We start from the raw sequence: 107,991 nt of genomic DNA on the forward strand, positions 1-107,991 counted from the left end.
TTTTCTACATGAGCCCAAGAGGGGAGAGAATGTGTGTGCAATGAAAATAGGACATTTTCTTGTGAAAATAATACTCGTGTCTTTTTGCACATGTATGTGCTTCAGTCCATAAGCCTGTGTTGGCTGCTTCGTGTTCATTTCACTCAACAGATAGATTCTCTTTCTAGATCTAAGGCATTTTATTCCTAGAAGCCAGAAAATAATAATGCAATAATAGTTACCATGTATTAAATGCCTATTCTAGGCCCAACAGAGGGATGAGCACTGTAAAAGTTATAGTCACCAGCACAACAGAGTCTAATTCACATTTTACTTTCAGATTGCTCTGGCTTCCTAGTGTAGAATGGTCATGGGAGAGAAAAGATGAAAGCAGGGAGACAGAAAGCTAATGCAACATTCCACTTTCAGATAAGAGTGGTGAGGTTTAAGGCATGTGGGAAAAGTGAAAGGTTTGGGGATGTGTTTTTGAGGTGGAGTTAAGAGGATTTGCTGATGGATCGGATGTTTGGAGTAGAAGAGGCTACATGCATTAACTCACTGAACCCTCATGAAAACCTAATGATGCAGGCACTGTTATTATGCCCATTTTTCAGGTGAGGAAGTTGACAGGTTCACACAATTGGCCCAGGACACACAGTGAGTCAGGCTTTGGACCCACACTTTTTTTTTTTAAAGATTTTATTTATTCATTTGAGAGAGAGAGAGACAGAGACAGAGAGAGCACAAGCAGGGGGAGAGGCAGAGGGAGAGGGAGGAGCAGACTCCCCACTGAGCCAGGAGCCTGACATGGGGCTCAATCCCAGGACCTGGAGATCATGACTTGAGCCAAAGGCAGACACTCAACCATCTGAGCCACCCAAGCGCCCCTGGACCCACACACTCTTAACTTCCTCATTTTTTAAATTTAAATTCAATTTAATTAACCTATACTGTATTATTAGTTTCAGAGGTAGAATTTCGTGATTCATTAGTTGCATATAACAGCCAGTGCTCATTACTTCAAGTGCCCTCCTTAACATCTGTCACTGTTACCCCATCCCCCCACCCACCTCCCCTCCAGCAACCCTCAGTTTGTTTCCTATAGTTTGTTCCCCATTATTACTGGCCTTTTCCTGCTCCCCACCATGTACCTCTCTTCCTCTTTCCTTTATTTCTTACGCTATTTCATTATTTTTTTTTCTCCTTTCTCCCTTTTCCTTGACTGAGGATAAAACTCAAGGATCTCAGTTAGCCCAATGAGTGTCAGTTAAAGATGCAAGTGACCGAGTCCTGTCCTGTGGATTCCCTAGATGCTGTGAAGGGCTAAGGGCCTTTCCGTGTTCAGAATCACCATGAAGACCATGGTCTCCAGGACTGCCCCTGTTGCGAGGCTACAAACTCAGTGGGTCTATCACTCTGTTTAATGTGCCAAAAACATAAAATGAAACAAAACAAAGCAAATAACCAATATTTGTAAATACATACAGAAAGTTTAAAAAGAATATAACATCACTTCAGAGCACAAACAATTTTCAGAAAAATGAAGGGTTGTGGGGCACCTGGCTGGCTCAGTCGTCGGAGCATGCGACTTTTGATCTTGGGGTCATGAGTTCTAGCACCACGTTGGGTATAGAGATTACTTTAAAAAATAAATCTTAAAAAAAGTATTTAAAAAAAAATGTTAGCCTGATGCTAGTTAGGTTTTTGTAAACAGTGTCTGACTGAAATCAGGGTGAGAAGAGGAAGGGGTGGCCAGTTGTGTAAGTGAAGGGTCAGATTCTGTCTCTCTTTAAAATTTTGATAATTTGGGGGGCGCCTGGGTGGCTCAGTTGGTTAAGCGACTGACTTTGGCTCAGGTCATGATCCTGGAGTCCCAGGATCGAGTCCCGCATCGGGCTCCCTGCTCGGCAGGGAGCCTGCTTCTCCCTCTGACCCTCCCCCCTCTCATGTGCTCTCTGTCTCAAATAAATAAAATCTTTAAAAAAATAAAATAAAATAAAATAAAATAAAATAAAATAAAATTTTGATAATTTGGGACGCCTGGGTGGCTCAGACGGTTAAGTGTCTGCCTTTGGCTCCAGTCATGATCTCAGGGTCCTGGGATCGAGCCCCACGTCGGGCTCCCTACTCAGCGGGGAGCCTGCTTCTCCCTTTCCCTCTGCTCCCCTGCTCTTGCTCTCTCTTTCAAATAAAGTCTTTAAAACTTTTTTGATAATTTGTTCATAATAATTAATTTTGATTTTTTAAAAATTGTGTAAAAGGTATCATCTATCAGGAATCTTGAGGTTTTGATGTCCCTTAAATTTAATGTAGAGAAAAAAAAATCCCTAAAGCAAGACCTCAATCTGAATATTACCAAACTATGTACTGGGAGAGTGTGGTGGAAGAGGAATTTATTTATTTATTTAATTTTTAAAAAATAAACTATACCCCCCAATGTGGGGCTCAAGCTCACGAACCCCAAGATCAAGAGTCGCATGCTCTACTGACTGAGCCAGCCACGCTGGCTCCTATTTAAATTAATTAAATAATTAATTTCTTTATTTTAGAGAAAGAGAGAGCGGGGTGGGGGGGCGGGCAGAAGGAAAGACTCTCAAGCAGAATCCACTCTGACCCAAACCCAGGGCTTGATGCCAAGACCCTGAGATCATGACCTGAGCTGAAATCAGGAATCGGAGACTCAACCAACTGAGCCCCCCAGGCGCCCCGTGCCCTCCCAAGAATAGGTATTTAAAAGCACGCATGGATTGAAGGTGATGTATTTCACTTCCTCTACAGGCCAAATACTGAATATTTGTGGTTTGCGCACCTCAGAAAGGAGCTTGCCAAGATGCCTGCATGTGACTGAAGCCAGCAGCCAGGCTAGCATATCTGAAAAAGACTATTTGGTGAGAAATAATTAGCCATGTTTGGAAAATAAGTTTTGTTTTGTTTTGTTTTTTTAAAGATTTTATTTTTATGGGGCTCCTGGGTGGCTCAGTCAGTTAAGGTCTGACTTGATTTCGTCTCAGGTCATGGTCTTGGGGTCATGAGATCAAGCCTGAGTCAGGCTCCACGCTCATCGCTCATAGAGGAGTCTGCTGAGATTCTCTCCCTCTCTCTCTATCCCTCCCCCGACTCATGTGTGCACACACTCTCTCTTTCTCTCAAATAAATAAAGTCTTTTTAAAAAAAAAAATTTTAGGGCGCCTGTGTGGCTCAGTTGGTTGAGTGACTGCCTTCGGCTCGGGTCGTGATCCTGGAGTCCCGGGATCGAGTCCCACATCGGGCTCCCTGCTCAGCGGGGAGTCTGCTTCTCCCTCTGACCCTCCCCCCTCTCATGTGCTCTCTCTCTCATTCTCTGTCTCAAATAAATAAATAAAATCTTAAAAAAAAAAAAAAGATTTTAGGGACGCCTGGGTGGCTCAGTCGGTTAAAGTGCCTGCCTTCGGCTCAGGTCATGATCCCAGGGTCCTGGGATCAAGTCCCACATCAGCCCCCTTGCTCAGTGGGAGCCTGCTTCTCCCTCTGCCTGCCGCTCCCCCGCTTGTGCTCACTCTTCCTCTTTCTCTCTCTGACAAATAAATAAAATAAAATCTTAAAAAAAAAAGACTTCATTTTTAAGTAATCTCTACGCCCATTGTGGGATTCAAACCCACAACCCTGAGATAAAGAGTTGCATGCTCCTCTGACTGAGCCGGCCAGGTGCCCCTGGAAAATAAGTTTTGACCTTTGGGTCTTTGTGAGTGGAAAATGGGATATGCAAACCCCAGTTCATGGGAATTTAACATTACCAGAGGGAACATGATTTCCTTTAAAGAAAAAACAAAAAACAATGAAACTACTTCTTCTAATCTCTGTATACAGTTGTATATTATACATATATAAAATAAATATATAAATTTATTAAAAGTACAATAAATATAAATTTATAAGTAAATAAAATAAAAGTATTTATATAAGTATTTAAATTTTTATATGATATGGATAACATATTAGTAATACATAAATGTTATATATAAGTACATATTTTCATATGTATATGTATGTGTATATATATATTAGGGAGGACTTCTATGTGGAGACTCTCTATAAGATGGGAATAATAGCAATGTGTCTATCATAGAATTGATGAGAGGAAGAAATGACATAACATATGTAAGTACCTGGCACAATGTCTAGCCACAGAGGAAGCCCTCAGAAATGTTCACTACTGGAGTACCCGGGTGGTTCAGTCTGTTGAGCAGCCGACTCTTGGTTTTCAGCTCAGGTCATGATCTCAGGGTCCTGGGATCGAGCCCTGTGTCGAGCTCCAAACTTGGTGGGGAGTCTGCTTGAGATTCTCTCCCTCTGCTCTTCCCCCCACTTGTGCTCTCTCTCAAATAAATAAATAAATCTTATAAAAGATGTTCACTACTATTATTGCATAATCCATCCTATCAGCACAGTAAAACCTGTGGAATATGTGGCATAATGGAGAGAGGCATGATTAGAATTACACACTGAAATATCTACAGATGGAACTATGTGATGTCTTGATTTACATCAAAATAATCCAGGAACATATGCAAGTATGTTAAATTGATTCGGGTATTGATGAAACAAGGCTGGCTAAGAATAATTATTGAAACTGAGAGATGACTACATAAGGTTGTGAGTCTCTCTGCTTTTGTGTATGCCTGACATTTCACATAATAAAAAACATGTTTTGGGTTTTTTTTTTAAGTTTTATTTATTTAAGTAATTTCTGCACCCAACGTGGGGCTTGAACTTACAACCCTGAGAGAGTCACATGCTCTTCTGATTAAGCCAGCCAGGCACCCCTAAAAAACATGTTTTGTTTTGTTTTTAATTTTTTAAAAAGGTTTATTTATTCATTTGAGAGAGAGAGAGAGAGACAGAGCAGCAGCGGGGCGGGCGGGGTGGGGGTGGGGCAGAGAGGAGGCGCAGAGGGAGAGGGAGAGAGAATCCCAGGCTGACTCTGTGCTGAGCTTGGAGCCCAATCTCACGTCCCTGAGATCATGACCTCGGCCGAAACCAAGAGTCCCACGCTTAAGGGACTGAGCCACCGAGGCGCCCAGAGCCACTCCTCTATTATATGAACACGACACAGTACACACCGTATATTATATAATATAGGATACCCCCCCCCCCCCCCAATGCAAGCTGGATTGACTGTATTGTCCGACGGGGCTCTTCGCGAAATGTCCTGTGGCCCATCGCCCTTCCCGCCAGTCATCTCGGGCACCTGGCTGAGAAAAGCCACGGTCTCCTGTTCAACTTGGACGCCACGAGGGTCCGGAGGAACCGGGCGGAAGCACGCGCGGGGTTGCCTCCGCGGCCCGTTTGCACGCACGCACACAGCCGCCCCGGCGCGGGCAGGAGCCCCCTCGGCGCCGGCCGGGCTTTGTCGACTTCCCTGGTACTAGTTGCACGTCTCCGCTTTGGGCCGACGCGTGGCATCGCGTTCTGGAAGCCCAGGCGCCCCTGGCGGCAACAGGGGCTCCAGCGGCGGGTTCGCACCGCCAGGGGCGGGAGGCCTCGGGCTCCGGAGGGAAGAGTCTAAGAGTCCCGAGCGCAGCAAATCCGCCCGCGCCCCGCGGGGCCGCCACTCCCGCTCGCGGTCTGGGAACTGGAATGGCCTGAGCCATCAGCGGGGTGGCCTCGATCAAGGATCCCCAAGCCAGTCCTCCCGCTCCCGCTCCCGCACCCGACTGCGGCCCTCTGTGCCCCGCGGCACCCCCTTCCCTGCTGTCGCGGCCGCTCCCCGCGCCCCTACGGGAGTCGGGGCCGGGGCCCCGGGCTCGCCTTCCAGGGCTAGGAGAGGGAGGGGGTGAGCGAGACGGATGCACCTTCGCCCTGAGGAGCCCGCCTACCTTCAGAGTCCCCTTCATAGTTCATCCAGTTCCGGAATGATCCCATGTAAGCGTTTTCTGCCTTCCTTGCACCCATTTTCATCCCTGTCTTCCATCCATCCACGTCAAGCCCTTATAAATCCTACTCCCTGAACTCAGGTCCCTTCATAAGGTGACCTGGCCTCCCACTCACCCTTCCACCTCCCGGCTTGGAGAGGACACGGCCAAGCACCTCCTGCCTACTGGAATTTACTTGTTTTAATTCAATTTTACTTTCTGTTTTTTCCCCCAGCCAGATCAGGTGAATCAACCCTGGCTATCAATGGGGTGACAGATGTTGCAGCCAGATCGCCCTCCCATCAGGAATTCACTTGTTTTATGTTATCTTCCCAGAGCATATTTTTTCGCCGCTCGATTAAGCTCATGGAAGGAAGGAGCCCTTTTTTTACTTAAGTTTTTTATTTTCATTCCAGTATAGTTAACATAGTGTTATATTAGTTTCAGGTGTACGATAGAGTGCAAATCGGTACATGACTCAGTGCTCATCATGGTAAGTGTCCTCTAGGAGCCCTGCTTTATTCATCACAGAATTCGAAACGCCTGGCACTAAGTAGGCGCTCCACCACTGCCTCCGGAGGGACAACACAAGGCTCGGGTTTGAGATAACAACACGATTTGTAAATGCAAATTCTTTGTTGGGAGTTGGGGAGGGTGGAGAATAAGGGTTGAGGTAGCAGAGGAGAACAAAAAGAACTTCCTATGTGCTCTATAAACCTAGCTGTTGTTCCTGTATAATGGTTAGTTATTGTTTCTACTATTATTGTTGTCATGTTCTTTTCAATGTCCTCACCTGGTGTTATTTACCAGCTTCTTCCCTCTCCTCTATTTCTGTGTCTATTTTATCTTAATTCTTTCAGCTTTATTGAGGTATAACAAATAAAAATTAAAAATATTTAAGGTGTGCAACTTGATATTTTGATATATGTGTACATTGTGAAACAATTGCCAAAATCAAGATAATTAACATACATATCTATCACCTCACTAGTTTGCCTTTTATTTCTGGTAAGAACACTTAAGATCCACTCTCTTAGCAAATTTCAAGTATCAAGACGGTATTGTTAACGTAATCACCATGGTGTACAATCTTCAGAACGTATTAATCTTGCATATATGAGATTCTCCAACATCTCCCCATTTCCCCTAAACTCCAGCTCCTGAAAACCATCCTTCTGCTCTCTGTTTCTATGAGTTGAATTCTTTTAGATTCCACATGTAAGTGAGATCATGCACTATTTGTCTTTTCTGTGTCTGGCTTATTTCATTCAACATAATGTCCTCCAGGTTCATCCAAGTTTTTGTAAATGGCATTTTCTAATTTTTTAAAGGCCAAATGATATTCCATTATATTTAATTTAACTATTAAATATATTTGAATATATACTTTATATTTAAATATATTTCACCACATGGAGCCATGAACAGTGGTGATTTTACAAGTTTCCTGGTCCTAATGGTCGAATATATCAGACACAATTTAAAGAAAAATCGTGGAATTTTACCCTTTACACCGGATTACAGGAGAGGAACCTGTTGTACCAGGCTCCACTGGGATTCAGTATGCAAATGATACAGCTTCCTGGAACAAACTTGAAGAGTCCATGGTGTCCTGAGATAGGGCAGAGAACATAAAATCCGCGCTTAACTGCCACTTGCGACCATCAGCAGTAATAGTTAACTTGGGGCTATCTTTGATTTCCTCCTCCCCCTTCTAAGGCTAGAATTCTATATGCAAATGGCTCCCAAGAGTTCTCCCGTATTTCATCCGTAGAAACACAATAAAGCATAGGTTCTAACATTTTTTTAAAGATTTATTTATTTGACAGAGACAGTGAGAGAGGGAACACAATCTTTTTTAAAGATTTTTTTAAAGATTTGTGTGACAGAGAGAGCACAAGCTAGCACACTCAGGGGGAGCTGCAGAGGGAGAAGGAGAAGCAGGCTCCCTACTGAGCTCCGCACTTGGCAGTGGAGTCTGCTTGAAATTCTCTGCTTCTCCCTCTCCATCTGCCCCTCCCCCAACTAGTGCTCGTTCACACGCATACTCTCTCTAAAATAATTAAAAAATAAAAAAATGTCAAGGTGCTAAATTGGTTCTTCTGCTATTTAACATATAGACTTAGACTTCAGGGGTCTCCACAGCCAAACCTGACGTTCCACTGATGAAAGCACTGTATAGTTTCAAAACTCCATGTAACCTTCAGCTGAAAAGAGTGTTCAGTCCATTCATTCCAAGCAAGAAATAAGAAAGCTGGCCACCATCCTGGTTGAGATGGGGCTGTGAAAAGATAAGGAAAGAGAGCTCATGGTCATGAGGTAGCTGTCCAAGAGTAGCAACCAAATTCAAGGTCAGAGATCGAGGTCCATTAGCCTCACCCTGCTCCTTCTCACATTCCTTCCCCTGAGAACCAGAAGAAGACCTTAACCCCTGGGCAATAGACAAATTATATATATATACTTATATATTAAGATTTATTTATTTATTATTTTTTTAAGATTTTATTTATTTATTTGACAGAGACAGTGAGAGAAGGAACACAAGCAGGGGGAGTGGGAGAGAGAGAATCAGGCCTCCCGACGAGCAGGGAGCCCGATGCGGGGCTCGATCCCAGGACCCCGGCATTATTACCTGAGCTGAAGGCAGACGCTTAACGACTGAGCCACCCAGGCACCCCTATTTATTTACTTTAGAGAGAGAGAGAGCCGGCAAGTGGGGGGGAGGGACAGAGGGAGAGCGAGAGAGAATTCCAAGCAGACTCCCCACTGAGTGCAGAGCCTGATGTGGAGCTTGATCCCAAGACCCTGAGAACATCACCTGAGCTGAAACCAAGACTTGGTCGCTCAGCTTAACCGACTGAGCCACCCAGGCACCCCGACAAATGATATTTTGAATAACTCTTAATACTCCTTTGGCATTTCAGGGTCCTTTGCACAAGATTGCGTCTTCTACGTTTTTTGTTTCCCCCAACACAGCTAGGTGGTGGTTCACATGTAACATGAATAGGCAGTAATAAGAGCCACAATTTTCTGAGGGCTTACTGTGAAGCAGTACCGAGCTAAGCAACATGCACCAATTACCCTGAACCTTTTCTGCAGACGGGGAAACTAGCACAGACAGAAGTTAAATACCATGCCCAAGATCACACAACTGACAAGTGGCTGTAATGAAATTCAGTGAATTAAATATTCAATTCACATCCATAAATTCTTTGAATTTGAGTGAAAAATGTACTAGTGCATGTTTTCTATGTTTCTCTTCAATAGAAAAGATGGAAAGAAATAAACATAAGTCGTGTGTTCATTCTCAGTTCATCATAACATTTTTTATAAAAGATTTTATTTATTTGTCAGAGAGAAAGAGCACAAGCAGGGGGAGCGGCAGCCTCCCCACTGAGCAGAAAGCCCTACGTAGGACTCGATCCCAGGACCCTGGGATCATGACCTGAGCAGAAGGCAGACGCTTAACCATCTGAGCCACCCAGGCGTCCCCACCATAGCATTTCATAAACCAAAATAACCCCATACCTTGGACATTCTGCTGAATGAAGGAGTCACATTAATATAACTTAATGCACTATTTCTGGATTAAAATCAAGCCGATTAAATCATTAGGTACAAACCAGGTATTTCTCATTTCTTCTTGTAACTGCACCACTTAAAAGCATTCTCTTTTCTGGGCTTTAACCACCTTTTTTGTTATTCATTCATTCATCAATTTATTCTCTATTTTATGATTTAAGGCAACATATAGAAGATGCATACAGAAAAAAAGGAAGGGCGTCTGGGTGGCTCAGTCGTTGGGCGTCTGCCTTCGGCTCAGGTCGTGATCCCAGGACCCTGGGATCGAGCCCCACATCGGGCTCCCTGCTCCGCGGGGAAGCCTGCTTCTCCCTCTCCTACTCCCCCTGCTTGTGTTCCCTCTCCCGCTGTCTCTCTCTGTCAAATAAATAAATAAAATCTTTAAAAAAAAAAAGAAAAAAAGGAAAAGTTGTTTTTTAAAAAAGTGGATTAAGCTGTTATTTTTCAAAGAAAACACAATGTCACTTTCCCTACATGAATGGTAAGCAGACAGTATTATGGAAATACAGAACTCTCACACTTTATTTATTATTTTTTAAAATAATTTTTTTTAACATTTTACTTATTTATTTGACAGAGAGAGAGAGAGACAGCGAGAGAGGGAACACAAGGGGAGTGGGAGAGGGAGAAGCAGGCTTCCCGCGGAGCAGGGAGCGGGATTCGGGGCTTGATCCCAGGATCCTGGGATCATGACCTGAGCCGAAGGCAGATGATTAACGACTGAGCCACCCAGGCGCCCCTAAAAATAATTTTATTTATTTTTTTAAGAGAGAGACAGAGAGAGTCAGAGAGAGAAAGCAGGAGCAGGGTGAGGGGCAGAGGGAGAAGCAGACTCCCTGCTGACTCCGGGATCATGACCTGAGCCGAAGGCAGAGGCTTAACCGACTGAGCCACCCAGGTGCCCCTTAAGTTCTAAAATTACCAACTGTAAAAAGTTATTTTTGAGGCAATCAGGGAAGTCTAAACGTAGGTGACTGGGCCATGATTCCAGCAGATTATTGTTGCTATTTAGGTGCTTGGATGGTACTGTGGTTATGTAGGTGAAATGTCTAAGTTTTTTGGAAATGCCATACACATAAAGATGTAGAAATAAAAAGACATATTGTCTTGAGTTTATTTCATTTTTCTAAAAGTTCTTTTTTTTATTTTTTTAACTAACCTCTATACCCAACAGGGGGCTCAAACACAACCCCAGATCAAGAGTCACATGCGCGGCCTACTAAGCCAGCCAGGTGCCCTGGCATTGGGTTTCTTTTAAATTATCATAGCCATGGGGTGCCTGGGTGGCTCAGTCGGTTAAGCATCTGCCTTTGGCTCAGATCATGATCTCAGGGTCCTGGGATCAGCCCCACATAGTCATCAGTCATATTCATCAGGCTCTCTGCTGAGGAGGGAGCCTGCTTCTCCCTCTCCCACCCCCGCTCCTCCTGCTTGTGCTCCTCTGCGCGTGCTCTCTCTCTCTGTCAAATAAATAAAATCTTAACAAAATAAAATAAATTATCACAGCCACAAGAGAAGAATGGATGGAGGAGAGGAGGATAAAAGTAAAGAATGGAGGAGCGGAGGGAAGGAGAAGAGAGGAGAAGAAAACGGAGGAAAGAGAAAAGAGGAGAGGTAGGGAGAGAAGGAAGAAAGGAGGGAAAGAGAGGAGAGGGGGCAGAGGGAGGAAAAGAGGGAGAAAAGAGAGAGGGAAGGATAGAAGGAAGGAGAGAGAAAAGGAAACCATCTTTCCATACTTCATTCTGACTTCATAAGAATTCTGTGAGATGATTATCATTATTTGAGTGAGCAGTGGTAGGAATAGTGGTCGTTGCCCTATTTCCCGTGGGGGAAACGGAGGCGTAGAGACAGTCAGGCTTGCCCCTGTCATGCAATGAGCAGAAAGCAGGAAAGAAGAAGAACCAGGCTGTGCCCTGAAACCAGATGCATGTGGCCAGGTCCACAGCCCGCGTTCTACTCAATTCCCTGGTCTTTTCTATGATATTTCTTAAGGTGGGAGGGGGTGGTTAGGGGCACTGTCCCCCCTTCTAGTTGACGAAAGGCGCCCACATTACTGCAATGCCACCACACACGGAATTTTGCATTCCAATTCCAGGGGACTCACGACATACCCGGTGGACAGCCGTGGCCTCCAAGTGAGGACTCAGGCTCTGGACCTTGCTCCCCACGCCCACTAACTGCAATGAACGGAACCGAGAGCCGGCTGACACTCCCCCCCAGAAACTCATCCTAAAACACTGCTTTCATGAAGGTGCCACCCCCCAAGCCCAAACCTCTTTCAGTTTCCATCATCCCAAACATACACATTCCAACGCCTTCCTTGAACTCAGCCCCCACCTAACATTTAAACTTTGTTGGCCCCTCAATACAGAGTTCTCTGCAGACTCCTCTCTAGCTTCCTCTCCAGCTCACACTCCAGAGCCCCCTGGCTGTGTCTGGGTTCCCTGAGACAAGCCTTAGACTTCCCTCCCTCCCGGGGTTGCTCACACTACCCCTTTACCTGAAGTTCCACGCACAGCCTGCTTAGCCTGCACCCACCTCTGACTCCCTCTGAGGAGGAAGGGAAAGCCCACAACTCCCCAGAAGCCAAATCGCCTTCGACCAGGGGCTGCTAGGAACAGTCTCTTCGGAGCTTTGGATCCTGCCGCCCCCACCCCCCCGCCCCCAGCAAGCTGTGTCACCTGGTCAAAGTCACCGAACCTCTCCAAGCCTCCACGGCCTTGGTTAAGGAAGAAGCAAAAAACAGTGATGCCGGGCGCCTGGGTGGCTCAGTTGGTTAAGCGACTGCCTTCGGCTCAGGTCACGATCCTGGAGTCCCAGGATCAAGTCCCGCATCAGGCTCTCTGCTCAGCAGGGAGTCTGCTTCTCCCTCTGACCCTCCCCCTCTCATGTGCTCTCTCTCTCTCTCATTCTCTCTCTCAAATAAATAAATAAAATCTTAAAAACAAAACAAAACAAAACAGTGATGCCTCCACCGCCCTGGGTGGGGGGGGGGGGCGCCACAGCGCCCTGTCACGCACAAGGGACAGCGGAAAGGTGGATGAGCCAGGCCCTGGTGCACGGCGAGCACTCCCGGGAGGGCACCAGCCCGAGCAAGCAGAGCTCCCTTCACCCCACAGGCTCTCCCATCTGCTTAGGAGCAGGGGCGAGGCACCCTGTCCGCACCTTCGATCACAGTGAGGGCCCATGTCCAGCCTGACCCCACTCAGTCCTGACCCCTTAACTCCAGCATCGGCTCCACTTGTCTGAGCGCCCCCGCCCCCCCCCCCGGGCCTTACTTGCATCACTTCGAGTAAAAGTCACAGCTCGGGAGAGCAGGGAGCATCACGATCCCCACTCTGCAGAGCTGGCCTGGGAGGCACAGAGATCAGCTGATTTACCTGGGCCACAGAGCCACTGAGTGGTGCTGGGACTCCATCATTTCCAGCTTCTTTCTCTCACGTGGGCTGATCTGTCTCCCCAGACCGGGAGAACCAGGGCACGAGGATGGCTGAGTCTGGACCAGAGACCTGCCCCGCACTGCCTGGCAGAGGGCCCTGTAAACACAGCAGCCGACAAAGCTTTACTGACCGAAGTCTGTGTAGGCACAAAGAGGCATGCAGGGGGGAGCCTGGCTGGCTCAGATGGTGGAGCGTGTGACTCTCGATCTTGGAGTCAGCGGTCCCAGCCCCACACGGGGTCTAGAGTTTACTTAAAACAAACAAACAAACAAACAAGAAAACAAAAAACCAAAAAAGAGGGAGAAAAGGACCCAAAGGACAGGTAGGGCTAGAGACCTTAGAGTCCCAAGACAACTTTCTGTCCCCAGGCCAGCTGTGAGTGAATAACCCTCGCCTCTCTTCCCTCATGGGCCCCTGTGAATAAAGAAACACAAAACGGACTGAAATCGGAGACGTGAGGCCGCACGGTAGGGCCCTCGGTAGCAGTGTATTTTCCTCATCTCAGTTACTCCGGCAGCACCCCGGTAGGTAGTGGCTACTGCTAGCCTCCTCTTGCAGATGAGGAGACCGGGCTAAAGTGAGAATAAGCAACTCAGCAGGCCAGCCAGCTCGCAAGGGGTGAGCAAGCCGGATGCAGGTGGCAGCCCTCTGGCTCCAGAGCCCCCTCCCGTGGATGTGGCACGTGGAACCATGATTCGGGGCTACTTTTGCCGAGGACGAGGCTCCGTTCGGTTGCTAAGGTGTGCAAAGTGTGAAGGTAGGGAAGGAAACATGCTCAGTGAATGCTAGCACGACTGGGGCCCAGGTAGGGCGAGATCTGTCAAGGGTCACGTGAGTGGCTGAGGTAGAGCAAGCTGGACTGCCCCGCGGAGATCGGACACAGGAAAGAACACGCAGATACTGGAGGTGCTCTAACACGCACATGACGACAACCCTTGTAGGGCTCTCACGCAATAATTAACCTCAAGTCAAAACTGTGCCTGGGGTATCTGGCCAAGGGGCTGGGGCGGGCCGGCCGCACTCACCAAGGGCCAGCCGGAGGAGGAAACATCTGGCTCAAGTCAGGAGGAGGTAGTCCCGCTGTCACCCCTTACCAGCTCCGTGAAAACGAATCGGTCCACAGACCTTTCTCAGTGTCTTACCCGTCCTCTGCGAGCACGAGGCCGGGCCACCTCCCTCCGTCAGGCGCAGTCGGTGAGCTGCCTAGGACCCATGCTGCATTTAGGAGCCCGCAGAAATGCTGTAGCTCCGGATTTCAAACGGGGCGGCTGAGCACGGTAAACATGGGCTAAGTCAGGTACACTGTCCTGCACAGGACCCGTTCTTAGAAGCTATTTTCAATACTTAGGATATTAACAAGTGCCGGAGCATCTATAAAACAGTTCTGGAAGGGAAATCCGCAGAGCCCTCAATCCGGCCCGCTCTCTTTTATTGGACAAGAAAGAAGCATGCATACCATCAGGTTGAGTTCAGTATTTGCTTAGGGTTTTCTTCTTTGGATGTAAAATTTACAGACAAAAGAAGGCACAACACCTTACATTTATTGAATTGGGACAAACCATATAGCCACTCTTTATCATCGATTCCTTGCTATACCCCAAATCTCTTGGCCCTTGTCCCTTTATCGAACTCACCTGGAGAAACCAAACACCTGCTTAAACTCAGCTCTCCAACCAATAAGAATGTATCCCCCGCTGCAAGAAACAAGAATAAGAAAGGAAACGAAAAAGAAAACAACAAAGAAATGAAATTTATTTATTCCTCAGCAAGGGCTCAGAAAGCCATTTCTAGGAAAGCCGAGGGGAGGAGGTGGGGGGGGTGGAGAAAGAGCGGCAGGAAAGTGGGTGATGACCCAGATCCAAAGGGTCCCACCCTAAGGGACATGCATGCTTGTATAGAGAATCTCGAGGCAGAGGCATAGACGCTGTGCCCAAAGGTGTTTCAAGATCCATGGTTGCAATGAGAGGAACACAACTTTGAAAAAGAAAAACGGAAAAAAACCCAAGCGAGCAGGAGCTCTGTCCAGTTGAAGCCGACCTGGAACGCTCTAAGCCCCGCGCAGGTTCGCAGCCCTGTACTGAGATGTGTCTTCATTACTAAAATCCCGGAGGCACAGGGGGCGCCTGGGTGGCTCAGTCGGTTAAGCGACTGCCTTCAGCTCAGGTCATGATCCCAGGGTCCTGGGATCGAGCCCGCATCCGGCTCTCCGCTCAGCGGGAAGCCTGCTTCTCCCTCTCCCACTTGTGTGTTCCCTCTCTCCTGTCTCTCTCTCTCTCTCTCTGTGTCTGTCAATTAAAGAAAGAAAGAAAATCTTAAAAAAAAAATCCATAAAATCCCGGAGGCACAGGACACTCTCAAGGGGCAAGCGTGGTTTTATTTGCAGAGTGCATCTGAGCAACAGGCGCGCTCAGAAGACCCCAGCCCAAGCTCCTGTTCCCGGGGACCCAGGGGTCTGGGGGTCTGGGGGTCTGGCGGGCTCTGACGTGAGCCGCCTCCCGGAAAAACCTCAGACGGCCACCTCGGGGTCCATCACTTTCCTTGCATTACTATTCCCTGCCTAGCCGCGGCGGCTGGATTCGCAGGGCTGGCCCAAGAGACACTCTCCCAACACTTGGGCAGGGTCTCCAGAGCTAGGGGGACGTCTGTGTCTTACCCTACCCACACGGGCTTGCGCCATACAGCACAGCGCCTTCCTGTGGGGGAGACAGGCCACCAGGTCGGGGCGTGCGAGCCCAGCTCCGACTTGAAGACTCAGCCTCTCTAGCTAGGCATTGCCGGCTCCGACGCCTTCGGGCAAGTGCGCCCTACCTGAGCTCCCCTTGCAAGTGCACCCGCCTGGTGGGTGGCCAAGCCCAGGCCGCATGCGCCCAACCCCCCGCGAGCCCACCCCCCCCCCCCGCAGCGGGTGGTATATATAAAGGGGGCGTCTACCCAGACACTCGGGAACGTGACAACGCCAGGACCGCTTTGCGGGAGCCCGTCGGCAGGCCACCGCTCTCTGCGGCGTCACCCATGGATCCAGAAGGATCCGACGGGGCACGTGCAGAAGACAGCACCAGGGATATGGAGCCTCCCGGCCCAGGCCAGGACGATGACACCGGCTTCCTCAGCCTGGAAGTCGACGAGGACCGGGAAGAGCCGCAGGGTCGGTGACCGTTGGGACAGGCGCCAGCAGCAAGCCCCAGAAACCAACGTTCCCTGGGCGAGGGGGGCGGTCCCGACACCCCGCAGAGGCTGCCCCTCGCGCCCTCCTTCCCACAGCCTGGGCTCTGACGCCCTGATCTTTCTGTCTGGATCTCCTCCTTTGCAGAAACCCAGCCTGCGGCGATGTCGCTTACCGCGGACACGGGAGACACCGGAGACGGAGCGGCGGCGGAGGCGGGGGCCGAGGTCGCACCCGAGCAGGACCCTGCCGCCGCTGAAGTCGAGGAGGAAGCGGACGGCGAAGCCGTCGGCGACGGTGATGGCGTCGGCGACGGCGATGGCGTCGGCGACGGCGATGGCGTCGGCGAGGAGGCGGACGGCCACGGCGCCGCAGAATTTCCGCCGCCTGGGCCAGGGCAGCCGGGGCCGCAGGGGCCGCAGGGGCCGCAGGGCCAGCCTCAGCAGGAGGGGCCGCCGCCCCAGGCCCGGCGCTTCATGTTCAGCCGGCTGCAGCTGCGCGAGCTGGAGGGCTTGTTCCAGCGCAACCAGTATCCCAACGTGTTCATACGGTAAGCGGGCTGCGGCGCTGGGCGCGGGCTGCCGGCTTCGCGGGAGGCCGGCTGCGCGGGCTGGACGGGCTGCGGCGCTGGGCGCGGGCTGCCGGCTTCGCGGGAGGCCGGCTGCGCGGGCTGGACGGGCTGCGGCGCTGGGCGCGGGCTGCCGGCTTCGCGGGAGGCCGGCTGCGCGGGCTGGACGGGCTGCGGCGCTGGGCGCGGGCTGCCGGCTTCGCGGGAGGCCGGCTGCGCGGGCTGGACGGGCTGCGGCGCTGGGCGCGGGCTGCCGGCTTCGCGGGAGGCCGGCTGCGCGGGCTGGACGGGCTGCGGCGCTGGGCGCGGGCTCCCGCCTTCGCGGGCGGCGGGCTGGGCGGGTTCGCAGCGTCTCTGTCCTCGCGGCTGACCGAACACCCCGCGGCCTCGAGGCTGCCGGGCCCGCCGAGCACTGGCGCTTCGGCGGGAGCTGAGCGCTCGCTCTGCGGGTGGGGCGGCGAAGGCGGACGCTCGCTCGGGCGGGTTTGATGGCGGCGAGCCGGGAAAGTGCCCGCCGCCCTTCACAGAAAAAAGTCCTACTGGCAGCAGGGTGGGCGGGGACGAGGGCGACAAGTCTGAGACGCGGAGCAGGCGGCTTAGGATCCTACCTTTGTTTAAAATCGTGGTAAGTCTGCTCGTCGGGAATTATTTCTGCACTCAGTTTTTTAAAATGATTCATTTTCAGTAATCTCTACACCACCGTGGGGCCCCTGCACCCATTTTTACATTTTTAAGTACTGCACTTGAAAACTATCTGGATTAGTGAATATTCTGCATTCCCTTCGATTTTGCTAGAGGTCTTGAAAAAACTAAAAGTTAAGAAAAAGAAGAAGAAAAGAAAAGGGGCGCCTGGCTGACTCAGTCGTTAGAGCCTGTGACTCTTGATTTGGGGGTCTTAAGTTCGAGCCCCACGCCGGTTGTAGAGATTAGTTAAAAATAAAATCTGAAAACAAAGTACAATTAAATCTTGCTTGAGGGAAAGCTGCCCTGCAGAAGGAAAGCTCAAGCTAGATGGTACAGGACAGTGTTGGGGGCGGCGAGGCGTCTGCGGCTGTGGGCGGGGGTAGGGGAGGAGGAAGTCAGTGCTACCAAAACTTTAAAATAAGCACAACCAAAGAATGAACAGCAGTTTGTGCCATCCCTTAGCACCTATGGGAATGTACTCTAACTTGGTCATCACTGAGAGAGAGAGAGAGATGGGGGAGAGTCAGAGAGAGGGAGAGAGATGGATGGACAGCACCTTATTGGAGGGCTCTAATTTAATCCATAAAATGGATTAAGAGCAATGATCGAAAGTCGGCAGAGATAGATCCTCAGAGATATTTCTTCATTTTGAAGCTGGTAACACTAAAAGAAACTGGGTTAGAATGTCGTGTGTTCTCGGACACTGTGCCTCCTTTACCCCAGAGACTTGGCTTTCCTTCAGTTCTTGGTCCACTGCATCTCACTGTAAATCCTGAAAGGGTGTGACTTTTCCTAAGTGTAGAGATTGGTTCCTAAAATGCCACTGACATCTCCCTGAAAAAAGTGTTAAAAAGAGGACGGAAAAATCCTCTATTTTAATTCACCCCCAACTCCAAATATTGATTTTTCTCCCCTCAGCCAGGAGCTTGCAAGATTCATGGGTGTGCCTGAAGCCAGAGTGCAGGTCAGTAAACCTGAAAAAAACCATTTGGCTGGGAGCCGGTCTAAAACCGGCTTCAGGACTTGGACACCTTTGTCCTAGACCTCACCGTCCTGGGTTTTTGTGGCCTTTGCTAGCTTTGGGAAATAAGTGTTGAACTTTTGGGTCATGGTGGGGGGACAATGGGATAGGATAAATAAAGCCCAGGTTTGGGAAATTGCCCATTTCCAGAGGGAACATGATTTCCTAAAGGAATGAAAAAATTAGTATCGTATAGTATCCCTTCTATAAAATATCCATACGTGTCTGTATAAAGTGTACCTATATATATACTTTTAGATGTCACTGAATTAGACATAGAATACACATATTTATATAGATTTTTAAATAGAGCATAAATAGAAATAGAACCATAACGATAGATCACATATATAGTATACGTCTTACTTTTATATGTGATATATACCTATATGCTAACAGATACGTGTATGTACATATAACATCATAATTATGGATCACATATATAGTATACGTACTATTTTTATATGTAATATATACTAACATATATGTGTACTATATAATATCAATATGGGATATAGAAGTACATGGAATGTAGTAAATATGAATATAAATTATATAATATATAAAATACATTTAATTCATAGAATATATGCTTATATATTCATCTAATACAGAATATATAGTTGATATGTTAAATGTATATGCAATAACTATGCAGTATATCAAAAGTATATTCTTTTTTAAGTATATTCTAGAACAGATAAATACCATATATATCGATGTGACGTAATTGTTATTGCTAATATAAAATACATTTCTATGATGCCCATATAATTAATCAGTTATTATCTACGATGTTATTAATATAGTCCTATGTAATATATAATTACCATATACTATAGCCAATAGATTGTTCTTTGCTGTATCAGTTATGGATTAATATTTATTTATTCTTAATTGATATTAATTATTTAGTAGCACGTTAATCTAGTGATATAGCAATATCCGTATATAGTAGTAATGTTTCTCTACGATCGAATCATCATGCATTATTTAATTATTATACTATAAGGGTATAATTATGTAATTCCTATGTATTCATGTATAATCACTCATGTGACTTGTATATACACAAGTATATATGATAGACGATATATTTATATATAACCCACCTTATAACAATATATACAGAAACATAAATATTTTATATAAACATAAAGAAATGAATACCCACAAGCACACATACTCAACAGACAGCTCAACTCCTAAAGGGTTATCATACAGGCAACACTTCACTGTCGGGTCACATCTGGATGGAGTCTGAAGTGGAAACCGTTCAAATCGTTCAACTCGCCAAGGAGTTGAATTACACTGATTTACTGAAGACGAGCATAAGCTCTTTGCCTAAGGAGTGAATTTACAAATATTTTGGCATAGGCTTGAGGGAAGATTTCACACACATGACACAGCAGATAAGCAACTACCTTCTGTCCAGTGAAGCTGAGACTTACAGGGAGGGTAGAGCTTCAAGTACAACAGCCTGGGCCTCCTGCTCTTGGTATTTCCTCTTAACATATGATTTTTTTTCACTCTAGGATTCAGACGAAAACAATTTTACTTTGTCATTATAAAATTACTTTTAATTTATTTTAAAAGTTCAAAAGTTTATTTTTACTCTTACTGCTTTTAGTGCAAGTGCCTAGGCCTCTTGTTGGGTTGTGGTTTTTTTTTTTTTAATGTACATGATTTCTTTCTTTTTTTAAGATTTTATATATTTGAGAGAGAGAGTGAGCGTGAGAGAGAGCAAACAATCGGGGAGCGGCAGAGGGAGAAGCAGACTCCCCACTGAGCAGGGAGCCTGACATGGGGCTGGATCCTGGGACTCTAGGATCTTGACCGGAGTCAAGGCAGACGCTTAACCAACTGAGCCACTCTAGGCGCCCTAATATATATGATTTCTTGCTCTAGGATTCAGACGAAGGCAATTTTACTTTTTAATTTCAAAAAATATTTTATTTTATTTAAAAGATTTTAAATTTCATTAATTTACTTTTAGAGCTGTTGCTTTTAAGTATTTGGTAAACAGGTGTGGAGAGTGGCAGGCCTACATCTTCATTTTCTGGAACGCCTTGATAGTCAGCCTGAAAACCTTGTTAAACAGTAGACTGTGCATTACGGTGGAGATGGGGTGGGGGGGGCGAGGTACCACCTTTGAAATCTGTCTACAAGAGAAAAGAAACGAAAACAACAATTTCAAACAAGGTTCCACCAAGCTAACAAAGGTGGAGGCCGATCCACACAGGTGGAAGCCTAAGGCCAGAAAGATGCCTTGGGGATATGACTCACATTCCAAGCTCTGAACCAACCAAACGCATTGGTGAATATTCCTGTGAGGAATGTCTGACACCTGAGACTTTGATCTTCCTCTTGTGGTCCTTTTATGAAGAGATTGTGTGGAATTTGTCACTAGTGGGCACTGGCTCTTAGTTCAGGCTGGATTCTGACGTGTCCTGATTGGAAAGACTTTTTCTTTTTTTTTTTTTTTAAGGATTTTATTTATTTATTCATAAGAGACAGAGAGAGAGAGAGAGGGAGAGGGAGAAGCAGGCTCCCCGCTGAGCAGGGAGCCCGATGTGGGACTCGATCCCAGGACCCTGGGATCATGACCCGAGCCGAAGGCAGGCGCTTAACCATCTGAGCCACCCAGGCGTCCAAGGAAAGACTTTTTCATTGGCCCAGTCAGTGATGGCTAATTGGTGGGTCAATGGCTCAAGGGGTGATTGAGACCACAGACAGCCTAAGTGGAATGAAAGGATAATTTGGCGGCGGGGGTGGGGGGGTGGCGGGGGGAGAAGAGAAATAAGAGGGAAAGAGAGAAAAGGAAAACTCAGGGTGGGTTTATTAGCTTCGCTGCATGCACAGAGGGTAATTTGTGAAAGAAAGGGGGCAGCAGAAGAGAGGTGGGGAGGCCAGAGAGGCAGCCTACAAAGCAGGCCCCCGAGACCAGGGGCTGGGCTCGCAGCCAGGGGTGCCCAGACCTGGGAGGCCCAGGCCTCTCTGCTTTGTGGAGCAGGCCAGGCAAGCTCAGAGGAACAGATACCCTTAAGTTTGGGGGAGTTGATGTTCCCCTCCTCGGGCTTGCATTGTGCCCTCTCAGTCGGGCTCTGAAGGGAAAAGGAGCCGCAAGACACGAACGAGGAAAAACACATCACGGTCTCATTTGTTTCCAAACTCTACAGCACTTTGAATTTTCTTTTCTTTTTTTTAAGACTTTATTTATTTATTTGAGAGAGAGCGAGAGCGAGCAGAAGCAGGGAGAGCAGTAGGCAGAGGGAGAGGGAGAAGCAGGCCTCCCGCTGAGCGGGAAGCCCGATGCGGGGCTCGATCCCAGGACCCTGGGATCATGACCTGAGCTGAAGGCAGACGCTTAAGCCACTGAGCCACCCAGGCGCCCCAGCGCTTTCAATTTTCAAAGAAGTTTTTCCCAGTTTTATTAAGACATAAGTTACATAGAGTCCTGGATCAATTTAAGGTGTACAGCATAATGATCTGACTTCCATCTATTGTGAAATGTTTACCACAGTAAGTTTAGTTACCATCCATCATGTCCTAGAGAGACAGAGAAGAAAGGAAAAAGACAAAAAGAAAAATAAGCAGTTTGTTCTTTGTGATTAGAAGTCTTAAAATTGAATCTCTTAACTGGCATAGATACCATAAGGTGGTGTTAAGTATAGTCCTTAGGCTACATTAGAGTCCTGGTACTTACTTATCTTAAAACTGGAAGTTTTTACCTTTTGACCACCTTCAGGCAGTTCCTCCAGCCAACCCCTCTAAAAGTGGTCACAAGTCTGGTCTCTTTTTCCATGAGTTGGTTGGGTTTTTTCAGATTCCCCACATAACTGAGATCATAACGTGTTTGTGTGAAGAAGAGCTTAATGGATGTGCCCCCAAGTGCAGTAAGAGCTGTTTCATGAATCCGGTATTAGAAATACGGAAGGACTATCAGAGTATACCTCAGCTAGGCTACCTGGCATTTATGTAGATTTGGCCTCCGGTAAACTTGGATCCCCCCAAAATGAGGTCCACGGCACTGGTGTTTTTAGACGGCATATTCATGCAGCAGAAAGACCAAATACTAGGATGGCAGAGGGGAAATGAGGCAACAGAGAGAGTAGAGGCCCCCTTTGTGTCAAGTGACATTTGCAAACCGGGAATGTCTACAGATATTAAATACAAAGAAATTCCACTACCTAGGATGCGGAGAGGACAGTGGAGCCCAGAGCACAGGTTTTATCTGTAGGGTTCATAGTTGGCAGATACTAGGGAGGAGCCATTTTGTGACTCCTCACCCACATGGTGGTTGACTGTCTTCCTGCCATGTCAGTTTCACCCTCTTGCCTTAAGAATACTGTATGGTTGCACTTATATGTGGACTCTCTTTTTTTTTTAAGATTTTATTTATTTATTTGACAGAGAGAGAGAGAGAGAGAGAGATCACAAGTAGGTAGACAGGCAGGCAGAGGGAGAAGCAGGCTCCCTGCTGAGCACAGAGCCCGATGCGGGGCTCGATCCCAGGACCCTGGGATCATGACCTGAGCTGAAGGCAGATGCTTAACCATCTGAGCCACCCAGGCGTCCCATATATGTGGACTCTTAAAAACAAACTAATGAACAAACAGAGCCAATACAGACTCATTTACAGAGGACAAAATGGAGGTTGCCAGAGGGGAGGGGGTGGGGGCATGGGAAAAATAAGTGAAGGGGATTAGGAGGTACCAACTTCAGTTGAAAAATAAATCCGGTGCGGGGATGAAAAGGACAGCGTAAGGAATATAGTCAATAATATTGTAATCGTTTTGTATGGTGACTACACTTAACCGTGGCGAGCATTTTGCAGAGAAGCGTCGAATCACTATGTTGTACACCTGAGGCGAATACAGTATTGTATGTCAACTGTCGCTCAGTGAACAACAGAAAAGAGGATAAGGGATGGGATGGGGCTCTCCTGGTTGAGTAGAGGGGCCTCGGGGGCCCTGCCGCGCTGGGCAGCAGGGGTCCTGTCCAGGGTGCTGGAACCGTAGCCAGAGCGGAGGGAGCTGCCCGGGGGCTGAGCCCAGGAAAGCCTGGAGGGTGGTGCGGGCTGGAGGCTGCAGAATCCACCACCACGGTGACGGCGGTGAGCCTCTTTGCTCCCGATCTGTTGGCTGGACAAGGATTTTACGAACTTAGTAAATCTGGTCCTAGTTCGTGTAAACATGCCTTGTCCCCAACGTCTGTAATACTCAGGTAGTGTCCAGCGCTTCAGCTTCCTCCTGTCCCAGCAGGACCAGCCACAGGCTCCCGGACCCTCCATGCCCCAGCCTCGCTCACAACAGCATCTTTTTCACTCTGAAGCGGTTTCAGAAGATGAGCGACCCTTCAGTCATCCTGAAAGGAATGCTGCTGTTGTTGAAAGATCCGGCACGTTCCTGTGGATGACGTGATTACTCTTGGTTCAGGATGGGCTTTTCAAAACGGGCTTTGTTCCCCTCAGCAGGACTCTTGGACGATGCTGAGCTTCCCCCATAAGCAGGGTGACCCCTGCCTAGTGACTAGGGGCCAGGGGCAGCTGGACAGCTGCTGGTCAGCTGTGAGGACACAGACATCCCAGGTGTAACAGCCACGGCGGGGACAGAGCGCCGTTCCTCAGCTACACCTGCTGCTGAGAACGGGGAAAAGTAATAGGCAAGGTGGGAGGACAGAGTCAAAGCAGAGAGCCGAGCCAGAGCCTGGCACAGCGTGGCACAGCGTGGGTGCCCTCTCGGGGTGAGCTGCAGGGGGGCCCGTGGCCCTGGCTTCCCTAAGCGATTTTAGCAAGAAGGAAATAGCTCCCCTGATGCAGTTTCAAAGCTTAAGGGCATAGAGAGTAAGTAGCCTGCTTGTTTTTTCATGTACGACATCCAGTGCTCAACGTACTAAAACGATCCCTTTTTCTCTCTGATTGAAGGTTTGGTTTAAGAATAGGAGGGCCACGTGGAGGAGACATCAGAGGGCACTGAGGTTCAGAAACATGCCCCCCAGGGCCATGGTCCCCCCCAGGGCCATGGTCCCCCCCGTGGCCATGGTCCCCCCCGTGGCCATGGTCCCCCCCGTCATCATCAACGTGGGTGGACCCTGCCATGCCTTCTTCATTCCGGAGCCGAATTGCCTACGCGTGGTCCCCGAGCCGCGGCCGGTGGGACCGCCTCAGCCTCCCATGCCGCTCTTTCCTGTTGTCTTCTTGCCTCCTGTGCCCTGGGTTCCTCCACCCCTCCCTCCCTGCGGCTGCCCTGCTGTGGTCCCGCCCAGGTTCCTACCGTCCGTGTTTTTCTTCTAAGCCCTTTTCCCACGGAATGGCCTCCGTGACGGTTTGTTCCCACGGTGCTTTTGAGCCCAGCCCCATTCTGTGTAGCTCGCCGCCAAGAGCAGTTCACTCAATGTATGCAAGAGAAGTGCAAATTCACGGACCCTTATTTGGGGGCACCTGCTGTCTTTTCAATAAAGTTAAGCAATTCACGCTCGGCGTATTTGTTTTGCGCGTGGTACGGGGTCGGTGCAAGTGATGGACGGCGCCGTTCCTCCAGAAAGGCAAGGAGGCCTGCCGCTTTCATGCAGCCGCGCCCCTGAGCCACCATCAGGAGGCCACGGCCCTCTCCGAAGTTCCCCAAGCGCCCACGGCCGGCTTCCAAAGGCCCACCGTGCCCTGCAGCACCCCATCTTCCCCCGCACTCCCCCCCGCCCCCACCCCGTGCCCCAGCGGGACCGCGCCGCCGTGCAAGACCGGGTGGCGTCAGCCTCCAGGGAGAGAACGGTGTGCTTGCAGGCGGGGCTGAGCCGCAGCCGCGGGGAGGAGCTGAGGCCCACCCGGGACCCTTCTGGAGGGGACACTTCTAAGGGGCTACTCACGGGGCTCCCGGAGAAGCGGCAGCCGGGCGTGCAGCTAGCTGCTGGTGCTCCGCAAGCTGCGTCCGGTGCCGGCCCTTTGGGCGGAGGAGACGCGGCGACGGCATTCCGGCCGGAGGGTCCTGCGCCCTGCGTCCTGCGTCCGCCAAGGTGCCACGAGACGGGACCCCCTTCAAGGCCGGCGCTGGGCTCTCGGTCCTCCCTTTCCCCCGCGCCCCAGAGGCCGAGGGCCCAGCATCGCTCGGTCGCCGGCTCCCAGCTGCCCGGCACCTTTCGGCGACACCGTGCCGGTGGCCCGCGGTCCTTGCGTGCAGTCGTTCCAAGTCGGCGGCCGAGAAAGGACGTGGGTTTTTGTCCACTGGGACTCGGGGAGAGAGAGGGGCTCCTGCGGAACCGAGGCTGTGTACCTGTTGCCCGATCGGGTTATTTACACTGGCACACACCACTCTTGTTGTTGCCAGGACGACCCCAGCCTTGGGGACGAGTTTTGCCGGTGCACCCAAAATGTCTCCCCCGGTCCCCCCGGTTTGGGTCGTGGCGCCGCCGCGGGCTCTGTGAGCCCCGGCGTCGGCGAGCTCCCGGATCCGAGATCGGGTGGCCCCCTCGTGTGCTAGCAGTGGTTCCGGGGTGCCGCCTCGGGATGGGGGAAGCATAGCGTTTCTTCGAAGCTCCCCCAGCCCCGCGAAGCTGCCGGCTTCCTGCGTCGCCGCCGCTCTGACTCACCTCCTTCCTCCCCGCAGAGACCTGGGTGGCCTCAGCCCTTAGCTGTGGGCCCTCGACTCCGTCCTGCATCTCCCTCTCAAGGTGTGTTCTCAGGAGCTCTCCGCGCACCATCTTCGCGTCTGATTCCAGGACGTTTGCTTGTAAACAGCAATTTTTGAAACCACCTCTGGTATGTATCTTGAGTGATATCGTGCTATTTCTCTTATTTGTGTAATTTAACAGTGTCAGACGCTAGAGGGATGCTGGGTTTTTTTAATTTTATCATTTTATTTTATATTTCATTTTACTGTTTATTTTGGGTTTTGTTTTTCTTTCGTTTTATATTGTATTTTTCCCTTATTCATTTTTTTATTGTATATTATATTTTACAGTGTATTTTATATTGTCTTATTTTATCATTGTTTTTAAGTTATTATTTTATTTTAATTTTCGTGTGTATATTTTTTGGTTTTTACGTAAAAAAAATTAATAGAAATGTACTTTACCTAAAATATTATCGTAATTTCAAATGTACGGCGTAGTGATTCGACAATTATATATATTTGGAATTGCTCACCAAGGACCTGTAGTTAACCATCAGATAGAAAGTTATTATTACATCATTGATTATATTCCCTATGCTATACTTTTCATTGCGGAGACGTATTTATTTTCTGACTGCAATTTCGCACCTCTTAATTGCCATCAGCTATTTTGCCCATCCCCCACCTCCTCCTTTCGGGCAACCTCGTTTGTTCTCTACATTTTTTGATTCTGTTTCTGTTTTGTGTGTTGATTTGATTTTTAGATTCCACTTATTAGCGAAATAATATGATATTTGTGTTTCTCTGACATTTCTTGTAGCATAATACCATCTGGGTCCATCCACATTAGCACCAATTCTAAGGTTTCAGTCTTCAGTATGGCTGAGTAAATATTCTATTGTGCATATATACCACATCTGTTTTATCCAGTCATCCATGGATGGACGCATAAGTTGATTCCGTATCTTTGCTATTGTATATAATGCTGGAGTAAACATTAGGATGAATATGTTTTTTCATATTAGTGTTTTTGTTTTTGTTTGGGTAAATACCCAGAATTACTGTATTGTATGATACCTGTATTTTTAGTTTTTTAGGGATGTCCACACTTGTTTCTCATAGCGGCTGCATCAACTTACCTTCCCACCAACATTCAGAAGCGTTCCCTTTTCTACACATCCTGTGCAATACTTATTTTTTCTCTTTTTGACCCTGGGCATTCTGACTGGTGTTACGTGATATTGGGGTTTTGATTTGCATTTCCCTGGTATTTAGTGATGTTGAGCATCTTTTATGTGTTCATTGGCCATATGTAATTTTTTTTAAAGAAAAATGTCTATTTAGGTACTCTGCCCTGTTTTGATTTGATTTTTGTTTTGGTGTTGAGTTGTATGCGTTGATTATAAATTTTGAATATTAACCTCTTATCAGATACATGATTTACAATTTTTTTCTCTATTCTGGAGGTTGCCTTTTTGTTTTTTTGCTCATTTCCATTGCTGTGCAAAAGCTTTTTAGTTTGATGTAGTCCCATTTAATTATTTTTGCTTTTATTTCCCATGCCTGAGGAGGCATATCCAGAAAAATATTGTTATGGCTGATGTCTGTAAGTTTTCTGTGTTTTCTTTTAGGAGCTTTATGGTTTCAGATCTTACATTTTGGTCTTTATTTTGTTATTTTATTTTATTTTATTATTATTATTATTTTTTAAGTAGGCTCCATGCGCATCCTAGAGCCGAACATGGGGCTTGAACTAATGACACTGAGATCAAGACTTGAGCTCAGATCAAGAGTCAGATGCTTAACTGTTTGAAGCACCCAGGCGCCTCTTACATTTTGGTCTTTTGTTTATTTTCAGTTTATTTCCGTGTATTGTGCAAGTAAGTGGTCCAGTTTCATTCTTTTGCATGTAGCTGTTCATTTTCCTAGCACCATTTATTGATGAGACTGTTTTTTTCCCCATTGTATATTCTTGTCCCCTTTGTCATAGATTAATTGATCATATAAGCTTGGTTTTATTTCTGGGCTGTTTTTTTTTTTTTAAGATTTTATTTATTTACTTGAGAGAGCAAGAGCGCACACGTGCACATTCGAGAGAGCATGAGCAGGGGAGAGGGGCAGAGGGAGAGGGAGAAGCAGACTCCGCACTGAGCAGGCAGTCTGTCGTGGGGCTAGATCCCAGGACTCTGGGATCATGACCTGAGCCAAAGGCAGCCGTTTAACCGACTGAGGCACCCAGGCGCCCCTGGCTGTTACATTCTATTGATCCATGTACCTGTGTTTTTGCCTGTAGTACCGTTCTGCTTTGATTACTATTGCTTTGTAGTATAGTTTGAAATCTGGTGGTGTGATACCTCCAGATTTGTTCTTAAGGTTGCTTTGACTATTCTGATTCTTTTGTGGTTCCAAGGAATTTTTAGGTTTATTTGTTCTAATTCTGTGAATCCATTTACAATGACATGGATGGAGTTAGGGAGTATAATGCTATACACTCATATGTGGAATTTAAGAAGCAAAACAAATGAGCAAAGAAAAAAAGAGAGAGAGAGAGACAAACCAAGAAACAGACTCTTAAGTATAAAGAACGAACTGATGGTTACCAGAGGGTAGATGGGTGGAGGGATGGGTGAAATAAGGTGATGGGGATTAAGGGGTGCATTTGTCTCGATGAGCACTGGGTGATGTATGGAATTGTTGAGTTACTATATTGTACCCCTGAAACTAATATAACACTGTATGTTAACTATACGGGAATTAAAATAAAGCTTATCAGAAAAACAACAAAAAAACCCCAGTATAGGTGTTTTCATATGAATGGCATTAAACCTGTGGGTTGCTTTGTGTATTATAGACATTTTAACAATATTCATTCTTCCAATCTATGATCATAATATGTATATATATATCTTTATATATGTATATATCTTTATATATGTATATATCTTTATATATATCTTTCTATTTATGTTTCATCTTCGATTTTTTTATTAAAATTTTTTTTTTTACATTTTGCTTAGTTTGAAATAGTTGACATATAATGTTACTAGTTTCACATATACAATTTAGTGATTGGAGAATTCTCTACATAATGCATTATGCAACGTTCATCATACGTGCGGTTACCATCTGTCACCATACAACATTATAATATTATTGACTATATTTTCTATGTTATACCTTTCACCTCTGCTACATTTATTTTATTTTATTTATTTTTTTTTAGGATTTATTTATTTAAGACAGCGAGAGTGGGGGGGAGGGGCAGAGGGAGAGAATCTTTAAGCAGACTCCCTGCTGAGTGTAGAGCACATTGTGGGGTTCAGGGCTCGATCTCACAACCCATGACCTGAGCCAAAACCCAAGAGTCCGGCTCTTAACCCACTGAGCTACCCAGGCACGCTTGTGACATTTATTTTATAAGTGGTGGTTTGTTACTCTTAATTCCCTTCACCTATTTTGCCTATTCCATCCCTTACCCCCTTTCCTCTGGCAACCACCAGTTTGTTCTCTGTGTTTATGAGACTGTTTCTGTTTTTTTTTTTGTTTATGAATTTGTTTTGTTTTTTAGAATCCACATACAGGTGAAGTCATATGATATTTGTCTTTCTCCATCTGATTTATCTTATGCAGCATAATACCCTCTAGGTCGATCCATGTTTTTGTGAATGGGATGATTTCATTCCTTTTTATGGCTGAGTAATATTCCATTGCATGTATATTTCACATCTTTTTAATTCATCTGTCAATGGACACAGGTTGCTTTGATGTCTGGGCTTTGTAAATAATCTTGCAATAAACATAGGGGTGCATATATCTTCTTGAATTAGTGTTTTTGCATTCTTTGCATATATACCCAGTAATGGAATTACTTGATCATATGTATTTTCTATATTTAATTTTTTGAGGAGCTTTCATAGTGTTTTCCACAGTGGTTGCACCAATTTCCATTTCCACAAACAGTGCACATGGATTTCCTTTTCTCTACATCTTCACCAAAGGTTATTTCTTGACTTTGATTTTAGCCATTCTGACTCGTGTGAGGTGGTATCATGTTGTTTTGATTTCCATTTCCCTGATAACTAGTGATATTAAGCATCTTTTAATGTGTATTGACCGTCTATATGTGTTTTTTGGACAAATGTGCTATTTTGATTTGTATAACATTGTAATATAATTTGAAATCTGGGATTGTGATATTTCCAGTTTTGTTCTTCTTTTTCAGGATCGCTTTGTCTATTCGGGGTCTTTCGTAGTTCCATACAAATTTTCGGATCATTTGTTCTAATTCTGTAAAAAATACTGTTGGTATTTTGATAGTCATTGCATTGAATTTGTAGATTGGTTTGAGTAGTGTGGACATTTTAACAATATTAATTCTTCTAACAATGAGGAGGGTATATCTTACCATTTACTTATGTTCTGTTCCATTTTTTATCAGTCATTTATTGTTTTCAGATACAGGTCTTTCACCTTGGTTAAATTTATTCCTAAACAGTTTTTTTCCAGTGCAATTGTAAATGGGATTGTTTTCCTAATTTTCTTTCTGATATTTTGTCATTGTTGTGTAGAAACACAACAGATTTCTGTAATTGCTTTTTATATCTTACATGTTTACTGAATTTATTAATTCTAGTAGTTTTTTTGGTGGTCTTTAGGGTTTTTTATATACAGTATACTATGTAGTATATAGTATTATGTCATCTGCAAATAGTGACAGTTTTACTTCTTCCTTACCAATTTGGATGCCATTTATGTATTCTTCTTGTCTGATTTCTGTGGTTAGTACTTACAGTACTGTACTGAAATAAAAGAACCCTTGCCTTCCTGATCTTAGAAGAAAACCTCTCAGCTTTTTAACATTGAGTACGATGTTTGTTGTTTTTCATGTATGGCCTTTATTGTGTTGAGGTATGTTCCTTCTATATCTACTTTGTTGAGAGTGCTTCTCATGAATGGATGCCGAATTTTGTGAAATGTTTTTTCTGCATCTGTTGAGATGATCACACGATTTTTATCTTTCATTACTTAATGTGGTGCATCTCAATGATTGATTTGGAGATACTGAATCATCCTTGCATCCCTGGAATAAATACCACTGGATCATGATGAATGGTCTTTTTAATGTACTGTTGAAATCATTTTGCAATATTTTGTTGAGGATTTTTTTTTAAAGATTTTATTTATTTATTAGAGAGTGAGCGAGAGAGAAACAGCATGAGAGAGGAGAGGGTCAGAGGGAGAAGCAGGCTCCCTGCTGAGCCGGGAGCCCAGTGTAGGACTCGATCCCAGGACCCTGGGATCATGACCTGAGCTGAAGGCAGTCGCTTAACCAACTGAGCCACCCAGGCGCCCGAGGATTTTTTTTTTAAGATTTTATTTATTTATTTGACGGAGAGAGACACAGAGAGGGAACACAAGCAGGGGGAGTGGAAGAGGGAGAAGCAGGCTTCCCGCTGAGCAGGGAGCCCGATGCGGGGCTTGATCCCAGGACCCTGGGATCATGACCTGAGCTGAAGGCAGACGCTTAATGACTGAGCCACCCAGGCACCCCTTGTTGAGGATTTTTGCATGTATATTCATCAGGGTTATTGACTTGTAATTTTCTTTTATTGCAGTGTCTTTGTCTGATTTTGGTATTAGGGTAATGCTAGCCTTGTAAAATCAATTTGGAAGCATATTTTTCCTCTTCTATATTTTTGGAATAGTTCAAGAAGGATAGGTATTAATTCTTCTTTAAATGTTTGGTAGAATTTAAAGTATTTCCTTCAGGGGTGCCTGATTGGCTCAGTTGGAGGAGTGTGCAACTGTTGATATCAGAATCATTAGTTTGAGCCCTACATTGGGTGTAGAGATTACTTAAATAAATAAATCCTTTAAAAAATAAAGTGTTGCCTTCATAAATAAAAATTTAAAACAAATCACTAGGAAAATATTTGCAACCGACATAATAAAAAAAAATTTACATTCCCAATATACAAAGAATTCTACAAATTGATAGGAAAAAGACAACCTAACAAAAGAGTGGGCAAAATATATGAATAGAAATTACACTGAAGAAACAAAAAGAGCCAATAAACATTTGAAACTATATGTAGTTTCAGTATTCATCAGGTAAATGCAAAGGAAAACAGATCACCCATCAGATTGGCGAAATTTTTGAAAATTAATAATATTCAGTGTCAGCATATTGGAGAAAGAACACTTTCCTATACTGTTGATAGAACATTTTTGGAGAATAGTTTGTATATTTTTTAATGGATGATTGTAGGTTTCTTTTTTTTTTTTTTAAGATTTTATTTATTTATTTGAGAGAGAGAGTGAGAGAGAGAGAGCACAAGGTGGGGGAGCGGGAGAGGGAGAAGCAGACTCCCTGCTGAGCAGGGAGCCCGATGCGGGACTCGATCCGGGGACTCCAGGATCATGACCTGAGCCGAAGGCAGTCGCTTAACCAACTGAGCCACCCAGGCGCCCCTGATTGTAGGTTTCTAATTACTATGGTATTTATATTCCATTGAGTATATTTTGTTAAAGATGTAATAATTTTATTTTATTTTTATTTTATTTATTTTTTTTAAAGATTTTATTTATTTATTTGAGACAGAGAGAATGAGAGACAGAGAGCATGAGAGGGAGGAGGGTCAGAGGGAGAAGCGGGCTCCCTGCCGAGCAGAGAGCCCGATGCGGGACTCGATCCAGGGACTCCAGGATCATGACCTGAGCCGAAGGCAGTCGCTTAACCAGCTGAGCCACCCAGGCGCCCTATTTTAAAATGTCAGAATTTCTAATAAAGTTATATTCTTTGCAAAAAAAATAAAATAAATGTTTGGTAGAATTCAGCTGTGAAGCTATCTGGTCCTGGATTTATGGGGTTTTATTATTAATTAATTAATCAATTATTTATTTATTTATTTATTATTTTAAGTAGGTTCCACACACAACATGGGGCTTGAACTCACTAACCCGAGATCCAGAGACATGTGCTGTACTGACTGAACCAGTCAGGTGCCCCTGGTCCTGGACTTGTTTGTTGGGAGGTTTTTTTTTAAGATTTTATTTATTTGATTTTTTAAAAAATTTTATTATGTTATGTTAGTCACCATACAATACATCATTAGTTTTTGATGTGGTGATCCACGATCCGTTGTTTTCGTATAACACCCAGTGCTCCATGCAGTACGTGCCCTCCTTAATACCCATCACCGGGCTAACCCATCCCCCCTCCCCCTCCCCTCTAAAACCCTGTTTGTTTCTCAGAGTCCATAGTCTCTCATGGTTCATCTCTCCCTCCGATTTCCCCCCTTCATTTTTCCCTTCCTTCTCCTAATGTCCTCCATGCTCTTCCTTATATTCCACAAAGAAGTGAAACCATATGATAATTGACTTTCTCTGCTTGACTTATTTCACTTAGCATAATCTCCAGTCCCATCCATGTTGATGTAAAAATTGGGTATTCATCCTTTCTGATGGCTGAGTAATATTCCATTGTATGTATGAACCACATCTTCTTTATCCATTCATCTGTTGAAGGGCATCTCGGCTCTTTCCACAGTTTGGCTATTGCGGACATTGCCGCTATGAACATTGGGGTGCATATGGCCCTTCTTTTCACTACATCTGTGTCTTTGGGGTAAATACCCAGGAGTGCAATTGCTGGGTCATAGGGTAGCTCTATTTTTAATTTTTTGAGGCACCTCCACACTGTTTTCCAAAGTGGCTGTACCAACTTACATTCCCACCAACAGTGTAAGAGGGTTCCCCTTTCTCCACAACCTCTCCAACATTTGTTGTTTCTTTCCCTGTCCATTTTTGCCATTCTAACTGGTGTAAGGTGGTATCTCAATGTGGTTTTGATTTGAATTTTCCTGATGGCTAATGATGATGAACATTTTTTCATGTGTTTGTTACCCATTTGTATGTCTTCTTCAGAGAAGTATCTTTTCATGTCTTCTGTCCATTTTTTGACTTGATTATTTGTTTTTTGGGTGTTAAGTTTGAGAAGTTCTTTATAGATCTTGTAAGAAAAAGATTTTATTTATTTGAGAGAGAGAGAGAACGAGCAGGGGGGAGGAGCAGAGGGAGAAGCAGACTCCCTGCCAAGCAGGGAGCCTGACTCGGGGCTTGATCCCAGAACCCTGGGATCATGACCTAAGCCAAAGGCAGATGCTTAACCTACTGAGCCACCCAGGCGTCCCTTGTTGGGAGTTTTTTGACTACCGATTCAATTCCATTATACTAATTGGTATGTTAAGATTTTCTATTTCTTTTTGGTTGATTCTCGGACTCATAATCTTTTGTATTTCTGTGTTATTAGTTGTAACTTCTTTTTTTTAATTTTTTTTTTTTAAGATTTTATTTATTTATTTGACAGAGAGAGACACAGCGAGAGAGGGAACACAAGCAGGGGGAGTGGGAGAGGGAGAAGCAGGCTTCCTGCCAAGCAGGGAGCCCGATGCAGGGCTCGATCCCAGGACCCTGGGATCATGACCAGAGCCAAAAGCAGACATTTAACGGACTGAGCCACCCAGGCGCCCCTTCTTTTTCATTTCTGATTTTATGTATTTGAGCCCTCTTCTTTTTTCTTGATGAGACTGGCTAAAGGTTTATCAATTTTCTTAATCTTTTCAAAGCATCAGTTCCTAATTTCTGATCTATTTAATATCATGTTTTTCGTCTCTATTTCATTTATTTCCACTCTTTATTATTTCATTCATTCTGCTAAATTTGGGCTTCATGTTTTCTTCTTTTACTAGCTCCTTTAGGTATAAGATTAGACTGAGATTTTTCTTGTTTCTTGAGGTAGGCCTGTATTGCCATAATCTTTCCTCTTAGAACCACTTTGCTCCATCCCATAGATTTTGAAATGTCATGTTTTCAGTTTCATTTGTGTCCAGTTATTTTTTATATTTCCTCCTTGATTTCTTCATTTACCTATTTTTTAAAGATTTTATTTGACAGAGAGAGAGAGAGAGAGCACAAGCAGGGGGAGCAGCAGAGGGAGAGGGAGAAGCAGGCCCCCCATGGAGCAGGGAGCCCAATGCGGGGCTCGATCCCAGGACCCTGGCAGATGCTTAAGTCATCTGAGGCACCCAAGTTCCCTGACCTATTTGTTGTTTAGTAGTATGTTGTTTAGCTTCCACGTGTTTTTTGGTTTTCTAGTTATTTTTTTTTTTGGTAACTGATTTGTAGTTTCATAATGTGGGCAGAAAAGATGCTTGCTTTGATTTCAGTCTTCTAAAATTTACTGAAATTGTTTGTGGCCTCAAACGATATCTGTCCTGGAGAATATTCCATGTACACTTGAAAAGAATGTGAATTCTGCTGTTTTTGAATGGATTGTTCAGTATATCTCTGTTAAGTCCATCTTGCCTTATGTGTCATTGAAAGTCACTGTTTCATTATCAATTATCTGTCTTGATGATCTATCCATTGATGTAAGTGGGGTATTAAAGTCTTCTATTATTGTTGGCTGTCTGTTTCTCCCTTTATGTCTGTTAATATTTGCTTTATATAATTAGGTGCTCCTATATTAGGTGTATAGATATTTACAAATGTTCTTTCTGTTGGATTTATACCTTTATCATTATGTAATGCCTTTCTCACTTATTACATACAGTCTTTTATTTATTTATTTATTTATTTATTTATTTATTTATTTATTTAAATTCCAGTATAGTTTCAGGTGTATAATTAGTGATCCAACAATTCTATATATTACTCAGTGCTCTTCATGATAAGTCTACTCTTAATCCCTTTCCCCTGTTTCACCCATCCCCCCTCCACCTCCCCTCTGGTAACCATCAGTTCGTTCTGTATAGGTAAGAGTGTTTTTTGGATTGTCTCTGTTTTTCCTTGTTTGTTTGTGTTTGTGTGTGTTTTTTTTTTTAAGATTTTATTTTATTTATTTGACAGAGAAAGAGACAGCTAGAGAGGGAACACAAGCAGGGGGAATGGGAGAGGGAGAAGCAGGCTCCTGGCCAAGCAGGGAGCCCGATGCGGGGCTCGATCCCAGGACCCTGGAATCATGACCTGAGCCGAAGGCAGATGCTTAACGACTGAGCCACCCAGGCGCCCTCCTTGTTCGTTTGTTTTGTTTCTTAAATTCCACATATGAATGAAATCATATGGTATTTGTCTTTCTCTTAATGATTTAGTTCATTTAGCATTATACCCTCTAGATCCATCCATATTGTTGCAAAATGGCAAGATTTCATTCTTTTTCATGTCTGAGTAATATTACATTGTGTATATACACCACTTCTTTTATGTATGTATGTTTTTATATGTATTTATATATATATATTTTAAGATTTTATTTATTTATTTGAGAGAGAGAGACACAGCGAGAGAGAGAACACAAGCAGGGGGAGTGGGAGAGGGAGAAGCAGGCTTCCCGCGGGGCAAGGAGCCCGATGTCGGGCTCGATCCCAGGACCCTGGGATCATGACCTGAGCCGAAGGCAGACGCTTAAGGACTGAGCCACCCAGGTGCCCCGGGTCATTTTTTTTTTAATCAATTCAGTCACCCTGTCTTTTTTTTCACCATATGTGTTTTGATTGGAGCATTTACTTCATTTACACTTAGAGTAATTGATTGATATGTATGCTTTTTTGATCATTGTTTTTATAGTTGTCTTTTCTTTTTATTCTTGCTCTGTTCCCTTGATGCTTTATGACTTTCTTTAGTATTATGCTTAGATTCCTTTGTCTTAATTGTGTATCTATTACACGTTTTTGGTTTGTGATTACCATGATGTTCATTTATAACTTTCTATGTATGTAGCAATGTGTATTAAGTTGGTGGTCACTTAAGTTTTTTTTTTTAATTAATTTATTTTTTTATTCTTATGTTAATCCCCATACATTACATCATTAGTTTTAGATGAAGTGTTCCATGATTCATTGTTTGTGCATAACATCCAGTGCTCCATGCAGAATGTGCCCTCCTCAATACCCACCACCAAGCTAACCCTTAACACATACCAAAAGCACTACATTTGTACTCCCCCTTGCATGTTTTATGTGAATGATGTCATATTTTGTTTTTATTTTGTGTATTCCTTGACTTAAGTTTTTAGATATAATTGATTTTACTACTTTTATTTTTTTTATCCTTCATACTACCTAAATAAATGATGGAACTCATATCTTTACTGTGTGTTTGCTTTTACCAGTGTGTTTGCTTTTTCTTACTTCTAGTTATGGCCTTGTGTTTTCTTCTTAAATATGTCCATTTAACATTTCTTGTATAGTTGGTTTAGTGGTGATGAACTGTTTAAAGTTTTGTTTGTTTGTGAGACTCTTTCTTTCTCCTTTAATTCTGAATAACCTTGCCAGTAGAGTGTTTTTGGTGGTAGATTTTTTTCCTTTCAGCACTTTGAATATATCATGCCATTCTCTGTTGGCTTGCAGTTTTTGCTGAAAAATTAGCTGGTAGCCTTATTGTTTTTACCTTGCACATAACTGCTTTTCTCTTGCGGCTTTGAGATGCTCTCTTTATCTTTAATTTTTGACATTTTAATAATTGTGTTTCTTGGTGTGGACCATCTTGAGTTCATCTTCTTTGGGGCTGTCTATGCCTCCTGAACCTTGATGTCTCTTTTCTTCCCCAGATTAAGGGAAGTTTTCAGGTATTATTTCTTCAAGTTAGTTTTCTGCTTTTCCCTCTTTTCCCTTTCTGGGACCCCCGTTATGGAAATGTTATTATGCTTGATGTTGTCACAAAGGTATCTTGACCTATTCTCATTTTTTAAAAAGATTTTATTTATTTATTTGACAGAGAGAAAGAGCAGGAAAGCACAAGCAGGGGAAGTGGCAGAGGGAGAGGAAGAAGCAGGCTCCTGGCCGAGCAGGGAGCCTGATGCAGGGCCTGATCCCAGGACCCTGGAATCACAACTCGAGTCGAAGGCAGATGCCTAACCGACTGAGCCACCCAGGGTCCCTAGCCTATTCTCATTTTTAAAAATTGTTTTTTCTTGCTGCTCCACATGGTTGCTTTCTATTACCCAGTCTTCCAGCTTGCTGATCCATTCTTCTGCATCCTCTAATTTGCTTATTCCCTCTATAGTATATTTTTCACTTCAGTTATTGCATTCTTTAGCCCTGATTGGTTCTTTTATATATTTTCTATCTCTTTGTTATATTTCTCACTGAGTTCATCCATGTTCTCTCAAATCCAGTGAGTGTCTTTATGACCATTACTTTGAACTCTTTTGTCAGGTAGATTGCTTATCTTTGTTTCACTTAGGTCTTTTTCTGTGATTTTTTAAATACTCTTTCTTTCAGAATATATTCTTCTGTCTCATTTTGTCTTACTCTTTGTGTTTGTTTCTGTGTATTAACTAAGTCAGCTATCTATGTCTCCTGCTCTTGGAAGTACTGGCCTTATGTGGAAGACATCTTGTGATGCCCTTTAGTGTAATCCCTCCTGGTCACCAGAATCAATATACTCCAGAGCTGTCCCTGGTGTGGGCTTCATGCACCTTCTTGTTGTGGCTGAGCCACGTTGCTGCATTTGGGCTGGGGGGTCCGGCTGGTCCTCAGCTTGGTTGTCTGCAATTTTTGTACTCTTACTTTTATAAACTATTCAGTTCTCTCCCACACTGCAAGGCTTTCTAAGGTAAGCTTTTTTGTTGAGGGGGAGAATAACCCACCTCAGTCTGTGTCACTTTGGAGTGTGGATCATTTGGAGCTGAAGACTTGGGGCCCAGCAGACAAAGGAAGAACTTTCGTATTTTTTTTTAAGATTTTATTTATTTATTTATTTGACAGAGAGAGACAGTGAGAGAGGGAACACAAGCAGGGGGTGTGGGAGAGGGAAAAGCAGGCTTCCCGCTGAGCAGAGAGCCCGATGCAGGGCTCTATCCCAAGACCCTGGGATCATGACCTGAGCCGAAGGCAGATGCTTAACGACTGAGCCACCCAGGCGTCCCTCTTACTTGTTTTTCTTCTGTTAATCTGTGTTATGTCAATTTAATTATTAGAGCAGCTGAAAAACCTAGAAGGGAAGAAGGGAAATTTTTCTGCCCTTACAGTACTTATCCAAAAATATGTTTGTTTTAAATCTGTAACTCAGATTTAACTCAGGTCATGGATTTCATTTTTTTCTTTTTAAAAATCTGTTATGGAAGTACAGTTGACATACAATGTTATATTAGTATCAGGTGTACAATGTAGTGATTCAACAATTCTATACATTATTCATTGCTTACTTTGATAAGTGTTGTCACCATACGTTATTACAGTATGATTGACTATATTCCCTATGCTGTACTTTTCATCCCTGTGACTGATTGATTTTATGTATTTTGACCATTCCCTCACCTTCCCCTCCAGCAACCACCAATGTGTTCTCTGTATTTATGAGTTTATTCCTTTTGTTTGTTCAGTTGTTTTTTTATATTCCACATATAATGAAATCACATGGTATGTGTCTTTCTATGTGACTTATTTCACTTAACATAATGTTACCCTCTAGGTCCATCCATGTCATTGTAAATGTCAAGATTTCATTCTTTCTCATGGCTGAGTACTATTCCATTGCATATATATATACACCACATCTTCATCCATTTATATATGGATGGGCAATTGGGTTGTTTCCATATCTTGGCTATTACAAATAGTGCTGCAAAACACATAGGGGTACATATATCTTTTCTAGTTAGTGTTTTTGTTTTCTTTGGGTAAATACCCACTAGTGGAATTATTGGATTATATGGTATTTGTATTTTTAATTTTTTGAGGAATCTCCATACTGTTTTTCACAGTGGTTGCATCAATTTACATTTCCGTGAACAAAATATGAGGGTTTCCTTTTCTCCACATCCTCACAAACACTTGTTATTTCTTGCCTTTTTGATATTAGTTGGGCTATATATTTCTATTTGTTTGATCTTGTAAATATAAGGATTCAAAATTTGCCACCTCAAAATGTATTTTTGGCATGTAAATTATTATAGTGTGATTATTTTTTTTTAAGATTTTATTTATTTATTTGACAGAGAGAGTGAGAGAGAGAGCATGCATGCTCACAAGCAGGGGGAGCGGCAGAGGGAGAGAGAGAGAAGCAGGCTACCCCACTGAGCAGGGAGCCCAATGCGGGGCTTGATCCCAGGACCCTGGGATTATGACCTGAGCCGAAGGCAGACGCTTAACCGACTGAGCCACCCAGGTGCCCCTGTCTGATTGTTTCTATGAAATATAAAACTCAGGAAGAACCTTTGATCTTCCTTTTAACTGCCTAAAGGAATTTAGGTAGAAGACCTGCTCCAAGAGAGGGATGTCACCATAGGTAACTACAGTATAATACGAACTAAGTTTGATAGACAGGGAGGAATTTGGCAAGGCCTGTTTGTTTAAAGTCCTGTCATGTCCAATTGTTTCTGTATGGCCCAGCAACCATTTCTTTCATAAGGATTTACTCTTTTTCTTTTTTTTGAAGATGTTATTTATTTATTTGACAGAGAGAGGCACAGCGAGAGAGGGAACACAAGCAGGGGGAGTGGGAGAGGGAGAAGCAGGCTTCCCGCTGAGCAGGGAGCCCGATGCGCGGCTCGATCCCAGGACTCTGGGATCATGACCTGAGCCGAAGGCAGACGCTTAACGACTGAGCCTCCCAGGCACCCTAGGATTTACTCTTTTTCATCTCCTGTGAATTGCTTTCTTTTCCTTTGAAATTACTAACCCATACCTGTTTCTCCTTAGTCCAGAATGAAATATATACTTCATTTTGCCTGACTGTGTTTGGAAACTCTGTTTATGTGGATTCCTTGTAGGTACATAGTTTTGATTTTCGTCTGTTAATCTGTCTCATGTTAGTTTAATCCTTTGACCAGCCAGAAGAATCTTGAAGAATGGAGGAAATTTTTACTCCCCAACAGTTGTTGGGAACGGCCGGATAAATTCTAACTGGATGGACATTGCTCTCCCTAGGGCTGCTGCAGCTGTGAGGTTCTGGGACTTCTGACAAGTTGGCATAAGTTATCAGTTCTTACGACGTTAATCTACTGGGTCTTCGCCTGAAGGTATAACTGAATCAAGAGTGGTAAGCGTCCTTTTCTTTATCTAAATTTAGATTAGCAGGAAAAAATACTTGTGGAACTAGTTCCTTGGGTATACGGACTTTGGTAATACGTATTATTTGTTTTGGAAAGCAAATTAATATTCAGAGACTGAGTTTGTCTTTGATAATAATTTGTTTAGAAGAGGTTCACTGTGAGAATTTTATAAGCCAGTAGCATACAGGATAATGTCTCTTCATAAGCCAATAAAGAAATAATATAATCTAAATTTGTGATAGATTAATCACGCTACCGTTCTAGAAAGGGAGAAGTGAAAGGAATAAAGATCAAACTTAGCTGAGGTGTACCTTTTTAGGAGTTGGTACTCAGGAGAGACTGCTTAGCCAGCTGAAAGGCGAGGCCCACCCACCAGTGAAAAAGTAAAGGTCCCTGTTGCTAGAGTGCTTTGCTAGGGATTAATGGCACTATTGTGTTGGGCAAGAGGATTTTTATCTCAAAGCTGCTGTACAACTTTCACCACTGCTTGTAGAAGATTCACTTTTACCAAGAACAGGCGCTAATTGCCACAAGGTCTTCAGAGAGCTATTTTAGATCAGCAAAATGTTGCCTCTCCAAGACCAAACACTTGAATTGTCCTCATAAATGTAGTATTTACTCTCAAAATTTCCTCCTGCCATACTTGCTTCCTTATATTATGTTTTTATTGATATGCCCCCAGTGGAACCCCCAGCAGCTGAGCTATTGAGTTCTTAACGGTGAGAACAGATGACAGGACAACACCCTAACACAAATTACTTCATTCTTTTTTTTTTTTTAAGATTTTATTTATTTGACAGAGACACAGCGAAGAGAGGGAACACAAGCAGGGGGAGTGGGAGAGGGAGAAGCAGGCTTCCTGTGGAGCAGGGAGCCCGATGCGGGGCTCTATCCCAGGACCGCGGGATCATGACCTGAGCCGAAGGCAGACGCTTAATGACTGAGCCACCCAGGTGCCCCAAATTACTTCATTCTTATATCAAAACAACTTTATTTCTAAAAACTTTGTCTTTATCATAAACAAGTGGATTTGAAATCATATCATAACAATACACAACAATCCAATTTGTAATTTCAACTCACTCACACACTACTTAATCTTAAGGCCCTAATGCCCTGTACAAAGCTAAGTTCACAAAAATGTCTATCCACCCTCTGATTCTACATCACTTACAACCTTAATCACATGCAGTCATTTTGGGGGAGCATTCTTCCTTTGCTGCACATTCTTTTACACCATTGTTTAATGACCAATTTAAGCAACCATATTCCTAATATTCATAGCAAAACCATAATAAAGAACTCCTTAATATGCTATATCCAATTGCCAAATGACAACAAATTAAGCTTTTTAACCCATTCAGTTAAACTTCCTTGAGAATTGTATTTCCATCTATAAGCCATGTTTTATTTTAAGATTTTATTTATTTATTTGAGAGAGGGAGAGTGCATGAGAGAAAGAACAAGCAGGGGGAGTGGCAGAGGCAGAGGTAGAAGCAAGCTCCCGGCCGAACAGGGAGCCTGACTAGGGGCTCGATCCCAGGACCCTGGGATCATGACCTGAGCCGAAGGCAGACACTTAACCAACTGAGCCACCCAGGTGCCCCTATAAGCCGTTTTTATAAGGTTCCAGGGGTATAAGCACGTATAGTACATTGTATATGCAATATCAAGCACAGGTATGATTGCCATAATATCAGAATTGAAAGCTGTCATAACTTTGGGAATATAATTTTTTTGTCCTCTTTTCAATTCCTGCTGAGTTATTTTAACTTTATTAGTCTTATCTACCATGTTTCTTTATTTAAGTTTCTGTTGTATGATTTAAATTGACTAAATTTATTTTAAGAGTTTCAATGTGAGATATTTCTCTGGTTATTTTACTTTTTTATTTTATTAAAGTTTTTATTTTAATTCCAGTTAGTTAACATACAGTGTTGTATTAATTTCAGATGTACAGTATGATGATTCAACAATTACATACATTACCCAGTGGTCATCACAACAAGTGTATTCCTTAACCCCATCACCTATTTATCCATTCCTCCCTCCACCCACCTCCCCTCTGGTAGCCATCAGTTTGTTCTTGATAGTTAAGGGTCTGTTTCCTGGTTTGTCTCTGTTTTTTTCCCCTTTGCTCATTTGTTTTGTTTCTTAAATTTCACATGACTGAAATCACATGGTAGTTGTCTTTCTCTGACTGTCTTATTTTGCTTAGTATTATACTCTCTAGCTCCATCCAAGATTTCATTCTTTTTATGGCTGAATAATATTGTGTTGTATATATATACCATATCTTCTTTATCCATTCATCAAACGATGGACATTTGGGTTGCTTCCATAATTTGACTATTGTAAATAATGCTGCTATAAACATAGGAGTGCATGTATCCCTTTGAATTAGTGTTTTTGTATTTTTTGGGTAAATGCCCAGTAGTGCAATTGCTGGGTCAGTAGGGCAGTTTTATTTTTAAGTTTTGAGGAACCTTCATACTGTTTTCCACAGTGGCTACACAAGTTTGCATTCCCACCTATGGTACCCAAGGGTTCCTTTTTCTCCACATCCTCCCCAATACCTGTTATTTCTGGTGTTGTTGATTTTAGCCATTCTGATAGGTGTGAGGTGATATCTCACTGTACTTTTGATTTGCATTTCCCTAATGATGAGTGATGTTGAGCATCTTTTCATGTGCTTGTTGACTGTCTGTATGTCTTCTTTGGAAAAAAATGTCTGTTCACGTCCTCTGCCCATTTTTTAATTGGATTATTTGTTTTTTGGGGTGTTGAGTTGTATCAGTTCTTTATATATTTTGGATACTAACCCTTTATTGGATACATCATTTGCAAATATCTTCTTCCATTCCATAGGTTTTCTTTTAGTTTTGTTGATTGTCTCCTTCGCTGTAGAGAACCTTTTTATTTTGATGCAGTCCCAATAGTTGAGTTTCCCTTTTGTTTCCCTTGCCTCAAGAGACATACCTAGAAAAAAAGGTGTTGTGGCTAATGTCAGAGATGTTACTGTCTATGTTCTCTTCTAGGATTTTTATGGTTTCAGGTCCCACATTTATGTATTTAATCCATTTTGAATTTATTTTTGTGTATGGTATAAGACAGTGGTCCAGTTTCGTTCTTTTGCATGTTGCTGTCCAATTTTCCCAACACCATTTCATGAAGAGATTGTCTTTTCCCCATTGTATGTTCTTGCTTACTTTGTCATAAATTAATTGACCATAAAAGTATGGGTTTATTTCTGGGTTTTCTATTCTGTTCCATTGATTTTGTGTCTGTTTTTGTGCCAGTACCATACTGTTTTGATGACTATAGCTTTGTAATATAATTTGAAATCTGGAATTGTGATGCCTCTAGCTTTGTTTTTTCTTTTTCTTCTTCTTTTTGTTTTTCCTTTTTTTTTTTAGAGAGGGAGGGGGAGGGGGGAAGGAGGGGAGGGAGAGTGAGGCTCTTAAGCAGGTTCCATGCTCAGCAAGGAGCCCGAGGCAGGGCTCAATCTCACAACCTTGAAATCATGACCTGAGCCAAAATCAAGAGCCAGACACTTAACTGACTGAGCCACCCAGGTGCCCCAAGATTTTACTTTTTTTTTTTCTCAGTAGTCTCTACACCCAACATGGGGCTTGAACCCACACCCTGAGATCAAGAGTCATATGCTCTACTGACTAAAGCAGCCAGGCACTCCTTTGCTTTGCTTTTTTAAGATTGCTTTGGCTAGGGGTGCCTGGGTGACTCAATCGGTTAAGTGTCTGCCTTCATCTCAAGTCATGATCTCCAGGTCCTGGGATCGAGCCATGCGTTGGGCTCCCTGCTCAGCGGGGAGCCTGCTTCTCCCTCTGCCTCTGCCTCTCCCCCCTGCTTGTGCTCTCTCTCTGTCTGTCAAATAAATAAATAAATAAATAATCTTAAAAAAAAAGATTGCTTTGGCTATCAGAGTTTTTTGTGGTTCCATACAAATTTTAGGATTGTTTGTTCTAGTTTTGTAAAAATTGCTGTTGGTATTTTGATAGGGATTGCATTAAATGTGTGGATTGCTTTGGGTAGTATAGACATTTTTTGTACTTTAATTTTTTAATTTAAATTCAATTAGTTAACATATAATGTATTATTAGTTTTAGAGGTAGAGTTCAGTGATTCATCAGTCTTATATACATCAGTATAGTGCTCATTATATCATGTGCCCTCCTTAACAAACATTAAAAAAAAAAAGATTTTATTTATTTATTTGAGAGAGGGAGACCATAAGTGGGGGAGGGAGGGGCAGAAGGAGAGGGAGAAGCAGACTCCTCGCGGAGCAGGGAGACCAATGTGGGGCTCGATCCCAGGACCCCGGGATCATGACCTGAGCTGAATGCAAATGCTTAACCAAGCCAGGCGCCCCTAAACATTTTCTTTTTTAAGTACACTCTATGCCCAACGTGGGGCTTTAACTCATGACCCCAAGATCAAGGGTCACATGCTCTATTGACTGAGCCCCCCCAGGCACCCCCTAGTATATAGACTTTTTTTAAAAAAGATTTTATTTATTTAATTGACAGAGAGAGAGAGACAACGAGAGAGGGAACACAAGCAGGGGGAGTGGGAGAGGGAGAAGCAGGCTTCCCGCCGAGCAGGGAGCCCGATGTTGGGCTCGATCCCAGGACTCTGGGATCATGACCTGAGCCGAAGGCAGATGCTTAATGACTGAGCCACCCAGGTGCCCCCTAGTATAGACATTTTAACAATATTTGTTCTTCCAATCCGTGAGCATCGAATGTCTTTCCATTTCTTTGTTGTCTTGAATTTCTTTCATCAGTGTTGTATAATTTTTAGAGTACAGGTCTTTTACCTCTTTGGTTAGGTTTATTACTAGGTGTCTTATTATTTTTGGTGCATTTGTAAATGGGATTGCTTTCTTAATTTCTCTTTTTGCTGCTTCATTATTGGTGTATAGAAATGCAACAGATTTCTGTACATTGATTTTGTATCCTGTGACTTTACTGAATTCGTTTATCATTTCTAGCTGTTTCTTGGTGGAGTTTTTTGGGTTTTCTATATATAGTATTATCATCAACAAATATGGAAACTTTTACGTCTTCCTTACTGATTTGGATGCCTTTTACTTACTGTTCTTGTCTGATTGCTGTCACTAGGACTTCCTGTACTATTTTGAATAAAAGTGGTGAGAGTGGACATGCATGTCTTGTTCCTGACCTTAGGTGAAAAGCTCTCAGCTTTTCTTATTAGGGATGATGTTAGTGGTGGGTTTTTCATACATGGCCTTTATTATGTTAAGGTTTGTTCCCTGTAAACCTAGTTTGTTGAGGGTTTTTATCATGAATGGATGTTGTACTTTGTCCAGTGCTTTTTCTGTGTCTATTTAAATGAGTATATGGTTCATACCCTTTTTCCAATTGATGTGATGTATCATCTTGACTGATTTGTGTATATATTGAACCACCCTTGCAGCCCAGGAATAAATCCCACTTAATCATAGTGAATGATTTTTATTTTTTTAAAGATTTTCTTTATTTATTTGAGAGAGAGAGTGAGAGAGAGAGAGAGAGCACAAGATGGGGGAGCGGGAGAGGGAGAAGCAGACTCCCTGCTGAGCAGGGAGCCCGACGCGGGACTCGATCCCGAGACTCCAGGATCATGACCTGAGCTGAAGGTAGTCGCTTAACCAATTGAGCCACCCAGGCGCCCGTGAATGATTTTTTTAAGGTATTGTTGGATTCGGTTTGGTCGTACTTTGTTGAAAATTTTTTTATCTATATTTATTAGAGGAATTGGCTTTTAGTTCTCTTTTTAGTGGTGTCTTTATCTTGTTTTTGTATCAGGGTAATGCTGGCCCCATAGAAGGAATTTGGAAGTTTTCTTTTCTTTTTCTAATTTTTGGAATAGTTTAAGAACAGGTATGAACTCTTTAAATGTTTGGTAGAATTTGCATGTGAAGACGTCTGGTCCTGGAATTTTGTTTGTTGGGAGTTTTTGGATTAGTTATTAAATTACTTTGCTGGTTATTGGTCTGTTTATATATTCTGTTTCTTCCTGTTTTAGTTTTGGTAGTTTTTTTTTTTTTTTAAGATTTTATTTATTTATTTGAGAGAGAGAGAATGAGAGACAGAGCATGAGAGGGAGGAGGGTCAGAGGGAGCAGCAGACTCCCTGCCGAGCAGGAAGCCCGATGCGGGACTCGATCCCGGGACTCCAGGATCATGACCTGAGCCGAAGGCAGTCGCTTAACCAACTGAGCCACCCAGGCGCCCCTAGTTTTGGTAGTTTATATGTTTCTAGGTATTTATCCATTTGTTCTAAGTTGTCCAACATGTTGGCATATAGTTTTTCATAATCTCTTACAATCCTTTGTATTTTTATGGGGTTGGTTGTTATTTCTCCTTTCTCTTTTGTGTTTTTATTTACTTGGGTCCCTTTTTTTCTCGATAAGTCTGGCTAGAGGTTTATCAATTTTATTGATTTTTTTTTTTTTTCAAAGAACCAGCTCTTGGGGGTGCCTGCATTTGTCAGTCAATTAAGCGTCTGACTCTTGGTTTTGGCTCAGGTCATGATCTCATGGGTTGTGAGATCAAGCCCAGCGTCAGACTCCACACTCAGTGGGGAGTCTGCTTAAAGATTCTCTCCTCCTGCCCCTCCCCCTAGTTGTCCTCTCTCTCTCTTTCAAATAAATTAATAAATCTTTAAAAAAAGGAAAAAGGGCGCCTGGGTGGCTCAGTTGGTTAAGCGACTGCCTTTGGCTCAGGTCATGATCCTGGAGTCCCGGGATCGAGTCCCGCATCGGGCTCCCTGCTCGGCAGGGAGTCTATTTCTCCCTCTGACCCTCTTCCCTCTCATGCTCTCTGTCTCTCATTCTCTCTGTCTCAAATAAATAAATAAAATCTTAAAAAAAAAAAAAAAGGAAAAAGACAAAGAAGAACCAGCTCCTGGTTTCATTGATCTGTTTAATATTTAAGGTTTTTTTTAGTTTCTGTATCATTTATTTCTGCCCTAATGTCTATTACTTCCTTCATTCTGCTGGTTTCAGGTTTTGTATATTGTTCTTTTCTAGCTCCTTTAGGTGTATGGTTAGGTTGTTCATTTGAGATTTTTCTTGATTTTTTTTAAATATACATATTTTTAAAGATTTATTTATTTATTTGAGGGGGGAGGGAGTGCACGTGACCAGGGGCAGGGGTAGAGGGAAAAAATCTCAAGCAGACTCCCCATTGAGCACACGGAGCCCAATGGGGGGCTTGATCCCACAACCCTGAGATCATGACCTGAGCTGAAATCAAGAGTCAGATGCTTAACCGACTCTGCCACCTAGGCGCCCTTTTTCTTGCTTCTTGATATAGGTCTGTATTGGTATAAATGTCCCTCTTAAAACTGCTTTTGTTGCATCCTAAAAGTTTTGGACTGTTGTGTTTTCATTTTCATTTGTTTCCATGTACTTTTTAATTTTCTTCCTTTATTTCCTATTTAACCCATTCATTGTTTAGTAGCATGTTATTTATTTAAGTTTTATTTATTTATTTTTCGTAATGTCCACACCCGGTGTGGGGCTCGAACTCATGACCCTGAGATCAAGAGTCACATGCTCTTCTGACTGAGCCAGCCAAGCTCCCAGAAGCATGCTATCTGACCTCCATGTATTTGTGGGCTTTCCAGATTTTTTTCTTGTGGTTGACTTCTAGTTTCATAACATTGTGGTCAGAAAAGGTGCATGATATAATTTCTATCTTGAATTTGTTGAAGTTGTTTTGTGGCCTGTATGTGATCTAGTCTTGAGAATGTTATTGTGTGCACTTGGAAAGAATGTGTATTCTGCTTTTTAGGATGGAATGTTTTGAATATATCTGTTAAATCCATCTGGTCTACTGTGTCACTCAAAGCCATTGTTTCCTTGTTGATGTTCTGTTTAGATGATCTGTCCATTGATGTAAGTGGGGTGTTAAAGTCCCCTATTTTTATTATATTACTACCAATTAGTTCCTTTATGTTTGTTATGAACAGTTTTATATATTTGTGTGCTCCCATGTTGGGTGCATAAACATTTATAATTGTTATATCTTGTTGGATTGTCTCCTTTATGATTATATAGTGCCCTTCTTTGTCTTTTGTTACAGTCTTTGTTTTAAAGTCTATTTTGTCTGATATCAGTATTGCTACTCTCGCTTTTTTTTGACATCTGTTTGTATGATAGATGTTTCTCCATCTCCTTACTTTCAATCTCCAGGTGTCTTTATGTCCACAGTGACTCTTTTGTAAGTAGCATATAGGTGGGTCTGATTTTTGTTTTTGTTTTTACTTTGATGTGGCCTCTTCTGTCTTTACTTTTGGAGTTTGTTCTGTCAATCTTCAGGTCGATTTCTAGGGTATTTAGGATGATTTGATAGTTACCTCATTGTGTTCGTGGGATGAGGTGAGCTTAGGGTCCTCTTACTCTGCCATCATCTTCCTCTCTCTTCCTGATGTTGCTTATTAAGGCTGTATCCTAGATGGGTCGTGTTTTTTTTTAAGATTTTATTTATATATTGGGGGAGAGAGCAACAATATCAAGCAGACTCTGTGCTGAGCGTGGAGCCTGACATGAGGTTCGATTTCACAACCCTGAGATCATGAACCTGAGCCGAAACCAAGAGTCAGATGCTTAACTAACTGAGCTACCCAGGCACACCTGGGTCATGTTTTTTATTCATTCTGTCACTTTATGTTCTTTGATTGGAGCATTTAGTCCCTTTACATTCAAAGAAAGTATTAATAGTTAAGTACTTATTGCCATTTTATTACTTGTTTTGTGGTTACTTTGAAGATTTTCTCTGATCCTTTCTTTTTCATGGTTTGCTGGTTTTCTTTAGTGATATATTTGAATTTCTTTCTCTTTCTTCTTAGCATATTTATTAGCGGTTTTTGACCTGTGGTTGCCATTATGTTTATATATAATATCTTCTGCATATAGCAGTGTATATTAAATTGATGGTCATTTCAGTTTCAACCAATTCTTTACTCCTCTCCTCCCCACATTTTAGGTATATGGTGTCATATTTTAAATCCTTTTATTTTATGAGTTCCTTGATGATATTTTTACAGAAATATTCATTTTTACTGCTTTTTTGTTTCCTGCCTTCATAGTGTCATTTTTTTGGTTTTTCCTTTCCACTTAGAGAGTTCCCTTTGATATTTCTTGCAGGGCTGGTTTAGTGGTCATGAACTCCTTTAGTTTTTGTTTGTCTGGGAAAGTACCTCTATTTCTATTCTGAATGATTGTCCTACTGGATAGAGTATTCTTGGCTGCAGATTTTTCCCATTCAGCATTTTGAATATATCATCCCACTCCTTTTTGGTCTGGAAAGTTTCTGCTGAAAAATCCCCTGATGGCCTTGTGGGGTTTTCCTTGTATGTTACTGTTTTCTTTTGTCTTGCTCCTTTTTAACATGTTTTCTTTATCACTGTATTTTGCCAGTTCGGTTATAATGTCTTGGTATATATCTGCTTTTGTTGATTTTGTTGGGAGTTCTCTGTGCCTCTTGGATTTGAATATCTGTTTCCTTTCTCAGATTAGGGAAGTTTTCAGCTATTATATCCTTAAAAAGTTTTCTGCCCCTTTCTCTCTCTCTTTTTATTTTTATTATTTTAAAAAATATTTATTTGTTTGAGAGAGTGAGAGAGCATGAGAGAGGGGAGGGTCAGAGGGAGAAGCAGACTCCTGCTGATCAGGAAGCCCAGGTGGGGCTTGATCCTGGGACTCTGGGATCATGACCTGAGCCAAAGGCAGAACATGACCTGAGCCAAAGGCAGACGCTTAACCTACTGAGCCACTCAGGCACCCGCCCCCGTTTTTAAAGATTCTATTTTATTTTTTAAGTAATCTCAATACCCAGTGTGGGGCTCAAACCTACAACTGCAAGATCAAGAGTCTTACACTCCACCAAATGAGCCAGCCAGGTGCCCCAAGCCCCCTTTTCTCTTCTTCATCTGGAACTCCTGTAATATGAATGTTAGTACATTTAATGGAGTCACTGATTTCCCTAAGTATGTTCTTGTTTTGCATAATTCTTTTCTCCTTTATTTAGCTTGCTTACTTTCCATTATTCTGTCTCCTAAATCATTAATTTGTTTTCCTTCCAGCCTGCTGTTCATTGCATCAAGCATGTTTCTTTCCTTCTTTCTTTTTTTAAAAAATATTTTATTTATTTATTTGACAGAGAGAGAGACAGCGAGAGAGGGAACACAAGCAGGGGGAGTGGGAGAGGGAGAAGCAGGCTTCCCGCAGAGCAGAGAGCCCAATGTGGGGCTCGATCCCAGGGCCCTGGGATCATGACCTGAGCCAAAGGCAGACGCTTAACGACTCAGCCACCCAGGTGCCCCAAGCATGTTTCTAATCTTGTTTATTGCACTATTCATCTCTGGTTCTTTTTTATGTCTGTGTTAAGTGTCTCACTGATGTCTTCTACTCTTTTCTCAAGTCTGGTGAGTATCCTTATTATCATTGCTTTCAGTACTCCATCGTCCATGTTACATCTGTTTCACTTAGATGTCCAGCTGTGGCCTTGTCCTGTTCTTTCATTTGGGACAAATTTTTGTCTTCTCGTTTTGTCTAAGTCTCTGTGCCTGTTTCTATGTTAAGTCAGCTCCATCTCCTGTATCTGAGGATAATGACCTTATGAAGAACAGGTCCTGTAGTGCCCTGCTGTGTAGTGTCCCCTGTTCCCCAGGGCTTGGTGCTTCTGGAAGTGTCTCCAGTGTGTGCTCCATGTGCTCTGCTGTTTTATCCTGGCTGCCTTATCCTGCAGGCCAACAGTCTGCAGAGGCTCTTTGCCTGTGGTGGGCAGTGTTTGGTCTGAATGTGGTGCATTTTAACCAGGTGTGCTCTGGTCCACTTGTGAAGTAAGACCAGTCACCACTGCTACCGGAAATGAAGTTCCACAGTACTCCCAGGTCAGGAGACATGGCGGTGGCAGGGGTTTGGGTCAGTCATTTGGGGGTGGGGTCCCACCGCACTGGCACTGAGGAATCATGTCTGGGAAGAGAGGTTCCACCATAGCATGGGGTGGGGAACTTGGTGGAAGTGAGTCAGATAGCAAGTGTCAGCACTGCCCTGGTTCCTACAGGTGGCTCTTCGTTTATGCTGAGGGACAGGGGAGGGGAATGGCATGTGCCAGCTCCTTTGTTCCTGGAGGGGTCTCTGCGTGAATGCTGCCTCTCTGCTGCCTCTCTGGGACTTGCCTCAAGATGAGCAGATGACCTCCCACTGTGTGCCCCAGGCGCTCTTCAGATTGCTGTTTCTGCACTATATGTGTGTGGGCTCTTTGCCCTGCCTTCTCTCCAAGAGCAGTGCAGCGTCCTCCGTGCTCTAGTCCTCTGTGCTCCATCTGAGCCAAGCCCGCTGACCTTTAAAAGTGCAGGCTTTAAGCCCTGCTAGTTCCAAGAACTCAAGAAATTGGCCCCTTTTGCTTTCCAGGCCAATTGCTATGGAGAGTCATTTTCCCTGTGTACTCCCTTGTGTGCTAGTCTGTCTCTTACCCTTCTCTGCGACTCTGGCTCTTTCCCCACCACAGTGGCCACGATCTGTTTCTCTCCCAAACCACATCTCCACGCTTCCTACCATCTTCGATGTGTCCTCTTCTCTACTTTTAGTTGTGGAGTTATTTCTGCCAGTCTTCAGGTCGATTTCAGGGATATTTAGGATGATTTGATAGTTATCTAGATGTACTTGCAACAGGAGGTGTCCCTAGGGTCCACCTATTCACGGCCATTTTCTCTCTGGTTATTTTATTTTATTTTATTTTTTAAAGATTTTATTTATTTATTTGACACAGAGAGAGAGAGAGCACACAAGCAGCAGGAGAGGGAGGAGAAGCAGGCTCCCTGTGGAGCAGGGAGCCTGATGTGGGGCTCGATCCCAGGAGCTTGGGATCATGATCGGAACCGAAGGCAGACACTTAACGGACTGAGCCACCCAGGCGCCCTTATTTTATTTTCTAAAAGATTTATTTGTTTATTTTAGAAAGAGAGTGGTGGGAAGAGCAGAGGGAGAGAGAATCTCAAGCAGACTCCCTGCCGGGTGCAGAGCCAGATGCAGGGCTTGACCAAGAGAACCAAGAGAAGGACACTTAACCAACTGAGCTACCCAGGCGCCCCTCTCTGGTTACTTTAATAGTTTGTATATCTTCTATTGACCTTGAATAATATCTTTTACCTTTTATTGTCATATTCATTATCTTTTATTTTTACACATCCCATCATGTTGTGTTCCTTACTTTTTTCTTGACTGCAATAGGTTGGGGTGTGGTTTGGCTTAGAGCATACTATCATGGTCCAATTTCCCATATTACATATAACTGGTTGAGGAAGCATGGAGGCCATGGTCATGGCTACTCGTAACACAGGTTCATGCAAACATCTAGCAGTAATAAATGTAATTTGGTCCGTTCTACTAGCATATCCTTTTTTTTTTTTTTTAAGATTTTATTTATTTATTTGACAGAGAGAGACACAGCGAGAGAGAGAACACAAGCAGGGGGAGTGGGAGAGGGAGAAGCAGGCTTCCCGCCGAGCAGGGAGCCCGATGTGGTGCTTGATCCCAGGACCCTGGGATCGACCTGAGCCAAAGGCAGACACTTAAGGACTGAGCCACCCAGGCGCCCCCTACTAGCATATCCTTAAGAACATGTTTTTCTTTTCTCTTAAGGGGGCTCTCTATAGCCTATGGGCTCTATTCTTACTTTTGATATTGGAGAACTGCAAAAGTGTGGTAACCCAACATCATATTCTTTTTTAAGTGCCAATGTATTAAAAGTATTAATACATTTAATAAAATGTATTAAATCTGATAGCATTTTTCAAGTAAGTCAAGGCTACCTCTTTTATTTATTTATTTATTTATTTATTTATTAATATTTTATTTATTTATTTGACAGAAAAAGAAAGAGTGCACAAGCAGGGGGAGCGGCAGGCAGACGGAGAGAGAGAAGCAGGCTCTCCGCTGAGCAGGGAACCCGATGCGGGGCTCGGTCCCAGGACCCTGGGATCATGACCCGAGCCAAAGGCAGACGCTTAACTGACTGAGCCACCCAGGCGCCCCAAGGCTACCTCTTGAGTCTCTGTCCATCTAACTTCCCTATTCTTCCTAGTTATATCATAGATAGGTTTTCATATCATCCCTACATGTAGTATGTGGTGTTTCCAATATCCAAACAGTCTTACCAGTTTATGAGCTTCTTTTGTGGTAGGAGATGTTATGTAGTTTATCTTGTTCATGACTGGGTTTGGTATTTTTCTACCTTCAGAGAACCAAATTATGTCTAGAAATTTTACTGTAGTGTGGGGTCTGTGGACCTTACGTGGGTTAATTGTCCATCCTCTGAGTGTAAGGAATTCAATTCACCCAATTTTGACCTTAATCTGTTCTTCCACGTTATTACCATAAATAAGGATGTCATTAATAGAGGAAATAATGGTTTGTTTATGTGTTGTGTTTTCCTGAAAGGCCTGGATGTCTTGTGTTAGAAGGTGGTGGGGTTTTGTTGGATTGTTAAGGTATCCTTGTGGTAACATAGTAAACTGATATTGTCTGCCTTCCCATGTGAATGCAGTCATGGGTTGATCTTCCTCATCAATTGGAATAGCAAAGAAAATGTCAGATAAGTCTATCACTGTATATTAAGTTCCGGATCCAGTGGTGCTGTAGTTTGTGATAGTGCCTATGTTTGGGAGTGTTCCCTCAATTTTGGGAGGGTGTCTGTTTAAATTCCTATAATTTACTGTAAATCTGTGTGATCCATCTAGCTTTTTAACAGGCAAGATTGGGTGAAAATAGTAGGAACAATAATTTGTTCCTATAATAGTTCCTGAATTTGGTTCTTAACTTGAATATGTCCTCCCTTAAGATTATAGTGGGGTATATTTGTTATTTTAAATGGGGTGAGCAGGGTGCCTGGGTGGCTCAGTTGGTTAAGCAACTGCCTTTGGCTCAGGTCATGATCCCAGGGTCCTGGGATCAAGTCCCACATCGGGCCCCCTGCTCAGCAGGGAGCCTGCTTCTCCCTCTGCCTGCCGCTCCCCCCTGCTTGTGCTCTCTCTCTCACTCTCTCTCACTCAAATAAATAAAAATAAAAATAAATAAATGGGGTGGGCTGTTTAATTGCAGTTCATTTTGGTATAGCTAAGGTATTCTGTGGAATGGTTATATCTTTGTTGTTTACATCTTGTATTATTACATTTATTTCAAGAATGTTTTCTAAATTGGGCCCTACAAGGCATTTGTCCTTATGGGTGGTATATCGTTAGTTAAGAGTGTATGTACCCATGTCCCATGGGATTAATTTTCCTCCTAATCCTTCAATTAGTCTCTTTGATTGGTAAAGTTTTCTAAATTAGTAGGTTATCCTTGTATCATTGTTACTTGAGACCCTGCATCTAACAGCATAGTAGTATATGTAATATTTTTATTTATAAAAGGCGTTTTATAGATATGGGCACTGTAACAGGGATAATTGTCTCTGATTTGGGCAAAGAGATGGAGTCCCTGTATGGGGCTCATGGGGCTTTCTGCCTTTCACCTGTCAGTGGCATGTCTATTTATGGGACTAGGTTTTATAATGGGGTAGTATTTACAATAAATGGATTCATGGGTCTACATGTTGGTTTATTTTCTGTTGGTCTATTTCCCCCCAAAAATGGGTGTTTCCATCTTTCTGCCGCTATAAATAGTTTCTGGGGTTCTTATTTGGATTAAAGGTCTCCTGTATTTCTGGCACTTTCAAATACTGTAAATAGTGCTGTTCTATCCTGTGGAGGTGCAGCTGTTAAAATGACCTTTTAAATTGATTCTCTTGTGGGGCGCCTGGGTGGCTAAGTTGTTGAGTGTCTGCCTTAGGTTCGGGTCATGATCCCAGGGTCCTGGGATCCAGCCCCGCATCGGGCTCCTTGCTCGGCGGGAAGCCTGCTTCTCCCTCTCCCACTCCCCCTGCTTCTGTTCCCTCTCTCGCTGTCTCTCTCTCTGTCAAATAAATAAATAAAATCTTAAAAAAAAAAATAAATTGATTCTTTTGCTACTGTGTGTAGTAGTGAGGGTGTCTGTCCCCTATCATAAATCGTAGTTAATGGTCCTAATCTCATTACATTAGTAGCTTCCCCTGCTGTTTTTCATTGAGATGTTTTATGGGGTAATGTATTAGGTATAGGTCATGTTAATCTCCAGGTTGCTGCTGTCCAGTCAGAGATCTTTGTATATTAATATACTTTTTCCCAAATGCTCTAAGGTGTTCATTAAATTTAGCATCAGTGGTAATGGGTCTGAGTTTCGGTTTCTGCTCCTGTGAGGATCAGGTTGTGTCCTCTTTTGGACTATAAATGTAGTAGCCACTGGGTTTCTGTGTTAAAATCAGTTTGTTGGAATTCTATTCTAATTTTTGTCATTTCTTGTCTAGTATAAGCTCTCTCATCAGTGATTCTGATCGGTTCTATATTTTCATTTGTTGTAGTTTTGTCTATTTTCATAGGTCTGGTTTCTAGTAAGTTAAAATTTACCAGGGTCAAAAGGGTTAAAGTAATCATCATTGTTGGGGTGTGGATTGGTGTTATTAGGAGCAAAAAGGTCTAGGTTTCTTCCTACTCTGGAGATTACTTTACATACTAGTACTTTTCCTCATAGTCGTCAGTATCTGTGTTACTAAATATTCCTAATAAGAGTGATGGAATTTCTTCCTTATGTGCTTTTTTTTTAAAAGAAAGCGATTATTAAAAAAAAAAAAGAAAGCGATTATTTTATAAATCATAATAAATGTATGTTATTCATCCTTATTAAAAGACAGATTGACAGGTTATAACTTAAAATGTCCAGTAACATGCTGGGTTTTGTTGATGTTTTGGCTTCTTCATAGTCTTTTTTTATATACATAATATATTAGGTATATAAAATATTTATATACAATATATATATAGGCCTAGGCCTATAACCTAGTGATTTGACAATTCTATACATTACTAAGTGCTCACCATAGTAGTGTAGTTACCATCTATCACCATACAAAGTTATTATAATATTATTGACTATATTCTCCATGCTGTACCTTTAATCCCTGTGACTTATCCATTTTACAAGTAAAAACATATACCTCTTAATTTTCCTCAAACATTTTGCCCAACCTCCAGACCCCCTTATGTGCTCTTTTGTTTTACTTTAAAAAATACTGTTTATATTTTTGTATGAAAATAATGGCTGTACTACCATGTTACAAACATGTACTACCATGTTTACATACATGTTTACATATTCATTCAATAATGAATCACTTCTAAATCTTTTAAAGAACATGCAAACATTGGGGCACCTGGTGGCTCAGTCGTTAAGCGTCTGCCTTCGGCTCAGGTCATGATCCCAGGGTCCTGGGATCGAGCCCCGCATCGGGCTCCCTGCTCTGCGGGGAGCCTGCTTCTCCCTCTCCCACTCCCCCTGCTTGTGTTCCCTCTCTCGCTGTGTCTCTCTCTGTCAAATAAATAAATAAATCTTTTAAAAAAAAAGAACATACAAACATTAAAACACTGATTGATTATAGAAAGTAGAGTGGAGAGGGACGCCTGGGTGGCTTAGTTGGTTAAGCGTCTGCCTTCGGCTCAGGTCATGATCCCAGGGTCCTGGGATTGAGTCCCTCATCAGGTTCCTTGCTTAGTGGGGAGTCCGCTTCTCCCTCTGCATGCTGCTCCCTCTGCTTGTGCTCTCTCTCTCTGACAAACAAATAAATAAAATCTTAAAAAAGAGTAGTGCTCGCTTCGGCAGCACATATACTAAAATTGGAAGGATACAGAGAAGATTAGCATGGCTCCTGTGGAAGGATGACATGGAAATTCTTGAAGTGTTCCATATTTTTTAGGAATAGCATGGAGGACATTAGGAGAAGGAAGGGAAAAATGAAGGGGGGTGGAATCAGAGGGGGAGATGAACCATGAGAGACTATGGACTCTGGGAATCAAACTGAGGGTTTTAGAGGGAAGGGGGGGTGGGGGGGATGGGTGAGCCCAGTGATGGGTATTAAGGAGGGCATGTATTGCATGGAGCATTGGGTGTTATATGCAAACAGTGAATCATGGAACACTACATCAAAAACTAATGATGTACTGTATGGTGACATAACATAATAAAAAAATTATAAAAAATAAATATAGAGGGGCGCCGGAGTGGCTCAGCCGTTAAGCATCTTACCTTCGGCTCAGGTCATGGTCCCAGGGTCCTGGGATCGAGCCCCGCATCGGGTTCCCTGCTCCACGGGAGGCCTGCTTCTCCCTCTCCCACTCCCCCTGCTTGTGTTTCCTCTCTCTCTGTGTCTCTCTCTGTCAAATAAATAAATAAAATCTTAAAAAAATAAAAATAAAAATAAAAAATAAAAATAAATAAATAAATATAGAAAAAAAGAGTAGAGTGGAGGGAAAAAACCATTAGCTATCATTTTCATTAAAGAGAAGCACTCTGAGGAGAATCAAATCAGTTAGTAATATTCATCTATATTGCAAAATAATACATAGAAAAGTTAGTGATCATACTGATTTTATTACTTTTTCTAAGCCATTTTATCTCTCTCACAGTCAATGCAAAGAAATAAAACAATATAAAGAAAAATATGTCCTCATTATTATTCACAATAAAAAAGGTCTGCTTCATTCTACAGGCCTGGGCATATTGTATAATATGGACCACTTAATGGCTCAAGTGGATCAAAGTACCATTTTGATTCTTACTTACTGAATAGAATTTCATCCGTATTTGGTGATAGGACTAGCTCCATGGTAGCTGTGATGTATTGAATCATTTCTTTGGTATCCCCAGATCTCACATTAAGTAAAAAAGACCCTACTCAAGAAAAGATAACAATCAGTCTGTCCATAAATTATATCCACAGGCTCCTTCTATTTACTTACTTATTTATTTAGAGTGCGTGACGGGGGGAGGGGCAGAGGGAGAGGTAGAGAATCCTCAAGCAGCCTCTGTGCTGAGCATGGAGCCCTATGTGGGGTTCGATTCCAGGACCCTGAAATCACAACTAGAGCTGAAATCAAGAGTCAGTCACTTCACCGACTGAGCCACCCAGAAACCCAGGCTCTTTCTTTAGTGTAAGGTGGGAAAAGGGGCCCTTTCTGGAGTACATGGATGCAAGTATTGTTGTGGTTTAAAGATTGCTAAATTGATATTGTGTCTGCTATAAAGAAAATAAGGTGTACATCAAAACGACTGCCAGATTAAGAAACTTCCACAGCATGTCTCAGTTCTTCAAATAATTGAGCAAGTTCCTTTTCTAGGCTGATAATCTGGTATTCACATTGCTGCTGCCGATGAGACTCATCACCAGAGGTAAACGATTCAGTTGAACCAGCTGGTAGCTGTTATGATAACAGATGATACTTTAAAAAAAAATTTTTTTTAAAGATTTTATTTATTTATTTGACAGAGAGAGACACAGCGAGAGAGGGAACACAAGCAGGGGGAGTGGGAGAGGGAGAAGCAGGCTCCCCACCGAACAGGGAGCTTGATGATGCGGGGCTCGGTCCCGGGCCCCTGGGATCACGACCTGAGCCGAAGGCAGACGCTTAACGACTGAGCCACCCAGGTGCCCCTAAACAATTTTTTTTAATTTTTAATTTTTTTTGAGAGAGTGTGCGTGAGCAGGGGTAGGGGCAGAGGGAGAGAAAGAATCTCAAGCAGGCTCCACACTCAGCACAGAGCCTGATTTGGGGCTTGATGGCAGGACCCTTAGATCATGACCTGAGTCGAAATCAAGTCAGTTGCTTAACTGAGTAAGCCACCCAGTGCCCCGTTAACAGATGATACTTTCATTTTTTGAAAGTTCAAGTTTGCTCTCTTGGTCTGTTGCAAGGGCAAAGTAGATAAGAAACTGGGTATCAAAGAAAGCTTTGGACCATTGTCATGGCTACTTTAATAACAGGTACGCCATCTCTAACTGATGCAACAATAGCATGGAGCCCTTCAACATGTAGTAATTTATTTATTTTATTTTATTTTATTTATTTATTTGTCAGAGAGAGAGAGCACACAAACAGGCGGAGCTGCAAGCAGAGGAAGAAGCAGTCTCCCGGCTGAGCAGGAAGCCCGATTTGGGACTCAGTCCCAGGACCTCAGGATCATGACCTGAGCTGAAGGCAGACACTTAACTGACTGAGCCACCCAGGCGTTCCTGTAGTAATTTTTTAAATTAAGTGTTTAATTTCAATTCCAGTATAGTTAACATAGAGTGTCATATTAGTTTTCGGTGTACAATATAGTGATTCAACAATCCCATACATCACCCAGTGCTTATCAGGACAAGTGTACTCCATAATCCCCATCATCTATTTCACCCATCACCCCTCCCCCACTTCCCCTCCAGTAACCATCAGTTTGTTCTCTGTAGTTAACAGTCTGTTTCTTGGTTTGCCTTTCTATTTTTTTCCTTTCCTTATTTGTTTTGTTTCTTAAATTCCACATATGACTGAAATTATATATTTGTATTCTTCTGACTGACTTATTTTACTTAGTATTATACTCTAGCTCCATCCATATTGTTGCAAATGGCAAGATTTCATTCTTTTTTATGAATGAGAAATACTCCATTGTATATATATACCACATTTTTTATCCATTCATCTATCAGTGGAGACTTGAGCTACTTTCATAATTTGGCAATTGTAAAAAATGCTACTATAAACATAGGGGTGCATGTATCCCTTTGAATTAGTGTTTTTGTATTTTTCAAGTAAATACCCAGTAGTGCAACTGCTGGATCATAGGGTAGTTCTATTTTTAACTTTTTGAGGAATCTCCATACTGTTTTACACACTGGCTGCACAAATTTGCATTCCCACCAACAGTGCAAGAGGGTTCCTTTTTCTCCCAAGTGCTTGCCAGTACCTATTGTTTCTTGTGTTTTTGATTTTAGCCATTCTGACAGGTGTGAGGTGATATCTCATTGTGGTTTTGATTTACATTTTCCTGAAGGATGTTGTACTTTGTCCGATCCTTTTTTCTGTGTCTATTGAGATGGTCATATGGTATTTATCCTTTCTCTTCTTTTTTTAAAAGATTTTATTGGGCATATTCTGTTTTTTTTTTAAAGATTTTATTTATTTATTTGACAGAGAGAGCAAGAGAGCACAAGCAGGGGGAGTGGGAGGCAGAGGGAGAAGGAGAAGCAGGTTCCCTGCAGAGCAGGGAGCTCCATGTGGGGCTCGATCCCAGGACCCTAGGATCATGACCTGAGCCGAAGGCAGACGCTTAACCGACTGAGCCACCCAGGCGCCCCTATGCTTTCTCTTCTTGATGTGATGTATCACATTGATGTATTTGCAATCATTGAACCACCCTTGCATCCTGGCAATAAATCCCACTTGATCGTGGTGGATGATTTTTTAAAATGTATTGTTGGTTTCAGTTTGCTAGTTTTTCATTTAATATTTTTACATCTATGTTTATCAGAGATATTGGCCTGTAGTTCTCTTTTTTGTGGTGTATTTTCTAGTTTTGGTATCAGGGTGGTACTGGCCTTATAGAATGAATTTGGAAGTTGTCCTCCTCTATTTTTTGGAGTAGTTTGAGAATAGGTATTAACTCTTCTCTCTCTTTTTTTAATTATTTATTTTAGAGGGGAGCGGGAAGGGCAGAGGGAGAGGGAGAGAGAATCTTAAGTGGACTCCATGCTGAGTGTGGAGCCTGACATGGGGCTCAATCCTACAACCCTGGGATTACTACCTGAGCCAAAACCAAGAGTTGGACACTTGACTTACTGTACCACCCAGGTGCCCCAGGTAGTAACTCTTCTTTAGATGTCTGATAGAATTTGCCTATGAAGCTGTCTGGTCCTGAACTATTATTTGTTGGGAGTTTTTTTTATTACTGATTAAATTTCATTGCTGGCAATCACTCTGTTCAAATTTTCTAATTCTTCCTGCTTCAGTTTTGGTAGTTTATGTGTTTCTAGGGATTTATTCATTTCTTCTAGGTTGTCCAATTTATTTGGCATATAATTTTTCATAATATTCTCTTAATCCTGTGTATTTCTGTGGTGTCAGTTATTTCTCCTTTTTTATTTCTGATTTTTAAAAAATATTTATTTATTTATTTTTTTAAAAGATTTTATTTATTTATTTGACAGAGAGAGAGTGAGAGAGCACACGCAGGGGGAGCAGCAGAGGCAGAGAGAGAATCAGGTTCCCCACTGAGCACGGAGCCTGATGTGGGCCTTGATCCCAGGACCCTGGGATTATGACCTGAGCCGAAGGCAGACGCTCAACCAACTGAGCCACCCAGGCACCCCTATTTCTGATTTTTTTTTTTAACTTGGGTCCTTTTTTTTTTTTTTTTAATGCATCTGGCTAGACGTTTATAAATTTTGTTGATCTTTCAAAGAAGTAGCTCTTGGTTTCATTGATCTGTTTTATTGTCTTGCTAGTTTCTATATCATTTATTTCTGCTCTGATCTTTATTATTTCCTTCCTTCTGTTGGTTTTAGGTTTTGTTTGTTCTTTCTTAGCTCCTTTAGATTATGTTGTTTATTAGAGATTTTTCTTGCTTCTTGAGGTAGGCCTGCATTGGTATAAAGTTCCCTCTTAGAACTGCTTTTGCTGCATTCCAAAGATCTTTGGCTATTCTGTTTTCATTTTCATTTATTTCCATATAATTTTTTTAATTTCAAATTTGATTTGTTGGTTGAGCCATTCATTGTTTAGTAGCATCTTATTTAACCTCTATGTATTTGTGCTCTTTCCAGATTTTTTCTTGTCGTTCATTTCTAGTTTCATAGTGCTATGGTCAGAAAAGATGCATGGTATGACTTTGATCTTTTTGAATTTGTTGACACTTGTTGTGTGGCCTAATACGTGATCTGTTCTGGGAATGTTTTGTGTGCACTTGAAAAGAAAGTGTAGGGGTGCCTGGGTGGCTTAGTCGGTTAAGCGTCCAACTCTTGGTTTTGGCGCAGGTCCTGATCTCATGGGTGGTGAGATAGAACCCTGTCTCCAGCTCCATGCTCAGCAGGGAATCTGCTTGAAGATTCTCTCCCTCTGGACTTTACCCCACTTGCATGTGTGCACTCTGTCTCTCTCTAAAAAATAAATAAATAATTTTTAAAAAGTAGGCTAATACTGTACTAAAACATTGTTTTAACAGAGAAAAAACAAATCATAATTTTGTACCAGTGTACTTTTGATATTAAAACTCATTTTATTTAGTTAAATTTATTCCAATTTTAGCTAGTCCTGATCGTGTATAAGATTACTTTCCAAAGATTCCTTTTTTTTTTTAAGTAGGCTCCACACCCAGAGTGGAGCTCAACACGGCCCTCAAACCCACCATCCTGAGATTAAGACCCGAGCCGAGACCAAAAGTTTGAATGTTCAACTGACTGAGCCACCTAGGTGCCCTCACCTTTCTTAAACATTTATTTATTTTCTTTAGTAATCTCTATACCCAACATGGGGCTTGAACTCATGACCCTGAAATCAAGAGTTGCATGCTCTTCCAACTGAGCCAGCCAGGTGACCCCCAAAGATTCCTTTTTCATAAACCTTCTACAACTTTTTTTTTTTTTTAAAGACTTTATCTATTTATTTGAGAGAGAGAGAGGGCGGGTGTGTGAGTAGGGGAGGGACAGGGGAAAAAGAGAGAATCTCAAGGACTCTGTGCTGAGTGCAGAGCCTGACTCAGGGCTTGATCCCAGGACCCTGATATCATGACCCCAGCGGAAATCAACAGTCAGACGCTCAACCGACTGAGCCACCCAGGTGCCCCTACAACTTTCTTTTTTACATTGAGATTTTGTGCTGTTTTCCCTCTTCCCCACCTCCCTTTAGGAAAAAAATTACTTTATTTTCACTCAATAAAATGCATTTCCATTCCTCATACCTTCTTTTACTGAAAACATACATCTTACTTTTTTTCATATGGAGTTGTTTCCCTTATTTTTTTAGTAGCTTTAACCACATGTTAATTGGAATTCTTAACTCTTAGAAACCTTTAGTCCTAGTGAAAACAAAGTAGTAAGCAAATGTGAATTGTCTGTTATAGCAGCATTCTTTAGATTGGCAAATTTATGAATACATTTCATGATTTCTAGAAACGTATGCTTCTTTATAGTACAACCTTTCAATAAAGGATGAAAATTATTTACTAATAGTCCCAAATTTATCTTTACTTTCTCTTTAATTGGGAAGACAAAAGTAGATAAATCTATGCTCAGTAATTAATGTTTTATTATTTTATCTTATTTGGAAATAATGTAGATATTTAATGAATTTAACTTAACACCTCACTTAACCTAAAAGCAAAAGTTTAAGGTTTCAGGTTACCAAAATGATCTGAGCAAACATTTAAAAAGTTTACCTACAAACCTTTTTTTTAATTTACACCTTTTCCAATTTATTTGTTCTTTTTTTTTTTTTTTAAGATTTTATTTATTCATTCATGAGAGACAGAGAGACAGAGAGAGAGGCAGAGGGAGAAGCAGGCTCCCAAGGAGCAGGGAGCCCGATGCGGGACTCGATCCCAGGACCCTGAGATCATGACCTGAGACGAAGGCAGACGCTTAACCGTCTGAGCCACCCAGGCGCCCCTCCAATTTATTTGTTCTTAACACTTATGTTTAGATTGCCCACAAAAACTCCGTTAGACATCAGACAAAGTCAACCATTATTTTTTTAGTTATTTATTGCTGAGAAATTTTGTAACAGATGTAACATGGATTAATTTGGTTTTAAATAAACCCAGGCAGAATAAAGGTTTTATATTTAATGCTAATAACTCTAAATGATATAAGAAGTGGTTGCGGTTTGGAGCTGATGGCCAAGAAAGAATTCTTGAGACTTTTTTGGTGCAAAAAGTTGGTTTTATTAAATCACTGGGATGGGACCTGTCGGCAGAAAGATGTGCACTGGGGTCATGAAAAGTGGCTGACTACATACTTTCAAGTTGGTACGGGGTTAGGGATAGCTTAATTCTGAAAGAATTTTGGAAGCAAGGTTTCCAGGACCTTGAGGGGGCCAGCTATCTTTAGGAAAAGGTCATTTACTATGTCTAGTAAAACCCTAATCGTGAGACCCTTCAGATATATCTCAGTGGGCCATTTGCTTAGGGGATGATTACAAACATATATCTTGGGGGTTAGAGATAAAGGAAGTTTCCAAAGGAATTTTTGTATGTTAAAGTAGACTCAGGATACTGGGGGGCGGGCTAAGATTGCCTTTTGCCCTTAGGAAACCATCAACGTTGAGGCAGTTGAGTTCCTAGAAGAAGGTCTCCCTGCTTCAAGGACTTGTCAATGGGCTGTAGGAATTAAGGAAACTTAATTTTTTTCTTTTCCCTTTACTTCCCACATCATAAAGACATGTCTATTTTTGGGGCACCTGGGTGGCTCAGTTGTTAAGCGTCTGCCTTCGGCTCAGGTCATGGTCTCAGGGTCCTGGGATCGAGCCCCACATCGGGCTTCCTGCTTGGTGGGAGGCCTGCTTCTCCCTCTCCCACTCCCTCTGCTTGTGTTCCCTCTCTTGCTGAGTGTCTCTCTGTCAAAAAAAAAAAAAGACATGTCTATTTTAATTAAACCAACAACATTAAATTAGCTTTAATACTTAATATTTTCTAGGGCGCCTGGGTGGCTCAGTCGTTAAGCGTCTGCCTTCGGCTCAGGTCATGGTCCCAGGGTCCCCACATCGGGCTCCCTGCTCAGCGGGGAGCCTGCTTCTCCCTCTCCCGCTCCCCCTGCTTGTGCTCTTTCTCTCTCTGTTAAATAAATAATAAATCTTTAAAAAAATACTGAATATTTTCCAAGATCACGTGAACCTGAAATTCATTTGGATGGTCTTTATTTTATTGTTGGGAATTTTTATGAATACTAAATTTATATAAGCATGTAATTTTCTAGAAGCCAATTAAAGTTCTTTTACAAATTCATTTTAGCAATATCATTGGGAGGTAGAAAGATATCTCACATTTACTGTGTGTGTGTGTATAGACAACATAAACACTATATACAATATACAAAGATATTATAGCTTTTGTTTGTACTAGTATCTTTGTCTCTTTTTTAAGATTTTATTTATTTATTTGACAGAGAGAGAGAAAGCACAAGTGGGCAGAGCAGCAGGCAGAGGGAGAGGGAGAAGCAGGCTCCCCGCCAAGCAGAGAGCCCAATGCAGGGCTTGATCCCTGGGATCATGACCTGAGCCCTGAGCGGAAGGCAGACGCTTAACCAACAGAGCCACCTAGTCGCCCCAGTACTAGTATCTTTGGAGATGACATTATAGGCCCAATTTCCAAGTATCTTTCTCTATTTCTGCTGAAAAACTTCTCCCTTAAATTTGCATTTGAAAGAATGGCTCTTAGGTCCTAGAGAAGATGGAGAGGGGGAGAAAATATACATCACAAAGGCACTGAGAAAGTACCTGCATTTTCTCTAAGGTGGTGTTTTTTGGGGGCATATTTGCCTGTTATCAGAGGTGCTAGAATGTGGGCACAGGAGCCTTTCTTTGCAGTTCTAATTTTTAGAAGTCCTCTCCCTCCGCTCTATTCTTCAGTCTCCGGTGATTCTGGGCTGCGTTTGCATTTCAAAATCATGATAAGATTTATAATTTCAAGGGAAAGAGAAAGAATGCAGATTTTTTTCTGAGAGTTTCAAGGTAATTGGTATTTAATATTTTCTTTCTGTTTTCTTAAGTGCCAAACAATTTGGTCTAATATTCTAATATAGTATCTTTATAATACCTACAAGTATTTTGAGAGGAATAGTTGAGGTTTGGGGGTTGGTAAAGATAGGTGTGTTTTGATTTGTTTCTGGAGTTGCATTTCTGGTTTTGTATAGATTTGCAAGATAAAGACAGTTGTTTCTAATTCCCCCAAAGAACTGGATTACTGCCTGACTATCTGGAGATTGACCTGCTTCTTTAAAGTTGCTTCCACCAGGGAGATTGTTAACTAAAGTGGGAATTAGAAGATTTATGTTTTTGTAACGTCTGTATAAAGCATCTTAACAAAAACCTTCTCTCTGAGTGTGCAGTTCAACCTCGGCTTCTGTTAGCCCCTGAATATTGGCCTTTAGCTGATCACTTGTTCCTCTGTGATGGTGTGGGGCGGGTGGTTGTGAATGGCCACTAATCTAATTGGTCTCAATTTTTGAAAAATAAATTTATTTAAATTCATCTCTAAATTTGGTAAAATCTTCTCAGAGGAGAGGTTTAAAGGGCTTTATAATTTAAAGGATCTGCTGCTATCCGGAGGACATGAAATTTATTTTTGGTGGGGGTCTAGGATGTGTCTGCAAAGGATGTTGCATAGGAATGCCTGAAGCTGGCAGAGATTGACTACAGAGCCCTAGAAGATGGGAGCAAAATGAGCCTTACTGCCAGTCTCAGGGGCTTTTGTTCAATTCATTTCTGGTTTTTAGCATTTACATGAGCAACCTGTATACTTTGGGTCTCAACATTAGGCTGGAGGCCATCTAAATTTTGCAAGGGAGGGGAAATTAAAATAGGAAGATGGGGCTGCGTTTCAAGAAGGGGATTTACGTTGGATATAGACATTAATTTTTATTTTAAGTCTAATTTCTTTTCTTTCATCTTGTCAAAGGAGTCCCTAAGGCCAGCTGTTATACTAAGACAGTTGAGAGCACTCTTTAATTTTTTTTCTTTCAAATATAACCAAATTAAAAGATCCATTGTCTGGCCATTGACAAGTAGGATCTATTAATCTTTTATTTATTTATTTATTTTTTAAAGATTTTTATTTATTTAACAGAGAGAGAGAGCACAAGTAGGCAGAGCAGCAGACAGAGGGAGAGGGAGAAGCAGGCTCTCCGCCGAGCAGGGAGCCCGACGTGGGGCTCGATCCCAGTACCCTGGGATCATGACCTGAGCCGAAGGCAGCCGCTTAACCGACTGAGCCACCCAGGCGCCCCATTATTAATCTTTTTTAAAAAATAAAGATTGTATTTATTTATTTGTCAGAGAGAGAGGGAGAGAGCAAGCATAAGCAGGGGGAGCGGCAGGCAGGGCATAAGCAGGCTCCCCGCTGAGCAAGGAGCCCAACGTGGGGCTCAATCCCAGGACCCCAGGATCATGACCTGAGCCAAAGGCAGATGCCCAACTGACTGAGCCACACAGGCGCCCCGGATCTATTAATCTTAATAGTGACTTAAACCAATAAGCCTTTTTAAGGCTTAACTATGGACACAAGAGGCATACCCAAAGACAGTGTAAAAAAAAAGGGCAGCCCAAACAAGGTGCAGAAGTTCACTTCCCAGAGTTGGTCTAAGAAAGCAAAGGCCTTTGTTGTACAGAGGGTTAATTTATCCCAGTATAGCAGGCTTTCACGGTGTCAGGATGGAGGATGTTCTAAGGTGTCAGTCTCAAGCTCCCCCTTCCCAATAAAGGAGTCTTGGAGTTAGGTAGGAAGTGCTCTAACAGCTTTTAAGTGCTTTACCCACGCCCACTAATTTTGTGGCTTTGGCTTTCAAGGTGTCCATTAGCAACAGGCCTTACCTCATGTGCTTCATTAACCCACATCAAAGTTTGTCTAAAGTGACACTGGTCTGATAAGAAATGTGCACTCATCAGTCTGTGAGCTTGCCTTGAACAGCAGGCTTATTAGGGTCTATGCTTGTATTCTTACCCTATCGTTTTTCCTTCTTATGACAAATGATACAACAGACAAAGACAAAGTAAAACAAAGACCATCTCTGGAAAGAAATGGATCGCTACTCTACCAAATTTACTTGAGTCTCTAAGCCCAAGGAACTAGTTCCACAGATATTCTTTCCTGCTAATCTAAATATATATATATAAAAGACTTTTATCAGTCTTGCTTCACTGGACTCCACAGACAGAGATTCCAGGAGGCTGACATGGTAAGAAATCTTATCTTCTCCTGGCTGTATGTCAGATGCCCAAGGATCTGCAGAATTTTTGGAGCAAATATCCAGTGGAAGTTTATCCTGCCAAGTATGGCAACTGTTGGGGAAGAAAAAATTTACTCTTTAAGGGTCTTCTAGCTGGTCTAACAATTAAGTTGACATGAAACATATTAATGGGACAAAATCAGATTTAATTACAAATGTACAGGGAATCCACACAGACATGAGATTCCAGATAGTTGGGCAAAGTGAGGTAAATATGTCCCAGAACTAAAGAGAAGGGAATGGGGTCTGCTACTTGAAAGGGAAGGAAAGCAATTCACAGGAAGATGAAAAAGAGTAAATGTTTGGTAAATAAGTGTTTGTTGAGCCATCTAGAAATAATGGGTCACAGAGAGGACTTTGATCAAACAGGTCTTGTTGGTTCCTCCCTGTCTACCATGTCCTATTATAATGTAGATATCTATATTGATCACTCTCTTTCTGGAAGAAGTCCTCCATCTATATTCTTTGCGACAGTTAGGGGGAAGGTCAAATTTTTTTCCTGAGTCCTTTGGGCATTGATTATTTTCAGCTCAAAATAATCTTCCTGCCAAAGAGGCTCATATTGGGGTGGCCTGCCCTGGGCCCCTACATGTGGAAAATAAAAAACACATACTTAAATAAACGATGGGTCAAATTTAAAAAATACAAAGGAAATTAGAAAATATCTTGATACAAATGAAAAAGTAAACACGCCATATGGAAAATATGAGCTGCAGTGAAAGCAGTGTGGAGATAAATTTACATTTGTAAGCAGTTTATTTATTTTTATATTTAAAATTTTATTATTATTTTTTTTAGAGAGAGGAGGAGAAGAGGAGCAGAGGGAGAGGGAGAGAGACAGAATCCCAAGCAGAGTGCATGCTGAGTGCAGAGCCTGATGCGGGGCTTGATCTCAAGACCCTGAGATCATGACCTGAGCTGAAATCAAGAGTTAGACGCTTAACCACCTGAACCAGCCAAGCTCCCCATCACTCTCTTTCTTTCTTTCTTTTTAAAGATTTTATTTATTTGTCAGATAGAGAAGAGAGAGAGCACAAGCAGGGAGAGTGGCAGGCAGAGGGAGAAGCAGATTCCCCACTGAGCAAGGAGCCAGATGTGGGGCTCCATCCCAGGACCCTGGGATCATGACCTAAGCCTGAGGCAGATGCTTAACCCACTGAGCCACCCGGGTGTCCCACACTCTTATTTCTTATAGGTCTTTCAGATACTCTATTTCTTCTTTTTTTTTTTTTTTTTTTTTTTTTTTTTTTTTTTAAAGATTTTATTTATTTATTTGAGAGAGAGAGAGAATGAGAGAGAGCACATGAGAGGGGGGAGGGTCAGAGGGAGAAGCAGACTCCCTGCTGAGCAGGGAGCCCGATGCGGGACTCGATCCCGGGACTCCAGGATCATGACCTGAGCCGAAGGCAGTCGCTTAACCAACTGAGCCACCCAGGCACCCTACTCTATTTCTTCTTGAGTCAGTTTCACTAGTTTGTCATTTTAGGAATTTGTTCATTTCATCTCTGTTATTTAATTTGTTGGCATACAGTTGTTCGTACTATTCCCTTATAATTCTTCTTTTTATCAGATTATTAGTAATCTCCCATTGTTTACTTCTGATTTTAGTAACTTCTGTTCTCTCTCTCTTTTTTCTTTTTTGGTCAGTCTAGCTAAATGTCAATTTTGTTGACATTTTCAAAGAACCAACTTTGGGTTTCATTGGTTTTCTCTACTCTTAAATTTTCTGTTTCATTAATTTCTGCTCTAACCCTTATTTCCTTTTCTACTTTGAGTTGTTTGTTATTCTAGTTTCTTACGGAGATTGTTGATTTGATATGTTTCTTTTTTAATGTAGGCATTTGCAGCTATAAATTTCCCTCTAAGTACTGCATTTAATGTTTTCATATGTTGTCATTTTCATTCATCTCAAAGTGTTTTCTAATTTCCATTCTGATTTTTTTCTTTGATCCATTGGTTATTTATACTGTTCTTTAATTTTCACATATTTTTACACTGACCAAATTTCTTTATTTTTAATTTCCGTTTCCATGCCGTTGTGATCTGAGACATACTTTGTATGATTTTAATTCTTTAAAATATACTCAGTCCACACAAAGACACATAATTAAAATGTCAAAAATTAAAGATAAAGAATCTTAAAAGCAGCCAAAGGAAAACAGTTACATATAAGAGAACACCCATAAGACTCTTAGCTGATTTTTTAGCAGAACCTTTGCAGGCCAGAAGGGAGTGAGGGGTATGATATATTCAAAGTGCTGAAAGGAAAAACCTACAACCAGGAATACTCTACCCAGCAAAGTTATCATTCAGAATTGAAGGACAATCCCAGACAAACAAAAGTTGAAAGAATTTATACTACTAAACTAGCCTTACAAGAAATGTTAAAAGAACTTTTTTAAGTAGAAAAGAAAAGGCCATAGGCAGAATGAAAAAAATTATGAAAGGAAAAGATTGCAGTGGTAAAAACGTATAGTAAGATTGTAAAGGTAGTAGATCAATCCTTTATAAAGCTAGTATGAAGGTTAAAACAAATGTAGTGAAATCAACTATATCTATGAAAATAAATCAAGAAATAGGAGTCACAGCTTTGGAAGTTATTCCCCATGATCTCCTTATTGACTACAGATAAATGTACAAAAAAAAAGTTGGCTCAGGTCATGATCTCAGGGTCCTGGGATCGAGCCCCACGTTGGGCTCCCTGCTCAGTAGGAAGCCTGCTTCTCCCTCTCCCACTCCCCCTGCTTGTGTTCCTTCTCTCGCTGTGTCTCTCTCTGTCAAATAAATAAAAATCTTAAAAAAAAAAAAGTTAAGGGATACACAAAATAAAATGATGTAAAATATGACATCATTTTCATAAAATGTGGAGGGGGGTAAAAATGTAGTGCTTTTAGAATGTGTTCACACTTTCACACTTGGCAACAATCAACTTAATACAGACTGCTGTACACATAGGATGTTATATACCAACCTCGTAGTAACCAGAAACCTATTAACAGATGCGCAAAAAATAAAGAGAAAGGAATCCAAGCATAACACTAAAGAAAGTCATCACACCACAAGACAAGAGAGCAAGAAAGGAACATAGAAGAACTACAAAATAACCAGAAAACAATTAACAAAATCAAAATAAGTACATACTTATCAGTAATTACTTTAAATGTAAACAGACTACATGTTCTAATCAAAAGACATAGGGTAACTGAATGGGTAGAAAAAACAAGACCCATCTATATGCTGCCCACAAGTGACTCACTTCAGACCTAAAGACACCTACAGAATGAAAGTGAAGGGATGTAAAAAGGTATTTCATGAAAATGGAAACAAGAAAGCTGGGGTGGCAATACTTATATCGGACAAAATAGGCTTTAAAAGAAGGAGTGTATTGAGAGACAAGGGTATTACATAATGATAAAGGGATCAGTTCAACAAGAAGATGTAACAGTTGTAAACATCTATGCACCGAACATAGGAGTACTTAAATATATAAAGCAAATATAAAGGGAGACTTGACAGTAATAATAGGGGACTTTCATGCCCCACTTATATCAATGGATAGATCATCCAAACAGAAATTCAGTAAGGAAACAGTCGCTTCAAATGATGCATTAGACCAGACAGACTTAATAGATAAATACAGAACATTCCATCCAAAAGCAGCGGAATACACATTCTTTTCAAGTACACCTGGAACATTTCCCAGGATAGATCACATTTTAGGCCACAAAACAAGTTTCATTAAATTTAAGAAGACAGAAATGATATCAAACAGATTTTTTAAAAAACAGAAACAGGGGCGCCTGGGTGGTTCAGTCGGTTAAGCGACTGCCTTTGGCCTAGGTCATGATCTTGGAGTCCCAGGATCGAGTCCCGCATTGGGCTCCCTAGTCAGTGGGGAGTCTGCTTCTCCCTCTGACCCTTCTCGTGCACTCTCTCTCTCACTCTCTCTCTCAAATAAATAAATAAAATCTTAAAAAAACCCAAACAGAAACAAACTCATAAATACTGGGAACAAACTGGTGGTTGCCAGAGAGGAGGTTGTGGAGGGATGGGCGGAATGGGTAGAGGGGATTAAGAGGGACAAAATTCCAGTTATAAAATAAACGTTGGGACACCTGGGTGGCTCAGTCAGTTAAGCATCTGCCTTCGGCTCAGGTCATGATCTCTCAGGTCCTGGGATCGAGCCCCACATCGGGCTCCCTGCTGAGCGGGGCATCTGCTTCTCCCTCTGCCTGCCACTCCCCCTGCTTGTGTTCCCTCTCTTTCTCTCTGACAAATAAATAAATAAAAATCTTTTGAAAAATAATAAATGTCACAGGGATGAAAAGTACAGCATTGGGAATATAGTTAGTCATATTAATAACTTTGTATGGTGACAGATGATAAATACACTTATCATGGTGAATATTTTGTAATGTTTATAAATGTCAAATCACTATGTTGTACATATGAAACCAATAGAATATTATTTGTCAACTATACTTCAATTAAAAAACGCTTCAATAAGGTGCTTCCGGCTGCACAGTATTAAGTAGTAAAGTTAGTTTTGTGCCCAGAGTCCATATGCCTCATACTCAGGTGGCTTGCCTTTCCAGGATCTGTTTGCTGAGATCCCTCTGGCTGAAAATAGATCTGCCTTATAAAGCTCTTACTGGGTGCTTGCAGCCTGGTGCTGGGTTGGCCCTCCATAAGGATGGCTGCTGGGGAGGAAACTGAACTTCTGAGTTCTCTGTGACTGCATTTCTCATACTGGATGCCAGGCTGGGTGCTCCCTGGGTCTGCATTCCTTTCCATACCACACAGTGCCCCCTGGTTGGTCCCAGTCTTGTATCCCAGCAGCCAAGGACCTGGGCATCCCTCTACTTCTCCATCCATAGAGGCTGTGAAGCCAGGCTGCAGACTGAACACGTGGTGACTCTACCTCTTCACTGTTCTTCCTCCTCCCCCTCTGCCGCCACTCAGTGCTCTCCTCCTCCAAGCCAGCACCCTACCTTGCAGGCAGAGGACGTCATTCCCTGAATAGGGGGAAAATGGAAGCCAGTGGGTTGGGCTGGGAGCTGACTGCTGGGGACCTTTGGGGCCTGATGAATCCGATGGGGCAGGACAGGGTTTGAGGGTGGCCATTCGCTGCAGGAAGTCAGGAGCGTAGGCTGGGAATCTTGTGCTCCTCTTCCAGGGGTTGCTACCTGCCCAGCATGGCAGATAGAGGGTTCCTGGTACCCTGTACCTTGAGCTGCCGGACTCAGGGGCTGTGGTTGGAGCATGATGCTCATCTGAGCAAATAGGTTTTCACAGGAGTGAAAGTAGAAGGAAAAGAAAGGGGGGGAAGTGGGAAGAGGTGAGTATACGGAGCACTTCCTAGCAGGTCCTGCTTAGTGGTCAAGGCTTGTGGGATACCAGGTAGCTGTTGACTGGGTGCCCCACTTTTAAGCATGCATGTGTTTCCATTATGCCCGGAGGAAGTGATTTGGATGCTTTCCTGGCAGTCCATGGGGAAGAGGGATGAGCCGGTTTCAAAGAGGACCTTCTCCATGCCAGCCATCCCATTAAAGGGAGGGTTCTGATTTCAGAGAATTACTACTCAACAGGCATTGCAAGGCATCATAGAGGTAGTGAAATTGAAGCCCAGTTAGGGAAATACACTTGGCCGAGGTCCACAGTGAGTTAAAGACACGGCTAGATACATTCATTCATTCATTCATCCATTTATTTATTCATCAGGCATTGTTTACATATCTGTTGTGTGCCAGGTACTGTGCTAGACGCTGGGGGCGTGGCAGTGCTGAGACCAGCCAGGCTCTGCCCTCCTGGATTCCCTAGTCCCCAGTACAGAGAAGTGAATGAGCTGATTACCATTTAGATTTCAGGGATCGGGGGTCAACGATCAAACAAGTCTCTGAGATAGACCGTTCTGCCCGTACTTCCAGCCTCTTTTCCTCCTCTCCCCACTCAGTCCCTGGGTTCTGGTCGCTTGGGCCTTCAAAACACACCAGCCTCATTGCCACCATGGGTCCTTTGCACTGGCTATTCTCTCTGCCTGGAATGTTCTTCCTCTAAGTCTTTGTATGGCTGCCTCCTCCACAGCATTCATGACTCTGCTTGGATGCCACCTCCTCAAAAGCCCTCTCTGAGCCCCTGACCTAAAAGCTCCCAGCCCCACAGTGTTTGGTTATTTGCTCTCTTGTTTCATCTCCATCTCCCTCCTGGAGGACAGCGCTCAGTACTTAAGTGGTGCCTGGCACCTATTAAGTGCTCAGTTAATATCGGCCAGTGGTCTTAGGAAAGGCTCAGGGACTCCTCTTCTTCCCGGAAGGTCTCTGAGCGCTTCGGGTTTGCCATCTTTACAGAGGACAAAGACTCCCCTTTTACAAATAGTAAACTGAGTTGCAGAGAGAGGCAGTAACTGCCTGAATTCATAAAGTTCCCACAGTCTCTCGCCTCACCCTCGTGCTCCCCCCAGTCTTGGGGATATCAGAGCCAGTCCTTCACACATTTCTCCTCATTGTACTGAGACCCAAAGAGGCTCTTCTGCCCCAAGGACACTCAGGCCGAAAGCAATAAATTCTCTCCGTTTTTGTTTAACTGGGAAGATCTCAGCCTTAATTTCTGAAAGATAGCTTGGCTGGATGTAGGATTCTGAATTGACAGTTTGGTGGTGTTTTGAGCACTTTGGATGATGCCCACCTGCATCAGATGGCGCGTTTACACACCAGCTCCCCACGGGCATTGGCTGGGGACTGTTCGTGGGAGCATTGACTCCCCAGCATTTCCGGCCTTCCCTGCATAGGCAGAAGGGCTTCAGTCCACAGAGGAAGCAGGGGGCAGGTGGATGTTGGGCCAAGTGCGTATGGCTGAGGCGACGCGGTAGGACACACATGTCACCTGCTATGGATGACCCGCCATGGTGACACAGCAGCAGGGCCACGATCTGAGCTCAAGGTCGTGTGACAGCAAATTCCATGCTCTTAGCCGCTGCTTGATTTGGTGAATGGAGAGCTGGCAAAGAACAGCAGAAGTTTGCTAGAGGCCTTGTCAAGATTACTTACCTGGACTGTTTCTCATTTACATATTCCACAGATTGTTAGAGACACCTGCTCTGTGCCCATCCTCTGGTTGGGCTTTCAGGTCACAGAGATGAACCAGGCATGTTTCCTACCCTCAAGGTAAATATGTCTGCTGGGAGATGGTCGTCTAAGGGGGTAAACCCACACTTTGTTCCCCATCCTATCTGTGTTGACTAGGGAGTCCTTCCTGGAGGAAGTGTTGCCCAAAGCACTGGAGAGGACTTTTGGGGGGCATCAAACCTATTCCTTTCACTTTACAGATGAGGGAACACAGGACTGTAGCAGAGAAATGGCCTGCAGAAGAGGGCAGGAGGCGTCCTGGAGGCCAGCCTCTGAGTGGCCATGTCCTCCCTTGGGCTCTAGTCCCAGATACAGACAGGTCACACTGTCCCGGACACAGCTGCTCAGTGCCTACCCCCTCCATCCTACCCAGAGCTCTTTCCTTCAAAGGGCGGCAGACTCAAGGCTCTGCTCTAAGCCTCAGCACTGGGCCATTTCACCTTTATTAATATAAGCAACTTCTCCTGAGAGAATTTCGTATACCGGTGTGGGAGAAGGTGTGTGTACACCTCGGGCTGGGAGTGTGAGAGGGCATCTTAAGGTTTGGTGAGTTGGTTTTTCTCCTTTGGATTTACATAGTCCTCAGCTGAGTCCTGGAGGGGAAATGAGGCATAAGGGAAAAAAGGTGAAAAAAACAAAACAAAAACTTCCATTTCCAAACTCTACAGCATGAATTTCTCCAAGAAGCCTTTTTTAAATGATTTTATTTATTTATTTGTCAGAGAGAGAGACAGGGTGCTCCAGCAGGGGGAACGGCAGGCAGAGGGAGAGGGAGAAGCAGGCTCCCTGCTGAGCAAGAAGCCCCATGCGGGACTCGATCCCAGCATCCTGGGATCATGACCTGAGCCGAAGGCAGACACTTAACCAACTGAGCCACCCAGGCGCCCCTCCAAGAAACTTTTAACAGATGCTTTCCACCCCCCACAAAGCTTTTGCAACTATAATAGGTCTGTCTTACGGGGATATGGGCCTAATAATGACCTATAACACAACCCATTGTGGATATTTGGCCAGTGGTACAGTCGAACTCCCCTGAAAGGAGTTGTTACAGTGACCTAGTCCACTTGATCTGGCCCTGCAGGGGGCCTTCACAGTCATCCAGTCCATTCCCTTCACTCGCCATTTAAGGAATGCAGGCCCAGAGCTGCTGCGGGGCCTACTCAAGAGCGCCCCTAGAGCTCAATCTAGAGAAGGCCAGCTTCTGGGCAGCCTGGTCTTCCTTTCTGCGTGTGAGGTCATTCAGTTTTGGGCAACACACTCAAGTTCATAGCCAGGTTCCTATCCTAAGCATTTACCACACTGTCCTGCCCAGAACTCTTTCACTTAAAGGGCCAAAGACTCAAGACCCCTCTCCAAGCCCTGGCACTGGACCCGTTGGCCTCTCAGAAACCTAAACACCCTCCCCTGCAGGCATGCAGTAGCCACTTGGGAGTTGGTTTTTGCAGGCCGTTAGAGAGCCTTGCAATTTGTGCTCTCCTAACAAAAGGCCAAGTGTGATTCCACTACAACTCTCGTTTCTCCTGATCTTGTTACAAATACGTGTCTGCCAACTGGTACTACAGCACTTGAGCGGCCACCAGCTTTGCACTTAGGTTGAACTAACTTTCTTAGAAAAGTAGGCCAATAGCTTGGAAACTGTTCTACCGATATTTTAGAACTCAGGAAAACAGAAGACTCCTTCTGAAAGCATGTTCTGTCTTGTTACATAAAGAGACACAAGGGATTTTAGATTCCAGCAGAGATGGCATAATTGGTACCCCTGTCCCCCTCCAAAGCACAGCCCCCAGACAAAACTAGGGCTCTTATGAGAACTGCAGAGTTGGATCGTAATTTTCTATTTCAAGGCCAAGTATCTTGGTTTAGGAAAAATAATGGAGATAAGGCAGAGAATAAGGAGTAGTCTCTGTCTGGTACCCCTTGAATTAGGGAGACCAAAAAAAAAAAAAAAAAGAAAGAAAGAGAAAAAAAGGATGTTTTGAAATTAGAAGTGGAAAAGAAGGTTGTGGAGACCTAGAGGAGAAGGAAATCCACGGCAATGGCCGAGCCCAGACCTGTTGGGGTGTGGGGGCATAGGTGGTGAGGGCTGACAGGAAGGAAGCCTGTAGGGCACTAGGAGGTAGCTCTAACCAGCTGGGCTTTACAAAAAAAAAAAACCCCAAGTGGGAAACAGATGCATTTGTAAATCCGTCAATTCGTATGTAAATTCAGATTGGTATGTAAATTAGCCCCTAACATCGTCCACAGTCCCCATCACAAGGCCAAACAATAGGGTTACCTTCCTTTAACTCCACTGGTCATCCTAAGAGGTTTCATTGGAATGAAAATATTCACGAAGAATGAGGGAAAATCCGGATCGAGAGGAAGTTTTACAATGTGATTTTCCCTGGCCTACGTCACCAACCCTAACACCCCAAGAAACACAAACGATACTTCTGTTTCTTCACCTTAATCAGAAGGAATTTCCAAAGATGTCTCATGAATTCCATGGACCCACATCAAAATCTCAACTCCAATAAGGAGTCAGACAGAAATATTACAAGATGCTAAATTGGTTCTTCTGGTATTTATTTAATATAAAAACTTAGACTTTGGAATCTCACCATGGCCAAATTTGTTAGATGAATAGATTCTGTAGTCCCAAAACAGGTGAGTGTTCAGTGTTTATTCATTCTGAACTGGAAGCAAGGAAGTTAGCTACCAGCCGTGAATCCTGGCCAACATGTGGGATGTGAAGGGATGAGGAGGTCATCTTCATAGTCATTGAGTTGCTGTCCAAGAGTAGCAACCACAGCCAAGGCCATAAATCATGGTCCATTCACCTCACTGTGCTCTTCCTCACCCTGCGAAACATGGGAAAGACTCAATCCATAGGCAAAATAAAAATGATGTTTGGAATAACTCTGTTCACACCCTCCTGATATTTCAGGCACCATGCACAAATTGGCGTATTCTCTCTCATAACTGGTAGCCTTGTAATATTGTACATCAGTATCTCAATTATTAAATATAATCACATGGGCGCCTGGGTGGCTCAGTCAGTTAAGCATCTGACTCTTGATTTCAGCTCAGGTCATGATCTCAGGGTCGTGGGATTGAGCCCTGTGACTGGCTCTGCGCTGGGGGTGGAGCCTTCTTGGGATTTTTCTCCCCCCCCCCCCCGCCCCCCATCTGTCTCTTTAAAAAAATAGAATCACACTAGAAGAGAACTTCGGTTCATCAGGATCTTACACTTATTGCAGGAAAAGACAACTATCCAAGAAAATCATTTTTACTTTGCTAAGACTTTTTTTTTAAGCTGTTGTTTGCATTGTGTTTTGTTTTGTATACTGTTTAGAGGAAATCGCAGGGGGTGAGCACTCACTCAGTCTCATAGCTTTCATGTTTTCCAGCTACAGTCATGGCAATGCAGTTTGATCTCTGGAATGATGTCTCTTAGACACTACAACCTCACAGCCATTCCTCAGAACCTGCCATACCCATTTCTGACCCTCCATCCTTGCTTGTGCTATTCCCATTCCAAACCCTTCCGCGTCTAGCGCAATCATTTGGGTCTTGCCTATGTTCCTCTCACATTTTCTGCCTCCTTTCACTCACCTCCTTCCTCTTCCTTCCCTTTCGCAACCTTACCTGCCCAGAGTTTGTCTTCCCTCCCTGAACCTTATAGGCCTGAAGTGTGAATCCCTCAATAAGAGACAACAGCTGGAACATGGGCTCCCACTGAAAACTGTTTTGTGGGTGTCGTTCTTAGGTTCCCTACCTGCACAGTGAGCACTTGAATTTTCAGACGGGGTGACCTACTTTTTTGTTTCCTCACTTGAAGCTAGGGTAGTGCTTTGCATGTAGTAAAAAAATGAGCAATGATTATAATAACAGCTGAAACTTTTGGCAGGCTTACTGTGTGCCAGGGACTGTGCTGAGCAATATGCATTAATTAGGATTATTGCTATTTTGCAGATGAGAAAATAAAGACAGGGAGAGGGTAATAATTCGCCCAGATCACAGAGCTGACAACTGGTACAATGGAATTTATTCATCATATATTCCATTCGGTTCACTAGACTCTCTGAGAAGAAAATGGCTACATGCATATTTTCACATATCTTTTGTTTTTTATCTTGCCATCTGTGACAACATGGATGGAACCAGAGGGTATTATGCTAAGTAAAATAAGTCAGTCAGAGAAAGACAAATACTATAGGATTTCACTCATATGTGGAATTTAAGAAACAAAACGGAACAAAGGGAAAAAGAAGAGACAAACCAAAAAACAGACTCTTAACTATAGAGAACATACAGATGGTCACCAGAGAGGAGGTGGGGGGGATGGGTGAAACAGGTGTGGGGATTAAGAGTACACTTACCATGATGAGCACTGAGTAATGTACAGAATTGTTGAATCACTGTATTGTACACCTGAAACTAATATAACACTGTTAATTATACTGGAATTAAAAATAAATATAAATAAATAATTTTGAAATCGAAAGCAAAAAAACCCATTTTCCCCCGCACATTATCTTATGATACATCTTGGCATTTGTTAATGTCATGTATGCCAGGAGCTACTCCAGTACATCCCCTCTGTTCCACTGGTAACAGTGGTAATTGCCCTTTTGAGCCAGCATTAGTCTTAACAAGTAGTGTTCTGTAGTTCGTGGTCAGTTGAATAAATAAATAATAAATAAATAAATATGTGGTCAGTTGAATCTCTTACATACTTATTAGACTATTCTTTTGTTTTCTTGCTTATTTTTTTCATTTTAATTGAAATTGTGCTAAAATCAGAAAATTTGGAGCAAATGGTCATATGTACATATATGCTGTCCTCCCATCCAATAGCATATCTATAGTGACTCATTTTGCAAATAACACCTAAATCTTTTTTTAATTAAAAAATTTTTTTTAATTTTAATTTTATTTTTTTTAATTAACATATAATGTATTATTTGTTTCAGGGAAATAACACCTAAATTTTAACGTATTCTGTCAGCATTGCTTAAATCTCTCAGTGGCCCCTAATCTCTCTTTAGCAACAAGGTCCAATTCTCTTTGTAGCCCTCAGTAGCTAAGTGAATGTTGTGCAGAAGCTTCTTTTTACACTGACCTAGTTTTGCTCGGACCTTAACCTTCTTTCTCTGAGGCCAGTAAGGTGTAGGAGGCCTGATCTTGGTCTCTTTCTTTCTGACATCCAGAACATAGAAGACAGTTTTCTGGAAATCAGTTGCTTCCATTTGGTAAAGTCTGTATCACTCCATCCACTCCTGCTCACCCATTTTTGTCCTTCTACCAGCATCTGTAAAACACTTGGGGCTCAAGAGATGTTCGAAAAAGGTAAAAAAGGGGGCGCCTGGGTGGCTCAGTCGGTTAAGCATCTGACTTTGGTTCAGGTCATGATCTTAGGGTCCTGGGATGGAGCTCATCGGGGAGCCTGCATCTCCCTCTCCCTGTTCCACTACCCCCACTCATGCTCTGTCTCTTTCAATTAAATACATATTAAATCTTCAAAAAAAACCCCACTGCGGTGATGTTATCACAGGTCTATGCATGTGTCCAAACTCATGGAAATGTATGCATTAAATATGTGCATTTTTATGATTAAGTATACCTTAATGAGGCTGAAAGAAAGAAAACAGAGTTTTTGGTAAATTGGTATATTTGGTTAAGCCTTGGTGAATTAAGTTGTATGGTAACTCGATCCTTCAAAGAATGGCCCACTTGTTCACTTGGTCATTCTGTGACTTGGCTTTTGGTGACATGGCTCTTGATGAACTGACTTGGAGCCAAATCCGTGACTTCTAATACCAAGCAAATGAGGCAGGGTTTTTATCCGCGGATAGATCCTCTTTAGAACTTCCCCATGGAAACAAGTGCTTTATCATGAGAAGGAAAATTCTGGGATTTTATCCGCACACAAATGTGGGAACAAATCACTCTTGACTTTCCCTTGCCCTGGCCTTTTCTAGTTCCTTTCTCCCTTTTCCTTCCTAATGTAACAGGCTAGATGGGCAGAAGGGGGGGGAAGTGTCAGGGGTCTAGTAAGGGTTGGGGTCTGGGTGGTAATGGGGACGGCCAGGGCAGGTCCTTAGTGTGTAGCACACCCCGCTCCTCCTAGTCCCTGATGTTTGCTGGGAGACGCAGTTGCTGCAGAGGCTGCAGGTGTCTTTCCGCATGCGTTCCCCAGAGTTCCCAGAAGGAAAGTATGAGTGCTGCTATGGCAACCATTTTCAACCAGTGGGAAGCAAAGCTGAGACATTTCTGCCTGCTCGGGTTCTGTCAAGGAGGGGAAGTAGGCGACAGCTGAGGGAAGGAGAGTACGATCAGTCCTAGCAACTATCTGACCTCAATAAGAGGAGCAATCTGTAGTATTCCTACTCCGTTTCTTTCCAGCAGGAGATGAGCTTGCAGGGCTGTGCCGGGATGAAGAAGAACGATAAGCCTCGCCCCTGGTACGTATTGGGGGTCCTTATTTGCCAGTCACTGGGTTCAGGGCTCGGTATCTGTTAGGCCATTTCCTTCTCACAACAGATATTAATATTTTCTTTTTTTTTAAAGATTTTATTTATTTATTTGACAGAGAGAGACACAGCGAGAGAGGGAACACAAGCAGGGGGAGTGGGAGAGGGAGAAGCAGGCCTCCCGCGGAGCAGGGAGCCCGATGCGGGGCTCGATCCCAGGACCCTGAGATCATGACCTGAGCTGAAGGCAGACACTTAACGACTGAGCCACCCAGGCGCCCCCAGATGTTAATATTTTCATATTAGATTTCAGAAAACAGAGACGAAGAGCATTAATTTGCCCAAGACTCAAACCCAGAGCTTTTGTGCTTTTTGCTTAGCTATTCCCAGATTCTGAGATAAGGGCCTCTGTTGTATGCTTGATGGTTTCCTTTAAAGATATCTTTTATGGGGGCACCTGGCTGGCTCAGTTGATAGAGCAGGCAACTCTTGATCTCAGGATGATGAGTTCAAGCCCGCGTCAGGCGAGGAGCCCACTGGAAAAAAAAGTCTATTAAAAAAAAAACTTAAGAAAAATAAGGATATCTTTTATGAAGCACAGATGACAGAGAGTATACTATAATGGTTATCAGCGCAGAATCGGGGCAATTTACATAGCCTATGGGATTTAGACAAGTGAGGCAGGGTTTTTTTTTTTCAAATTTCCTTGCCTATAAAGCGGGGATAACAGTGATGCCTGTTGAATAGGATCTTTATGAGGATGAAATCAAATAGTTCATTGACAGATTAAGAACACCTGGCACATTGTAGCCTTTCTCTTTAAGGTTTACATATTCCTGCCGTTAGTATTAGTAGTAGGAGGAGTATAAATGGTACTCTTTTAAATGGTCTTAATTGGTGAAATGAAAAGACCATGATCTGTATCAGAATCCTGTTTTGTTATTTAGTCCATGAAATCTCCAAGGCTGGGAGCCCTGCCCTTAACCCATGTGCTTTGTATGTGGAGTGGTTGATTTCTCGTGCTGAAACAACTGGTCTCCATCCCAACAAGCTAAGGAAAGTACTTCGCTAAGTGTTCTCTCTCTTCAGGAGGAACTATTGAGCTCGCTGCCTGGAAGCCACCGCACACATCCAGGCCTGCCACACACAGGTTGGGCTGCTGAGCTGGCATAGAGAGGTAAGCACGTGGGAGTGTGGAAGGCGGGGTGGCTTCGTGGGAAGAAGACCAACTATGGACTCACAGGCTTGCAAACCACGGATCTGCCACAGACTGGCTTTGTGACTTCAGGCGGGTTGTTTCAGCTGCCTGAGCCTCATCTGAGCAATGGGATCATAATAGGGGTTGACAAGGCTGAAAATAAGAGGAAATGAAGGAACTCATATAGAGCACCCCGAACAAGGCCAGGCTTGCTGTAGGTCTTCAGTAAACATTCGCTACCCCAAACATGATGATTAAGAGACTAACCACAATAGACAGAATAAAAAAGTAGGGGCACTGGAAAGAGCCCACATCTTCCCTGCAGCTGGGGAGATTTTCTCAGGACTCCAGGCACAGGTGTGGCTTGAGCTGTGGCTGGTAGAGTGAGTGCCCAGCCGCCGAGGGCGAGCGAGACTCGTGAGGACACTGGGTGCTGAGCACGTAGGCTCCGGAGCAGAGAGACCGCTGCCAGGGACGGCGACCAGCCTCAGTTCTGCTCACTTGTCCAAATCCCATAAAGCGCATCCGACCAGTTGCTATGAACGTCGTAGCGTTCCAGCAGGGGCCAGACCGCAGCCCTGCCTGCCCCCCGCCGTGTACCCTGTGTACGTGTGCGGTGGAGGGGGCACGCCGCACCTCTGGAATGGGAGCTCGAAACACCCAGCCCCACAGCAAGGGCTTTCCTAAGGGGCAGAGCTCTGAGCTCCTTTGTGTCATGCTTTTGGGGCAAGGACAGCGGGGACCCCTGGAGAGAGGAAGTAGTCTGGCTCCTGGCGTGATCTTTCAGGCAAATACAAAGGAGCCGCTGGGCAGGCGTCATGGAAAGAGGCTGGTTTCTCCGCATCTCACTGGGTGCCCAGCCCGTGCACTGCATTCTCGGAGGAGAGGACCCCCGGTCAATCACGCTCTTACCCGGAGCTGCCTTCCCAGCCCCGTGCCCGTGGCAGAGGCCTTCCTCAGGCACCCCTGCTCACGCCTCCTCGTCGCAGGCAGTGGGGCGCTTAAAGACACATTTTCTCCACTCGGTACTCAGGACTTTTCCACTCCCAGCCCTTCCTCCTCACTGCCCCCCCACTGCGTGTGGGTCCATAAAATGGCAGGAGCCTTCTGTTCAGGGCTTCTTCCCCAGTGAGACCATCCCTCGAGGCTGCGCCAATCCATCTGACCCTTGCTGGAGCTGGTCCATGGAACAGTGGGGGGTGGTCCGCACCTTCTCTGGTTCACCCCCTGGTTATACTATCAAAGGAAGTGATTAGAGGCTTGACTGTTAGTTTTATTTTGACTTCTTGTTTTAATCGACTACTCTGAAACCTGGCGACTCAGCTTTCTGTAGCTCAGCTCAGCTCTTGAGAAAGAGGTGCAGTAAGCAGGGTAGTTGATGTGGAAGAAAATCTCAGGGGGCACTTGACCAATGGGGTACCAGCAAAGCGTGCTGGCAAGTCAGCTGCAAGAGGCAGAGGATCTCATGGGGCAGCAGAAGCCACGGGGCATTCTTGGAGGATGGCAGTGAATTGTTTTTTCCTTTTTTTTTTTAAGATTTAGTTATTTATTAGAGCGCACGAGTGGGAGGGGCAGAGGGACAGGGAGAGAGAATCTCCAGCAGACTCTGTGCTGAGCATGGAGCCCAACGCGGGGCTCCATCTCAAACCCTGAGATCATGACCTGAGCCGAAATCAAGAGTCAGCCACCCAGGCATCCCGCAAATTGTTTATATAAGCTTTTGGGTTCCAAGGTGGACCACTGGTCCTTCTCTTTAGTTCCCAGCACCCTGGCTGAAATCGTTGGGTGGGTCAAATTAGAAATCCAACAGCGAGGGACTGTAAGAAAGCCAGGGAAGCAATTCACTCACTACTGTTTCCTGTCCTCTGATGACGGGACCAGAAGTTGTCAGAGACCAGGGAAACTGAGTTGCACCCAATGACTATTAGATCTAAGCCGATCCCTGGTGCCAGTGGACGGTCTGCTGGGCATTGTGTTATTGAGACTCATGCTTCTAATTAAAAAAAAATGTAGAGCTCTTTGAGATTGCTATGTCCAGTGCTCTCAGGAGACCTTAGTAACTTGACAAGTTTGCCTCTGTGATGAAAGAGGGAATCTTGTTCAACTTCACAAGGGAAAGTGGCTCCGAGTGAGGTGCATCACCGTAGACCCCCTCCTCCCGAGTGCCTTGACAGTAGCCACTTTACCTGAGGAGGAGGAAGAAGGGAGAGATGAGAGGGTAGGATTATCAGAGACCCTCTTCCTCAGCTTCGGGCTCTGACAGATTTGGCCCACACATGATGAGGCAATGAAAAAACTTGTCTGGAGCGCCCTTACAGAAGCTACGGAGACCCCGCACCCAGCCCGGTAGTCTTTGGGGTCTACAGTGAGGGAGTGGGAACGGTGTTTGATGAGGTTGTTCACCAGGCGAAGATTTTTAGGTTTGTTCATGCTGCTCCTGCTCGTTATCGAACCCAATTAAACCACCCAATTAAGCTTCAGAATGAGGTTAGGTCAATTGGTCAGCCACACAATCTGGATCTTCACTGAGAAATTTCTGGGCACTGAAAAAGTGGCTACTGCAAATAGAGCAAATTTGACTGACCAAAGTAAAAATGTCAAAATGGCGATCAGGAGCCCTCTTGTGGACTTCCTGGGCAAGAGCTTTTTCCAAAGACAGCTCTGGGCCCAGTCACTCAGTAATGGGTCCTCAAAGAAGGAGATTGATGTGCTCCCCACTAAGGAACTCTGGGCCAGTACCAGGTCATGGGGGACTTGATAGATGGTCCTACTAGGGTCTGCATGGTGATGGCCCTCTGCCTCTCCTGGTGAATCGGGAGATGAATCCAAGAGTCTGAATGTCTTAGTGTCTTCATCAGCTCAGGACAGAATGAGTGGCCTGCTATTGGCTTTGGTGGATACTGCGCACATGATCGATGGCTGTGAGGTAATCTTAAGACCAGAAATCCCATGGGCGCCTGGGTGGCTCAGTTGGTTAAGCGACTGCCTTCAGCTCAGGTCATGATCCCAGGGTCCTGGGATCGAGTCCCGCATCGGGCTCCCTGCTCTGCGGGGAGCCTGCTTCTCCCTCTCCCACTCCCCCTGCTTGTGTTCCCTCTCTCGCTGTGTCTCTCTGTCAAATAAATAAATAAAATCTTTAAAAAAAAAAAAAAAGACCAGAAATCCCAGTCATGTCACAGATCCAAGCAGATGTCTCAAATCACCTGGTGGAGGTGGTTCAAGAGTCTTCCATACGAAGATATAAATGGTACATACAGGAATGAACAAAACGCAGCCCAGATGAGGTCTCATAACTCCAAGGAAAGATCTCAGGAGTGTCTCTCTGGCTCCCTGGCATATTTCCCAAGGAGGCAGCCCAGTGAGGTCCCAGATAGAGAGACTTCCTGGACCACAAATGGGCCTGTTCCCTGTCGGCTTCTCCTGGGTAACTACTAACAAGCAGGGACGGGGTTCAGCTGCCATCCACGCTGAGAGAGACCTTTCCCTTCCCGGGTGTGGTAAGGAATGCTCAGTATAACGGGCAGAGCTTCGTGCAGGGTGGCTGGCTGGCTGTCCCGGCCACCTCAACAAAGGGGTTTGCTCTATTTTTGCTGACTGGTGTACTGTGGCTAATGGCCTCGGCATTTTTGGGGGGCCACTGGCAAGACTCAGATTGGCATGTAGAGCAAGCCTCCCTCTGGGGACTAGCCATTGGGGTAGAAGTCAGTTCTGCTCCTAATAAGTTTCTTGTTACTCATGTGGATGCTCACCAGAAAGACCCCCAACGGGGGGGGGGGGGGGACATCACAAACGGGTGGACTGTGCTCGTCAGCCACACAGGAAGACTCAAGTGTCCTTTACCCCAGAGCAAGCAGATACGCCTCTAGGATCCACAAGAGAATGGCCGCTGGGAATTCAGTGTAGGGAAGGAAAAATTCTTTCTCTACCCTTCAAGGTCTTTTAGCTGGACTAAATTAAATTTCCATGAGACCGAGTAATAGGAAAAAAACAAACAGTGTCATTATATGGGCACAGAGGCCCAGTAATGAAATTGAGACCTAAAGAAATAAATGACCAAAGCAGGCAGTTTTTATACTTTTTAGACAAAGAGACAATAAACTTGTGAGGAATTGACAGGATAAAGAAAACAGGTGTTTGGGAGCTTTAGTAGGGGATTCTAAGCGGAATTTAGGCTGAGGGTAGTAGATTAGGGGGAAAAAAACCCCACAAGGTTTGTTTCTACAGTTTTGTCGGCTTCGAAGTCTCTATCTCTGGTCACAAGGAATTCCCAAGTTAAAAAACTTCTTAGTACAAGGACGGTATTTTTCTCAGGGGAGATTTGTTTCCTGTTTCTTGGGGACAGGACGGTCTGAGTGTCCTTATATTGGCTGTAACTTTTCTTTAAAACTATCAGTATGCCAAAGTGGCACATTTTGGGGTGGCCTGCCCTTGGCCCCGCGTCGGAAACCATCCTAGACGGGGCCACACGCAGGGGCTGCCACTGCTGTCAGAAGAAAACATGGGGGAAAAGCTCCTCGATGTTGGTTCTGACAGTGATTTCTTGGATGTGACACCAAAAGCACATGCAACGAAGCGGAAATAAATGAGTGGGACTACCTCAACCTAAAAAGCTCCTGCACAACAATGGAAACCATCAACAGAATGAAAAGGAGAAAATATTTGCAGGCCATGTATCTGCTAAGAGGTTAATACCTAAAATATATAAGGAACTCCTGTAATTCAACAGGGAGAAAACAAGTAACTGGTTAAAAGATGGGCAAAGGGGCGCCTGGGTGGCTCAGTCGGTTAAGCGACTGCCTTCGGCTCAGGTCATGATCATGGAGTCCCGGGATCAAGTCCCACATCGGGCTCCCTGTTCGGCGAGGAGCCTGCTTCTCCCTCTGACCCTACCCCCTCTCATGTGCTGTCTCTCATTCTCTCTCTCTCAAATAAATAAATAAAATCTTTAAAAAAAAAAAAAAAGATGGGCAAAGGACCTGGGTGGACAGTTTTCCAGAGAAGTCATGCACATAGCACCACTCCTCATCAGGAAAATGCAAATCAAAAGCACAATGAGATCTCACCTTCTGGGGGAGCAACATTTGCCACCCCAAAATGTGTCTCTTTGGCATGAGGATTAATTTAGGCTGATTATTTTTAAGAAACAGAAGACTCAGGAAGTTTTTCTTTTTACCTCTTTCTTTTTACCTTTACCACTGCCTGAAAGAACTTAGATAGAGGGCCTCTTCCCGGAAACGAGCCACCATCCTAGATAATGACAGTACAGTGTGGCCGCAGGTGTGGTCGGGTGACAGGGAGAAACCTAGCAAAGTGTGTGTGTTAAAATTCCTCTCTGCGTCTTGTTGTTCCTTTATGGCCCAGCAAATATCTGTTTACCAAACATTTATTTTTCATCTTCCTGTGAATGGCTCTCCTGCCCTTTGAAGGCTCAGACCCCTCCCTGCTTCTCAGTTCAGGATGGCATACATAACTTCATTTTGCCTGTCTTTGGAATGTCTTATGTTTATGGGGATTCCCCACAGGTATATAATTTAATTTGTTTTTCTCCTATGATTCTGTCTTGTGTCATTTTAATTACTCAGCCAACCCGCCAAAAGAACTAAGAGGGGAAGGGGGAAATTTTCCCTTCTCTGACAACCTTACACCTGTTGGGATGGCTACTATCAAAAAGACAGGAGATAACAGGCGCTGGCAAGGATGCGGGGAAAAGGGAAGCCTCATGCACTGTTGGCGGGAATGTAAATCGGTGCAGCCACTGTGGAAAAACAGTGTGGAAGTTCCTCAACATTAAAAATCGAATTACTGTGTGATCTAACAATCCCACTTCTGGGTATATATCTGAAGGAAAGGAAATCAGAATCTTGAAGAGATATTTGCACTCCCATGTTCATTGCAGCATTATTCAAATTATTCAATAGCCAAAACATGGGAACAACCTAAGGGTCTATAGATGGATGAACAGATAAAGAAATATATATAAACTGTGGGAGAGATATATAATGTGAGACATATATATAATGTGAGACATATATATAATGTGAGACATATATATGTATATATATATCTGCTGTCATTTTTGACAACATGGATAAAACCAGAGGGCATTTTGCTAAGTGCAATAAGCCAGACAGAGAAAGCTAAATACTGTATGATCTCATTCATATGTGGAATCAAAAAAAATTAAGTCAAACTCCTAGAAACAGAGAGTTGAATGGTGATTGCCAGGGGCTGGGGCTGGAGGAAATCAGATGTTGGTCAAAAGATAAGTTCTGGGGAGCTAATGTTTGGTGTGGTGACCACAGTTAATAATACTGTATTGTGTACTTGACATTTGCTAAGAGAGTCTATCTTTTTCTCTTTTTTTCAAGTTTCAGATATTTATTAATGATTTCGTGTATTTAGAGTGGAACGATTTCCTGGATAAGTGGAAAATTGTGCAGGTGGCTTCTGGAAGACCTTCATTTTAAGCAGCTTTATAGTGAAACGTTTCATTTAGAAGTCTGGACCTTCTTCAGTTTGCTGCAATCTCCGTTCACTGAGTAGAACTTGTATTGATTCTTGGGACCCAGTTTGTTCCCGGGTTCTGGATTGAACGAATACCAGGCGCAAGACACACAGCACTGCTCCAGTACCTTTGGCTCCACGACATAGGAAGAGGGGCATCAAGCTTGGCTGCTTCTTGGAACGTCTCGGAAGATCTGGCAGAACGTGGTGGCGGCAGAAGCCTAGAGTCTAGAAGGAGGGAACAGATCTGCAAGGAAGAGATTCCGCTAAGAGAACAGATCTTCAGCCCTCTTTCTGCACACAGAAAAGGTAACTGTGAGTTGAGGGATGTGTTAAAATTGCCTTAATTGTGGTCATTTCACAATGTGTACGTATATCAAATTGTATTGTGCACTTTAAGTATATACAGTTTCATTTGTCAATTAAAAATAAAGCTGGGAAAAAATTACAAATAAACTGTCAAGTAGATCCATTGATGGATGGTTCTTTTGAGTTCAGCTATATCCTTACTGATTTTCTGCCTACTGGATCTGTCAGTTACTAATAGAGGGAGTGTGGAATCCCTCACGTTAACAGTGGGTTATCTGTTTCTCTCTGCATTTTTATCAGTTCTTGCCTCTTGCATTGTGACGCTTCGTTGTAAAGTGCATATATTTCAAAGATTATTGTGTCTTCTCAGAGAATTGACCCCCCCTTATTATGTAATACCCTCGTTATTCCTGGGAAGTTTCCTTGTTCAAATGCTTTTTGTCTGAAATTAATTATCACTACTCCAGCTTTCGTTTGATTAGTGTCCGTGGCTACCCCTCTCCCCGCTCTTTTACTCTTAATATATGTGTGTTTTTATATTCAAATTGGGTTTCTTATAGACAACATATAGTCTGGTCTTGTTTATCATCTACCCTTACAGTCTCTTCTTTTAATTGGCGTATTTAGACCACTCCCATTTAAAGTGATTGTTGATATAGTTGGATTTGTATCTACCATGTTTGTCAAAATTTTGTATTTGTTGCACTTGTTCTTTGTTTTTTTCTTAATCTTCCTGTTTCTGCCTTCTCTTTTAATTGAGCATTTTTTATTATTCCATTTTCTCTTCTCTCTCAGCGTATCAGTTATATTTCTTTTTAACTTTTTAGTGGTTTCCCTAGACCTAGACTGCACAACATAAATTTACAACTAATCTAGGTCCACCTTCAAACAGCACTGCACCACTGTATGGGCAGTGTGGGTGTAACAGAATCCCCAGCTCCCCACTCCCACCCCTTCATAACACTGCTACCGTTTCTTGCACTGACCTACGTACGCGCTATGATCACCCGTACATCGTGGCTGTTATTCCTTTGAACAGTCGTCCTTTAGATTAAATAAGAAAAATAAAATACTGTATTTTAATCTTCATTTATTCCTTCTCTGACACCTCTCCTTTATTTATGTAGATCCACATTTCTGACCAATACCATGTTCCTTCTCTCTGAAGAGCATCTTTTAACATTGACTGGTGACAAAAATTCTCTCAGTTCTGTAAGTCTGAGTGTTACGGATTGAATTGTGTCCCCCTGCAAAATTCATCTGTCAAAGCCCTAACTCCCTTTAGAAAGGTCATTGATGTCCCCTGTGGCTATAAGGGTGGGGCCTCCCTGCAATTTGACTGGTGTCCTTGTAGGAAGAGGAAGAGACACCAGGATGCACGCGCGCAGAGAGGTAAGGCCATGCGTGAAGATGGCTCTCTCCAAGCCAAGCAGAGAGGCCTCCCAAAAGGCAACACTAAAGCACCGTGATCTTTGACTTTCAGTCTCCCGAAGTGTAAGAAAATCATTTTTTTGTTGTTTAAGTCACCCCGTTTGTGATATTTTGTTATGGCAGCCCTAGGAAACTACTACACCAAGAAAGTCATTATTTTCCCTTACTTCTGAAGGATGATTTTTCTGGATATAGATTCGGTTGGTGGGTTTTTTCTTTTAACACTTTAAATATTTCATTCTACTCTCTTCTTGCTTGCATGATTTTTAAAGCAAGTCTGATGTAATTCTTACCTTTGTTCCTCTCTAGATAAGGTGTCTTTCTTCTCTGACTTTAAAAGATTTTTTCTTTGTCTTTGGCTTTATGCAGTTTGAATATGATATGCCTAGGGGTGTGTGTGTGTGTGTGTGTGTATAGATATAGATATAGATATGTATATTGGCATTTATCCTGCTCGGTGTTCTCTGAGATTCCTAGATTTGTGGTGTGGTTTCTGTCATTAATTTTAGAAAAATCCCAGGCATCATTATGTCAAATAGTTCCTGTTTCTTTCTTTCTTCTGCTTTTGATAGTCTCATGATATATATGCTATACCTTTTGTAATTGCCCCACAGTTATTAGATATTCTGTTCTAATTTTTATTATTTTTTTTCTCTTTCAGTTCAGTTTGGGAAGTTTCTGGGGTTTTTTTGTTTTTTTTTTTTAAGATTTTATTTATTTATTTGAGACAGAGAGAATGAGAGAGAGAGAGCACATGAGAGGGGGGAGGGTCAGAGAGAGAAGCAGGCTCCCTGCCGAGCAGGGAGCCCGATGCGGGACTCGATCCAGGGACTCCATCCAGGGACTCCAGGATCATGACCTGAGCCGAAAGCAGTCACTTAACCAACTGAGCCACCCAGGCGCCCGGGAAGTTTCTGTTGACGGATCTTCAAGTGCTCTGATTCTGTCTCTAGCCCTTTCCAGTCATCTGATGGGTCCATCAGATGATGTATGCTTGATTTCTGTTACAGTGGTTTCTTTTTCTAGTCTTTCCTTTATATTCTTTCTTAGGGTTTCTATTTCTGTTTACATTACCTGTCTGTTCTTGCATGTTGTCCACTTTTCCCACGAAAGCCCTCAGCATATTAATCATACTTATTTTTAATTTCCCTGTCTGATGATTTCAAAATCTCTGCCATATCTGAATCTGGTTCTGACATCTGCTTTGTCTCTTCAGATTGTTTCTTCTTTCCTTTTATCACACCATGTAGTTTTTTGTTGTTGTTGTTGGAAGCCAGTCGTGAATTATCAGGTATTAGGAAGTAAATAGGCCTTTAGTATGACGTTTATTTTTATCTAAGAGATAGGCTGTATTTACTGTTTTCTGTCTCTGTAGTATCAGAGGATTCAGTTTCCACTAGTGTCTTTGTTTTTGTCCCCCAGCATCTTTCGTTTCCCTAGCAAACACTTCTTCCATAGAATTTGAGCCTTGCAGTTCTTCTCGGCTGTAATCTGTAATCCACTATTGTTAGCCAGGAGCCCTGTTGATGTTTGGTCAGGTCTGGACTGAGGGCACGCATTCTGTAATCCTGGGATTAGGTCTCAGTCTTTTATTGTACCTGTTCCCCTGGGCTGGGACCTTCTCAGGTGTTTCTCTGTTTTTCCCCCCACCTTATGCGAAGAGAGAAGGCTCAGGGGACCTGGAGTTTGCTCATTTCCCTTACCCCGAGTCCAGTAAGGCTTCTCCCTTGCTGGGTAAGCCTTTGTTGTGGAGAATACTTTTGGCTTCTTTCAAAATAGTTCTTTCTTGCCTCTCCCTGGCCACACAGGAAGCAATTTTGCTCCGCTCGGTTATCAAGAAAAGCTGTTGAGGATTCTAGGGGCAAACACCATGATTGTGGAGGGGGTGGCTACCTTAGGTGGGGCCCCCCAGGAGTTTCATCTCTCAAGCTAGTCCACAGCTCATTGAAGCTGCCGTTCAAATCCTGGTTCAAGTCCTGGTTGCACTCACCAGCGCTTCCTGTCTCAGGGGTGAGGAGTTGTAGTCCCTGCAATCTGTCATCTCTGTCATCGCTGGTTCCTCTAGGTTTGGGGTGCAGCTGGTCCCATGACCTCAGTACTCTGATGTCTCCACAAAGAGTCATTGATTTTTAATCTGTTCATATTTTTTCTTGTCGTGAAGATGGGAGTGAAGACTTGTAACAAGCCCTTTCTGTGTTGGAGTAGAATCTTTCCTTTTAGATTTTAGACATTGTTTCTGTTAGCTCTTTGGACATATTAAAATAGCTGATGAAAGGCTTTATCTAGTAATTCCAATGCCTGTGCTTCCTTGGGACAGTTCTATTGATTGCCCTCCCCTCCATACATGGGCCATCCTTTCTTGATTCTCATGTGCCTCATAAAATTTTATTAAAAACTGGACATTTTTGAATATCGTCATGTGGCAACGCTGAGAATGAGATTCCTTTCCTGCCGGGCTTCGTTGTGGCTGCCTGTTGCAGTCCATGTTTATTTAGGACTTCTCTGAATTCCGCAAAGACTCTCTTCGTTATTGTATATAGCCCTTGAAATCTTAGCTCAGTTAGCTCAGTGGTCGGCTAATGGTGGACAGAGATTTCATTGAGTGCCTGGAACAAATAAATCTCGCCCTCGTTTCCGAGAGGCTCAGTGTGTGCATTGCTTTCATCATGCAATCAAACAGTTTACAACTCTGTATTAACCTTCACTAGCCTCAAGGTCAGCCAGAGTTGAGAAGTTACAGGGCCTTCTCACACTTTTCTTGAGCATGTACAGTGCCCTAAGCATGTACTTGGCCTTCTAGATTCCCAGGAATATGTCAGAACTTTTCAAAGCTCCAGTGGACATGTAGTTGCTCAGCCGATTCTTTTCAGTTTTTTGGTTAGTCTGTTATTTCCCTCAAGTGTTATCTATTGCCTTAGGCATTCCCCCCCCAAAAAAACCCCACTTTCCAATGAATGTTTTTGGCCAATGCCGTCAAGAAGAGAGCACTAGATGAACTCTTAGTTCAAATAAAGACGAGTCTTTGGAGGAGGGTCTTCCAGTGATCCATTAAGTTAAATAATTAATATTTGGGGAGGCTGAGGCTTTAAAAGAGGACCACTCTGCTCCCTCCTGTACTGCAAACTTGGGCTGTTGTTTTTCAAGGCTCCCACAGAGCTGTGGAGTGGTAGATGGGACTAGGGTAATTTAAAATACCATAAAGTCTGCTGTTCTTGTTGAGATTCAGCTGTTTTTTTCTTGAATAAACACTCCTAGGTTGGGAGCATAAAGTAGGGCAGATGTTTTGGAAACCGTTTTTCCAGTAACTCAAACAGTTAAACATAGAGTTACCATATGACCCAGCGATTCAACGCCTGGGTATATACCCCAAGAGCATGGAAACCATATGTTTACACAAAAATTTTGTGAATATACTCAAAACCACTGAATTACACACTTTAAAATATGTGAAATATCTTGATATAAGTAAGAATTGAAGTTCTGATACATGGAGGAAACGTGGAAACATGATGCTAAGTGAAAGAAGCCACACAGAGAAGGCCATATATTTTATGATTTCATTTATTAGGAATGTCCGGAATACTGAAGCCCACTGACAGAAAGTATATTAGTGGTTACCAGCGGCTGGGGAATGGGGAACGGTGAGTGACTGCTGATGGGTATGAAGTTTCTTTTAGGGGTGAGGAAAATGTTCTGGAATTAGTGAGGATTGAGGCAAGAATTTGCAAATATATTAGAGACCACTGACTTGTACATTTTAACAGGGTGAACATCATGGTATGTGCATTGTCTCTCAATAGCAATGTTATTTTACAAAAGAAAAAATAATGCTGTGGAGAGTGTAAATCCCTCCGTGTATTCAAAAAATACCAATGGACCGGCCACCATTTGATATTTCTAGGGACTAGGGACCAACAGTTGAACACAAATTCTTTCCCTTGTAGGCCATATATTCTGGTATTAGACGAAAAGCAATACGGTAGTTTTTTGTAGTAATATCTCTGAATAATATCTTAAGAAGATAAGCACACTCGAGACTATCAAATAATTTGTTTTCCGGCTTCCTAATTGCCCTTCACATATGATCTAGTCTGTTGTTTCTGCCCATTAGGGTCCCAAAAGCAACAAGTAAACTTTTCTCAAAACAAACACAACGATGAAGCTTTACTCAGAATTGCCAAAACTTCGAAGGAACCAAGATGTCCTTCAGTAGGTGAATGGATGAATAAGCTGTGGTACATGCAGACAGTGAAATCTTATTTAGCATTAAAAAGAAATGAGCTATCAAACCATGAAAAGACATGGAAGAACCTTAAATGCATTAATACTAAGTGAAAGAAGCCCACTTGAAAAGGCTCCATCCTGTAGGATTCCAACCATAGGATATTCTGGAAAAGACAAAATTATGGAGACGTAAAAAGATCAGTGGTTGCCAAGGGTTGGGGGTCATCCGGGGAGGATGAGTAGGGGGAGCGCAGGATTTTTAGGGCAGTGCGACTACTCTGTATGACACCATGATGGTGGCCGCAAGGCAGTATATGGTTGTTCACATCCATAGAATATACAACAGCAAGAGTCCCCTGGTTACTTCTCCAAACGCCTGTGGAGTCTCTCTCCTCCTCACGCCTGACATCCAGCCACATGGCCTCTTCTAGAAAACGTGAAACCCTCCTAACTCAGGATCTTTGCCCAGAACCTTTCATCTGGCTTGTTCATGTTTATCCTTCAGGTTCAGCTTTCATGTCGGTCTCTTGGAGTAGACTTTTTTGACCTCACAGCCTAGATCTGAATCCATTGTATTCTCTCCTTGTACCGTGTCCCTTACATGGACGCACTTGCCACCATCTGTGTATTTATTCATTTACGGTCTGGGCCCTCAGTTGGGTGGCCAATTTCCTGAGCGCAAGGAGGGCGTCTGCCTTGAGCACTGATGTATTCCCAGCACATAGCCCAGGGCCCAGCTGGGGTAGGTGCTCAGTTGGCCTGTTGACTGCGTGAATAAATGAATGGACTCTGTGAGGTTGATGTTATTAGCTCAGAGTACTTTAGCCATTTACCTGCTGCCACACAGCTAGCAAGTGGACAGAAATGAAGGAGACCTCAGAAGGATAGTTCCTAGGTGACTCTACCAGCTGGGAAAGTATTTGCTAAGAAAGGAGTGGGGGGGAGGCATGGAGCGGGCGGGGTAGAAGATTCCAGACCAGTGACTCAGGGAGATGGTCCCAGGTGTGGGGGGGATGGGGTGAGAGTGTGCAAGCTGCGTATTCAGTATTTTACTGTTGTTGAAAAAATATCTTCTATTTTCATAAAACAGACTGCTGAGACTATCCCTTTCCTGGCTGGGAAGGAAAATAGGAAATACGGCGCTTTTTCTCTAAAAGGGCAGATTTTTTGGTTGCCCGGATGGAAGCAGGTTTCATGGGGATGGAGAACCCGCCGCCCAAGGGCTTTCCAGCCTTTCCCGAAGCAGAGCCGAGGGCTGCGGGGCACAGGACCACTCGCAGGGGGAAAGTAGGGCTTGGTGACACGGCACCCCCCAAGCTTCATGCTCCCAGAACCCCCATGTCCCAGATGGCCTGCCCTTCACGCCCTCCGGTCTGCCTGTTACTTGGACACCGGGCACCCCTCCAATCACAGCCCCCCCATTTCACCCTGCGTCACCCCCACGGGCTTCGCATCCTCCCACCGCCTGGACTAGGCTGCTTGTCATGCTCTCTGCTGGGCAGTGAGAGCCTGTGCTTCCCAGTGAGACTAGTTTAAACGGCCCCGTGGCTGTCTGTGAGCGGCAGGCTGGTTATTCTCCTGAATCAGATCGGGGGGACCTGGCGATCCGGGGGGAGAAGCCGGCGTGGTGTGGAGTAAGGACAGCAGTGGGCATTGTGTTTGCATACATGGCTTTGGTTTCTCTCTGTGGCTTGGATCGTGGGCTGTGTTGTTTCGGCATGTAGTGGTTTTTTTGTCCGTCTGCTTGTTAATATATAGGTTAAAAATAGTCTTTCTGGGAGAAGACCCTTATTTTTCTAGAGCGATTTGACACATTTTTGGTGAGATGCATTAACATTCCCTTTTCAAAGGACTGATGGGAAGGGAAGAATGGGAGCAACTTCATATGCCAAAGAAAGCGAATAAGGTGTAAAGTGACTGTTTATCAACATTTAAGTCCCCACGTGCCAGTTTTTTGTTTTTGTTTTTAAGAACTTCACTAGGAATGAAATGACTAAGTCAAAGAATGTTAAAGCTGGGAGGAACTTGCGAAAAGAAACCAGCTTCTCATTATTATATATATGGAACAGGAGGCCCAGAGAGGGTAAGTGACTTGTCCAAAGTCACGGAGCACTTGAGTGCGGTTGGGGCTGATTTCTAGTCTGGAGCTCAAGTGGGAAGCGGTATCTCTCTGTGAAAGGAAAGTAGTGTGATTTTTAAAGATTTTATTCTATTTTTTGTTAGATGGTTGTTGTAAGAGAAGTTGGGAGAACTTAATGTTTTAATTTACCTGGAGTCCTACCACTTCAAAATGATCATTGTTAGTATTTTTGCTACATTAGTTTCCAGACCCCCTCTTAATGTGTATGTATCCTGGCAGAAATGCTGTATTTATTAAAATTGGGTCACACTGGGCATACTGCGCTGCAATGTAATTCGTAACAGATGCTTACCTATTGTATTGAGTGGATGTACCTTCATTAATTTAATCAGTCCCTTAGGATAGACATACAAGCTTTTTCAGATGTTAAGCTCTTATAAAAGATGCTGCATTAAAGATCCCTGTTTGTACATCTTTTGCTGAAGTCGTGTCTACTTATTGATCTGTGTGAATTTTTGTAGGAATGTAGTGCTGTGGTGTAGGCTGGGTGCGAACTCGGGCTCCGGAATTTACTGTGTGTCCTTTACACACGTCACAATGCTTCTAGGCTCCAATTTCTTCATCTTTTAAGTGGGATCAATCATACTACTGCTCCGCTGGAGGTGCTGGGAGGAGTCAATGAGATAATACGTGTAAAATCATTAGTTAGTGCCCAACACACAGCAAATCCGAAATCTGTATTAGCTGTTGTTACTGCCACAAGAAGGTTAGTTTGTTAACATAACCCCCTTCATTTTCTATTACTCTGTAAAAGAGAGTAATCAGAGTTTCTTTTCATAAGGAGGTTTTTAGGTATAAAACTTCAGTAGCTAAATTAATATTTCCTATTTCTCAGTTTCTCCAGAGGATAAATCATAAATTTAAGTGAATCGTGGGCAGTTGAGCTACTCACCGTGTTCTGGTTACGGAGCTTAATGCCAGTCAAAACGGAAAAGCATAGATTTTCATCGAAGGTTTTTTTTTTTTTTTTTTAAGATTTCATTTATTTGACAGAAAGAGCATGAGAGAGCACAAGCAGGCAGAGGGAGAGGGAGAAGCAGGCTCCTGGCTGAGCAGGGAGCCCGATGCGGGGCTCGATCCCAGGACCCAGGGATCATGGCCTGAGCCGAAGGCAGCCGCTTAACGACTGAGCCACCCAGGCGCCCCTCATCGAAGATTCTTGAGTAAAACTCAGCTGTTTCATGATAAATAAAGCCGCCTCGGACTCTTTGTCCTTTGGAAAGTGCACCCCCTGCCACGGGCTCTACACTCAGCAGAGAATCTCAGCGCTGTTGCCTGAGGTTCTCTCTCTCCCTCTGCCTCTCCCCCTGCTCGCCCTCTCTTAAAAAAAAAAAAAAGAGAGAGAAACTTAGAAGAATTTATAAATGGAATTAATTAATGACCAAAAATTGGTCAAATTTGATCATAATTAATGATCAAAAATGAATGGCTACGTCCAGGATAAAGGTCCCCAAGTCGCTGATTAATCAAATTCCCTTGTCCCCTCGAAGGCAGGCTTGGTGACACAGCAGGCTCAGCCTCTCTACATGCCCTTATTTTTCTTCCGACTCGCTAGCGGAAGAAGGGCCACATCTGCAAGTCCAGTGAGCAGAACCACTGCACTCATCAAGGCAGGGCAGGGCTGGTCTGTGAGCGAGCTGGTGTCCCCGCGCACTGGAAGGAAAACACTCGGACTCCGTACCGAGCGGACGTGCGGGAACTGCCTCCCGAGGAGAACAGCGACTGCACAGGTTTAAACACGGTCTTTATTGAAAATCTTACCAGATTCATCAAAGAGCTTTAAAGCAGGGAAGGCTTAGAATGAAGGAGAGCTATTACTTTTAAACATTAACTGCTAACTCATGCATAGGCTATGTGCAGTTGTTCAGAAAGTAGGTATAGAGAAAAGATGGGCTATAATTATCCCTGCCCCCTAGAGCCTCCTAAGGGTCGCGAGAGCTTTGTCTCAAATACCATCACTTGCGAGGGGTTGCGGCAAAGCTGATGCTGACGTTTCAGCAAACGCCTTAGACTCAGGCCCGGAGGTTCAAAGTGTATTTTCTAAAATTAACTCCACAAGGTTGAGCCATCCCACCCTGGCTAAATTTCTTTAAAAGGGGGACGATGAGGAGCGCCTGGGTGGCTCGGATGGTTAAGCGTCTGCCTTCGGCTGGGGTCATGATCCCAGAGTCCTGGGATCGAGCCCCACCACCGGCTCCTGGCTCCGCGGGGAGCCTGCTTCTGCTTCTCCCTCTCCCTCTGCCTCTCCCCCTGCTCATGCTCTCTTCTCTCTGCATATCTGTGTCTCAAATGAATAAATGAAAAAAATCTTAAAAAAAAATAAAAAGGGGACGATGGTAGCGGTGGTTGTGCAGGGAAAAACAGAGTCAGTCACGTACAGTTGTCGGGCACGGGGCCCAGGGTTAGAAGCCATTCTCAGCGTTCAGGATATTTACACATCCCAGGGTACCTGTAAACAACTCTCCAAGAACCATAAAGCCGGCAATCTGGCCTGGCTCTTATTTGACACTTTTCAGGGGGGAACAAGAATTCAGGAAGATAGTTGGGGTGGAGGGGAATATGGAAACTCCCCCTGGTCCACAACCCGGGCCGCGTAACGGGCAAACCCGCGCTGTGGCAGGGCGCCTGCAGCCGCGGGAGCGGAGCCCAGCAGACGCCGCACGCCGCTCGGCTGCGTCCCAAGTCAAAGGAGGGGCCCCTTGCGCTGTGAGCGTTCTTGAATACACGAAGTAGCGGGCAGCGGGTTACACCTGCCCCCTGACGCGGGCTTAGTCATAAAAACGTGGAGTACTTGGGACTTTCTCAAGGGGCATCTGGGGTTTCTTGTAGGGTGCATCTGAACACCCAGAGGGCTCCGCTTTCAGCGCGTTCTGGCAAAACCCCAGAGCAAGCAGCCCCCAAGCTAATCGTTTCGTCGGGATCACTAGCCCGGCTCGTGGACTCTGGGTGCGAACGGAACCCAACCACAGTCCCATCCATTAGTTACCGACTTGCCGGAGGGGAGAGTCGTGCTCAGAGCCCACACGGCGAGGGGGATACCGTCGCTCCGGTGCCGGGGCTGCCAGGGGCCCCGCGCCTTCTCCAGCCCTATCTCTGCGGCTCCCGCCCTGGAGGGGCGTAGGGCGACAGCCCCGCACCGACCCGCGTGCAGCGAGGGCAGGCGGCGGGACGTCCTCCCAACACGTCTCCCAGGGCTCGGGGGAGTGGTGGGAAGTTTCATTCCCCACCCCTTCCCCGCCCCCGGCGGGCTGCCACCACCCACCAAAGCCCCCTCCCCAAGGCGGTGCCCCGCGGGAGTCGGGCGGAGTCGGCTAAGCGGCGAGTTAGAAACACCGCCCCGCCCCCCCCACCGGCGCGCGCGCACCCCTCCGCCGGCAAACGCTCCGCCCACCTCGTGGCCACGCCCCGGCAAGTCCCGCCCATCACAGCAGTGATGCTGGCTCTTAGCGGCCTGACTCGGGCGACACCGGGAGAGCCGCGGGGTCAGAGCCCGGCCTGAGATAACGTCAGCGGACGGCCTTCCACCGGGAGAGGCGAGGTACGGGACGCCGCCGCTGCTCGCAGGTCGCGGCCCTTCCCCGCGCCGTGCCCACTCTGCCTTTCCGCCCTCCCAGGATCTCAGTGAAGGTAGCAGAAGAGGAGGAGCGGGAGGAGGCGGGGTGGGGAGGGCGAGGAGGCCCGGAGCTGGAGCTGTCCTCCTTAGGTTCCGGGGGGGCGGCAGCCCGGGGCCAGGCCGCAGCGCCTCTGCCGCACCCCGTTCAGCCCCCGCAGCTACAGAAGGAAAGCATTTCACACCGCACCGAATACTCCCGCGTGTCCCCGCCCTACGGCGGCTTCTGGAGGTGCGAGCTCTCCAGGGCTTCGGTCGTCTCCGGATCTCTTCCGGAGTCCCCCTGCCCCCCACCTCTTCTTCAGAGCCCAAAGCCACCTAGCGGGCCCAAGGCCACCAGGGCCCCCCCACCCCAGGACTCCGGGGCATCAAGGTAAAAATACGTTCATGCACTGTTTAAGCCAAGTGCGGGAACACTGGCCAGAAGGCTGTTTTGTAAATCACCTCTTAGCGGAGCCGTGCGGGAGGCACTGTGGAGCAAGTACAGGGCCAGGTCCTACCTCAGTTTAAATTATGGTAATTTTGAAATCACGAGTTATTTTTGCAATGTTGTCTGATGTTTATGTTAAGTACCGCATTAAAGCATGTATCTGGATTACTGATTTCTTTGGCCCCACATCATATTTTGTGTGGGAGGCAAAAGCCATCCCCTAAAGCAAGCCTCAACCTGAGTATTACAGAAAAGTGTCCTGAGAGGAGCGGCATGAAGGGGATAGAAATTTTAAAACAAGCATGAAAATGCCATCCACGTCTCGGAATAGGGGACATTGGCGGTTTTCTCCTCTCAGAAAGGAGCTTGCAATCAGTAGGGGTGTGAGTGAAGCCACAGTGCATGTCAGCCTGAAAACAGCCTGTGGGCCATTCTAAAACGCGCTTCAGGACTTTTGTCCTGGACATTCTCGTGTCGGGCATTATTGCTTTTTCCATGATTGGAAAATAAGTTTTGAATCTGGAGGCTTTAAGGGATAGAAAATGGGATCAGTTCCAGATTATGGAAATTGTCCATTACCAGTGGAAACATGAGTTCGTAGAGGAAAAAATAGAACAGAACCATTTTTCCTACACCTGTACTGTATTTAATTTTTTTTTTTTTTTTTTTTTGCAATAAAGCTCAACTCCTAACAGAAATCCTTTGGGGTGGATGGTAGCCCTCCATAAAGGAGTATTTCTGTCTCCCGTGTAGTCATGCTGGGACTCAATTTGACCTGGAAGTATCTACATTAATGCACTGTGGAGCTGGGTTAGAAGAGAGTTCAACTGTACTCAATTATTTAAAATATTTAACACCAAGCAGAACCTCTGAGCTAAAATGAATGATTTTGTAAGTATGCTGGTGCTGGTACAAGGGAGTCATTTGTCCACAGAACACAGGACGGGAGAGCCTCGTGTCTGCTCAGTCATGTTGAAACTGATGGAGGAAGAGAGCTTCAAGTCCAGGTCCTCCTCCTGTCGTTTTTAAGCATTTGGTAAAGCAGTGTAGGGAGTGGAACCCCTAAATTTGTCTAAAAAACCAAGCAAAAAAACCCAAAACCAAAACAAACAATGCATAGACTTCCACTGGCCTAAAAAGAGTGAAAATGGGAGTTCTGATATGGAGATTGCAGATACCACACAAGTTCCATGTTAGCAAACTACCAAAGGTGTTAAGTGAATATTCTCTTGAGGATTTCCTACCGCTAAGGATTTCTTCCCCTTTGGCAGTACAATGGCGACCAGGTGGGTGTTGTGGACTTTGGTGGGCGGCTGTCAATTCACGGTAGACTTGTACGTGTGTTAATGTGAAGTACTTCTCAAGCAGTGTTGACTTATTTGTAGGCCATGGGATCAAACGGTGCTTACTTGAGAAGATAAAGAAGTTGTACCAAAGCGCCGGCAGGGGAAGATCAGGACGAGCTTATTTACTAGCTTTGCCGCAGAGGGTCTGTGAACGCACTGTTGGAGACAGGCTGCCCATCTAGTGGTGAGGCAGTGGGGCTGAAAAGCAGCTCGACAAGGCAGCCCACCGACGGCTGGCCACCGAAGGCCACAGCTGGGCTCACCAGTCAGGTGTGGCCAGCACTGGGGGGCCCAGGCCTCTCTGCTTTCTCAAACAGGCAAAGCAAACTCGGAGGAAAAGAACAGGTCTGGTGACTTGCTTTCACTGGAGTTACACAGTGGTCCCTTAATGGGGTTCTGAAAGGAGAAAGAGCCACAAGAAACAAAAAGGAAAGAAAATGTTCTCATCCTTCAAACTCTACAGCATGAACTCCAACACACTCAATATATGCTTTTCCCTCTCTCTCTTGCAAATATAATAGACCCGTTTTATGAAGCAGTATTGGGAACAGGGACCTACTATTGGCCCAGATGACAGCCCACTGTGGGCTCTGGCTGCTGATGGAGGTTTGACCACCGGTACATTTGAATCCCCCACAGATGAGCTCTATTACACCAGCCTTCTTTAAGGTTATATACTCATGCAGAGGAAGGATCTTAGATCCTGAATCTGAGAGCAAAATCGAGGAGTCAGGCAGGAAGAGGAGGCCCACAGTGTCACAATTTATAGTTTGAAAAGTTCCAGAAGGATTAAACAGGATGTAAATTCTGTTAATTAGGGTGCCAAATGCTGAGTGGAAAGTGAGGTCAATTGACATGGTTGTTTTGTTTTTAAAATTAATTTTATTGAGGCATAACCAACATATAACAGTTTCAGGTGTATAACATAATGATCTGTATAACACTGCAAAATGACTGTAAGTCTAGTTAACATCTGACATCAGTTACAAATTTTTTTTCTTGTGCTGAGAGCTTTAAGATCTCTCTTAGCAACTTTCAAATATGCAATACAGTATTAACTAGTCATCATACTGTACATTATATCCCCATGACTTATTTTATAACCAAAGTTTGTACCTTTTGACCCTCTTCACACATATCTCCCACCTCCCCCCACCTCTAGCAAATGCCAATCCATTCTTTATCTATAAACTTGGTTTCTTTTTTTTTTTTTTTAAGATTTATTTGAGGGCGCCTGGGTGGCTCAGTTGGTTAAGCGACTGCCTTCGGCTCAGGTCATGATCCTGGAGTCCCGGGATCGAGTCCCGCATCGGGCTCCCTGCTCGGCAGGGAGTCTGCTTCTCCCTCTGACCCTCCTCCCTCTCATGCTCTCTGTCTCTCATTCTCTGTCTCGCAAATAAATAAAATCTTAAAAAAAAAAAAAAAAAAGATTTATTTCAGAGAGGGGTGCCTGGGTGGCTCAGTCGTTAAGCGTCTGCCTTCGGCTCAGGTCATGGTCCTGGGGTCCTGGGATCGAGCCCCGCATCGGGCTCCCTGCTCCACGGGAGGCCTCCTTCTCCCTCTCCCACTCCCCCTGCTTGTGTTCCATCTCTCACTGTGTCTCTGTCAAATAAATAAATAAAATCTTTAAAAAAAGATTTATTTGAGAGACAAAGCACAAGCATGAACAGGGGGAGGGGCAGAAGGAGAGGGAGAGAGAAGCCTCAAGCGGACTCCCCACTGAGTGCAGAGCCCGATGCAGGGCTCGATCCCAGGAACCTGAGCCGATATCAAGAGTTGGCCATAACCGGCTGAGCCACCCAGGCACCCCTTGGTTTTTTTAGATTCCATATGTAAGATCATACCATATTTGTCTTTCTCTGTCTGACTTAATTTAGCACAATGCCCTGGAGGTCCATCCATGACAGGCAAGGCTGGGTAGGGAGAGACAGGTAGGGGGCTACATGACTAGGCTCACAGAAATCCCAGATGTGGAGAAATGCTGAGGCGTACAAAACCAGGGATAAGCAGGGAGCCTGGGTGGCTCAGTCATTAAGCGTCTGCCTTCGGCTCAGGTCATGATCCCAGGGTCCTGGGATCGAGCCCCATGTCTGGCTCCCTGCTCTGCAGGAAGCCTGCTTCTCTCTCTCCCACTCCCCCTGCTTGTGTTCCCTCTCTCACTGTGTCTCTCTGTCAAATAAAAACAAAACAAAACAAAACAAAAAACAAAAAACAGGGATAAGCGTTATTGTTGGGGGTGAGTTAAGATGGCAGAGGAGTAGGGGATCCTAAGTTCATCTGGTCCCTGGAATTCAGCTAGATAGTTATCAAATCATTCTGAACACCTGCAAAAATCAACTGGAGATCTGAGAAAAGAAATGCTGCAATTCTACAAATAGACAAGCAACCACTTTTTGGAAGGTAGGAGGTGCTGAGCCCTGAATCTGGGGCAGTATGTCAGAGGATAGGCAGAGGGGAGGGAGCCTACTTAAGGAGACCAGGGCAAAATATCGTAAGCAGTGGAGCACAAAATCAGAGCATTTAGAAGTCTGCTATGGTTGGGGACGTCCCTGGCTTAAAGGTGCTCAGGTGGTGAAGTGGGGTGGAATCCCAGGTGGAACAGCATGGTCTCAGGATTCCCGGGGTCACAAGAAGAATGGGGGTGCGTGAGTGCAGCAGAGTTCCCAGACATCAGAGCGGGGAAGCTGGCTGCAAACAGCGGGTCTAGGCAGCGGCTTTCTGCTCAGTGTCACCATAAACCGAGAACTGCTGCCCAGTCGCGTGACCGCTCTCTGGGCAAGGGCCCAGCAAAAGGCAGAAGCGCGGAGAGAACCCCCCCTCCCCTGGGAGAAATGGTGCAGGTCTGCGCTGCATGAATCTGTAGTTTGGAGACTTTAAACTAGGTCACGTGCCTGAGATAAAAATGCTCGGTCATAGGCTGGGTGAACGGAGTGCAATCGGAAAGCGGGGAGACAAGAGTGATTCTGTGAGGATACACTGAGGAATGGGGGGTACGGACCCTCAGCTCCAGGGCTGGAAAGCAGGACGCCGCCATATTCAACCCCCCCCCCCCCACCACCACCACCACGGGCGCTGAAAGCCTGCAGGCAAACAGCGGCACATAGTGCAATTCAGAGCCGCTTACACTGAGACCCGCCCCTAGCAAGGGGGGCGTAGATCCACTCAGGCAAGGACATCTGAGAATCAGCACAACAGGCCCCTCCCCCAGAAGACTGGCAGGAACTTCCGGCTAATACCAAGTTTACCCATCACAGAGACCCGAAAACTTCAGCTCTCAGGGAAAACAGTATATAGCATTTATGGTTTTTTTCTTATTATTCTTTAGTCTTTCAGTTTTATATTTTTCCTTTTCAGCTATTATTTTTTTAGTTCTTTATTTTTTAGTATTTATTTTTAAAATGTACTTTATATATACTTTTATTATATATTTATTTCATTGTATTTTATTTTTGTACATTTATAAGTTTTTCTTTTTTTCTTATTTTGGGATCTAGTTTCTTTTAACAAATAGACCAAAATACACCCAGGATCTAGTTTATTATTCTGTTCTGTTTTACTTCTTGTTTGATTTTTTTCTTGTTTTGTTTTGTGTTTTCTTCTGGTTTGTTTTGTTTGTTTTTTTCTGGTGTTGTTCTTATTTTTGTCTTTTCTCTTTCTCCTATTCTTTTCTGGACATAATGACAGGACAGAAAAACTCACCCTAAAAGAAAGAACAGGAGGAAATACTCACTGCCAGGGATTTAATCAATATGGATATAAGTAAGATGTTGGAACTAGAATTGAAAACAACGATTATAAAGGTACTAGCTGGGCTTGAAAACAGCACAGAAGACACTAGAAAATCCCTTACAGTATAAATAAAAGAACTAAAATCTAATCAGGCTGAAATTAAAAATGCTATTACTGAGATGCAGTCAAAAAGGGAGGCTCTAACAGAAAGGATAAATGGGGCAGAAGAGAGAGTCAGTGATACAGAAGACAAAATGATGGAAAATAAAGTAGCTGAGAAAAAGAAAAACAACTACTGGATCATGAAGGGAGACTTCAAGAAACCAGCGACAGCATAAAGCAAAATAATATCTGGATATAGGGGACCCAGAGAATGAAGAGGGGGAGGCATAAGGTTTATTTGAACAAATTATAGTTGAGAACTTCCCTAATCTGGAGAATGAAACAGGCATTCAAATCCAGGAGGCACAGAGAAACCCCTTCAAAATCAATAAAAATAGGTCAACACCCCAACATATAATAGTGAAGCTTGCAAATTTCAGAGATAAAGAGAAAATCCTGAAAGCAGCTCGGGACAAGAGGTCCGTAACC

The 107,991-nt window shown here is 43.7% G+C and overlaps 2 long non-coding RNA genes and 1 other non-coding gene across 4 annotated transcripts; 2 read left to right on the plus strand and 1 right to left on the minus strand.

The window, feature by feature from the left end:
• Positions 1-7,683: 7,683 nt before the first annotated feature.
• On the minus strand, positions 7,684-25,323 carry LOC135361962 (uncharacterized). Its single transcript, XR_010406242.1, has 3 exons — positions 25,193-25,323; positions 12,833-12,988; positions 7,684-8,151 (listed from the first exon to the last, which is right to left on the minus strand). It is a non-coding gene; the product is annotated as an uncharacterized LOC135361962 (long non-coding RNA).
• LOC123849247 (uncharacterized) lies at positions 25,124-98,701 on the plus strand. Of its 2 annotated transcripts, XR_010406241.1 has the most exons (6): positions 25,124-25,339; positions 25,930-26,081; positions 40,866-40,977; positions 82,412-82,470; positions 83,569-83,656; positions 90,046-98,701. It is a non-coding gene; the product is annotated as an uncharacterized LOC123849247 (long non-coding RNA). The 2 variants fall into 2 exon arrangements; XR_006792018.3 differs by lacking the exon at positions 25,124-25,339 and having other exon boundaries at positions 25,691-26,081.
• LOC123851353 (U6 spliceosomal RNA) lies at positions 57,739-57,845 on the plus strand. The gene has a single exon (XR_006792553.1). It is a non-coding gene; the product is annotated as a U6 spliceosomal RNA (small nuclear RNA).
• Positions 98,702-107,991: the final 9,290 nt, after the last annotated feature.

The sequence above is a fragment of the Mirounga angustirostris genome, unplaced genomic scaffold, assembly GCF_029215605.1.
Source record: "Mirounga angustirostris isolate CCGP_5_RB_7025 unplaced genomic scaffold, mMirAng1.0.hap1 SCAF_11, whole genome shotgun sequence".
Taxonomy (NCBI): domain Eukaryota; kingdom Metazoa; phylum Chordata; class Mammalia; order Carnivora; family Phocidae; genus Mirounga; species Mirounga angustirostris.